At 46.5% G+C, this 144,179-nt stretch overlaps 4 protein-coding genes across 4 annotated transcripts in view; 2 read left to right on the top strand and 2 right to left on the bottom strand.

Moving 5' to 3' along the window:
* Window positions 1-20,481, top strand: part of LOC123749789 (protein O-mannosyl-transferase TMTC2) — a 918,506-nt gene extending 898,025 nt beyond the window's left edge. The window contains exons 7-12 of the mRNA XM_069301975.1: window positions 1,871-1,985; window positions 7,721-7,868; window positions 9,820-10,143; window positions 14,188-14,272; window positions 15,364-15,542; window positions 17,226-20,481. Of these exons, the coding sequence (XP_069158076.1) occupies window positions 1,871-1,985; window positions 7,721-7,868; window positions 9,820-10,143; window positions 14,188-14,272; window positions 15,364-15,542; window positions 17,226-17,393 (1,019 nt within the window). The 3' untranslated portion in view covers window positions 17,394-20,481. The remainder of the gene's footprint in view (window positions 1-1,870; window positions 1,986-7,720; window positions 7,869-9,819; window positions 10,144-14,187; window positions 14,273-15,363; window positions 15,543-17,225) is intronic.
* A 37,296-nt stretch (window positions 20,482-57,777) lies between these two features.
* Window positions 57,778-60,313, bottom strand: LOC123763050 (zonadhesin-like). Its single transcript, XM_045749998.1, has 2 exons — window positions 60,254-60,313; window positions 57,778-58,329 (listed from the first exon to the last, which is right to left on the bottom strand). The coding sequence occupies exons 1-2, from the start codon at window positions 60,311-60,313 to the stop codon at window positions 57,778-57,780; spliced, it is 612 nt and encodes a 203-aa protein (XP_045605954.1).
* An 18,334-nt stretch (window positions 60,314-78,647) lies between these two features.
* Window positions 78,648-112,930, bottom strand: LOC138350833 (trichohyalin-like). Its single transcript, XM_069302272.1, has 2 exons — window positions 112,854-112,930; window positions 78,648-79,908 (listed from the first exon to the last, which is right to left on the bottom strand). Exons 1-2 carry the CDS (start codon window positions 112,928-112,930, stop codon window positions 78,648-78,650), a joined length of 1,338 nt encoding a protein of 445 aa, XP_069158373.1.
* On the top strand, window positions 112,929-113,465 carry LOC138350832 (uncharacterized). Its single transcript, XM_069302271.1, has one exon. It carries the CDS (start codon window positions 112,929-112,931, stop codon window positions 113,463-113,465), a length of 537 nt encoding a protein of 178 aa, XP_069158372.1.
* The last annotated feature ends 30,714 nt before the right edge of the window (window positions 113,466-144,179 follow it).

Genomic DNA, 144,179 nt, shown 5'->3' with positions numbered 1-144,179 from the left:
AAGTACACTTAATACCATGGCAAGTACTCTTAATACTATGGCAAGTACTCTTAATACCATGGCAAGTACTCTTAATACTATGGCAAGTACTCTTAATACCGTGGCAAGTGGCATGGCCAAATAGCCACTGGAGTAGGTGCGTCAACCTCATACGAAACCTTTACATCTTTTCTCACCCATGACGGGGTTGTTGGCATCTGTTTACAAGGTTATGAGCTCCAAGGCGCTGCCAGGTTGTTTGTAACAACAATATACTCGCCGGTTGTGAGTTGTGAGGAGGTCGTAAACTTTTCGTGAATTGAAAGCCACGCCACGAATATTGAGGAAAGATGTACGAGATTAAGGAAAGATTCGTAACTGTTTCGTGAGTCCTGGGATTGGGGCCAGATTCGCGAAGCAGTTACGCAAGCACTTACGAACCTGTACGTCTTTTCTCAATTTTTGGCGGCTTTGCTTACAGTTATTAAACAGTTAATGAGCTCCGAAGCACCAGGAGGCTGTTTATAACAATAACAACAGTTGATTGGCAAGTTTTCATGCTTGTAAACTGTTAAATAATTGTAAACAAAGCCGTCAAAGATTGAGGAAAGATGTACACGTTCGTAAGTGCTTGCGTAACTGCTTCGTGAATCTGTCCCCTGGATCTGTTGTCACGCCACGACTCATAAACACAAACTGTCACCGCCACCATGAGTAGACACTGTTCGTTATTTGATGGCGCGTTGGTGTGAGTGTCTCGACCTGACTGTTGTTGTCAGGTGTCGACTCCTGCGGGGGCGTGGAGATCGTCACTCGCTCCCCGGGACCGTCCCTCGAGGCGATCACTCATCCGTACTCGCGAGTGGCGATACTCTAGGCTCTTCAGAGTGCAAGATAAGCAACACACTCTTCAGAGTGCTTGAGTTGCTTCTCCCTCCACTGATACGTCTGCTGCGTGCTTCCTTCTGAAGTTATTGAGTTTTTTATCCATATCTACCAAGTTGAAACCCAAAATGCTTCCACACTTTTTCTCTGCTGGCCAAGGCAGGTGAGCTGTAGCCAATCATAAGAAGCCTTTGGGCCGCCTTCCAGTCATTGGTTGACAATATCATCATTCCTGTGACGCCAGGATGGGCAGAAACGTCTTCGCCTTGTAGAAGGTTCCAGAGCCAATAAATAGAGGAAACGTCCCAATATCCACTACTACCTACCTGTAAGTCAGTCCAAATAGAGGTTATATATGTGTGTGTGGTGACACACAACATGATAACATGATGACTTCCTAATCATCAATGTCGGTCAAAAATCTTCAGATAGTCCACGACTTTGTGTCTTCCTCCTCCCTGTGGCGACTGTTGGCGGTCATCCATCTCTCCTTGCTCCTGTTGCATCCGGTCTGTTACCATCATCCACCTCTCCTTGCTCCCGTTGTCCTGCCGCTTGCGGTTGACACTGTCGCCCCTCTTGTAATGCAACGCGTTGTGACTGTTTGCCTCCCCCTTCCCTTCCCCTCCTTCCCTCCCCCCCACCTTTCCTCCCTACCCCCCTTCCATTACGGGGTATCGACTGTGGTCTTACTCAAGGGGGGAGAGGTTCGGTCGTCCAGTAAATTACAATCTCACAATTATTTAATGCTGCACACATCCAGAGCTGCTATTATTCAGGCCATACTTATGAGTTACGTATATGTGTGTGTATACTTATGTACAAGTGACTGTATGAGTATGTGGGTTATATCCCACCCACATATTCCAATTTTTAAGATCTGGGTGTAAACAAATAAAAAAAAGAGATATATTCCCTGCGATTAATATATGTGTTCTCTCTCTTTCTCCCTTGACACAGGTTCTCTCACTCTCTCATGTCACGTATTTTGTCTCTCCCGTAACAGCCTTGTCCAACCTGGGAGTGGTTTACAGCGAACAGGGGCGGCTACAGGAGGCGGAGGCGGCCTACCGCGGGGCCCTCAGCCACGCTCCCACCATGGCGGACACCCACTTTAATCTGTAAGCTTAGATTTACATTTAATATGTAAGCTTAGATTTACATTTACAGGCTCTATTCACAACAGTTTATACAAATCAGAAGCTTTTTTTTGGCCTTGTAGTTTACAAAGGTTAGCAGCTTTAAACGTAACAGATTATGCAAAACAAACTTTATATAACATATAACTTATAGTAATTATATATATATATATATATATATATATATATATATATATATATATATATATATATATATATTATATATATATATATATATATGATTACGATTATATACGATTATGTAGCTGCATATAAATAACAACTTACAATGATTTGAGTTCTGGCTGGACTGAACAAGTCAACCTGTTCTCTTGCAAACTACGTCTGAATTTGGCCATTTGCCCGTATGACCAAAAATGGACGTAATTTGAAAATGAAAAATAATTAAAAATAAACTTTGATTTTTTTTTTCTAAAACAGCAAGTTAAGGGTCCTCTGGTAGGTTAGGAGGGAAGGAATTTCTCCTAAGGTTTCAAAACGTCATGAAAAACGTTAATTGAAAGTTTCCTCTCCTAACCTGAACGAGTAAGCCGGGGGTACTCAAAATAGAAAACGGGACAGTACATCACTTTCGTGAGCCGATTTCATTTCATATTACGTCCATGTTTGGCCATACGAGCAAACGAGCTAACTTAAGAGGACGGATTGAACAAGTGCACTTGTACGAGCCAAACTCTTAGACATAACTAGAAAAACATTTAGCTTACAATTTGTGAGGTGATATAATATATATTGGTAAATTGATGTATAGTGGTAATAGCAACGTTAGTGGTAATGACAACAGTAGTGGTAATGACAACAGTAGTGGTAATGACAACAGTAGTGGTAATGACAACAGTAGTGGTAATGACAACAACAGTAGCAGTAATGACAACAACAGTAGCGGTAATGACAACAACAGTAACAGTAATGACAACAACAGTAGCGGTAATGACAACAACAGTAGCAGTAATGACAACAACAGTAGTGGTAATGACAACAACAGTAGCAGTAATGACAACAACAATAACAGTAATGACAACAACAGTAGCAGTAATGACAACAACAGTAGTGGTAATGACAACAACAGTAGCGGTAATGACAACAACAGTAACAGTAATGACAACAACAGTAACAGTAATGACAACAACAGTAGCAGTAATGACAACAACAGTAACAGTAATGACAACAACAGTAGTGGTAATGACAACAACAGTAGCAGTAATGACAACAACAGTAGCGGTAATGACAACAACAGTAACAGTAATGACAACAACAGTAGTGGTAATGACAACAACAGTAGCGGTAATGACAACAACAGTAACAGTAATGACAACAACAGTAGTGGTAATGACAACAACAGTAACAGTAATGACAACAACAGTAACAGTAATGACAACAACAGTAGTGGTAATGACAACAACAGTAGCGGTAATGACAACAACAGTAACAGTAATGACAACAACAGTAACAGTAATGACAACAACAGTAACAGTAATGACAACAACAATAACAGTAATGACAACAACAGTAGTGGTAATGACAACAACAGTAACAGTAATGACAACAACAGTAGCGGTAATGACAACAACAGTAACAGTAATGACAACAACAGTAGCAGTAATGACAACAACAGTAGCGGTAATGACAACAACAGTAGCAGTAATGACAACAACAGTAGCAGTAATGACAACAACAGTAGCAGTAATGACAACAACAGAAGCAGTAATGACAACAACAGTAGCGGTAATGACAACAACAGTAGCAGTAATGACAACAACAGTAGCGGTAATGACAACAACAGGAGCAGTAATGACAACAACAGTAGCGGTAAGGACAACAACAGTAGCAGTAATGACAACAACAGTAACAGTAATGACAACAACAGTAACAGTAATGACAACAACAGTAACAGTAATGACAACAACAGTAGTGGTAATGACAACAACAGTAACAGTAATGACAACAACAGTAGTGGTAATGACAACAACAGTAACAGTAATGACAACAACAGTAGTGGTAATGACAACAACAGTAACAGTAATGACAACAACAGTAGCAGTAATGACAACAACAGTAGGGGTAATGACAACAACAACAGTAACAGTAATGACAACAACAGTAGCAGTAAGGACAACAACAGTAGCAGTAATGACAACAACAGTAACAGTAATGATAACAACAGTAACAGTAATGACAACAACAGTAACAGTAATGACAACAACAGTAACAGTAATGACAACAACAGTAGTGGTAATGACAACAACAGTAACAGTAATGACAACAACAGTAGCAGTAATGACAACAACAGTAACAGTAATGACAACAACAGTAACAGTAATGACAACAACAGTAGCAGTAAGGACAACAACAGTAGCAGTAATGACAACAACAGTAACAGTAATGATAACAACAGTAACAGTAATGACAACAACAGTAGCAGTAATGACAACAACAGTAACAGTAATGACAACAACAGTAGTGGTAATGACAACAACAGTAACAGTAATGACAACAACAGTAGCAGTAATGACAACAACAGTAACAGTAATGACAACAACAGTAACAGTAATGACAACAACAGTAGCAGTAATGACAACAACAGTAACAGTAATGACAACAACAGTAGCAGTAAGGACAACAACAGTAGCAGTAATGACAACAACAGTAGCAGTAATGACAACAACAGTAGCGGTAAGGACAACAACAGTAGCAGTAATGACAACAACAGTAACAGTAATGACAACAACAGTAGCAGTAATGACAACAACAGAAGCAGTAATGACAACAACAGTAGTGGGAATGACAACAACAGTAGCGGTAATGACAACAACAGTAGCGGTAAGGACAACAACAGTAACAGTAATGACAACAACAGTAACAGTAATGACAACAACAGTAGTGGTAATGACAACAACAGTAACAGTAAGGACAACAACAGTAGCAGTAATGACAACAACAGTAACAGTAATGACAACAACAGTAACAGTAATTACAACAACAGTAACAGTAATTACAACAACAGTAACAGTAATGACAACAACAGTAGCAGTAATGACAACAACAGTAACAGTAATGACAACAACAGTAACAGTAATTACAACAACAGTAACAGTAATGACAACAACAGTAACAGTAATGACAACAACAGTAGCAGTAATGACAACAACAGTAACAGTAATGACAACAACAGTAGCAGTAATGACAACAACAGTAACAGTAATGACAACAACAGTAGCAGTAAGGACAACAACAGTAACAGTAATGACAACAACAGTAACAGTAATGACAACAACAGTAACAGTAATGACAACAACAGTAGCGGTAATGACAACAACAGTAACAGTAATGATAACAACAGTAACAGTAATGACAACAACAGTAGCAGTAATGACAACAACAGTAACAGTAATGACAACAACAGTAACAGTAATGACAACAACAGTAACAGTAATGACAACAACAGTAACAGTAATGACAACAACAGTAGCAGTACTAACTACTTCATTAATTTATTTTACATTTATACATTTTTATGAAAATGTATAAATGCATAAAATCGTCAAGTATTTATAATTGATTTAATTTACTAAAGAAATTTAATCAAATTGAATCAATAAAATGGTAATTGGATTGCTTTACTTGGATCATTATAATGACATAATATTTATGATATAACATAGACCATTAAGACCAAGTTTGTCATCATACAAGTGTATGATGACAATATGATGATACATCATACATGTGTCATCATATCTGTGTCATCGTATGATGACACAGATAGCGGCCCCGAGAGGGGAAGTGAGACCAAACACCCCCCCCCCCTGAAAGGGGATAGCAAGATATCAACATCTAAGCAGAACGACCCAACGAAAGATCCTAACTGTACGACCACTTTAAACACCTCTCACGAATTGCGGGAGTTTGTGTGGTGTGAGTGGAAACGATTGTGCAACATCGATCACGCCGTTTATGAGTCTTATGAAGTATGTTGCTAAGGAGTAGGAAACCTTGCATTGTAGTACACCTGTTATCGTGCCTTGTAGTACACCTGTTATCGTGCCTTGCAGTACACCTGTTATCAGTAAAGATTTTCGGGTACTAGTAAAGAGATCATTGATGTGAACAAATATCTCGTGACAGACTTACTTAGGGATTTGCTTTGTGGCAAATCAAAGATTATCAAAACGATGAGTTAGCATTGAGGCGAGAGTTGAGTGCATTGAGGCGATAGTTGAGTGCATTGAGGCGAGAGTTGAGTGCATTGAGGCGAGAGTTGAGTGCATTGAGGCGAGAGTTGAGTGCATTGAGGCGAGAGTTGAGTGCATTGAGGCGAGAGTTGAGTGCATTGAGGCGAGAGTTGAGTGCATTGAGGCGAGAGTTGAGTGCATTGAGGCGAGAGTTGAGTGCATTGAGGCGAGAGTTGAGTGCATTGAGACGAGAGCTGAGTGCATTGAGACGAGAGTTGAGTGCATTGAGACGAGAGTTGAGTGCATTGAGGCGAGAGTTGAGTGCATTGAGACGAGAGTTGAGTATTGAAACGAGAGTTGAGTGCATTGAACCGAGAGTTGAATGCATTGAGGCGGGTGTTGAGTGCATTGAGACGAGAGTTGAGTGCATTGGAACGAGAGTTGAGTGCATTGAAACGAGAGTTGAGTGCATTGAAACGAGAGTTGAGTGCTTTGAGGCGAGAGTTGAGTGCATTGAAACGAGAGTTGACGGTTTCATGGTGGTTTAAGGAATTTCCTTTTTAAATTCTTCCTTCGTGGTCAGACACTGCCACATTTTTCCATGACGTATTAATTTTCGTGATTTACACACACACATACACACACACACACACACACTTCTCTGGAGTCAGAGAAGGAAAAACACTTGGGGGTTGATATCACGCCAGACCTGTCTCCTGCAGCACATATCAAGCGGATAACATCAGCGGCATATGCCAGACTGGCCAATATACGAACGGCATTCAGAAACTTGTGTAAAGAATCATTCAGAACTTTGTATACCACGTATGTCAGGCCAATCCTGGAGTATGCAGCCCCAGCATGGAGTCCATATCTAGTCAAGGATAAGACTAAACTGGAAAAGGTTCAAAGGTTTGCCACCAGACTAGTACCCGAGCTGAGAGGTATGAGCTACGAGGAGAGACTACGGGAATTAAACCTCACTTCGCTGGAAGACAGAAGAGTTAGGGGGGACATGATCACCACATTCAAGATTCTGAAGGGGATTGATAGGGTAGATAAAGACAGTCTATTTAACACAAGGGGAACACGCACAAGGGGACACAGGTGGAAACTGAGTGCCCAAATGAGCCACAGAGATATTAGAAAGAACTTTTTTAGTGTCAGAGTGGTTGACAAATGGAATGCATTAGGGGGTGATGTGGTGGAGGCTGACTCCATACACAGTTTCAAGTGTAGATATGACAGAGCCCGATAGGCTCAGGAATCTGTACACCTGTTGATTGACGGTTGAGAGGCGGGACCAAAGAGCCAGAGCTCAACCCCCGCAAACACAACTAGGTGAGTACACACACACACACACACACACACACACACACACATAGATCTAAAAGATTATTGAAGGAGGACAGGAATAGAACGCGACTGGGACTACCCAGAACGTTGGTTCGATACCCATCCTGCTGCAAGGATCTCCGGGCATGATATCTGTCATGCGCCACAGAACCTTCACTCTCCCGACAGAGGACTGCTGTTGGCGTCTACGGGTCGGCCGCAGGAGGCGATAGACAGCTACCGAGCAGCACTCTGGAGTCGGCCGTGGCTGGCACAGGCCCACCTAGGCCTGGCAGGAGCCCTACAGCAGCTGGGGCGCCACGCTGAGGCCATTAAGGTAGGCCTACAGGCCTCTCTCCTGGTATAAGGGGAGTGGATGGTGTATTGCTAATGGACTTTCTTCATTAATCTCTTATTATATATGATGGGGACTAACCAATCCTTATAGCCAATCACTGGGGAAGCGGTACTGGTACTTTATATACAAGGTCAACCCTATTAATTCAGGTTCGAAACCAGTTCGGGATCGTAGCATTCTTATTTTTTTAAATTTTAAAAATTAAAAACAAATACAAAAATAAATTTTTCTAAATATTAAATTTAAAAAATGGAATAATACAAATTTTCTATATAATTTTCATGCCTGGGATTTGTTATTTATTGATTCAAATCTAACTTAGAAATTTGAGTAGCCAAAATATACAAAATATTTCTCAGTAGCACATAGGAGATATCACCAGACCTGAGATGAGAAGCTAACGTTATCAAGATAACATGTCAATGTTATTATGGATGAGTTAATTGTGAGTGAAATAGCAGGTGTGTGTAACCAGGCAGAGCTGCCAGTAACAGGTGTGTGTGTAGCCAGGCACAGCTGCCAGTAACAGGTGTGTGTAGCCAGGTACAGCTGCCAGTAACAGGTGTGTGTGTGTAGCCAGGCAGAGCTGCCAGTAACAGGTGTGTGTGTGTAACCAGGCACAGCTGCCAGTAACAGGTGTGTGTGTGTAACCAGGCACAGCTGCCAGTAACAGGTGTGTGTGTAGCCAGGCACAGCTGCCAGTAACAGGTGTGTGTAACCAGGCACAGCTGCCAGTAACAGGTGTGTGTGTAGCCAGGCACAGCTGCCAGTAACAGGTGTGTGTGTAGCCAGGCAGAGCTGTCAGTAACAGGTGTGTGTGTGTAGCCAGGCAGAGCTGCCAGTAACAGGTGTGTGTAGCCAGGTAAAGCTGCCAGTAACAGGTGTGTGTGTGTAGCCAGGCAGAGCTGCCAGTAACAGGTGTGTGTGTGTAACCAGGCACAGCTGCCAGTAACAGGTGTGTGTGTGTAACCAGGCACAGCTGCCAGTAACAGGTGTGTGTGTAGCCAGGCACAGCTGCCAGTAACAGGTGTCTGTAACCAGGCACAGCTGCCAGTAACAGGTGTGTGTGTAGCCAGGCACAGCTGCCAGTAACAGGTGTGTGTGTAGCCAGGCACAGCTGCCAGTAACAGGTGTGTGTGTAGCCAGGCAGAGCTGTCAGTAACAGGTGTGTGTGTAGCCAGGCAGAGCTGTCAGTAACAGGTGTGTGTGTAGCCAGGCAGAGCTGTCAGTAACAGGTGTGTGTGTGTAGCCAGGCAGAGCTGTCAGTAACAGGTGTGTGTGTGTAGCCAGGCAGAGCTGTCAGTAACAGGTGTGTGTGTAGCCAGGCAGAGCTGCCAGTAACAGGTGTGTGTGTAGCCAGGCAGAGCTGCCAGTAACAGGTGTGTGTGTAGCCAGGCAGAGCTGCTAGTAACAGGTGGGTGTGTAGCCAGGCTGAGCTGCCAGTAACAGGTGTGTGTAGCCGGGCACAGCTGCCATGAACAGGTGTGTGTGTAGCCAGGCACAGCTGCCAGTAACAGGTGTGTGTGTAGCCAGGCACAGCTGCCAGTAACAGGTGTGTGTGTGTGTAGCCAGGCAGAGCTGCCAGTAACAGGTGTGTGTAGCCAGGCAAAGCTGTCAGTAACAGGTGTGTGTAGCCAGGCACACCTGCCAGTAACAGGTGTGTGTAGCCAGGTACAGCTGCCAGTAACAGGTGTGTGTGTAGCCAGGCACAGCTGCCAGTAAAAGGTGTGTGTAGCCAGGCACAGCTGCCAGTAACAGGTGTGTGTGTGTAGCCAGGCAGAGGTGCCAGTAACAGGTGTGTGTAGCCAGGCAGAGCTGTCAGTAACAGGTGTGTGTAGCCAGGCACACCTGCCAGTAACAGGTGTGTGTGTGTAGCCAGGGACCAGCAAACAGATATGTAGCCAGATGTAAACAGCTGTATGCACCACAGGTGTTAGAGGCGTGCCGTGGGACCGGCTCAGCACCTGCTAGGGACAGCTGGAGCCACAGCTGGGCCGTCACCACCTGTCGCCAGAGGCTGGCCAGGGCGCACATCCTATCCGGCCGCCCACACGCCGCCCTGGAGGAGGTGGCGCACGCCCTCACGCACGCCCCCGACGGGTACGGCACCCACTCCCTGCACACCCTGGCCGCCGAGGCCCACCTGGAGGCCGGGGAGCACGCAGAGGCCCAAGCCGCCCTCTCCCGCGCCCTCGCCGCCCACCCGCACCACATCCCCGCCCATCTCACATTCTCCAGGATGTTGCAGGCAAATGTAAGTCGGTAGAGCGACGGTAGAGCTTCATGCAGGTCGGCGTTCAATCCCCGACCTTCTAAGGGGTGGGGCACCATTCCATCCCCCCCCCCCCCGTCACATGCCAAATCCTGACTCTATAGAAGTGGTATATAGTCGTAATGGCTTGGCGCTTTTCCCTGATAATTCCTTTCCCCTCTCCAAGAGCACGTCCTCAGTTGGTATGATATATGTATTTAATTGATACAGTTGTATTACAGCTTATACAATACATGTGCATGAATACAATCATCATTTAAAAACCATATTATATATATATATATATATATATATATATATATATATATATATATATATATATATATATATATGTCGTACCTAGTAGCCAGAACTCACTTCTCAGCCTACTATGCAAGGCCCGATTTGCCTAATAAGCCAAGTTTTCATGAATTAATTGTTTTTCAACTACCTAACCTACCTAACCTAACGTAGCCTAACTTTTTCGGCTACCTAACCTAACCTAACCTATAAAGATAGGTTAGGTTAGGTTAGGTAGGGTTGGTTAGGTTCGGTCATATATCTACGTTAATTTTAATTCCAATAAAAAAAAATTTACCTCATACATAATGAAATGGGTAGCTTTATCATTTCATAAGAAAACAAATTGAGAAAATAAATTAATTCAGGAAAACTTGGCTTATTAGGCAAATCGGGCCTTGCATAGTAGGCTGAGAAGTGCGTTCTGGCTACTAGGTACGACATATATATATATATATATATATATATATATATATATATATATATATATATATATATATATATATATATATATATATATATATATATATATGCAAGGCCAGGTTTGCCCAATAATTGCCAGAGTTTTCCTGAAGTTATATGTTTTCCAAATTTATTTCTTATGAAATGATGAAATGACAAAGCATTCCATTACACTGCACATAATTTAATCTGTTTTATTTGAGTTAAAACTAACATACAAGTTCGATCAAACTTATCTAACCTAATCTAACCTTACCTAACTTAACCTAACCTAGCCTAACCTGGATGATACCTGCTTGGTGGGGTTCTGGGAGTCCTACTCCCCAAGCCCGGCCCGAGGCCAGGCCTGACTTCTGAGAAAAGGAAATCTTTTAAAATAAATGAAGCTAAAAACAAACTTAAATATTCCTAGGCCTAGTATAGCACACATGTGTACTATATTAGGCCTCAGATATCGTGTATTAGGCCTAGGGAGGTTAGTTTAGTTTGTCAAAACAACACAAGTAAAACATAATTTTTAAGTTTGTCCGACTCAATAGTTCAGATTTCTACTTTCTAACTTCGTTAATCGTCGGTACGTTGTGCGTACGTTGTCCTCGTCTGGTCTGGCCTCTCCTAGGAGGCCTGGTCGACGACCGGGCCACGGGGTCCCTAAGCCCCGAAATCACCTCAAGGTTACCTCACCCTCACTGGGGTTCTCTCCCTCTCCCCCTCCCTGGGGTTCTCTCTCCCTCTCCCCCACCCTGGGGTTCTCCCTCCCTCTCCCCCATTGTGGGGTTCTCCCCCTCCCTGGCATCCATCTTCAGTCTGCTGCTGCTGCTGCTGCTGCCTGATCTCGTGCCCTCGCGTCATGTGCTGCTTGTGAGAACACTGACTAATTTGCATAATATTTAAATATTATTATTATTATTATTATTATTATTATTATTATTACATATATTATTTGCTAAATTTTCCCCCTCATATAATACAAATAAAACTTATTGTCTTAAAAGTTACTCAGAGAGTAAGAAAAGTTATTACTCTCTGAGTTGTTGTATTCTGTAATCTGTAATATGTATCCAGAGGGGAAGAATATTATATATTCTTAAAGTAAATGAGAATATTTAAGTATTTTGAGGATACCAGGATAAGGGGGCCTCGTAGCCTGGTGGATAGCGCGCAGGACTCGTAATTCTGTGGCGCGGGTTCGATTCCCGCACGAGGCAGAAACAAATGGGCAAATTTTCTTTCACCCTGAATGCCCCTGTTACCTAGCAGTAAATAGGTACCTGGGAGTTAGTCAGCTGTCACGGGCTGCTTCCTGGGGGTGGAGGCCTGGTCGAGGACCGGGCCGCGGGGACACTAAAAAGCCCCGAAATCATCTCAAGATAACCTCAAGATAACCAGACTCGGTATGAATTTGATTGTTTTAAGAGTTTGAAAGTTATACCCGCCAAACACACACCGAAACTACGACGTTGGTGCAACGTTCGAACAAGGTTTAACACCTCCTAACCACTTATAACAACCAATATAGCAAGTTGTAACAACGTTCTAATACGTCATAAACACGTTAAGCCAAGATGTAACAACTTTATTACAAGTTGTAGCAAGCGGAAAATAGAGACAGTTTCGGTTTGTGTTTCCAGGGATAGTGTCTTAGAATATGGGTGAGACGCTCGCTGTAGTCCACGATGTTGTCAGACTACAGAGGACACACCTCAAGAGCCTCTCTATAGGCTGACAACAGAAACGTTTGTGCATTCACACGGATGTTATCAATAATGGTATCTTCCGTCTCAGGCTCTATCTTTCCCTTTGTCTCTCTTTGGATCTTAAATCTGAATCGCTAAGTACGATAATTCATTAAACCGGAATTATAAAAGTTGAAATACATGTTATGTCAGTAAACATAACCGGACGCTAGCCATTTGGTAAACCAAATAATATGTGAATATCTCAGTGATATTCAATATCTCAGTGATATTCACATATGTGAATAATATGTGAATAGCTCAATATGTGAACTCTCAGTAGCTAGCATCCAGTTCAAAAGCCTGACAGACATCTGGTATACTGTGTATAAGGACTAACTTCAATAACACCCACTTCGATATAACGCCCCCCCCCTCCCTCAAACCAACCACCTTCCGATAACAATGATCCAGAGTAGCGATGGATTATCCAGCGGGCGGAATAACCGGATCTTGGATAAGGGTAGTGGTGAGTGAGTGTGGATAATGGAGGTGTTGGGGGGAAGATAGGCGACTATTGAGCACGAGGAGGAGGGGGCGGGGACCCCCAACGCCTTTGATTAGGGGCCCTGGTCAAAGGCTAACATGGACAGCGGGCCCCAATCATCGCTCTGACGACGACGTCCTTTGAAGTCTAATTGCTGGGAGCGATATGAGGCCTTTGGTCGACACAGAGAGTAAACAGGGCGCCGGTTCGAGCCGCCTCCCTCCTAGACGAGAAGTGCAGGAATGAGACACTCGCACAACACGTAAATATTCCTTTGCAGACGAGCAGCAACAATAACGTGGCTGAAATATGTTGACCAGACCAAACACTAGAAGGTGAAGGGACGAAGACGTTTCGGTCCGTCCTGGACCATTCTCAAGTCGATTTATGTCACAATCGACTTGAGAATGGTCCAGGACGGACCGAAACGTCGTCGTCGTCCCTTCACTTTCTAGTGTGTGGTTTGGTCAAAAATATTCCTTTGCGTGTGTTTGAAGGACATGTATTCTGACGTGGCTTGTCATTACCACCGAAGAAAACGTAGTTGCATGTATTTGATTTTTTGTTCAACTAAACTATATAGTGTTTGTAGGTCCTGTATTTTTCGCAGAAGCTCAGTAATAAACATCTCGGCGCGTCTCACGGCTTAATATGAGTCTGTGCAAGGCTTTCTTAGTAGCTTGATTGAAGAGGTTGAGGCGCTGTCATCAATTTCTCGGTCATGTTCGCATCCCATTCTGTCCCTTGCAGGTGGAGACGTTTCAGACCAGCGCCTCAGCGGGAGTGTTGGGTCTTCTCAAACTGTAACTGGCTAAGATGTCCGATACCAGCTATGTGCTAGTAGCCTCTAGCCCATTGCTGGCTGGGAGGGCTCCTAGCCCATTGCTAGCTAGGAGGGCTCCTAGCCCATTGCTAGGAGCCTCAGGGCCATTGTCAGGGACCGTCAGAATCTTGCTCATGCGCAGGGGGGAGGGGAGGGGCAAAATTATTCAACTTCTATAAAATAACATGGTTTAAACAGATCCATCAGACTGTGAGTGAGGGTGTTTATGTCTCCCTCAGGGAAGTCGTGTGGAGGAGGTGGAACAGTGGCTCCGTCGGGCGGTGGCTCTGGCGCCCAACGACCCCCACGCCCACAAACACCTTGGTAAGTAGTGCCCCCGCACACCCTGTACGGTGTGGCTCACAGATGTCACACCCTACTTCTGTGGCTCAAGAGAGAAGGGGGGCTTTTACTCCCCCTCTCTTTCCTAAGTCCAATGTGTATATACCGCCGGGGGTTTGTTGGAGGGGGGGGGGGTGACGGAGGGAAGGGAAGGGGTGACGGAGGGAAAGTGGGGGTGACGGAGGGAAGTGGGGGTGACGGAGGGAAGTGGGGGTGACGGAGGGAAGGGGGGTGACGAAGGGAAGGGAGGGGGCAATGTTAGGGTGGGGGGAGGGGAAGGGGGTTATGTTGGGGAAGGAGTAGACAGTAACGAATGGAAGACAGAGCGAAGAATGATAAAATAAGAGAAAGGGGCAAATGGAGTGGGTACTGAGAAAGGGACGAAGTAGAAGGAAAGATCAAGAAGAGAGACTTGAAGGGGAATGAAAGAAGAGAGGCAAAGAGGAAGAGAAAACCTCCGTTCAGAGAGGATTAGGGATTAATGAAGGGAGGAGGAAGGGGGGGAAGGAGGAGGCTTACACCTGTATACAGCCTACAAAAAGCGGTGAGCGGTAAAGGACTAGTGTGAGCTTGTCTACTGAGACTTGGAGTAACAAGGGCTTATCAACAGGATAAGAGGATGCTTGGCAGGAAGCCTGCAGAGGTAACTATATTAAGGTAAGGTAGGAACCTGCAGAGTAAGTTAAGGCAGGAGCCTTGCAGAGTAAGTTAAGGCAGGAGCCTTGCGGAGTAAGTTAAGGCAGAAGGTCAAGAAATGGACTGAAGATCAGGAAATGGGGACAAAATATTTCTTGAAATATAGTTTAAAATATAAGATATACACTATCTTTAAAGACAAAACCGCATTCCAAAATTCCTATCTCTAGATCCCTAAATATACGCAAATATCATTACTTCATTCACCAGTAATCTAATTACATGAGATGTTGAGAAGTAATAATTATAATATTTTATAGTTAGATTCCCAAGGAGTTCCGTAAGGATGAATGTACCGGGAATTACAGTAGAGGACGTGTGGATATTTAAGGTAAGAGCGGCCTCTGTCTTACAGTTCCCTACCTCCACCTCTACAGGTCAGCTGCTGTTGGAACAGGACCGTGTTGAAGAGGCGGTCGGGGCGTGGCTGAGGGCCGCGCTCCTCGACTCCACGGACCACACGGCCGCCTTCAACGCCGCCACGGCCCTCAGACTCGCCGGCAGGAACCAGCACGCTGAGACCTTCTACAGGAGGGCCGTCCAGCTGCGACCCAAGGTCAGCACCTCGCAACATATTTATATTATCTTTACAGAGTCTGCAAGTAAGTAATTATCAACAGAAGGCACCAAACCGGGAAGGTATGCAGGAACTATAGGTGATGCAAATCCATTTGCTGGCCGTAGAAGCTTTGGTGCAGAGAGATAGAGAGTCAGGAGGGAGAATATTCACTACTATCACCTTTCAAGACAAGCTAGTGAAAATGTTTCAGGCGGATGATAATATGCAATAAATTACACTTGAAAACTTTAAATTCTAGAAATCTGGACTATGGGTTAGTGTTTGTTGGTTACTTCAAGATAGATTTGTTTTAATAATTGGTTAGTTACCTCAAAATTGATTTGTTTTAACAAATGGTTGGTTATGTTAAAGTATATTTGTTTAAACCTTTGTTTAATTACGTCAAAATAAAATTGCTTTATCAACTGGATAATTCGAGCAAAATAGATTTTTTAGGCCTACTATTGTTATGAAAAATAGCTTTGTTTAAGCTTCTCTGTTAATGGACCTACGAGTGACATTTTCTGATGGTGTCAGAGGTCAGGAAATTTGAAATGCCAGGCCGAAGGAAAACAAACAAAAGGTCGACATTTAAATGTCAATGTCTCACCTTGTATGGATGTGAACTATGGTCCCTACGAAATGCTGACATTGGTGAACTTATTTGTGACTGGCGGAAATGCTAAAGACATTCCTTGGGTGTCAAGCCTAACCCTCACTGCCATCTCCTACCGGGTGTGTTGTCCTCTCTTACACTTGACAATCCCGTGTCACTGTCAACTCAAGCTTTACCAGCAAAATCAACTTGAGTGTGAGAAAATACAACTTAAAAAAATGAGTGATGTATTTAATAGTGTAGCAGGTTTGCAGTATAGAAAATATAAACTAGTCAGGAGCTGAACTGCCCGCTGGGTACTTGACAATACTGAGAAATAACTGTCACAGAGTAGTGACATGTTGACAAGCAATTTAAATCCTGCTGAAATCAGATCACTCTTTCATAAGCTATGGGTTCAGTGGGAGCGTGATCCAGGCTTGGCCGCCAAAACTATTGACGACGTCAATTACATAGGCTGTCAACTTTCCGTGATTCCATGTTATATTTAGTTTTGTTAGTTTTCTAAATTTTATATATCACGATAATTTTCTGCTTGAAATATAGTTATTTGTTATTTTTCATGTCTTAATATTTATCTATTAATGCTGTTTAAAAACTAAATTATTTTAATTTGTTCCTGTTATTCATTATATTGTCAAAATGGGCTTCGTTTTTATTATACTCTTTATCATTTTATAATTACAATAATCAGTGCTGGGCCTTTCCACGTACTAATCAGCACTTAATCAGTACTACTAATACCTTTCCTTGTCTAAATTAATAATGAGCTTAAAATCTTGTAAATTCAGTTATAAATGAACAACCATTTTATGAAGTCTTTTGAATTTTTATAAATGTATTGATGTGTTTCCTTATGAACATATATTATGTTTTATTCTATTGGTAGAACAAAATAGGTTTGTTTTATTCCATTCACTTGGGCTCTAGGAGACTCGAACTGTGAACCCCATGCTTGTGAGGCCGAAGCTCAATCGGCCTCACATGCTATAGGAAATCACATTTGATTTTAGGTTTGTTTTAACTCTTGCTTAAAATAAGCGTTTCTCCGTTTTCTTCCTCAGGATGTCTCGAGCCACCGTAACCTTGGTGCCATTCTTCACTTGAATGGCAAGCTGGATGAGGCACGTAAGCACTATGACGAGGCACTGGCACTGGCACCCGGCGATCCCCAGACCACTACCAACCTGCAGAGACTCTCGGCGCTTGTTAACAAGAAGGGCCTCTCCTAGTGGGCCTACGGCAGCGACCACCACACACTCTGTGGGCGTCGTGCCGTTGTTAAGGATCCCCTAATATATCAGGAGCTCAATTTGTAGACGATCCCAGACAATGTTTTGCATTGGTTTCTGTGATGGATCCATAGTATTCCTGTTTATCCTGTATGGAAGAATACTTGGGTGAGGCAGCCGGCGAGAAGCACCAGTGCCGTTGCCTTCTTCTGTCTGCTGGAGTGAGTCGGTCTTCCGCAGGAGCTCCACATCGTGGTTCTCGACTCCGCGGTGACTAACAACGAGACAACAGAACCAAAATATATTTACAAGATTTGTTTTATTAGATGCTATACACCATTATATCTCCATTATATCCCCAAAAAATCATTCACCATGTTTTTATGAATCTTTGAATGCTTCATTACTCTTTATTTTATAAGGTTTGCCACTGGGAAGTGATAAGGGAGAAAGTCGAACTAGAAGAATATCCCAAGACTTTTCCTTCAACTTGGTAATGTTCTTTCTGGCCACCGTGCCACTAATGACGACATAAGTTTTCCCTCAACGTGATATTTTACCATGTACATACTACCCAGCCTTCCAGAGTTATGTTGTGCCAGCTTTTCCTCCATCGGAGGACAGCAAAGGCACTCTAACTCCAACTGATCATTTCCAAGTAAAGCTCTCCGTACACCAGATGATGATGATGATGACAATCCCGTACCTAAGACACCTGTTCTCGAAGTAATTCCAGATCTTTTTTTGCATCAGTATCCACCCTGTTAAGGCGGCCTTCAGGAAAGCTTTACTCTTGAAGACGTGTGTTACAAGGTTCTTGGGAGAAGCTCTGCCCTTGAAGACAAAGTTCTTCTCTGTGTCCCTCTGTGGTAAACGGCCTATACATCGGTGTTCTGTGTGATATTTGTTAACATTTCCTTCGCTAATATTGCATTATTATCAAACAACTAATCGCTTTCAACGTGAGTAAAGATCCTTTATCAAATTGTTTACTCCTAAAAAAAAAGGGGATTTTCCATCCCTTAATGGTCAATCCTGTTAACATGACCGCTCTCCTTTCTTGCGACCCTCCCAGGAATTGTGAAGCCCAGTGAGATTAAGGTTAAAATTACAGCGAACTTTATCTATAGATTATTGTGCGGTTATGTAATGAGAACGATTCCAAGTTAATGTAAGGCATCGCTGCCACCATCGCCTCCAGAACTGCTCGTTAGCACACAGAACTCCTCACCAGATGAGGATACAATCTTCACTTGAGGCACGACCACTTCTGGACCTTCAGCGACGTCACTCGTTAAACTAAACAACATAATTCTGTGTCATAGTTTGGACATTCCTTAACATCAGTCTGTGATATTTGCCAAGAATATTCCATAACAATATGGCACTAGTTTTATCCTCCTTACACTCACTTCTTCACATATTGTGTCATATCCTGTTTTCCTTTGAAGATCAATGGCCGTGAAGATAAGGATATAACCAAATATATTAAGCTTCCATTAATCAACAAATCATTGTGCAGCCGACAGCGTCTTAATGTACAAAGTCCATCAGTGCTCTTGTCCCAGTGCTTATGACGAGAAAGGGGTTGAATTCCGGTGGCTGGCCTTTGTCTGCCTCTCCTCTGCCAGTGTATTTAGAGTTGCTGGAAGCCGACGGAGATATTTCATGGACCATGGACGTGTAGGCCAGTCAGTGGTCTACTGGGAGTGACCTGGCCCAGGTTACCCTGCAAAGTCTTGTGTTTTCCCGTTCGGGTTAATAGTAACCTGTTCTGTAGCTTTTCGACATGAAATGTTCAAGACTGAATTTGGAGGTTATTTAGAGTTGTCTAGATAAGTCTTGAACTACGTTAGTAACTTTATTTGCTTTTCAGCAAGTCACCAAGTCGAGCAGTATTTTCTTAGAACCAAGAGGAACTCGGTAGACCTTGCAGTAACTCATTAAGTACTCGAGTAGTCAATTGAAATAGTTTCTTCACCAGGCCTAGTGCGACTTGGTAGGCGTAGCACCAAGCCTCACCAGCGGATCTTGTAGAGGCTCACCGGACTTACAGAGCATCGAACAGGCACTCTAGGATTCATGGCGTGTTTGGGTGGATTGGGGAGCTCATCAGGTCAAGTGTAGGAGACCAGAGTTCCCACTTATCCAAAGACCTCCTTGTCACTCCAGCTTCAGTTGGCTTTCATCGAGTTCCTCAAGAACTCGACGCAGGTCTAAAGAAATGGAGACGGGACCACGGGACGAAGAGGTTGAGGCCGACAAAGATCCAAGAGCTTGCCCAGATCAGACTCTTCTCGACTCCCTCACTTGGGATTGTATCATTTTTAATCAACAGTATTCACATCGATACAGCCATTTTCTCGTCAGTACGTACCAGTGTGATCAAAACAGAGTATTGCCTCGAAGCGGACGTTCATAGCTGAAAGTACATTAGTGCGTATATGGACGTGCGGTGTATGTTTGAGTACCTCGGTGGGATCACTCTGAAATGTGTATAAGCAGTCTGGCTACCCAGACGATACCAACAAAATTGAATCATCCCCCGAGGTAAGATCATGTATATAACCTGAACCAAATATATCGATTTTTTAAGGACCCCATTTTTTTCAAAAGTTTCTTCACTAAGCACCCTGAAGTGAAGTCCTCTCTCCTTCCCCTCCTCCTCCTCCTCCTGCTCTCCTCTCTCTTCATTCCCCCTCCTCCTCCTCCTCCACCCCCTTCTGGTCTAACATGTGCCTAAGCCTCTCACCACAACAAGCCATATTTATGACGTGTTCGGCGCCTTTCGGCCTTCATTTGCCAGCTAATATGTTGCTTTATGTCTGTAGACCGAACCTTTTCACTCCCATCATGATTCGGAAATCTCTGAAAACAAAAACGAAACGTCGGATTTTCACTGGCGCTTTCAAACGATCATGTAATTCATCATTCTCGACCATATTGCTGCTTTAACTAAGGGCGAAAGTCGCTGATCAACAAGTATAAAGGAGTCGTATTATACATTGGTGTTTCTACCCTGATAATTATGTGCCGATGATAGTGATATGTTATCATTAATATCAAATATATTATACGTGTTCATTATTGGTGTTGTTTTGATATCCTTTCAAGTGTGTTGTGATATCCTTTCAAGTGTGTGTCGTGATTTCCTCTTAAGTGTGTGGTGATATGCTGTCAAGTGTGGTGATATCTTTTCAAGTGTATTGTATCATGCTATCCTCTTAAGTGTGCTGTGCTATCCTCTTAAGTGAGCTATGTACTTGTGCTATCCTCTTAAGTGAGCTATGTACTTGTGCTATCCTCTTAAGTGAGCTATGTACTTGTGCTATCCTCTTAAGTGAGCTATGTACTTGTGCTATCCTCTTAAGTGAGCTATGTACTTGTGCTATCCTCTTAAGTGAGCTATGTACTTGTGCTATCCTCTTAAGAGCATTGTGTTGTTGGCCTATATTGTATCAAGTGTGTTGTGTGCTTGTGCTATTCTCTCAAGTCTGTTGTGTGCTTGTGCTATCCTCTCAAGTGTGTCGTGTTGTTGTGCTATCCTCTCAAGAGTGTTGTGTGCTTGTGTTATCCTCACAAGTGAGTTGGCAGTCTTCAGAAGCTCAGGCGGAAGCCTTGATGACAAGGTAATCATTCATCAAAGGGATCCGAATGCCTAATGGGCGAGATACAAGGGCGTTGAATACTTCATCAGCGCCTGAGGGCGGGTTGGGTGTAAAGGCGTGTTTGTGTACCCGACCATGGAGCAAGCTGTGTGAATAGCTAATGGCATAAAAATGAAGTTGAATGGCCAATCACTGCCAAAGAGAATTGGCTACTGACGACCTTATATTTACCCTGGCACTCGTAAACACACGCAAGCACATATCAATTACACACACACAGACAGATGGGCGAGTTTCAGCTCCCTGGCCCCCGCCTTTCCGACGCTAATTACATGGTGTATTTGGTCCCAATCTTCTTGCTTTTAATTATGATTTTTTATTGACATTTTGATTGCAATTACCTATTTCTTTCATACCTTCAGTCCATTCCACTCTTCCCACACGAAGAGCGATTCAATTCGCTCAATTCGTGATTCAATTCGCTCAATTCGTGATTCAATTCGCTCAATTCGTGATTCAATTCGCTCAATTCGTGATTCAATTCGCTCAATTCGTGATTCAATTCGCTCAATTCAATTCTGAGCAATTCACTTGCGAGGTGTGTAGATTCATATCATGCTCACTCATCCTACTCATGTTCATGCCCCTTACTCATGTCTTCCCACCCTACCTTTACTCACGGTTAATATAAAGTCTTTGTCGAATCTGCCACTTTCCTTAAGATTCTTCTATGTATTGAAAATGTGGTGAGAGACTTAGAGCCCTCGGCCGCTTCAAGTCAAGGAGGAGAAGCAAAGGTCACACAGCCAGAACTTAACTACTCAAGGAGTAGTTAAGGGGGTAATCAAGGTAGGTAATTATCAGGAGAAAGGACTAAGCCATTACGACTATATAGCACTTGGAAGGAATGAGGATTTGGGATTGGACGGAGCGAAGGAATGGCGTCCAACCACTTGGACGGTTAGGGGTTGAACGCCGACCTGCATGAAGCGAGACCGCCGCTCTACCGTCCAGCCCAAGTGGCTGGCAAAGGGGGTGCTCAAGTGTACGTCCTGTGTAATGGATAGTCAATGGGTACTGTGTACTTACCCTCGCTGCACTCTGAGCAACTCAACACTTGTCCTACCTCACTCTCAGCGCTAGAACTCAAGCCTAGTACACGTCACTGTCCGGTGTACTGTCACTGTCTGGTGTACTGTCACTGTCCAGTATACTGTCGCTGTCCGGTGTACTGTCACTGTCCGGTGTACTGTCACTGTCCAGTGTACTGTCACTGTCTGGTGTACTGTCACTGTCCGGTGTACTGTCACTGTCCGGTGTACTGTCACTGTCCGGTGTACTGTCACTGTCCGGTGTACTGTCACTGTCCAGTGTACTGTCACTGTCCAGTATACTGTCGCTGTCCGGTGTACTGTCGCTGTCCGGTGTACTGTCACTGTCCGGTGTACTGTCACTGTCCAGTGTACTGTCGCTGTCCGGTGTACTGTCACTGTCCAGTGTACTGTCACTGTCCAGTATACTGTCGCTGTCCGGTGTACTGTCACTGTCCAGTATACTGTCGCTGTCCAGTATACTGTCGCTGTCCAGTGTACTGTCACTGTCCAGTATACTGTCACTGTCCAGTATACTGTCGCTGTCCAGTATACTGTCGCTGTCCGGTGTACTGTCACTGTCCAGTGTACTGTCACTGTCCAGTATACTGTCGCTGTCCGGTGTACTGTCACTGTCCAGTGTACTGTCACTGTCCAGTATACTGTCGCTGTCCGGTGTACTGTCACTGTCCAGTGTACTGTCACTGTCCAGTATACTGTCGCTGTCCGGTGTACTGTCACTGTCCAGTATACTGTCGCTGTCCAGTATACTGTCGCTGTCCAGTGTACTGTCACTGTCCAGTGTACTGTCACTGTCCAGTATACTGTCGCTGTCCGGTGTACTGTCACTGTCCAGTATACTGTCACTGTCCAGTGTACTGTCACTGTCCAGTATACTGTCGCTGTCCAGTGTACTGTCACTGTCCAGTATACTGTCGCTGTCCGGTGTACTGTCGCTGTCCGGTGTACTGTCGCTGTACGGTGTACTGTCACTGTCTGGTGTACTGTCACTGTCTGGTGTACTGTCACTGTCCGGTGTACTGTCACTGTCCGGTGTACTGTCACTGTCCAGTGTACTGTCACTGTCCAGTGTACTGTCACTGTCCGGTGTACTGTCACTGTCCGGTGTACTGTCCCTGTCCGGTGTACTGTCACTGTCCGGTGTACTGTCACTGTCCAGTGTACTGTCACTGTCCGGTGTACTGTCACTGTCCGGTGTACTGTCCCTGTCCGGTGTACTGTCACTGTCCGGTGTACTGTCACTGTCTGGTGTACTGTCACTGTCCGGTGTACTGTCACTGTCCGGTGTACTGTCACTGTCCGGTGTACTGTCACTGTCCAGTGTACTGTCACTGTCCGGTGTACTGTCACTGTCCGGTGTACTGTCACTGTCCAGTGTACTGTCACTGTACGGTGTACTGTCACTGTCCGGTGTACTGTCACTGTCCAGTGTACTGTCACTGTACGGTGTACTGTCACTGTCCGGTGTACTGTCACTGTCCGGTGTACTGTCACTGTACGGTGTACTGTCACTGTCCAGTGTACTGTCGCTGTCCGGTGTACTGTCACTGTCCGGTGTACTGTCACTGTCCAGTGTACTGTCACTGTACGGTGTACTGTCACTGTCCGGTGTAGTGGAAGCGCCTCTATTCTCTACTCAGTACACACTAGAGTCAGTCGTCTCCTAGGGTGTTGAAGATGTCCTGTTCCGCAGAAATGTTCTGCTTCACCCCAAATAACATCTTGACTCACTAACGGCCTCCTTGGTGGCTGGCTCAGCGTATAACTTGGGTGAACTTTCAATACTAAGTACTTTACCACTTAACCAAACCAGGGCCTAGATTCACGAAGCAGTTACGCAAGTACTTAGGAACGTGTACATCTTTCCGCAATCTTTGACGGCTTTGGTTACAATTATTAAATAGTTTACAAGTATGAAAAGTTCCCAATCAACTGTTTTTATTGTTATAAACAGCCTCCTGGTGCTTCGGAGCTCATTAACTGTTTAATAATTGTAAACAAAGCCGCCAAAGATTGAGAAAAGATGTACAGGTTCGTAAGTGCTTGCGTAACTGATTCGTGAATCTGGCCCCAAATATTCATCAATCTTGGTCATATGGAGCGCAGACAACTAGATCTCACCATCCAGAGAGATACAGACGAAAAGGAAGGAAGCAAAAGGAAAAGAATATAGGCAAACAATCTAGGATAAAAGAATGAATAATAAATTAATACGCTGAAGCCTCATGCGGTCTTAGACTACTCCCTGGGGGATGTGAACGCTAGGCTACGCCTCTCCGTCGCCACGAAGGAGCAGTATTAACAACAATAATTCTCACACTGAAGCCTCATGCGGTCTTAGATACTCCCTGGGGGATGTGAACGCTAGGCTACGCCTCTCCGTCGCCACGAAGGAGCAGTATTAACAACAATAATTCTCACACTGAAGCCTCATGCGGTCTTAGATACTCCCTGGGGGATGTGAACGCTAGGCTACGCCTCTCCGTCGCCACGAAGGAGCAGTATTAACAACAATAATTCTCACACTGAAGCCTCATGCGGTCTTAGATACTCCCTGGGGGATGTGAACGCTAGGCTACGCCTCTCCGTCGACACGAAGGAGCAGTATTAACAACAATAATTCTCACACATTGTGGTCAATACGAATCACTTAAGTTTCTGTAAATTTGAATTACTCTCACCTATGTACTTGTACACATCAATTATTATCAGCCAAGATAGCATATCCACTCAAAAGAATTTGAAATCATTAAGCCTATTTATCATCAATTTAATCTTGCATAAACATCAACAAATTCAATGATTAATGAAAATAATATGTAATCAATAAACATATAATAAACATAGGCTGCAATAAAAAAAAGCTTATATAAGAATATTTAAAGAATAACAATAAATACAAAGGTGGCAATTGCCGAGCAGCAGTCAATAATCCTAACTGTAAATGGTCAATAATCCTAACTGTAAATGGTCAATAATCCTAACTGTAAATGGTCAATAATCCTAACTGTAAATGGTCAATAATCCTAACTGTAAATGGTCAATAATCCTAACTGTAAATGGTCAATAATCCTAACTGTAAATGGTCAATACACCACCTGCGTAAATCACGACAATCACCTGCAAACATTTCGACACCACTTGCTCTCTGATTCACCACATTATCTCAACCATAAACACAGCCAGAGTATAATAGCTCAGGCGATGATCATTACAACTGGTCAGGTTACTTACTCACACTCAACCAGATCATCACTAGATGTATCCTGGCAGACCACACTATAATACTCGACAGACACACAGACAAGACACATCAAGACTGGCACATAGAAGACTTGCTACACATCAAGACTTGCACATAGAAGACTTGCTACACATCAAGACTTGCACATAGAAGACTTGCTACACATCAAGACTTGCACATAGAAGACTTGCTACACATCAAGACTTGTATATAGAAGACTTGCTACACATCAAGACTTGCACATAGAAGACTTGCTACACATCAAGACTTGCACATAGAAGACTTGCTACACATCAAGACTTGCACATAGAAGACTGGCACATAGAAGACTTGCTACACATCAAAACTTGTATATAGAAGACTTGCTACACATCAAGACTTGCACATAGAAGACTTGCTACACATCAAGACTTGCTACACATCAAGACTGGCACATAGAAGACTTGCTACACATCAAGACTTGCTACACATCAAGACTGGCACATAGAAGACTTGCTACACATCAAGACTTGCACATAGAAGACTTGCTACACATCAAGACTTGCTACACATCAAGACTGGCACATAGAAGACTTGCTACACATCAAGACTTGCACATAGAAGACTTGCTACACATCAAGACTGGCACATAGAAGACTTGCTACACATCAAGACTTGCACATAGAAGACTTGCTACACATCAAGACTGGCACATAGAAGACTTGCTACACATCAAGACTTGCACATAGAAGACTTGCTACACATCAAGACTTGCTACACATCAAGACTGGCACATAGAAGACTTGCTACACATCAAGACTTGCTCATAGAAGACTTGCTACACATCAAGACTTGCACATAGAAGACTTGCTACACATCAAGACTTGCACATAGAAGACTTGCTACACATCAAGACTTGCTACACATCAAGACTGGCACATAGAAGACTTGCTACACATCAAGACTTGCACATAGAAGACTTGCACATAGAAGACTTGCTACACATCAAGACTTGTATATAGAAGACTTGCTACACATCAAGACTTGCACATAGAAGACTTGCTACACATCAAGACTTGTATATAGAAGACTTGCTACACATCAAGACTTGCTACACATCAAGACTTGTATATAGAAGACTTGCTACACATCAAGACTTGCACATAGAAGACTTGCTACACATCAAGACTTGCACATAGAAGACTTGCTACACATCAAGACTTGCACATAGAAGACTTGCTACACATCAAGACTTGCACATAGAAGACTTGCTACACATCAAGACTTGCTACACATCAAGACTGGCACATAGAAGACTTGCTACACATCAAGACTTGCACATAGAAGACTTGCACATAGAAGACTTGCTACACATCAAGACTTGTATATAGAAGACTTGCTACACATCAAGACTTGTATATAGAAGACTTGCTACACATCAAGACTGGCACATAGAAGACTTGCTACACATCAAGACTTGTACATAGAAGACTTGCTACACATCAAGACTTGTATATAGAAGACTTGCTACACATCAAGACTGGCACATAGAAGACTTGCTACACATCAAGACTTGTATATAGAAGACTTGCTACACATCAAGACTTGTACATAGAAGACTTGCTACACATCAAGACTTGTACATAGAAGACTTGCTACACATCAAGACTGGCACATAGAAGACTTGCTACACATCAAGACTGGCACATAGAAGACTTGCTACACATCAAGACTGGCACATAGAAGACTTGCTACACATCAAGACTTGCACATAGAAGACTTGCTACACATCAAGACTTGCTACACATCAAGACTGGCACATAGAAGACTTGCTACACATCAAGACTTGTATATAGAAGACTTGCTACACATCAAGACTTGTATATAGAAGACTTGCTACACATCAAGACTGGCACATAGAAGACTTGCTACACATCAAGACTTGCACATAGAAGACTTGCTACACATCAAGACTTGCACATAGAAGACTTGCTACACATCAAGACTTGCTACACATCAAGACTGGCACATAGAAGACTTGCTACACATCAAGACTGGCACATAGAAGACTTGCTACACATTAAGCAAGCTGAGCCAACTCCTACCTAACACAAGGCTACATACACTCTGCTATCTTCCAGACCAAGACAAAACATTCAACATAAACATTCCATGTTTGTCTCATGGAAACATAGACGAATAGTAAGCTGCAGTGTGTGTGTGTGTGTGTGTGTACTGGCCCACAGTGAGGTTATGAACAGGTCGACGTTCGATCCCCGACCATCCTTGTGGTTACCCACCATGCCTTCCCCCCCCCCCCCCCCCCCCGTCCCATCTCAAATCCTGACCCCTTCCCAGTGCTATATAGTCGTAATGGCTTGGCACATTTCTCTGATAGTTCCCTTCCTACATTGATACTTACTACCCTACACCAACATATCCCAATAACACATAAAACTCTATATATAGGGTTGATACATTAGTAAAATTACAGAAAATATCAAATGGCAACATCATGGCCAGCCAAGACTAATATGCCCCACCAGCGGCTAACTGATCTGACAGTGGTATAACTTCTAACTTAATACAATATTATAACTATATAATTTAAGTAAAGGAAACTTACAATTTACATAATATCATTCCCCCATAAGATCCTATAAATTTCTGACACAATGTAAAAGTACTTCTCAACAATATTAACTACAGATTGCACTCCTATAAACTAAATAAAATATCTTCATTCACCTGCCATGATTGGACAACAAATTGCACTCTAGTACTGCAATACAGAGTGTAAAGTACTATTTTCCATAATAATATAATGAGAGTTTAATTCGGCAGCATACTGGCAAATTCGGCAGCATACTGGCAAATTTGGCAGCATACTGGCAAATTCGGCAGCATACTGGCAAATTCGGCAGCATACTGGCAAATTTGGCAGCATACTGGCAAATTCGGCAGCATACTGGCAAATTCGGCAGCATACTGGCAAATTCGGTAATAGCCTACTGGCAAATCAACATATTAGCTTATACTCACTGGTAAATTTGCACACACACACATATTCTCTTGGCAACAACCTAAGCTTAAGCTTCAACTCACTAATCGCATATGCATATGATCGTATGCAAATTTCCACAAGCCATTTTAAAACAAAGTTATGGCTGAGGCTTAAGCCAAGTCTATAATGGGAAATATCTCCCATTGTGGCCGAAGTGGGTCTTATGCGAGCTGTGAGTCTTTGGACTGAGAGTCTTTGGATAAAGAGTCTTTGGGCTGTGAGTCTCAGGACTGAGAGTCTCAGGACTGAGAGTCTCAGGACTGTGAGTCTTTGGGCTGTGAGTCTCAGGACTGTGAGTCTCAGGACTGAGAGTCTCAGGACTGAGAGTCTCAGAACTGTGAGTTTCAGGACTGTGAGTCTCAGAACTGCGAGTCACAGGACTGAGAGTCTCAGGACTGAGAGTCTCAGAACTGTGAGTCACAGGACTGAGAGTCTCAGGACTGAGAGTCTCAGAACTGTGAGTCACAGGACTGAGAGTCTCAGGACTGAGAGTCTCAGAACTGTGAGTCTCAGAACTGTGAGTCTCAGAACTGAGAGTCTCAGAACTGTGAGTCTCAGGACTGAGAGTCTCAGAACTGTGAGTCTCAGGACTGAGAGTCTCAGAACTGTGAGTCTCAGAACTGTGAGTCTCAGGACTGAGAGTCTCAGAACTGTGAGTCTCAGGACTGAGAGTCTCAGGACTGTGAGTCTCAGGACTGTGAGTCTCAGGACTGTGAGTCCCAGGACTGAGTACAGCCTCATTATAACTACATCTACTTATTTGTACAAGAGACCATCGAGGCGCGTACCAAGGAGGCTTCTTCACTATGCTCTGATGGTGTCATGACCACACAGTCACTGTAACCGTTTGCACTATACACTACACCACTGTAACCGAAGGGTTGTGTAACCGGAATGCAAATTTGTTCATCTGAGCATTTATTTTGTTGGTCAATGTCTGAATACACTGATATTTATACGAATGCTAAACTCGAGGGTCATTTGGTAGCACATTTAACACCCACCTGCTCCATGAAGGTGTTGTTACGGCACAATGCTCTTTAAGGGGGCAAAGGGACCGACCCCCCCCCTTATACCACCCTTTGGGACTCTTAATAAATTCACCAATCACCATGCAAAGTAACTTGAGGCGAACACCAAAGGTGCGGCCTCGAGCCTTTGGACACTGAGATAAACAGATGAACATTCTCTTTGACAGACCTACTAGGACGGGGTACCTGCTCTTGCCCGGGTCTTTGACAGACCTACTAGGACGGGGTACCTGCTCTTGCCCGGGTCTTTGACAGACCTACTAGGACGGGGTACCTGCTGTTGCTTGGGTCTTTGACAGACCTACTAGGACGGGGTACCTGCTGTTGCCCGGGTCTTTGACAGATCTACTAGGACGGGGTACCTGCTCTTGCCCGAGTCTTTGACAGATCTACTAGGACGGGGTACCTGCTGTTGCCTGGGTCTTTGACAGACCTACTAGGACGGGGTACCTGCTCTTGCCCGGGTCTTTGACAGACCTACTAGGACGGGGTACCTGCTCTTGCCCGGGTCTTTGACAGACCTACTAGGACGGGGTACCTGCTGTTGCCCGGGTCTCTCTGCCTCTATCTCTGACTATCGCTATCTAGCTCTCTCTTTATCTCTACCAATCTCTCTATCTTTATATTTAGCTATCTCTTCCTCTCCTCCCTTTCCTTCCACTCTGAATCATCACTCAAGAAGCCCTGAAACACATTTACGGCTGAGCAAATGAACAAATCCACAAGGGCCGGGACGAGGATTCGAACCTGCGTCCGAGAGCATCCCAGACGCTGCCTTAATCCCGTTACGGGTCTCATGCTATGCTTTTCCTTCCATTTTCCGTTATTGTTTCTCTCCGTTAACAACTCCACGTTAATCACACGAAATATTTCACACTTGATTATGAATGACTTAATGAAAATGGCCTGGAGGGGGGGGGGGGGGTTATAATTACTAATATTCCTTAAAGGATTTAATTTAGGCCTACCCCAGTCAGCCTATGCCCGTCCCGTACCCCAGACGATTACCTCTGCAAAGTTGTGTGAGGCTACCAACCACTTGGGCTGGACGATAGAGCGACGGTCTCGCTTCATGCAGGTCGGCGTTCAATCCCCGACCGTCCAAGTGTTTGGGGCACCATTCCTTCCCCCCGTCCCACCCCAAATTCTCATCCATCCCTTTCCAAGTGCTATGTAGTCGTAATGGCTTGGTGCTTTCCCCCTAATAGTTCCTAATCCTAGGTATCTGGCCTCCAAGTTTGGACAGACATTTTAATAGGTATTGCTCAGGTCTCTGTTTATCTCTGGCCCTGTCTCTCTCATTCTCTCTCTCACTTCCTCCCGTTCTCTCTATCTCCCTTCCTACAGCTTTCCACCCAAATTCTCTCTGTCTTTGTCTCCCATTGTCTCTCGTTCTCTTTCTCTCTCTCCAGTCTCGCCTCCCCTCCCGTTCCAATCTTCCTTCCTACCTCCCTCCTTTCCATTTTCTCTCTACCCCTCTTTTGTTCTCTCAGTCCTTCCCTCCTATAACAGTGGACACATAAATCATATATAACAGTGGACACATAATTCCTCTATAATTGCTTCTCCTATAATCCATGGTCCAGGATGATCAAGCTGCTGGGGGCTGATGGACCGGTCGGGTCCACCGGGTCCGGGCACAGTTGAGCAGGCGGCCATGTGGTCATCTTGTCAGCGGCTGCTGTGACCCTTCCTCACCCTCCGGTTTGGGATGAGGTCAGGTTGAAAAAGACCTATTAGCCGCTGGAAGGCTATTCAAGGTCACCAGCAAGCCTGGAGTATAAGGCCAAGAGTGGAGGGTCAGTGAGTAGACACCGAGAAAGAAAAGCACTTGGCGGTGTTTATCTCGCTGGGAGACGCTATGTGTGTGTTTTATTTTCTGGCGTTGGGAGGCGCTGCTTGACTTGTAGCCTTCGTAGATGCGTGTCTGGGCGCAGGTCACTCCTCCTAATGCGTCTTCGAGGCACGCATAAACACGAGACTTGGCGACTGAATGCAATGACCACTTGGTCGTTGTTGCAGCCAGTCTTCAAGCTGTGTTCATTCCATCCAGTTGCCGACCCCCCTGTGAGAGAATGGTCTCAAGATTATCCCACAGCTGACTTGAATGGTTCATTGCAGTGCACAGTGCACCGATTTCGTGCAAAAGCGCTATCTCTGTTAACCCTGGATAGTAATCCGTCATGTTGGATGTCTCCAGGATGACCCCTTAACCAAGAACACGTTTATAATACGGAGACCGCCGTATGTCCAGGCAGGAAGTAGATACAGGAAAGTTAAGCATACTTGCTACAGGGTCAGAGAGTACACATAGGAGGTGCCAGCGTGAGAGAGACAGAGGCCACGCCAGCGAGGTGACAGTCTGACCTCTGGGGTCAGCCTCAACCGGTGCAATGGAGAATAACATCTGTGACGTGATCGTGACGTGTTCATGACGTCGCCTCTGCTACTGATCAGGGAACGATCAATATGATTGGTTCCCGCTCTTTTGCTTCAATGCCATTGGTCAATTATAATCCCTTGTGTGTGTCCCACGAGATGCTCTACAGCCACTGGCAAGAGCATACACGTAAGGGAGCCCTTACATAGAGGACGTGTCCTGTTCTGTCTATCGGCCAATAGACAGAAAAACACCGTCCATTCCTCACCGTCAAGTTAAACTCAGCGTCTTTTCGATATGACAACACTCTCCCGGAATCGCGACTGTGACTATATTGTTTAGAAGCCTAGTAGTGACAAATCACCAGAGCGAAACAGACTGGTATCAGGTAACCCCTGGTGACAAGTAGAGATCGTCTGTGAGTGACCTAGAGTGAACTAAGGAGTGCCGGTGCCTAAGTAACCTGTGTGTGACTGTACCACAGTGTACCGATGGTACCATATAGTCAGCCGCCGCCCTCACTGTACCACGTGACGTCACCACCCTTACTCGCCGCCAGCGCCATCAGTGTGTGTGCGTGTGTCGGTTATACATACAGCACGCCTTCCTGCGAGTACCCCCGTGTCAAGTACGGTTTGTGGGAAAACCTGTCGTCAATGGTCTCACGTCATAACGAGGAAACCAGCTATCAGGCCACCTACGAGTGCTTGCATAAATGTGCCTGCGTGAGTGAGTGAATAAGAGAGGTAGCCTACCTGTAAGTACAAGATCTTGTCATTGTTTTATTGTGCCTGTCTGTGTTGATCTGAGGGATCAACCACAGTTCTCACTTCCTCATACCTGACACAGGTAATAGGTGAAGGCACCCGACGGTGTATGCGTGTTATCTGTGTGGTATCACGGCATTTCACTCGTCTGTGAATGTGAGCTTCACATACACCACACATTTAGTATTGTGTGATATTATTATTGTGCATGTTATTGCCTGTCCCATTGACAGTGTAGTTGTTGAGTTATTGCATATCATCATTACCCGAGTATCCGGTTGGAACTCTTGTGATCTCTCTCTCTCTCCTTTCATCCATATCCACTCCTCGACACTCCCCCCCCCCCCACCCCTCCAATTCAGATTTTTTTTTAAATATAACAATTTCTTATTGTCTTTGAGAAAGCCATTGAAGCTATGAAGGGATCATTGTTTATGCTGCTACGGGCAAGCTGTGATGAGTTGGACCATTCTGATAATTTTCCCGAGATCAGTGCTTATAAATTTTTACATTGAACTTTTTAGCCAGATGTAGCTGGCGGGAAGTATTAAAATTAGCTGTGGGAATCATTATATGACCGTAGCACATACATCTCTCTTTAATTCTATCTACCTCGACCATCCTATGTCTGTCTTGTACCCCAGCCCATTCATCCTGCAAAGTTGAGTGAGGTTAACCCCAAGCATCTGACTTCCAACCTTAGGCAAGCAGACAGTCACTCTTATAGATGCAGAAGGGCCCATTTGTTAATTTTTCTGATGCTATTCGAGACTTGAAGATTAGAGCAAATTTTAATATTAGTAAATTTGTTCATCTTGATACCTGGTGAAAAGTTATGTTATTTAACATTTAGAACACTCAAAAATTACATGGATTTGTTCTATGGACCCTACAACATGCTGACTTTTTAAACCTAATTGTGTAAGGAGAAATGTTCTGGACGATTCTAGAGTGCCTGCACTCTGTGCGCTCATCTACCTGGCGACATGTCCACACCCACAATTGAGGAAATAATTCACAACGAATAACATCATTTTGTCTGAAAGGAATCACCCAACTAGTTAACTCAACTCTTTTTTTTTTGTTCCCAAGCTCTCACTTGTTATTTGCCACTTCTACTTTTTAAATGACCAACCACTTGGACTGGACGGTAGAGTGACGGTCTCGCTTCATGCAGGTCGGCGTTCAATCCCCGACCATCCACAAGTGGTTGGGCACCATTCTTTCCCCCCCAGTTCCATCCCAAATCCTAATTCTGGCCCGTACCATGTGCTGTATAATCGTAATAGCTTGGTGCTTTGTCCCTCATAGATCCCTTCCAACATTTCCAGATCTATAAACTTAATTAATAAATGGAACTTATTTACAATGAATGATGCACATAATGGGGGAGCGAGGCTATAGTGTGGACCAACACAACTCATTAGGAGGGAAAGCAAGTAGAGTCCAAGGCGGGATTTTTGGAATTATGAAGGAACTACTGCCACAGACAGACGAATTACTGCAAATGAGTCCAAATGAAGTCAGCTCGAAGTCATACGAGCCGTGTGTTTGGAGTGATGTCGAGCCGGGATAGTCCCACAGAATCTGTTGACGTAGAGTGATGAGGCGGTGCACTTATCCACAACGTCATAGAATGATTAGTTCTAATTGTCTAATCATTCCAATTTTGTGATGTAAATTGTGCCAATTTATGTCTTACGGCTCTAATGGTAAACCTCAGTTTACCCTAACAATGTATCTTCTTTCATATTGGTAGCTAAATGTCAGCCACTTGATGCGTAGGCTGTAAGGGGGAGTCTGAATTGTTATCTAAACTTTCCCAGCGGGTCAAGCAGTGTGAGCGAAGCTTCGAGCAGACAAAGTGAGCGAAGGTCGAACAGACAAGGTGAGTGAAGCCGTTCCAAATAAGCACAATCGTCAGTCACATATAAAGTTCTTTTTTTACCCATCAACAAGGTGGATTTGGTGAGTGGATTAACGAGGCATTAGGCCTTCGTTAACGAGGGCGGGCTGGATCATTTAGTGGTGTAATTCGAACAAGGGTCGTCAGCAAAACACTGTTTGAGATATGTTCGAACTTCATCAGCTGTGAATCGTGTGCAAAGTGTTTTAAATAAATAAAAAGATGGTTTGGTGGCTGCATGGAATGAACATTTGAAGTTCTGTTCACAGCTGGTGATATTCGAACTTTTCCCGAACATTGCCTTGCTGGTGACGTCTGATTCGAATCGCAAGTCTGTAAAGAATTCACCCCAAATGATCTCTCCCTCCTTAATGTGACGCTTTAACTTCTGTCGCTTAAGTACTCCATGATCCCCTGGAGCACTCTCCATGTTGCGCCAGCCTATTGCTCCCACTAGCGCAGGGATTATAATGGGCGTTCTCTTTAGAAGATCTGCGAGACATTTTTCTTTCCAATCGCCATGTAATATATGCAAATGAGGAATATTGATATGTATGTGGTTCAGGCCCCCCTGTCTCCATTGTTATATATTGACACTATATTGGTAGTCTTCCAACTTTCTGGCAATTTGTTAACGTTTTCACTGACATGTTGTATATCATGTTGACTACCTCGGGGCTTCAACCATCATTACTTCGTATCTACAATGAGAACCTGCATGGGCCCCCAGAGTTAACCATCTCCACCTCCAGGAGGCGCCTCCTGACCTCATCTCTGGTGATATGATAGTCCAGTGATGCTGGTAAGGCATCATCCCTGTCAGTTAAAGAACTTTCCCTTACTCTATTATGAAGACCTTATGGAATCTCCAGTTAGGCTTCTCCCGCATGGCCAAGTTATTCTTTGTACACGAGTCATCTCCTACACTCAGTTGTATATAACCTGTTTCTTTAATGTTCTTTCCTCCTAATGTGACTGTGCAACCTGTCCTCCTCCGAAGAACGTCGCTTTTCGACCGTATGCGTCATGTAAGGCCAAAAATGGTAGTACTAGGAAATGGAAGTGGCTCGCAAAAGTGATGACTAGTCCCGTTTACTCTTTGGGTCCTCTAGTAGGATAAGGGGGCCTCTAGTAGGATAAGGGGTCCTCTAGTAGGATAAGGGGTCCTCTAGTAGGATAAGGGGTCCTCTAGTAGGATAAGGGGGCCTCTAGTAGGATAAGGGGTCCTCTAGTAGGATAAGGGGTCCTCTAGTAGGATAAGGGGGCCTCTAGTAGGATAAGGGGGCCTCTAGTAGGATAAGGGGTCGTCTAGTAGGATAAGGGGGCTTTAAATTGACCGTTTTTTGACGTTGAGAAACCTTATGAGGACGGGCTGGAGTGTGAGGAGCTTGGGGGCTAGTCTATGCCTTATCTGTTATGTCAGTTTCTAATTGTCTCTCAGCTTCTCTTCTCACTCTGAGGTATTCATTCCTGGCCCTCCGGTCCCTCACTGTGGACGTTTTCCCCCATAGTTATCAAAGTTGTCTCCTGCTTGTGTGCTCTTCATCTCCTTACACTTATAATTAAATCATGAATTAGTATTGAATATCATTGTGGTTGTCATGGATAAGGACAAACTCGTCTGCAACATCCACGCATTTCTGGGCGGGGAAGTTCATGATGTCTCACGGGGTCTTCCCCCTGAGCTCTGTGTACCATAGCATTCCTGATAGAAATTTTCTCATTTCCTCATAATTTCCCCTTTCGGTGTGTGTGTGTGTGTGTGTGTGTGTGTGTGTGTGTGTGTGTGTGTGTGTGTGTGTGTGTGTGTGCGTGTGTGTGTGTGTGTGTGTGTGTTCTCACCTAGATGTGCTTACAGAGTCGAGCTAAGTTTCAGGCTCTGCCTTCGGAACTTCTTTATATTAATGCAATGACATATTTCTCACACTTATCATATTTGCTTTTAAAACTTTGAATCAAAAAAACTTTTAAAACTTCAACGACTTCTACGTCTAACCTGTTCCACTTATTGACATCTTTGACACTGAAAAGTTCTTTCTGGCAGATTACAGATGGACAGACAGACAAATTTTGCGTCTTCAGATTTACACATACTTCACAACAGTGAAACCTGTTTTATAGTGTTATTTCCAGCACAAAATGTAAGCAAGACAACCCAGTGAACAAGGAATCAGACTGAGACAGTCCAAGACAGATTGACATGCTTCAATAAAAGTTAATGCAACTCGTTTAAGAGTATATGCATACCTAACAAAAATATTTAAAGAAAAAGATTAAGGAAGAGATTTAAGGGAAAATATAGGTTAAAAGGTTGGGTAAAATTTGCACTTCTTTTACCTAACAGTAAATAGGTACCTTAGAGTTAGACAGCTGCTACAGGCTGCTTCCTGGGGGGTGGAGGCCTGGTTGAGGACCGGGCCGCGGGGACACTAAGCCCCGAAACCATCTCAAGATAAACTTGCCTATAAATTATGTGAAATTGTTTTAGAAAATAGGTGAAAGAGAAGAGAAGGAGTGTGAGGAGGCTGAGAATAGAGACGGTAAAACTATTCTTACTTGAGAGACAATGTTGTGAAATATTGCATTTCACATTGTGTTGTGAAATGCACTAATTTATAAGACATTGAGATAGATTAAAGCAACATATAAGTTTAGGTGTGCTGGGTTAAATAGTTGGAGATAAGATGTTGCACTAATAGGGAACAGAATAACTAAAGTTCTTCTTGTTTTCTATAAATTAAGAGAGAACATTTGGAGCGACACTGAACTCGTCTTGTCATTCTCAACTTTCCAATGTTTTATTAAGGAAAATATATTACATTTGAGCGACATAAAAATAACGTTGATGTTGTGTTTATGTTATGTTGTGTTTACGTGATGTTGTGAGGCTATGTTGTGAGGCTATGTTGTGTTTATGTTATGTTGTGAGGTAATGTTGTATGATGCCAGTATACCGGCTACTCCATCATCGAACACTCTGGTGTTTACACATTCGTTATCCATATATTTCTCCAGTGACTGCGTTAAGTAAATCTTTCTCCCTTTACCAGTAACGAGTGAAGCCCACTACGACACGCAGCGCCCTCCACTATTAATGAACTAAAAGGAAAAGCATCTCATCTCCAGCCACACAATCATGTGCCTTTACCTTCATCTTAGCAACAAAGTTGTTTAGAATATAACTCAAGCCAAATCATTCCGCCTCTCACTTAGCCTCGTCTCAGGCTCCAAGTCTACTCACCTGCTGGAGGACTTGAGATCTTATACGCTAATCTAAGAGCTTCCAACAGCTTCATACCCCGTTATGTTTCCGCTTGGCTTTCAGACCCTTCAATAACAGGCCTTTTGTGTCCTCTCGTGGCTCGTTTCTCCAGCTGCAAGTCTCACTTGTTGCGCCTCTTGACTGGACCTGGTAATGAGGTCCTGTTGACCTCAGCAACTGGTTCTCTGTTGCTGCACAACATATTCACGTCGACTGACACCACTATTCAGGAGACTTCTGCCCATCACCCTCAACAGTCACTACACCCACCAGTCACTATACTCACCAGTCACTATACCCATCAGTCACTACACCCATCAGTCACTACACTCACCAGTCACTACACCCACCAGTCACCACACCCACCAGTCACCACACACACCAGTCACCACACACACCAGTCACTACACCCACCAGTCACTACACCCACCAGTCACTATACTCACCAGTCACTATACCCACCAGTCACTACACCCATCAGTCACTACACCCACCAGTCACTACACCCACCAGTCACCACACCCACCAGTCACCACACACACCAGTCACTACACCCACCAGTCACTACACCCACCAGTCACTACACCCACCAGTCACCACACCCACCAGTCACTACACCCACCAGTCACCACACACACCAGTCACTACACCCACCAGTCACTACACCCACCAGTCACCACACACACCAGTCACTACACCCACCAGTCACTACACCCACCAGTCACTACACCCACCAGTCACTACACCCACCAGTCACTACACCCACCAGTCACCACACCCACCAGTCACTACACCCACCAGTCACCACACCCACCAGTCACTACACCCACCAGTCACTACACCCACCAGTCACCACACACACCAGTCACCACACCCACCAGTCACTACACCCACCAGTCACTACACCCACCAGTCACTACACCCACCAGTCACTACACCCACCAGTCACCACACACACCAGTCACTACACCCACCAGTCACTACACCCACCAGTCACCACACCCACCAGTCACTACACCCACCAGTCACTACACCCACCAGTCACCACACACACCAGTCACTACACCCACCAGTCACTACACCCACCAGTCACCACACCCACCAGTCACTACACCCACCAGTCACCACACCCACCAGTCACCACACCCACCAGTCACCACACACACCAGTCACTACACCAACCAGTCACTACACCCACCAGTCACTACACCCACCAGTCACTACACCCACCAGTCACCACACCCACAGTCACTACACCCACCAGTCACTACACCCACCAGTCACTACACCCACCAGTCACTACACCCACCAGTCACTACACCCACCAGTCACTACACCCACCAGTCACCACACCCACCAGTCACTATACCCACCAGTCACTATACCCACCAGTCACTACACCCACCAGTCACCACACCCACCAGTCACTACACCCACCAGTCACTACACCCACCAGTCACTACACCCACCAGTCACTATACCCACCAGTCACTACACCCACCAGTCACCACACCCACCAGTCACCACACCCAGCAGTCACTACACCCACCAGTCACCACACCCAGCAGTCACTACACCCACCAGAAACACCAGTCACCTCTGCTCTCCTCAACACCCACACCAGTCACTACACCCACCAGTCACCACACCCACCAGTCACTACACCCACCAGTCACTACACCCACCAGTCACTACACCCACCAGTCACTATACCCACCAGTCACTTCACCCACCAGTCACCTCACCCACCAGTCACCACACCCAGCAGTCACTACACCCACCAGTCACCACACCCAGCAGTCACTACACCCACCAGAAACACCAGTCACCTCTGCTCTCCTCAACACCCACACCAGTCACTACACCCACCAGTCACCACACCCACCAGTCACTACACCCACCAGAAACACCAGTCACCTCTGCTCTCCTCAACACCCACACCAGTCACTACACCCACCAGTCACTACACCCACCAGTCACCACACCCACCAGTCACTACACCCATCAGAAACACCAGTCACCTCTGCTCTCCTCAACACCCACACCAGTCACTACACCCACCAGTCACTACACCCACCAGTCACCACACCCACCAGTCACTACACCCACCAGAAACACCAGTCACCTCTGCTCTCCTCAACACCCACACAAGTCACTACACCCACCAGTCACGTGTACCGCCACACCCAGTACACAGAAAGAGTGTACCCCAGGAATCGTCCACCCGCGGCCCTCGGGAGGTCCTCCCCGACGGCTCGGAAGGTCCTCCCAGACGGCTCGGAAGGTCCTCCCAGACGGCTCGGAAGGTCCTCCCCGACGGCTCGGAAGGTCCTCCCAGACGGCTCGGAAGGTCCTCCCCGACGGCTCGGAAGGTCCTCCCAGACGGCTCGGAAGGTCCTCCCAGACGGCTCGGAAGGTCCTCCCCGACGGCTCGGAAGGTCCTCCCCGACGGCTCTGAAGGTCCTCCCCGACGGCTCGGAAGGTCCTCCCCGACGGCTCTGAAGGTCCTCCTCGACGACTCGGAAGGTCCTCCCCGACGGCTCGGAAGGTCCTCCCAGACGGCTCGGAAGGTCCTCCCCGACGGCTCGGGAGGTCCTCCCCGACGGCTCGGAAGGTCCTCCCCGACGGCTCGGAAGGTCCTCCCCGACGGCTCTGAAGGTCCTCCTCGACGGCTCGGAAGGTCCTCCCCGACGGCTCGGAAGGTCCTCCCAGACGGCTCGGAAGGTCCTCCCCGACGGATCGGAAGGTCCTCCCCGACGGCTCTGAAGGTCCTTCCAGACGGCTCGGAAGGTCCTTCCAGACGGCTCTGAAGGTCCTTCCAGACGGCTCGGAAGGTCCTTCCAGACGGCTCGGAAGGTCCTCCCCGACGGCTCGGAAGGTCCTCCCCGACGGCTCGGGAGGTCCTCCCAGACGGCTCGGAAGGTCCTCCCCGACGGCTCTGAAGGTCCTTCCAGACGGCTCGGAAGGTCCTCCCCGACGGCTCGGAAGGTCCTCCCCGACGGCTCGGAAGGTCCTCCCCGACGGCTCGGAAGGTCCTCCCCGACGGCTCGGAAGGTCCTCCCCGACGGCTCGGAAGGTCCAGACGGCTCGGAAGGTCCTCCTCGACGGCTCGGAAGGTCCTCCTCGACGGCTCGGAAGGTCCTCCTCGACGGCCCGATAGTTGACTAATTCTTCCCAACTTACGTCGACTTAACAACACTTCGTCGATGAAGTGACTTTGTTATCCATCTTTTCTTAAGTTGTGATTTATTAACAAACATCATAATTAGCAAGAGGGGAAACAGAAGGAAATTGTTACGTACCTTTGAGGGAGCCGGTCGGCCGAGCGGACAGCACGCTGGACTTGTGATCCTGTGGTCCTGGGTTCGATCCCAGGCGCCGGCGAGAAACAATGGGCAGAGTTTCTTTCACCCTATGCCCCTGTTACCTAGCAGTAAAATAGGTACCTGGGTGTTAGTCAGCTGTCACGGGCTGCTTCCTGGGGGTGGAGGCCTGGTCGAGGACCGGGCCGCGGGGACACTAAAGCCCCGAAATCATTTCAAGATAACCTCAAGATAACAAGATACCTTGAAACTTGGTGTACTTGTGTCCTTATCTGAAATGGCACGAAACCAATTATTTATTTCCTTTTTTTGACTTGTTTTTATACATTAATATTCTCATATACCACATGAATAATCACATTTTAATCCGCATATATAAGCAGCGCAGGTAAGTATATATCTTGAGTTGATTTCGGGGCTTTAGTGTCCCCGCGGCCCGGTCCTCGACCAGGCCGCGGTGAAGGTGATGCTTGAGCAACGAGGTGTTACTTGCCTTGGACGAGGCGCTGGAGTACCAGGTGTAGTGAGGCGCTGGAGTACCAGGTGTAGTGAGGCGCTGGAGTACCAGGTGTAGTGAGGCGCTGGAGTACCAGGTGTAGTGAGGCGCTGGAGTACCAGGTGTAGTGAGGTGCTGGAGTACCAGGTGTAGAGAGGCGCTGGAGTACCAGGTGTAGTGAGGCGCTGGAGTAACAGGTGTAGTGAGGCGCTGGAGTACCAGGTGTAGTGAGGCGCTGGAGTACCAGGTGTAGTGAGGCGCTGGAGTACCAGGTGTAGTGAGGTGCTGGAGTACCAGGTGTAGTGAGGAGCTGGAGTACCAGGTGTAGTGAGGCGCTGGAGTACCAGGTGTAGTGAGGCGCTGGAGTTCCAGGTGTAGTGAGGCGCTAGAGTACCAGGTGTAGTGAGGTGCTGGAGTACCAGGTGTAGTGAGGAGCTGGAGTACCAGGTGTAGTGAGGCGCTGGAGTACCAGGTGTAGTGAGGCGCTGGAGTTCCAGGTGTAGTGAGGCGCTAGAGTACCAGGTGTAGTGAGGCGCTGGAGTACCAGGTGTAGTGAGGAGCTGGAGTACCAGGTGTAGTGAGGCGCTGGAGTACCAGGTGTAGTGAGGCGCTGGAGTACCATGTGTAGTGAGGCGCTGGAGTACCAGGTGTAGTGAGGAGCTGGAGTACCAGGTGTAGTGAGGCGCTGGAGTACCATGTGTAGTGAGGCGCTGGAGTACCATGTGTAGTGAGGCGCTGGAGTACCAGGTGTAGTGAGGCGCTGGAGTACCAGGTGTAGTGAGGCGCTGGAGTACCAGGTGTAGTGAGGCGCTGGAGTACCAGGTGTAGTGAGGCGCTGGAGTACCATGTGTAGTGAGGCGCTGGAGTACCAGGTGTAGTGAGGCGCTGGAGTACCAGGTGTAGTGAGGCGCTGGAGTACCATGTGTAGTGAGGCGCTGGAGTACCATGTGTAGTGAGGCGCTGGAGTACCAGGTGTAGTGAGGCGCTGGAGTACCAGGTGTAGTGAGGAGCTGGAGTACCAGGTGTAGTGAGGCGCTGGAGTACCAGGTGTAGTGAGGCGCTGGAGTACCAGGTGTAGTGAGGCGCGAGGACAGGTGTAGTGAGGAGCGAGGACAGGTGAGTGACCCAACACAGCTTGCAACATGCGCAACATAAATTTAACAACACAACGTAAAATATTTCATCGCATGACGAGAAACTCTGAACAAAGAATTAGAGGTTCCGACTCGTATGTAATTTTGCAACAGCAGTTAAGGTCTTTTGTCTTCATAATATTTCCTGTCAAACACTAAACTGTTCCGAGTCAACACTTCGACAAGTACAGCAGGAGCGCTGTTTTCTTGCCCTCGTTCCGAGCACATAACTCAGTGTAAACTACAGTACACTTCTAGCACACTGTCAGATAAGAATCCAATAACTAAGGTACATGCACACTTTAAAACATTATAATTGTACTGTACACATGCAGGCATTAAGATCACAACATCCACTCACAGTAAATCACTATGACTACACAAGTGTTTCTATTATGAATCTGAAACGGTGAATTTTTTCAGATAAACTTTTCGTATTTCCGTCACAGCACAGCACAGCACAGCACAGCACAGCACACACTAATTATATATAATGACTAAATGCTCTGACGAGACGTGCTCAGGCAACTGTGGTCCAAACAGTGACGCACCACCAATACGCAATTATTAATCTCAGCGTATCATCGTGTTCTCAAAAGTGACGTTTTCTCAAATATAAATTAGCATTGTTATATATACCAGAAATTGTTATATAGTCAAGTCTAGGTTAGGTTATTATGTCTACGTTCTATTGGATGAAGAATTTATAGGTGCGATTCGAACAGAGAACGTCAGCAAAGCTCTGTTCGAGAAATGTTCGAACGTCATCTATTGGAAGTCAAGTGTAGAGTGTTTACAGGTTTGTAAACAAAGGGTTTGACGGCTCGATTGAAGAGTGTTTGACCTTTGTTTATGAGGACGGGCTGTGACTTGACTAGAGGAAGTAAAGGGTTCAGGACTTCCTTCGAAGATTCGAATGAACTCGCTCAATAACCAACTCGAAGCAGTCCATCCTCGTATAGAAACGTCCAAGCTCGTTAATCTAGCCACCAAACCCCCTGTTTATGAGTGAATAGCAGTTTACGCACGACTCAACTGATGACGTCCGAACACTTCCGGAACAAGGGCTTAGCTCACGTCCTCTGTTCGAACCACAATTCTATAAATGTTTCACCCACGAACTTCAAATACAAATAATTGCAAACAGAACCTAAACACCTAACCTAACCTATCCTATGCCTATATATACACAATATGCTAATATATTATAATATTAATTTATAGTTGAGAAAATTCCCGTTTTGAATGAACAGCATATTAAAATTTATGAATGCGTCTGTGGGGTCGACCGCTGGATGTAATGGACTTGAGTCGAGGACGGGTTGAAATGTTTCACCCACGAACTTCAAATACAAATAATTGCAAACAGAACCTAAACACCTAACCTAACCTAACCTAACCTAACCTAACCTAACCTAACTTAACCTAACCTAACCTAACCTAACCTAACCTAACCTAACCTAACTTAACCTAACCTAACCTAACCTAACCTAACCTAACCTAACTTAACCTAACCTAACCTAACCTAACCTAACTTAACCTAACCTAACCTAACCTAACCTAACCTAACTTAACCTAACCTAACCTAACCTAACCTAACCTAACCTAACCTACGCCTATCTATACATAGAATTTATATGTATAATAATAATAATTTATTGATGAGAACAAAGTAATGTTTAATACACAGTGTGTTAAAAGTGCAGTCCGTCCTCCAAAAATTGGGAGGTAAATGTAAGAGCACAAATAAGTGCAATTATGTACTATTCATAGCAGTCAGGAATTGCACTTATTTTAACTTAGTATTAAACCGTACTGTCAAGTAGATTGTGAATATTTGAGTTTACCTGAAAACCTGAATAGAAAACCACGACCTCACCTAACCGTCTTAGTTTTTGAAGATAATAATTTTATTTCTTCTTAATTACAATTAGTACTTAACCTATATTTTTATTGATATTATAGTTTTATAAAACAAAACTAAAATATATCAATAAATTGTAAAGTAACTCAGGATATTTTCCAATTTTGTATAAAATCTCTATTGTTTAATAAAACTGAAAAAGAAATTTCTGATATTTAAAACTTGTGTATAACAACTTGAACTTGAAAACTTCATCATAAATTGCAGTGTCTTAACAGAAAACGCAGAGAATAAATGGAGAGGTAAATGTAACAGCTCAATAAGTGCAATTATGTACTGTATATGAAAGTAAGGAAATGTACTTATTACGCTTAGTATTAAATCGTACTGTCAATTCCGGGAATGGGTTGCAGCATTGATGAATGTGTCTGGGAAGGACGGCCGCTGCTTTAACCAGCCTAGTGTGAGGACGGGTTGTCTGGGGAGGACGGCCGCTGCTTTAACCAGCCTAGTGCGAGGACGGGTTGTCTGGGGAGGATGGCCGCTGCTTTAACCAGCCTAGTGTGAGGACGGGTTGTCTGGGGAGGACGGCCGCTGCTTTAACCAGCCTAGTGTGAGGACGTGTTGACTCATGTCATATTTTACAAGCCCGGATTCCCTAAATATGTCACACACACGTAATTTTAACGCATATAAATGAGTCCTTCCTCATAACCCCGACTTTAAAAGCATCGACAGACTGCTCATCTAAGATTCTTCCAGCCCCCCAAAAAACACATTCATTAATGCACTATGTAACCAAAAACAATATTTTCGGGAAAAGAAATGAACATATATTTATTTAAAAATTATGGGCCTAATTCTGCCTATGATAGGATAGGTTGTGTGTTTTGTTTCTGTTGGTAATTAATGTATTTGCTGTTTGTAGGTGGACCATTTATCAACCCATCCTAAAGTAACAATGCCCCATCGAGCTGCTACGGGCCTCAACACGTATTCAGCAAGCTTAAACGTGATGTGTATTGAGAATGTGCAGCTTGTAAAATATAAAATAATATTATTAAATAGCCATGTGTAAAGTGTTGTGTAAAGTGTTGTGCACTCATAAACAGGGATGTGTGTTGGGATGTTGGGTTAACGAGCTCTTAGGCTTTGATTAGGAGAACGAGATGATTAGAGACATGTGCTTTGAACACAGGAAATGAACGAAATATTTGAGTTTTAAGCTGAACTGTGATGAAACACCAGACTCTGAACGGGCTCATTTGAAACTGGAAAGACAGACCTGAACTCTTTACTTCCGTACGTCAGTTTAACGTCGTGCTGTATATGGTGGGAGAGAGACGTAATGTGGTAAGTGGGACAGCAACGAGAAAAGGCTTCACGATCAACACCCGACCAATCTGTACGGGTAAAACTGATTAATTCTGTTTCAAGCAGGATAGTCGTGATAGTATTAGTAATTTTTTATATATTTTTATATATATTTAAATGCAGAGCATGCGAATAAGAACAATAAAATAAACACAGAAAATATAAAACACAAAGCAAAAAATAAAAAAAGTATAAAACCAGAGGCCTGAAAGCCTAGAACTATACACAGAAACACGTATCACATAACTTATAATAGTACATAATGCAGACACAAACCCAAAGGGAAATACATAAAACACAAGCACGGGACAACCCCAAAACAATGGTACAAAACCACAGGCCTGAAGAGCCTGCAACCGAACACAAAGCCACATAATGACACAAGAGGAAACAGGTATAAAACAGGACACAAAACTCAAACACAACACATGACAAGAGGCCAGTCCAACATGGACCCACAAACAGCAACACCCAAATACAACACCTGAACAAGGTACATGATACATAAAAGTACACAAAAGGTACAGAAAATTACATGAAAATCACAGAAAAGTACAAAAACACTGGATAAACACTAATGCACATAACCACAGACCCGACGGGCCCACTATAAGCACAATAAAGGGAAGCGAAAGCAAGACCACCACGCCTACACATACTTATACTTATCCGGAAAGTCTGCCACCAGAGACAGTACGCTTCCCAAATAAGCCTCATATGACAAGGAGCAGGGTCCCGAGGACGTGCCATAACATCCGGAACCTTGAACATGAAGACATGCGCACTAGGAACCCAAGTAACAGACGGGCTCAGGAGAAGCAGCCCAACCCGTTCTCTTATGTAGGTTTTCTTGTCATCAATCTCAACCACAACGGACTGGTCACTATCACTATTAGACTGTTCATCGTCGCCAGACACAACACCCCCCGACTGCATAACCGCACCACTGGAAAGGGACTGCAACACGGTGGGGCACCATGGAGAGCAGGGGTGGCACCATGGAGGGCAGGGGTGCAGGGGTGGCACCATGGAGGGCAGGGGTGCAGGGGTGGCACCACAGGGGTGCAGGGGCGGCAACATGGGGGGAAGAGACAACACAGCATCTAGCACTATGGGAGAAGGCACAACAGGGGGCAACACCACAGAGGATACATCTGGAACAACATCCACGGGTCTGGGCTCCGGCACAGATCCCCCATGTCATAAATCCTTCTTCAGGACCATCACAAGGCCCCCTGGCCGCATCATCTTCTGCACCATCTGCAACAGGAGGTGGAACCTCTCCCCACAGCAGGGAACCCACTGCAGGAGGAGACACAGAGGCCAACTCAGAAACACCCACACCGGCGCCAGCAGCAGGAACATGAACCTCCGCCACCACCTTCCCAGTCGACACTGCAGCCTCAGTAGCCATCCCATCAACATCAGCAGACTTGCAAAAGTCCGCCACATCAGCCCAGGCAGAAATAGAGGAATGCCGCGGGCGCTTAGGACCCGGCTACAAGTCATCAGAGCCAGAGCATGAACCCGAAGCATGGGAAGCACAGGGAGGATGAACCTTTGCATGGCGTAGGACTGCAGCAGCCGTGATGACATAGGGGACTGGCCCCAACACAGCAGGAGGCCCCTACTCCACACCATCCCCCAGCACGGCCGGTGAAAGCGGTGTGGACGCAGAGACAGGAACAGCAGAACAACACAGAGGGGTAGGCGTAGAAGACGGAGACGAGGACCGCACAGCCACCGGCGCACAAACCTCACCATGAGCAGGCATCCGATCTGATACAGGATGAGGTACAGAAACCACGAGCTCGTCCACAGACACACACACAGAGACCACTTCCACAGCTAGCAGTGGGTAATCCTCGTCACGAAAAAGATTAACCTGTGTGACGACATCCGCCGAGCAGCCAGCAGCCACGTGGCAAGACAACCCACAGCGGAAGCGCGTGCAAGGCTGCCTTGCATAGTAGACGCGAATGTAATAGCCCAGAAGCCTTACTGAGAAAGGGCGTGTCCACACGCAGCAGCATCTCCCAAGGTGCTGATGCTTGTCCGTATGCCCCGGAGTTTCTCAGAGGAAATCATATTGAACTTCAAGCCCTCGACAGCACCAAACTGCCTAAATTACCTCCATGACAGCTCCTCTGGAAATTCAAGGGTTGCACCATGAATTCTGATGAAGGTGAGGGCACCACTCCAGTTGGAGACAACCATCGAACCAGCAGCATCCGGTAGTTAAAATAACCGCCCTTCAGAGCGGTGTAAAAACAACTTGTAATCCTCCGCATCAGCAAACTTCACCACAGCCCGGTGAGATGAATGGAGCTCCACTCCATAGATGGCAGCTACGGCCACACACAGCATATCACACATAACCAGTTCCATCACAGGGTAATGTGACAGTGTCCCACCCTACATCTTTCCTATGCCGGCATAAAGAGTCATATCTCTTCAACCTGCACGTTCTCTGATGCTCAGGGAACATCTTGATATATATGAAGGTATTGAGAGTTATCATGTTGGAAGTGAATTTGCCAATTTAGTTTTGCTTCTACAAGTGGCTTACGCCCTTTTGTGTTACAAGATGGCGCCGAGGCAAACCACTTTCCGCCAAAGGAGGCTGACGCCAGCCATCTGGCGATTGGCCAGGTAAGGTCACGTACGTGACAGTTTTGACCAATGGCGAGGAGCCCTCAGGTGGTGTGACGTCACAAGGTGGAGGGCTCTGGTCGGCTTGAAGACCTGCGGCACTCAGTGTGTCACGACCCGTCATTGAGCCGCACTCAAGGGAGCTCCCAATTTGGAGGTTAGGAAAACCCAGCTAGTGGACCCAAGCAGCTGCATTGATATTGCAGACGTAGTGTGACATTATCTGACTCCTGGGGGAGTACAGGGAAGCAAGGCTTGGCTGGTGTTAGAGCACCAAGAGCTCTTTTGCTGATAGTCTGTGGGAAAGGTAAACGATGGGCGGGGTCGGGAGGACGCCCACCGGGCCGTGTTCAGACACATCAAGCGGGCTTGATGTGTGGACTTGACCGGGTCATGTCCACTGGAAGATCGAGAAGGGGACACTGAACCGGACTGAAAGTTTGTCTACAGTTCCAGTGTGGGAGGAGGGAGACGATGTGCAAAGGGACCTGCCTTCAGTACCAAGGAGGAGGACCTACCTTCAGGTTGTGAGTTCGGAGAGGACGCGATTCTACAAGTCGTCTGAGGACCTTGTGTGTACCAGACCTTGATCAACAGAGGACCGACTTCCAAGATCGAGGACCTCAGCAACCATCGCCAGAGGATATGCCGACTTTGTAGCAGAGAGAATTAAGGTAGATAAATTCCCTCCCATTACCCCTTGGTCTAGGTGAGCTAGAGTATCATTCATGTCGTGATCATTGTCTCTATTATTACTGCCAGTGTTTTAGAGTTAGACTAGGGGGCCCAGGTTACTCATATATACACGAGTTAATATATACATGTGTGGATGTAGTGACATTTTGTGACGACTAGGGGAAGTGGCTGGTTTCAAGAGGCCAGGATCGTCCAGCTGACTGTGTTGCCAGAGGCGGGTGAGGAGTCTTGCCGCCGTCAGACAGTTCTACATATATTATTTACCATGCAGATCAAATATAGTTTTCTTCAGTAAACTTATCATCGATTTTACCAATGTGTTTAAATGAGCCTTCCATCTCTAGGGCTATTTGAGTAAATCATTTATATTGCACTGCATTACATCTGACATTGAGTCCTTGGTTTGTGACAATTAACAAGACTACTGAGAAGTATTGCTGGGACACGAATGCAAGCACCTCACACCACCCGAGGTCTCCTCGCCATTGGTCAATCCCGTCACGTGACCTTACCAGGCTAATCGCCAGACGTCTGGCGTCAGCCTCCTTTGGCGGGAAGCGGCTTGCCTCGGCGCCATCTTGTAACACAAAAGGGCGTAAGCCACTTGTAGAAGCAAAACTAAATTGGCAAATTTACTTCCAACACGATAACTCTCAATACCTTCATATATATATCAAAATGTTCCCTGATAATCAGAGAACGTGCAGATTGAAGAGATATGACTCACTATGCCGGCATAGGAAAGATGTAGGGTGGGTCACCGTCACTATAGTTAGCCCTGCCAGTAAACTCCAGGCCCACCGAATGAGCCCGCAAAACGGGGGAGGGGAAGGGTACCCACCCATCACACAGGCCACATCAGCACCCACACCGAGGGTCTCAACTCCACGCCGTGTTGACAACAACTTCTGTTCCTGACTGTTGCTCCCAAAATAGGAGCTGCCTCGTATGGGCCAATAGGCCTTCTGCAGTTATCTTTGATCTTATGTTCTTATCTTCTTATCAGGGAAAAGCGCCAAGCCTTTACGACTACATAACACTGGGAAGAGTTCAAGATAAGGATATGGGATGGGGCGGGTGGAAGGAATGGTGCCCAACCTCTTGGATGGTCGGGGATTAAACGCCGACCTGCATGAAGCGAGACCGTCGCTCTACCGTCCAGCCCACGTGGTGCTGGACGGTACAGCGGACTGAAGGGGCCGGACGAAACAGCCGTACCCCACGACTGCACAGAGCGCACTACTCATTGGATAGTAGTGATAGTATTGGGTAGTAGTGACGGTGTTGAGGAGAGCAGAAGTGACTGTTGCTTCTGGTGGGTTTAGTGACTGGTGGGTGTAGTGACTGGTGGGTGTAGTGACTGGTGGGTGTGGTGACTGGTGGGTGTAGTGACTGGTGGGTGTAGTGACTGGTGGGTGTAGTGACTGGTGGGTGTAGTGACTGGTGGGTGTAGTGACTGGTGGGTGTAGTGACTGGTGGGTGTAGTGACTGGTGGGTGTAGTGACTGGTGGGTGTAGTGACTGGTGGGTGTGGTGACTGGTGGGTGTAGTGACTGTGGGTGTAGTGACTGGTGGGTGTAGTGACTGGTGGGTGTAGTGACTGGTGGGTGTAGTGACTGGTGGGTGTGGTGACTGGTGGGTGTGGTGACTGGTGGGTGTAGTGACTGGTGGGTGTAGTGACTGGTGGGTGTAGTGACTGGTGAGGGTGATGGGCAGAAGTGTCCTGAATAGTGGTGTCGGTCGACATGAATATGTTGGGCAGCAACGGAGAACCCGTTGATGGGGTCCGTACCTCCCTCATACCTGTACACACTCCCTCATACCTGTACACACTCCCTCACACCTGTACACACTCCCTCACACCTGTACACACTCCCTCACACCTGTACACACTCCCTCACACCTGTACACACTCCCTCACACCTGTACACACTCCCTCACACCTGTACACACTCCCTCACACCTGTACACACTCCCTCACACCTGTACACACTCCCTCACACCTGTACACACTCCCTCACACCTGTACACACTCCCTCACACCTGTACACACTCCCTCACACCTGTACACACTCCCTCACACCTGTACACACTCCCTCACACCTGTACACACTCCCTCACACCTGTACACACTCCCTCACACCTGTACACACTCCCTCATACCTGTACACACTCCCTCACACCTGTACACACTCCCTCACACCTGTACACACTCCCTCACACCTGTACACACTCCCTCACACCTGTACACACTCCCTCACACCTGTACACACTCCCTCACACCTGTACACACTCCCTCACACCTGTACACACTCCCTCACACCTGTACACACTCCCTCACACCTGTACACACTCCCTCATTTATTGTAGTGTGGGTTAATGGTGCTGTCGTCGGTGATCCTTCTTTCTGGAAAACCCAACCCACAACTCGGAGGAGTGCTTATACTTTACCAGGTGATCACACTGGGCGCTTCTGGCTCTTGGAGAGGGGCTCAGCGTCACACGTTTAGGGGATGCGGCTCCAATACTTAACCTGGTTGTCACGTGCACACACCCACTCGAGCCGCTGTGACTCCCCACTCTCTCCTTATGTGATGTGATCTCTTCAATCCCCTTTGACATATTAGTTTTCTGTTCTATCCTGTCCACAGCTGTGGACAGGATAGAACAGAAAAAGAACAGAAAATTGTAAGGACTTTCCTGTTTACAATTGCGGTTGTCACAACATGCTTATAGTATTAGAACTGCCCAAACGTCTAATGCATTGTATCTACATACGAGTTTATGCGATCACAATATTAACTGGAATGGGGCAAAAAGCATTACCAATTGTGGGGATTTCGTGGAACGGAATTTGATTGAGTCTGCTCTAATCAGTCAGTGTCCAAATCTTCTTAATGTTAGTACTGGAATGTACAAACTTGATCCATTTTTAAGTTATAATATTGCACAACAGTTTAAGAAACAACTCTGATAGAGAGGCTTACAATGTCTCATTATAATTGTATATTCATATATTGTGTGTTCATGAGGCTTTTCTTTAATCTTTCATCCTTATTCTCTGACCGCTTAATCCTCTTTGACCATTCTAAGCTAAGCTATACCTTTTTTGGTTAATTACACCTGACCAACCCTAGGGATGGGTTGGTCAGGTGTCGGCCTATATATCCTCCCCTTCTCCCTTCTCCTTAGTCAGTCTGGTGTTGACAAAGGCTTTAACAAAGCCGAAACGTTCACCTCATTTCATATTTCTCTGTGGATTTTCCGCATAAAATGATCAGTGTTTTGTGATCGTCAATTGCATATATATATATATATATAAACATGTGCAAGGAAAATCAGCGTATGAATGCAATAACATAAATAATAAATGTTCCTTGATACACAACAATGATCACTTGATCACCCTATCAGTCCTAGAACACATACATCTGTAGGTAATCCAGCCTACGACTGTAACTCTATACTTCAGTATAAACTCCTTGGCACAAAAATGGCAAACAATCACTCACTTTTCACTGCGTCTTGCACGCTAATGACAACCAACCACTCTATCACCTCCCTACAAGTAATCATTTAGAACTTCCCTTCCACATCTGGAAGTCCACTACCAGGATCCTCTGCAGCTCCTCCAGGCTGCTACCATGAAGTTTTCCTTGAGCCACTACGGTGTTTCACCCTTCTGCTAGGTTCCTCCACAGCTCTCTTGGCTGCTACCATGAAGTTTTCCTTGGGCAGTTTTCCTATGGTTCTTCGCCACCTCTATAGAAGCACGTGACACTCCTCTTCTCTGCTTCTCGTCACAGCTCGAGGTCCTCTCCTCCACTACCTTGGAGTCTCATCAGCTACTCCTCTGTGCTGGATTCGAAGTTCTCAGCAACTTCTTCCCCAAAGACAAACCTGCAACCCATTGACACTCCAATAAAAATGTTTCCCCTTAAACACATAAACAAAAATAACCACACAATATGTTTGCCTCCAACATCTATCTGCTCTCTACATACTGTGAGAGTGGACTCCCCCATTTGGGCTGGTCCATGCTCCGCCTTGCCCGGCGGTCCTCACTCACTCTGGGAGGGTCCTTCCAGTCAGGAGATGGGGTCCCTCAGTCACCTGCCAGCGCTCAGAGGAGATGGACGTCGCTCCGTCCTCCAGGACATTCCTCCCTCTCCACTCTCTTATTTTAGGCCTTCTGCCTTATCAAAACATGTCTAACTTATCAATAAACATTGCTACTGTTGCTGGGCACACGACCAACTAAAAGTAATCGCTATAGACTGGCTTAAAATCGTGCTTACCACAGATTGTCTGGCCGAGGGCGCTCCTCCCTCTGACGGAGTCTGGTCAGGGCACTCACACGGCCCAAGATAATGTCTCTGGGCGGTTTAATAAACACTCCTCGCCGTCCAGGACTTGAGACCACAACGTTCCCAGCTCGATTCCACAGCTGGAACGTCTGCACACTTCACCTATCTTGGAGATATATCATCACTAGGGGTTCCTTTCTGACGGGAGCTCAAACGGAGCACAGCTTCCCCTTGCAATGTCTGGCACTCAAGTGAGGTCAAAGCCCTCCAGAAGCGAGCCTCATGCCTCCAGCAAATTATCCACATCTCCTAACCAGTCCTTTATCTATTTTCTTATTCACTGCCCATAATCTCAAATTGTTTATCAAATCCGACCAACAATTTTACATCTATGTCTTCACCTCTATATTTCCTAGACCTTCTAGTCAGGTCAGGCTTGATAGAATAATTCTCAAAGGGGAGACTCGTTTTTCGGCTACCTGGGACCATAACACTGTACACCCTCCCTCATACCAGTACACAATCCCTCACACCTGTACACACTCCCTCACACCTGTACACACTCCCTTACACCTGTACACACTCCCTCACACTTGTACACACTCCCTCACACCTCTACACACTCCCTCACACCTGTACACACTCCCTCACACCTCTACACACTCCCTCATGCCTGTACACACTCCCTCACACCTGTACACACTCCCTCACACCTCTACACACTCCCTCATACTTGTACACACTCCCTCACACCTCTACACCCCACACACCTCTACTCCTTTGCTGCCTGTAGAAATAGATCCCATCTGGTCATCATGGGGGACTTCAATCACGGAAGGATAGACTGGGAGAACAAGGAACCGCATGGAGGCGAGGATACATGGAGAGCCAAACTACTGGAGGTGGCGACAAGAAACTTTTTAAGCCAGTATGTCAGGGAGCCCACTAGGATAAGAGGAAACGATGAACCAGCGAGACTCGACCTGGTCTTCACTCTGAACGACTCCGACATAAGGGAAATCGGTTCCGAGGCCGCAGTAGGAATGAGCGACCACAGTGTACTGGTGTTTGAGTATCTGATTGAAGAAGAGTTATTGAACTCGAGGAGGGATACTGACAACAAAAGGCTGGCATTCCGAAAGGGAAACTATGAGGAGATAAGAAAATTCCTAACAGATATAGTATGGGAAACAGAGCTCAGGTAAAAGACGGCCCAAGATATGATGAACTACATCACACAGAAGTGCAAGGAAGCAGCAAACAAGTTTGTCCCAGTCCAAAAGGAAACCAATGAAATGAATATGAGAAACCCATGGTTTAACCAGAGATGTAGGCTAGCTAAGCAGCAAAGTAAAAGGGCATGAAGACACTATAGAAAATACAGGACAATTGAGAGCAGAGAAAGATACCAGAGTGCCAGGAATGAATATGTCAGGTTGAGAAGAGAGGCAGAAAGGCATTACGAATATGACATCGCAAGCAAGGCAAAGACCTAAATTGCTGCACATCCACATCAGGAGAAAAATACCTGTAAAGGATCAGGTAATGAAATCAAGTATAGGGGCAGACGGATTCACTACAAACGACAAGGAAGTGTGCGAGAAACTGAATAAGAAATTCCAGGAGGTCTTCACTTTAGAGCAAGGGGAAGTTCCAGAGATAAGAAAGGGAATAGTTAACCAGGAACCACTAGAATAGTTTGAGATTACCAGTGAGGATGTAAGGAAGCTCTTGCTAGAGTTGGACGTGACAAAGGCTATAGGCCCAGATGGAATCTCCCCTTGGATACTAAAGGAAGGAGCAAAAGCACTGTGCCTGCCACTCTCCATAGTGTATAATAAATCATTGCCAACAGGAGCACTGCCAAGAATTTGGAAAGCGGCAGTCCCGATATACAAGAAAGGGGATAGACAGGAGGCACTGAACTACAGGCCAGTGTCCCTAACTTGCATACCATGCAAGATGATGGAGAAGATTGTGCGAAAAATGCTAGTGGAACATCTGGAGCGAAAGAACTTTGTAACACAGTATCAACATGGGTTCAGGGATGGCAGGTCCTGCCTCACAGGGTTAATTGATTCTACGACCAGGCAACAATAATCAGGCAAGAAAGGGAGGGGTGGGCAGACTGCATATTTTTGGATTGCCAGAAAGTCTTTGATACAGTACCACAAAAGAGACTAGTGAAAATGCTGGAGGTACAGGCTGGAGTGAAAGATAAGGTACTCCATTGGATAAAGGAGTACCTAAGCAACAGAAGACAGTGAGTCAGTGTGAGGGGTGAGGTCTCAGACTGGCGAGACGTCACCAGTGCAGTCCCGCAGGGATCAGTCCTTGGACCTATACTGTTTCTGATACATGTAAATGATCTCCCAGAGGGTATAGACTCGTTTATTTCACTGTTTGCTGATGATGCAAAAATTATGAGTAGGATTGAAACAGAGAAGGATAGTAGGAGACTATAAAATGACTTAGACAGACTGAATGAATGGTCCAAGAAATGGCTGCTAAAGTTCAACCCGAGTAAATGCAAAGTAATGAAACTAGGCGGTGGAAACAGGAGGCCAGACACAGGATACAGAATAGGAGATGAAGTCCTTCATTAAACGGACAGAGAGTTGATATCACATTAAACCTGTCTCCTGAAGCCCACATCCATAGAATAACATGTGCGGCGTATGCGAGGCTGGCTAACATCAGAACTGTCTTCAGGAACCTGTGTAAGGAATCATTCAGAACCTTGTATACCACATATGTAAGACCAATTCTGGAGTATGCGGCCCCAGCATGGAGCCCGTACCTTGTCAAGCACAAGACGAAGCTGGAAAAAGTTCAGAGATATGCCACTAGGCTAGTCCCAGAACTAAGAGGCATGAGCTACGAAGAAAGGCTGGATGGAAATACACCTCAGGACACTGGAAGACAGAAGAGTAAGGGGAGACATGATCACTACCTACAAAATTCTCAGAGGGATTGACAGGACAGATCAAGATAAACTGTTTAACACCGGTGGTACGCGAACAAGGGGACACAGGTGGAAACTGAGTACCCACATGAGCCACAGGGACGATAGAAAGAACTTTTTCAGTGTCAGTGTAGTTAACAGGTGGAATGCATTAGGCAGTGATGTGGTGGAGGCTGACTCCATACACAGTTTCAAATGTAGATATGATAGAGCCCAGTAGGCTCAGGAACCTGTACACCAGTTGTTTGACAGTTGAGAGGCGGGACCAAAGAGCCAGAGCTCAACCCCCGCAAGCACAACTAAGTGAGTACACTCCTTTACACCTCCACACACTCCCACACACCTCTACACCCACACACCACTACACCCACACACTCCCACACACCTCTACACCCACACACCTCTACACCCACACACCTCCACACACTCCCACACACCACTACACCCACACACCACTACACACTCCCACACACCTCTACACCCACACACCACTACACACACCTCTACACCCACACACCACTACACACACCACTACACCCACACACCACTACACACACCACTACACCCACACACACCTCCACACACTCCCACACACAACTACACCCACACACCACCACACACACCACTACACCCACACACACCTCCACACACTCCCACACACCTCCACACCCACACACCACAACACACACCTCTACACCCACACATCACCACACACACCACTACACCCACACACACCTCTACACACTCCCACACACCTCCACACCCACACACCACAACACACTCCCTCACACACCTCCAGCTTGGCTGCACTAATTGATGAAGTAACTACTAAAACTGCGCCAGCTCCATTACTTACGCCACCACCATTAATCACCAGTGTGCTGAAGGCTGCCGGCTTCAGTTCCCACTCAAATGAGTTTCGTGTCAGAGGTGAGTGTGGCCGCTCGCAGGCGGTCGTGTGTGTGTGTGTCCTGGAACGACCTGGTTTAGTAGTCAAGACGACCTGGCCTGGTATCTAAATCACCTGTTCAGTTATTGTAAATGGCTTTGTCGGTTGTTTTAAACGACCTGTTCGGGTCTTTAAACGACACTCTCAGATATTCTAAAGTCTAAACGACTTCGTCAGTTATTGTAAACGACCTTGTTAGGTCGTCGGATCCAGTGACGATAGTGTTTTGGATAAGTAGCCTTTTCAATATTGTCTGGGCTGCCTTGTTGGGCGTTACGTTGTTGGGTAAGTTTCTTCCGGCTTGGCAGACAGTCCATCCGGCTTGGCAGACGGTCCATCCGGCTTGGCAGACGGTCCATCCGGCTTGGCAGACAGTCCATCCGGCTTGGCAGACAGTCCATCCGGCTTGGCAGACGGTCCATCCGGCTTGGCAGACAGTCCATCCGGCTTGGCAGACAGTCCATCCGGCTTGGCAGACGGTCCATCCGGCTTGGCAGACGGTCCATCCGGCTTGGCAGACAGTCCATCCGGCTTGGCAGACAGTCCATCCGGCTTGGCAGACGGTCCATCCGGCTTGGCAGACGGTCCATCCGGCTTGGCAGACAGTCCATCCGGCTTGGCAGACAGTCCATCCGGCTTGGCAGACGGTCCATCCGGCTTGGCAGACAGTCCATCCGGCTTGGCAGACAGTCCATCCGGCTTGGCAGACGGTCCATCCGGCTTGGCAGACGGTCCATCCGGCTTGGCAGACGGTCCATCCGGCTTGGCAGACGGTCCATCCGGCTTGGCGGACGGTCCATCCGGCTTGGCGGATGGTCCATCCGGCTGCGATAGACCCCTGCCACAGTGTATATGTCATCCAAAGCAGAGGACGGCCCAGGTGTAGGGAAGGGGTTGCCAGCTTACCCTGGGAGCTGGCCTACAGGCACAGAACGGCCGAGCTCTACAGGGTGGCCCAAAAGTTATCTTACCGTTACCAGTTTTCAATTACAAAAATTGTTAAAAAATTAGTCAATGTGGGACTGGAATAAGTTCTTCATGAAATCTTAAAATCTAAAAAAAAAAGTTAATAGTAATAATTTTTTTCAAAATACGTTCATGAATTTATATAAAATTTAATTAGTACAAAAGGAAAATGTAACGATGGCCATCTGAAACGAACTCGGGGTTGTGTTTTCCATAGAGTTTGAAAGAATTTTTCGCAAACTGCGACATGATCTCCCACACTACATCACCGAATGCCCAGTTATTAGACCATTCAGACCCGCTGGCATGATGTACCTGGAGCTTTGTAATTACTTTATCCACTGTTGTGTTCGTTCTTGACGATATCCTCATATTGCACCCAAAATTTGCCAGTGCAGGCTACTGAACATATGGCCCTGTATGACTAACCATCCTGCGAGATGGGGACTCAGTATCACTGCTGCCTTATTCACTCTTGTGTTGATGATGATATCCTCATAATGCACCCGGAGTCTGCCAGTACAAACTACTGGTCACATGTGTTACGTGAATCCCCTGCATAACAGTGGAACTGCTTTTCCCCCTCACCTTCAATACCTCTGGACTGGAAGTCTACATCTACACCAGCCCATATGAGTCATTAGTCCTGCCACCTCTCCGTACCCCCCAGGGCCGGGCACGGCCTGGTACGACTCACCCACCAGGGCCGGGCACGGCCTGGTACGACTCACCCACCAGGGCCTGGCACGGCCTGGTACGACTCACCCACCAGAGCCTGGCACGGCCTGGTACGACTCACCCACCAGAGCCTGGCACGGCCTGGTACGACTCACCTACCAGGGCCTGGCACGGCCTGGTACGACTCACCCACCAGAGCCTGGCACGGCCTGGTACGACTCACCCACCAGAGCCTGGCACGGCCTGGTACGACTCACCCACCAGAGCCTGGCACGGCCTGGTACGACTCACCCACCAGGGCCTGGCACGGCCTGGTACGACTCACCCACCAGGGCGGGGCACGGCCTGGTACGACTCACCCACCAGGGCCTGGCACGGCCCTGGCACGACTCAATGGCAAGCCGGGCGCCTCTGCTAACCGGTAGTTTGCCCCCACAAAGAAGCAGTTAGCCGCCTTCGACAGCAGTGGTGCCGCTCAACACCAGGGCACCGCCACCCACCAACACACAGTTTCCTAGTGGACCAGATGTCCATCTCGCGGTGACACCGGACGAGTCATCACCGCCGGACCACATAAAGGGCGCCCCCACCCTGGAGAGGCAACACAGCCACTCTCCTGGTCAAAAAAGGTGTCCAGCAGCTGGAGACCCTCATAAAGACTGTCAAGCAGTATCCTCCCCCGCGATAGCAGCTTGACGATTAAATGTAACCTCAGCACACTGAAAAGAATTACTGAACAAAAAATTGTACCACTTACGGGCTATTCATGCCCGTGCCACCTCTTGGGTGGCTTAATCTTTATCAATCAATCAATCCTGGAGAGGCAGTCTCTCTCTCTTAGTGCTCTTGGATGACCTCAGCCTCCTGCAATGCTGTCTGCCCTCATCCAGCGTTGTATGCTGGATGCTGTGGTGGTGTGGTAGCTGTCTTCAGCACCTCCAGTATAATCTTGTATTGTATAAGAGTTAAACTTTCATTTACTTATTTGTTTTGTTATATAACGATAGCCAAGTATTTTCAGGTGCCATTTTTGTTCATTAATATTTCAGTATATTGGTTTAATTATTTATTTGATGATTTTCATTTGTTTCAACCTGCGACTTACGCACTGCAAGGGGCCAGTAGCAGCATTTTTGTTTATTTGTGTGCGGGAGAGCCACACCATCTTGGTTCAGTATAGCTGCGACACAACAACCCGTCACACATGCCTCTGTATAAATCCACAAGGGCCGTGATGAAGATTCGAACTTGCGTCCGGGAGCATCCCAGACACTGCCTTAATCGACTGAGCTGCGACAGCTTTAAAAGGGCTGAAACCGAAGTTCTACTGAACTTCGGTTTCCGAAAAATCCTGGTTTGTGCCTCGGAGAGGCTACGGGATCCAGTAAGTTCAGTAGAACTTCGGTTTCAACTCTTTTAACCCTGTCGTAGCTCAGTCGATTAAGGCAGTGTCTGGGATGCCCCCGGATGCAGGTTCGAATCCTCGTCACGGCCCTTGTGGATTTGTTCATTTGATACATCACGTTAGTGTGATCTCTTTGTGTAAATCAGGATGATTTCCCGGTTGCAATTCTTTAACCATGTCGTAGCTCAGTCGATTAAGGCAGCGTTTGGGATCCTCTCGGACGTAGGTTCGAATCCTCGTCACGGCCCTTGTGTATTTGTTCATTTGATGCATCACGCTATTGTGATATCTGAGTGTAACGCCTCTGTGTGACTAACCATCCTGTGTGATGGGGAGTTTAGCACCACGTAGCGACCTTTTTGACACACTGTACTGCCCTTCATGGTATAGGGCACCTGCACGAATGCACATGTACCTAAATGTGTTAATAAAAAAATAAATAAAAAATAATATAACATTTTTCTGATTTACTCGAAAACGATGCAGTGAATTTATTCGCATTACAGTGATGAAGATAGTGAGTAGTGAAGATGGTTACAGTAATAAAGATAGTAAATACAGTAACGATAGTGTGTAGTGAAGATATAAGATGAGGAGAGAGGGAGGTTATCTTGAGGTTATCTTGAGATAATTTCGGGGCTTTAGTGTCCCCACGGCCCGGTCCTCGACCAGGCCTCCACCCCCAGGAAGCAGCCCGTGACAACTGACTAACACCCAGGTACCTATTTCACTGCTAGGTAACAGGGGCATAGGGTGAAAGAAACTCTGCCCATTGTTTCTCGCCGGCGCCTGGGATCGAACCCAGGACCACAGGATCACAAGTCCAGTGTGCTGTCCGCTCGGCCGACCGGCTCCCAGTCGGCCGAGCGGGACAACTTCCCTCTCTCTCAGGGAGGGAGGGAGAGGGAAGGTTTGGAGGCCCCAAACTGGAGTTGACCAGACCACACACTAGAACGTGAAGAGACGAAGACGTTTCGGTCCGTCCTGGACCATTCTCAAGTAGATTGTGCCCGATTGTGTCAAGTCCATTCTCCGAACCGGAGCCCAACCAGGGTTTTACAGCCCACCCGACCAGACTCGGGCCTACAGTGTGCACACTGTAGGCCCGCATACAGCACACTCCGCCCACAGAGTTCTGGGTTGGTCAACGATGGGACCATCCTGGCTGAGACGGTTAAAACAGGCGTCTGGGAATCACCAGGTCGAGAGTTCAAGTCTCTCCACTGCCTCAAAATAATTTTAAAAAATAATTTCACATAATTAAAAAAAAATAGTATATTTCTTACCACCAGATCGTGGATCATAACATATCATTCACCTGGACACTTCTCAACCACTTGGGGTGGACGGTAGAGCGACGGTCTCACTTCATGCAGGTCGGCGTTCAATCCCCGATCGTCCACGTGGCTGGGCACCATTCCTTTCCTTCGTCCCATCCCAAGTCCTTATCATGACCCCTTCCCAGTGCTATATAGTCGTAATGGCTTGACGCTTTCCCCCTGATAATTCCCTTCCCTTCCCCTGGCCACTGGGAGCCTCGAACCGGCCACCACACAGATGGTAGCCAGCCTCGCTACCTACTGAGCCACCAACAACCCCTAAAATGAAGGATTCCAGAAGTACCAATCGTCTGGTACTTCTGGAACTGCTGAAGCTCAACAAGAACCTTAGGCCTTCCCGTGGGTAGGCCTAACCAGCTGGTAGAGCGACTGGCTGCTGTCTATATGGGCGCTGGTTCGAGGCTCCGAATGTCTAGGTGAATGAAATGCAATTGTAATTGTTGATAATATATATTTGGTTAATATTTACCAAATTGTTAATAAGATATATAAGGTAAATTTCTACTAAATTAAACACCTTGTGCTAGGAACAGTTTGCACTGTGTAAAGACTAAATACGAAACTAAGATAAATTCTGATATTTTCGTTGACAGGTGAGAAACTGAGTTCGTTTTGCAACTCGGCTTCATAAAATATATATTAAAAAAAATCATGAATTCAACACATATGTTACATAGTGCGGTCTGGGAGGTCGTGGTACGAGGGTCGTGTCCCCTAGTACCTCGTAGTACCTGGGTCGTATCTCGTATGGATCTGGTTCCCCATACTACGTATCGAACGACCGCGTTCATGACGTCACAAGGCCATTCGACCCGATAATTTACTACCTCTAACCACGACCTGTCATGTAGGTGTCAAGGCAACGCCTGTCATGATGTTTAACAAGTAAATATAGCGTGCTATACACCGAATCAATTGTTTCGTTGCAATGCAATATCTTTCCAACAAAAATTGGTTGAGTGTGATATCATACACATGTTGCAATATCAAGTTCTATATGACATTTAATAGGAAAAACCTTCATGGATATAGCGAATAACTTTAATATTTACATTCCATATCCGGCTCGTTCCTACGAGCTGACATCCGTCAAATATGAAGTGGTTTTGCCAAGCCAATAATGTTCGTATTAGGTAACCCACCAAGCCAATCAACGACGATTTTCATTAGTCGTTGATTGCGTTAATATCGCGGTTCTTTTAATGTAACTTCGTGGTTGATAGGGTTTAAAATGATGTGCATTAAGGTTGAATACATATTGTTCCTGATAGATTAATGAATGGTTGAGAAAAGATAAGAGGACTGGGCAGGAATCAAGCTTACCCTGATTGTATAATATAAAGCTTAATATGTATTAATACACAGAAAGTATGCAATTTAAACATAATTTATAACGTAACCAAATGTTCTGTTCATACCAGTTTTCTGTCCCGAATGTTCTGTCATCCAGGTGACAGTTTTCAGGAGCTATTAAGTCAAAGACTTTTCAGTTGCACATTTTGCTCTAAAACATCAAATTCTCATTCAGTTCATACATATATTCTGACTGTATCATGACACAGGACACTTACTCTATCATGACACGGAACACTACACCTGCCACAACCACCCATGCCATGACACAGAACACTACACCTGCCACAACCACCCATGCCATGACACAGAACACTACACCTGCCACAACCACCCATGCCATGACACAGAACACTACACCTGCCACAACCACCCATGCCATGACACAGAACACTACACCTGCCACAACCATCCATGCCATGACACAGAACACTACACCTGCCACAACCACCCATGCCATGACACAGAACACTACACCTGCCACAACCATCCATGCCATGACACAGAACACTACACCTGCCACAACCACCCATGCCATGACACAGAACACTACACCTGCCACAACCACCCATGCCATGACACAGAACACTACACCTGCCACAACCACCCATGCCATGACACAGAACACTACACCAGCCACAACCACCCATGCCATGACACAGAACACTTCACCAGCCACAACCACCCATGCCATGACACAGAACACTTCACCAGCCACAACCACCCATGCCATGACACAGAACACTTCACCAGCCACAACCACCCATGCCATGACACAGAACACTACACCTGCCACAACCACCCATGCCATGACACAGAACACTTCACCAGCCACAACCACCCATGCCATGACACAGAACACAGGCTTGGAGGGAAAACAGATCAATAAGTCATCGTTAATGGAGGCTGTAAGAACTCAAGTCAGGGATGTAAGAATCAGTAGCTGGAGAGAGAGAGAAAGATTAGTGTTAATCTTCACTTTACCAGAGCCAGAGGGAAAACATGGGAAGAGCAAAATGAGAAAGCTGAAAATGAATTAACAGATATTAAAAACAATTGAGGATTGAAAAGCAATGATGGAAATGTCAATATCACTGCAGGCTAGGTAGGTTTCAGGGTGATAGTAATGGGCCAGTGAAGGTTGTCTTTAAGGACAGCACTCTAGTCTAAAACATATAAGATATATTTATTATTGTTTTATGTTTTTGGCGAATTATATTCAAGCTGCTTATAGGCAATATAAGTTGTCTTGATTTGCCTCAACGTGCAAAAAAGAAATTGCTAACCTAACCAGAAATGAATGAACCAAAGCAACGTACCTAACATAGCCAGAAACATACGAACTAACCACCTTCCTAACATAACCAGCTTTCCTCACAACTGCCTACTAGCAAAGTTTCTCAGATAACATCTCAATCAGAGCGGGTGTCTCAAAAGGCTCCTTATGATAGACTTAACTATCTTCCTCCCTACTCCTCCCACTCTTCATTTGTCAAAATCAGCCGTAGCCTCAGCGATGAAAAATTCCTACATCAATACTTCAACAATTTATACAGATGGATCTGGCATCCTTCACAACAGTGAACTCTGTCCCCAGGACTGCAGTCCCACTTCAAGCAAGAATGGCGGATACCCAACCAGCTATCAATATTTTCCCACAAAAGCTCTTCAAATAATTGCAACACTACTAGTTGGGGAAGTACGCAATCTGTTGAGATTCCAGCCATTATACATACTAAACCAACACGTGCACGAACATGTCCGTCCCTACGCCTTCTCAATAAACATCTTTTAACTAAATATGCAAATCCATCCAATGTGTCCCAGCACACTGTGGCATACTCCACAAATGAACTTGCACGTGAACTAGCAAAGGTGGCAGACGATGCAACTTGCATCACAGATCATCCAGTTCCCCACATTGCACGAAAAGAAACCCCCTTAAAATCCACCATCAGCTAAAAATTTGCAAGGATAATACAAAGTAAGCATTTCAGTACACTATTGAACCATAAATACCTGGGAAACTTGGAAACCGGCCGGGTACAAGAACCGATAATTAAATATAACAGAGACCAGACTAAGGTTGGGACACAATAAACTAGCACCTCACAGCTCTAAAGACAGGACAGACATAACTAAACTTTGCATCCACTGCCGTGTTCCAGAGACCATTGAACATTACCCCCCCTACAGACATCATGGTGCCTGAGCTAACTTGAACCAGTTACTCAGCCCGTCCTCCTGTTGTGGTAGTACTTACAGAACGATGAGCACCATAGTACACTGTTACCGCCTCACTTAGCCAGTAACCAGGTTCTTTATTTGAATCACTGTGTATGGGGCCTCTTTGTTCATCCCACCTCGAGTCATTAGTAAGTTATCAACACTTGGCAGTGACTAATAATCGTGAAAAGAAAAGTAGCATAAACAATACTAACCAGCACCTTCACCAAGTGTACTTCTAAAATATATCTATGTATCCCTATGGACATATCACTCAGCGAGTGTCACTTTCGCACAGGACTCTTATACCATAAATTCAGCAATCTATTTTTCCCGGTGAGTTCACTTTATCTTCTATTATACATCATTCACGTTCTATGGTCCTCACACCTGTGAGTTCCCTCTAGACGGCCACGGCCACGTGTTCTCGCTGGAACACGTCTTGAGTTCTTGGACTGCCCAGGGTGAACTGACTCCTGGTGCCAGATTCACGAAGCAGTTACGCAAGCACTTACGAACGTGCACATCTTTCCTCAATCTTTGACGGCTTTGGTTACATTTATTAAACAGTTTACAAGCATGAAAACTTTCCAATCAACTGTTGTTATTGTTATAAACAGCCTCCTGGTGCTTCGGAGCTCATTAACTGTATAATAATTATAAATAAAGTCGCCAAATATTGAGAAAAGATGGACAGGTTCGTAAGTGCTTGCGTAACTGCTTCGTGAATCTGGCCTCTGGTGCCCATGATACCATTCTCATCACTTCTGTGGACATTAATGCATTAGCAAGACAGTAACTACCCAGGGATAGTGTATGATGACAGCCTTTCGCCGGGGAACAGAAAATGTGATCGGGAGCACTCAATAGATGGCGTTGATATGGGCACCTCTCTCATCAGAGGGTATTGTAATGGACCTACCTCCTAAAAGAATTGTGGTCGGGTACACTGCACATATGGCGTGAATATCGTCACACCTCACCCCACAGATGGTATGGATATCGTCATACCTTACTCTACAGATGGTGTTGATAATGTCATACATATTCTGACGTACAACGCAATTAGACACTGTGCGCGGTTCAGTGCAGTGCGACCCTGTCCCCCAGGAAATGACTCTCCTAACCGTCCTTCTGAAATTATTTAGATCAGAAGGACACAGTAATCTTGTGACAAGAGGAAGGAAAATTGTTGAAGATGACAGGAACAATGAACCAGAGGATAACCCTACTCACAATGAGCCACCTTGGCAAATTGTAGAAAACGGAAAGACAAATAAACGAAAAAAAACAAAGAAACCAATTTAGAAGCCAGCCAGAACTCAAGAGCACACCCAAACCAATGCCAAGGACTATCTTCAAAACCCCAAAAAAGCAGTAGATGGTCGTATTTATGCTTACATTGCCGCACTGGAAAAGGATCACCCAGGATCAGATCTCAGAGCCAAACCTGCCTGGTAAATGCAGGTTTGTCGGAAGGTTTGTTGTTTTAGATTCAGCTACTCGGAACATAAAGTTCCAAGTAGCACGGGCTATGGTGAGCCCGTAGTGGACTTAGGTGGACGTAGTGGATCTCAGAGCCTGACATTAGAGGCAGATGTAACATATCCACATCTAACCCAGATATAATTACTAACCTCTGGAATACGGAAGACCTAATTGAACTAAAACCAGAGGAAAAAGTCACCAAGGTGATAGTACAACATTTCCCGGTTGAAGTCAATGCAAATAGGCTCTTAGAATGTCCCAATGTCACAACAGCGGAAAGGTGTAAGCACGACAATGTAGCAACAAGTCAGGCGCTTGTATCAATACAAGGACCTTGCATCAACACTCTGAATGTAGGGATCTATGGACAATTCAGGCTAAGCCTAAATAATCCAGAACCCATGCGCTGTTACAGATGTCAGTGCTTCGGCCACCATAAAGATGGCTGCAGAGGCCCGGAACGATGTGGAGTATGCAACGATCTCCACAACACTGACATGTGCAACAATCTGTATTAAGTAGGCCAACCAACAACCACAAAATGTCCAAACTGACATCACGCCTGGAATAGTGAGATACACATCACGCCTGGAACAAACTATGTCCAGAAAGGGTCAAAAGAATACAAGCCTTCGGATCTACCCAGCGACCCAAAGCCACAACTCCAAGACCACAAACTACCAGACCTTCAGTTAAAAGTCAGTGGAACACTCCTCCGCAAGTATATATAAATGAAAATATGAATCAGCAACAGACTAAAGCACCAATTCCTTCCAGACTAAACAAGATTCGGACCTGGAATAACTGGAGAAGACAAAGTACTGCCGCACAAAGCAGCAACAACCGAACAGATCAGGGCAACAAAATTAATACGCCTGCTATTGCCTCCAAAACATCCCAAGCACGAATGACGACCCCTACATCATCAACTGTCCCTGTAGCTGGATGTAGCAAACACACCACGACCCAACCCTGAGTCTCCTCACCTACCAAGAAAAAAAAAGCTGCCAAAGTGACGGCTGTTCCCATGGTTATTGCCTCCCTGACAGAGACCTTCAGCAAGATGCTTGACAAAGCATACCAAGCACTGGAACAGACCAACCCTCAGTCAAGGAAGAAAATGTTAACAGAGTTAAAAAAGAAATCTACTGAACATATACCACACTTCTACACGACCTACCTGAAAAGGTCAACGAAGTAGAAGTCGAAGAAGGTGACGAAACTGAATTGTTTCAGCACCCAATGGCAATCTCCACTCCAGCCAAGCAGACACAAGCCGTCGAGAAATCAGCACATTAGACACTACCATGGACTCAATGAATTCAACTCTAACAGAATAATGGAAAATCTCAAGATTAGACAATGGAATATTCAAGGATTCAAAAACAAAGCACAAACACCATAGAGAACACGATATAGATCTCTCTACAGTCTTTGAAATAGCAGTCACCACGCTTACTATCATCTCGGATGACTTCAACGCTCATAGTGAATTACTACTTGATTCAGCAAGAACCGACGCCAACGGAAGACATATTGAACACCTTTTGGATGAAGTGCCTGAAGTCAGTCTGTTTAACTCGACGGAACCATTCCACATTGGCGGGGGGAAGCTGGACCTCACGTTTGTCTCCACCAGTGTTTATGAGTTGTGTCATTGGTCAGTTGACCATGTTCTGACTAGTGACCACTTTGCTACAAAAAAAATAATTAATATAGCACTACCTCCCAGACCTTCAGCTCCCGAGCCCGGAGGGGATCTTATCAGGAATCTCTCGAAACTTGGCACTAAAGCTACACTCCTCCTGACATCACCAAAGAAATGGAACGAGATTTAGTAAATGCAATACATAGAGCAGCAAATCACGCCATCCACAAGAGGAAAACAATTACCCAACAACATAAGGACCATTGGTATTACTGTGATTGGATCAAAGAACTACATAACAGACAATTCTGCACGAAAGAATTTCAGAAGAGACAGAATCGAAGCTAATCTTGGACTTCTGAGAGTTGTCCGAGATCATGTGCATAAAGAAACAGCAAAAATCAGTGAAGAAAAATGGGTCGAGTGGTGTGCCAAGCTAAATCAACATACATCATTAGGCGACATCTGAAGGCAGATTAGCAGAGCCAAAGGAAAATCGCCTCCTGTTCCACTCCATCATGTTCATCCAGGCAAGAAGCAGAAAGATAGAGTTGCTTCCTTAAGCAACTCTGACTCACCAACAAAGACTTCAAGCAGCAAGATGGAAAAAAATAGACGATGCTTTAGCGTTACCTGACGAACTAGACGAACCTTTTAAGCTGAAAGAACTCAGAAGAGCTACAATGAAAACGAAAAACACAGCTCCAAGTGAGAACAAAATCACCTACAACATGCTGGCCAAGCTAGGAGAAAAGGGTGAAGAAGCCTTCTTGAATCTCATCAACAGAATATGGGTGACAAGAACTCGACCACTCTCTTGGAACAGTGCAATTATAGTTCCCATTCCAAAACCCAAAGGCCCAGGAAATCCAAGACCCATCTCATTAGCAAGCTGTCCTGACAAAACTGCAGAAAGAATGTCTCTTAATCGAATTGACTGGAAAGCCAAATCACTGCACCAAAATATGTTTGCCTACATAAAAGGTGTTGGAACCACAGAATGCCTTACCTCCCTCCTGGATCAAATCAATGACAGGAATCCTTATTTTTCTAGACCTAGAAAAAGCCTTTAAGTTAGCCAATGCTCCAGCACTGTGCTGCCTAGTAGATAAGGAAATCAAAGGACACGCTCTTGGCCTTTGCCAAAGGAAGTCTGATTAAACGAGAAGATAAAATCAAATTTCAGTGAAAAACATCCTTCTCAAAGGGGCTGGAAAATGGGACTCCGCAGGGAGGAATACTAAGTCCCTTCTTCTTTAACTGTCTCATGGAAAAATTCATGAAGCTCAAGTTACCAAAAGCCAAACTGCTTAACTATGCAGACGACTTTGTGTCCACCCTGACAAAGACGCAAGGGACCATGCACAAAAATACCTAGACATCATCAGCAGGGAAGCGGAACGCATGGCAGTGAAAATAAACAGCAATAAAACGACAGCAATGACCGTTAAACTGATAATTCAAGACATCAGACTCCCAGTACAAGGACACAAAATTGAGTGAGTTAACTCTTTTCAATACCTGGGAGTCATAATAGACAGCCAGTTGAAATTCACTCAAGAGATTGAATATCTTCGGCAACGTTGTTTAGCCAGAAACTCAGCTTTGCCCTCCCTGACAAGTCTTAGAGATGGTGCATCTCTACCAGTACTCAAAATGTACTACGTTCAAGCAGTTAGGTCACTCGTTGACTATGCTGCTTCTGTTCTTAGATCCCTCAGTGATAACCAGTGGGAGAAACTGGAAGTGTCTCAAAATGATGCCCTCACAACAATGCTGGGAGCACCTATATGGACGCGTCGAGAGAATCTAAGAATGGAAACCAACTTACCAGCCTTAGAAAACAGGATCAAACAAAGGATATCCTCCATAACAGCAAAACTTGTTGAAACCACCGCCAGACTGTCAGTCAAAGATAGCATATACAGATCGCTTCACAGAAACCTTCAATATATAGAACAAGTACATGGACGGATAATCTGGTCAACATTGTACAGAAAGTGGACTTTAAATGGACCATTAAAAACAAAGGGGAAGATAGACCATATCAACACTTTCGGCAGCATCCTCCGTGAGACGAATCGAGTCTCATGGAGGAGGCTGATAACCATCTTCTTGTTGAGGTTATCTTGAGATGATTTTGGGGCTTAGTGTCCCTGCGGCCCGGTCCTCGAGCAGGTCTCCACCCCCAGGAAGCAGCCCGTGACAGCTGACTAACTCCCAGATACCTATTTACTGCTAGGTAACAGAGGCCTCAGGGTGAAAGAAACTCTGCCCACTGTTTCTCGCTGGCGCCCGGGATCGAACCCGGGACCACAGGATCACACGTCCAGTGTTCGGTCCGCTCAGCCACCGGCTCCTAGCCCTCTCTTTTCTTTCAAATCATTGAAAGATTCCCTGTTAACAAATCAGTATGTAACTCGCAAAGGCTCAGAGCAGTCATAGAACAACAAATATAAACTATTTCAAGACCTACAACGACTCACATCTTCAGAGACGGATCAGTTGATCAAGACAGAGGTTCTGCTGGGGCAGCGGTTAACACTACCATCCATGAAGCTTACTGGAACATGCATAGTGAGTGATCAACATTGCAAACAGAATTATATGTCTGAAGCAGGCCATAAATTATACAATTGAGAATAATTTACACGATGTTATTATTCATACCGACTCTAAATCTTCGCTGCAGGCATTGTTATCCAGTCAGCACAAAGATAATATACAACTCCTCACAGAAATTAAACATATAGGAAAAGAAGCCCATAATCTAGGGCTGTCAATCACCCTAAACTGGATACCAAGTCACATTGGCATAGATGGTAATGAAAAGGCAGACTCACTAGGAAGCCCTGCCACTGCTCTACCTAATGTACAGGTTCAAATACCTCCAAGATTTTCACAGATTAAGAAGCAAATCAAGAAGAAAATTCTCCCAACTATCAAAAGTCGCCACTGAGCCAAAGTAGCGAAAGGAAGATCCGCTGCGATATGGTACGAACAAGCCACTGGGAACTACTCTTTCAAGCCTGACAAAAAGATATCGAGAGACATTGCAGTAGCCATACACAGACTCAGACTTGGTTACAAGTGCTGCTGGGAGGTAATGAACCCAATAGTTAAAGAGTGTCATATCTGTGGCACAGAAGCAGAGGCGCCACTATTGCACTACTTACTGGAATGTGAAGCAACTGAAGCCCTGCACATCAAACTCATTATTAATCTATAGTGCTATACTAGTTCTAGGAATGTTTATTTGTTTTTTAGCTTAATTTTTTCGGGCTCTATAAAGTAAATATAACACATTTCTACTATTAATTGCTTAGAAAGTTAATATTTGTACTATGGTGCACATAGTTACAAAAGGTACTATCTAAACAGGAGCATATCTGGGGCATACCTGGAGAGGGTTCTGGGAGTTCTTCTACTCCCCAAGCCAGGCCTGAGGCCAGGCTCAACTTGTGATAACTTGGTCCAACAGGCTGTTGCTTGGAGCGGCCCGCAGGTCCACATATCCACTACAGCCCGGCTGGTCCGGCACTTCTTGCAAGAACTTATCTAAGTGCCTCTTGTAGAAATCCACCTTTGTTCCAGCAATATTTCTAATGCTTGCTGGGAGGGTGTTGAACAGCTGTGGACCTCTGATGCTGTTACGGCCCTATTGGGTCGCAACCGGGTTCTTCTCTGATGTTATTAGAGTTTGGGTATCCGGCCCCAAGTTAGTAGTGGCTTTCAAGGGGTGTGTTCCGTAATGCAAGTTAAATTAAAGGGGAAGGGATACAAATGCACTGCTTTATATATATAATCACCACCACCATAAATAAATATATAAACTATCACACGGGGGGTATAAATACACAATGTACAGAATCGTCTTCCTCTGAAGACACAGGATGCTCCACGGTGCTCACGATGAGTAGCCCTGGTTCCCTTCTTCGTGGCCCACGATGAATTCTCTTGGCTCCTCTTGGCGAATCTACCCTGGCCACTGGCCAGCCAAATTACAGTCCCACTGGGTGCTCCGTCGTGGAGGCCTTCAACCACAATCCAGCCTGTAGCTGGCAAGTTCCGATCAGCTCCGCTGTGTAGGCCACTCCACGACCGATACTAGGGTTGCGAGCCCTAGGCAGGAGCCTCGTGTGATCCCGCTGATCACTCTCCTCTCTATAGCACCACAGTGGCTAGTCTCTTCCACCAGCCAGCCCCGGGTACGACGTTTCCTCGACTCTGCCACGTCACAGGCAGGCTAACACTCTCAGCAGTGTTCGTCCGGGGGTGACTCACAGCTTCTTCAGCAAACACGTGGAGAGACTTTGGCTGCCTTGGGGAGACTGATCCATCGTCCAATACAGCAGTCCCAGGTCGACTCTGTAATCAGACACGTCATTAGTACTGGGACTAGGGAACCCCACTTACAGGCTTAGACACAAACGTCCACCTATCCATGCCATAGATGGCGTTGCAGTCTAAGCGCCACCTCACCAGAGGTCAGCAGCGGCTATGTTACGAGCTGATTAAGACGGGAATCCAGCCCCTGTGGCCGGTATATCCCGTCCTCACTAGATGGCGTCGTCCATTTGGAGGGGGTTTCGGGAGCGGACTCAAAGATGGCGTTGTCGTCACTGCTCCGTGCTACGACGCTGGACTCGTGTCCGTAACAGATGCTCAGTGTTCTCTGATTGTGCCTATGGCACCTCTACTCCTCACTGGCCCTCTGATGTTTAGACAGTGTTCTCTGATTGTGCCTATGGCACCTCTACTCTTCAATGGACTTCTGATGCTCAGTGTTCTCTGATTGTGCCTTGTCACCTCTACTCTTCACTGGACCTCTGATGTTCAGACAGTGTTCTCTGATTGTGCCTATATCACCTCTACTCTTTACTGCTTCTATTCTGCATTTCCTTCCGTATCTTTCGTTCCAATATGTTGTTATTCTAATGTGCAAATTTGGGACCAGTCTGGATGATGGGTTGAATTACTTAACAGCCTCAGAGTGCCTCGAACAGTTAGACTATATCAGGGGAGAAGGCCCTATACTATATAGTTAGAATATATTAGGGGAGGAGGCCCCATACTACATATTAAACACCAAGTAGTCAAAACATTGGCTGTATATATTCACCCAACACAAACAACCTGGTCAAACATATTGACAGCTGTTGTCTGTGTATGAAAGCTGTTCCAAGGGATGCCAAAGATTGACTAGAGGTAACTAGCCAAGAGGGCACAAGCGGGTACAAGCGGTCACAAGCGGGCACAAGCGGGCACAAGCGGGTACAAGCGGTCACAAGCGGGTGATGACAAGAGATGAGGAAAAAGAAAGGAAGAAAGAGTTAAGCGTCAACAAAGGAGGTGAGAGGCAGCGAGGTGGACCAAGAGAGGTGAGAGGCAGCCAGGTGGACCAAGAGAGGTGAGAGGCAGCCAGGTGGACCAAGAGAGGTGAGAGGCAGCCAGGTGGACCAAGAGAGGTGAGAGGCAGCCAGGTGGACCAAGAGAGGTGAGAGGCAGCCAGGTGGACCAAGAGAGGTGAGAGGCAGCGAGGTGGACCAAGAGAGGTGAGAGGCAGCCAGGTGAACCAAGAGAGGTGAGAGGCAGCCAGGTGGACCAAGAGAGGTGAGAGGCAGCCAGGTGGACCAAGAGAGGTGAGAGGCAGCCAGGTAGACCAAGAGAGGTGAGAGGCAGCCAGGTGGACCAAGAGAAGTGAGAGGCAGCCAGGTGGACCAAGAGAGGTGAGAGGCAGCCAGGTGGACCAAGAGAGGTGAGAGGCAGCCAGGTGGACCAAGAGAGGTGAGAGGCAGCCAGGTGGACCAAGAGAGGTGAGAGGCAGCCAGGTGGACCAAGAGTGGTGAGAGGCAGCCAGGTGGACCAAGAGAGGTGAGAGGCAGCCAGGTGGACCACTAGAGGGGAGAGGCAGCCAGGCGGACCACTAGAGGTGAGAGGCAGCCCGGTGGACCAAGAGTGGTGAGAGGCAGCAAGGTGGACCAAGAGAAGTGAGAGGCAGCCAGGTGGACCAGGAGAGGTGAGAGGCAGCCAGGTGGACCAAGAGAGGTGAGAGGCAACCAGGTGGACCACTAGAGGTGAGAGGCAGCCAGGTGGACCAAGAGTGGTGAGAGGCAGCGAGGTGGACCAAGAGAGGTGAGAGGCAGCCAGGTGGACCAAGAGAGGTGAGAGGCAGCAGGTCGACCAAGAGAGGTGAGAGGCAGCCAGGTGGACCAAGAGAGGTGAGAGGCAGCCAGGTGGACCAAGAGTGGTGAGAGGTAGCCAGGTGGACCAAGAGTGGTGAGAGGCAGCGAGGTGGACCAAGAGAGGTGAGAGGCAGCCAGGTGGACCAAGAGAGGTGAGAGGCAGCAGGTCGACCAAGAGAGGTGAGAGGCAGCCAGGTGGACCAAGAGAGGTGAGAGGCAGCCAGGTGGACCAAGAGTGGTGAGAGGCAGCCTGGTGGACCAAGAGAGGTGAGAGGCAGCCAGGTGGACCAAGAGAGGTGAGAGGCAGCCAGGTGGACCAAGAGTGGTGAGAGGCAGCCTGGTGGACCAAGAGTGGTGAGAGGCAGACAGGTGGACCAAGAGAGGTTAGAGGCAGCCCGGTGGACCAAGAGATGTGAGAGGCAGCCTGGTGGACCAAGAGAGGTGAGAGGCAGCCTGGTGGACCACTAGAGGTGAGAGGCAGCCTGGTGGACCACTAGAGGTGAGAGGCAGCCAGGTGGACCAAGAGAAGTTAGAGGCAGCCCGGTGGACCACTAGAGGTGAGAGGCAGCCCGGTGGACCACTAGAGGTGAGAGGCAGCCAGGTGGACCACTAGAGGTGAGAGGCAGCCAGGTGAACCACTAGAGGTGAGAGGCAGCCAGGTGGACCACTAGAGGTGAGAGGCAGCCAGGTGGACCAAGAGAGTTGAGAGGTAGCCAGGTGGACCAAGAGAGGTGAGAGGCAGCCAGGTGGACCAAGAGAGGTGAGAGGCAGCCAGGTGGACCAAGTGTGGTGAGAAGCAGCCAGGTGGACCAAAAGTGGTGAGAGGCAGCCAGGTGGACCAAGTGTGGTGAGAGGCAGCCAGGTGGACCAAAAGTGGTGAGAGGCAGCCAGGTGGACCAAGTGTGGTGAGAGGCAGCCAGGTGGACCAAGTGTGGTGAGAGGCAGCCAGGTGGACCAAGTGTGGTGAGAGGCAGCCAGGTGGACCAAGTGTGGTGAGAGGCAGCCAGGTGGACCAAGTGTGGTGAGAGGCAGCCAGGTGGACCAAGTGTGGTGAGAGGCAGCCAGGTGGACCAAGTGTGGTGAGAGGCAGCCAGGTGGACCAAGAGAGGTGAGAGGCAGCCAGGTGGACCAAGAAAGGCTCTCAGGAGCAGCACGTAGGTAAACCACGACTACCAATATGAAGTCAGATACCCCTGATGTATACACGATACCCCTGATGTATACACGATACCCCTGATGTATACACAATACCCCTGATGTATACACAATACCCCTGATGTATACACAATACCCCTGATGTATACACAATACCCCTGATGTATACACGATACCCCTGGTGTATACACAATACCCCTGATGTATACACGATACCCCTGATGTATACACAATACCCCTGATGTATACACAATACCCCTGATGTATACACGATACCCCTGATGTATACACAATACCCCTGATGTATACACGATACCCCTGATGTATACACAATACCACTGATGTATACACAATACCCCTGATGTATACACAATACCCCTGATGTATACACAATATCCCTGATGTATACACGATACCCTTGGTGTATACACAATACCCCTGATGTATACACGATACCCCTGATTTATACACAATACCCCTGATGTATACACAATACCCCTGATGTATACACAATACCCCTGATGTATACACGATACCCCTGATGTATACACAATACCCCTGATGTATACACAATACCACTGATGTATACACAATACCCCTGGTGTATACACAATACCCCTAATGTATACACAATACCCCTGATGTATACACGATACCCTTGATGTATACACAATACCCCTGATGTATACACAATACCCCTGATGTATATCTTGAGGTTATCTTGAGATGATTTCGGGGCTTTAGTGTCCCCGCGGCCCGGTCCTCGACCAGGCCTCCACCCCCAGGAAGCTGCCCGTGACAGCTGACTAACTCCCAGGTACCTATTTACTGCTAGGTAACAGGGGCATTCAGGGTGAAAGAAACTTTTGCCCATTTGTTTCTGCCTCGTGCGGGAATCGAACCTGCGCCACAGAATTACGAGTCCTGCGCGCTATCCACCACGCTACGAGGCCCCTATTGTGTATACACAATACCCCTGATGTATACACAATACCCCTGATGTATACACGATACCCCTGATGTATACACAATACCCCTGATGTATACACGATACCCCTGATGTATACACAATACCCCTGATGTATACACAATACCCCCTGATGTATACACAATACCCCTGATGTATATACGATACCGCCTGATGTATACACGTTACCCCTGATGTATACACGTTACCCCTGATGTATACACGTTACCCCTGATGTATACACGATACCCCTGATGAATACACAATACCCCTGATATATACTCAATACCCCTGATATATACACGATACCCCTGATGTATGCACAATACCCCTGATGTATACACAGTACCCCTGATGTATACACGATATCCCTGATGTATACACAATACCCCTGATGTATACACAATACCCCTGATGTATGCACAATACCCCTGATGTATTCACGATACCCCTGATGTATACACAATACCCCCTGATGTATACACAATACCCCCTGATGTATACACAATACCCCCTGATGTATACACAATACCCCCTGATGTATACACAATACCCCCTGATGTATACACAATACCCCCTGATGTATACACAATACCCCCTGATGTATACACAATACCCCCTGATGTATACACAATACCCCCTGATGTATACACAATACCCCCTGATGTATACACAATACCCCCTGATGTATACACAATACCCCCCTGATGTATACACGTTACCCCTGATGTATACACGTTACCCCTGATGTATACACAATTCCCCTGATGTATACACAATACCCCTGATGTATACACAATACGCCTGATGTATACACGATACCTCCTGATGTATACACGATACCCCTGATGTATACAGAATACCCCTGATGTATACACGATACCCCTGATGTATAATTATTCAACATTCCCTTCACAGTTCGCGTTCTCAAGCGTTCGAATCGTCTCAAGATTCTGTTTCTCAGGGAATCGAACTCCTGTCCTTGACTTAAGGTCTTATTAATATAGAAGCATTGGATACTGTTGCATTTAGCCAAATGTTATCCATACGTTCTTATTCTCATGTCCACTTGGACTAGATGGTAAAGCGACAGCCTTGCTTCTTGCAGGGTTGGGGTTTGAGCCCCTTATAGTCTAATGGTAAGTGGTTGAATACCATTCCCTCACTCAGTCCTGGTACTTCAACTCCTTGTTTTCTAGTCTTTAGATTCTAGCTCATTGTCCTCATATCTTAGCTCATTGTCCTCATATCTTAGCTCATTGTCCTCATATCTTAGCTCATTATTCTCATATCTTAGCTCATTGTCCTCATATCTTAGCTCATTATTCTCATATCTTAGCTCATTGTCCTTATATCTTAGCTCATTGTCCTCATATCTTAGCTCATTGTCCTCATATCTTAGCTCATTGTCCTCATATCTTAGCTCATTGTCCTCATATCTAAGCTCATTATTCTCATATCTTAGCTCATTGTCCTTATATCTTAGCTCATTGTCCTCATATCTTAGCTCATTGTCCTCATATCTTAGCTCATTGTCCTCATATCTTAGCTCATTATTCTCATATCTTAGCTCATTGTCCTTATATCTTAGCTCATTGTCCTCATATCTTAGCTCATTGTCCTCATATCTTAGCTCATTGTCCTCATATCTTAGCTCATTGTCCTCATATCTAAGCTCATTATTCTCATATCTTAGCTCATTGTCCTTATATCTTAGCTCATTATCCTCATATCATAGCTCATTGTCCTCATATCTTAGCTCATTGTCCTCATATCTTAGCTCATTATCCTCATATCTTAGCTCATTGTCCTCATATCTTAGCTCATTGTTCTCATATCTTAGCTCATTGTCTTCATATCTTAGCTCATTATTCTCATATCTTAGCTCATTGTCCTTATATCTTAGCTCATTGTCCTCATATCTTAGCTCATTGTCCTTATATCTTAGCTCATTGTCCTCATATCTTAGCTCATTATTCTCATATCTTAGCTCATTGTTCTCATATCTTAGCTCATTGTTCTCATATCTTAGCTCATTATTCTCATATCTTAGCTCATTGTCCTTATATCTTAGCTCATTGTCCTCATATCTTAGCTCATTGTCCTCATATCTTAGCTCATTGTCCTTATATCTTAGCTCATTGTCCTCATATCTTAGCTCATTGTCCTTATATCTTAGCTCATTGTCCTCATATCTTAGCTCATTGTCCTTATATCTTAGCTCATTGTCCTTATATCTTAGCTCATTGTTCTCATATCTTAGCTCATTATTCTCATATCTTAGCTCATTGTCCTTATATCTTAGCTCATTGTTCTCATATCTTAGCTCATTATTCTCATATCTTAGCTCATTGTCCTTATATCTTAGCTCATTGTCCTCATATCTTAGCTCATTGTCCTTATATCTTAGCTCATTGTCCTCATATCTTAGCTCATTATTCTCATATCTTAGCTCATTGTTCTCATATCTTAGCTCATTGTTCTCATATCTTAGCTCATTATTCTCATATCTTAGCTCATTGTCCTTATATCTTAGCTCATTGTTCTCATATCTAAGCTCATTATTCTCATATCTTAGCTCATTGTTCTCATATCTAAGCTCATTATTCTCATATCTTAGCTCATTGTCCTTATATCTTAGCTCATTATTCTCATATCTTAGCTCATTGTCCTCATATCTTAGCTCATTGTCCTCATATCTTAGCTCATTGTCCTTATATCTTAGCTCATTGTCCTCATATCTTAGCTCATTGTCCTCATATCTTAGCTCATTGTCCTTATATCTTAGCTCATTGTCCTCATATCTTAGCTCATTATTCTCATATCTTAGCTCATTGTCCTTATATCTTAGCTCATTGTCCTCATATCTTAGCTCATTATTCTCATATCTTAGCTCATTGTCCTCATATCTTAGCTCATTGTCCTTATATCTTAGCTCATTGTTCTCATATCTTAGCTCATTGTCCTCATATCTTAGCTCATTGTCCTCATATCTTAGCTCATTATTCTCATATCTTAGCTCATTGTCCTCATATCTTAGCTCATTGTTCTCATATCTTAGCTCATTATTCTCATATCTTAGCTCATTGTCCTCATATCTTAGCTCATTGTCCTCATATCTTAGCTCATTATTCTCATATCTTAGCTCCTTGTCCTCATATCTTAGCTCATTGTCCTCATATCTTAGCTCATTATCCTCATATCTTAGCTCATTGTCCTCATATCTTAGCTCATCGTCCTCATATCTTAGCTCATTGTCCTCATATCTTAGCTCATTATCCTCATATCTTAGCTCATTATTCTCATATCTTAGCTCATTGTCCTCATATCTTAGCTCATTGTCCTCATATCTTAGCTCATTATTCTCATATCGTAGCTCCTTGTCCTCATATCTTAGCTCATTGTCCTCATATCTTAGCTCATTATCCTCATATCTTAGCTCATTGTCCTCATATCTTAGCTCATTGTCCTCATATCTTAGCTCATTATCCTCATATCTTAGCTCATTATCCTCATATCTTAGCTCATTGTCCTCATATCTTAGCTCATTGTCCTCATATCTTAGCTCATTGTCCTCATATCTTAGCTCATTATCCTCATATCTTAGCTCATTGTCCTCATATCTTAGCTCCTTGTCATCATATCTTAGCTCCTTGTCCTTATATCTTAGCTCATTGTCCTCATATCTTAGCTCCTTGTCATCATATCCCATCCCTTGTTCTCATCTCCCTTTAAGTGTACAATAGACCAACTGGGAGAGGTAGCCTTCGGCGCCCGGGTCGCCTTAGAAGTCGGTAGTGCACCAGTTAGAAGTCCGACATCGCACCGTGCACAATAGCTGGTTGTGACATCACTGGACAACAAGAACAGTACACAGTACCAACTTGTGACATCACTGGACAACAAGAACAGTACACAGTACCTACTTGTGACGTCACTGGACAACAAGAACAGTACACAGTACCAACTTGTGACGTCACTGGACAACAAGAACAGTACACAGTACCAACTTGTGACGTCACTGGACGACAAGAACAGTACACAGTACCTGCTTGTGACATCACTGGACGACAAGAACAGTACACAGTACCAACTTGTGACGTCACTGGACGACAAGAACAATGCACAGTACCTGCTTGTGACATCACTGGACGACAAGAACAGTACACAGTACCTGCTTGTGACATCACTGGACGACAAGAACAATGCACAGTACCAACTTGTGACGTCACTGGACGACAAGAACAATGCACAGTACCAACTTGTGACGTCACTGGACGACAAGAACAATGCACAGTACCAACTTGTGACATCACTGGACAACAAGAACAGTACACAGTACCTACTTGTGACGTCACTGGACGACAAGAACAGTACACAGTACCTACTTGTGACGTCACTGGACGACAAGAACAATGCACAGTACCTTCCTGTGACATCACAGGATGTTAAACAGTCCCAGGTTTAATCGTTAATAAGGTTTACCAGAGACACAAACATATTATGCATCAGAAGAACTTACAATGAGCTGTGCTTGAAAGAGGTATGGACCTAATATAGGTATATGTGCATTAATCATCCATCCTGAAGCTGTTGTAAACATAATCCACCTTAATTAATGTTGGTTTCATGTGAAACTTTGGTTTTAATACACTTATACATATATAGTGGATTTTTTCTCACCTTTATAATGTGACTGTTAACAATAATATACACTAATATCTTAACGAACAAGCGAGTATTATATATATATATATATATATATATATATATATATATATATATATATATATATATATATATATATATATATATATATATATATATCACAGAGATAACCCAGTTCCGCGAAGCTGAAAATTGGTTAGGAAAATACACCAAAAAATTTGAAACAAAAGTTGAGAAATAGAGACATGAGCCAATTCAGAAAGAGGCGGTGGAAATAATTGCAATAGACGTCCAACGAGGTCGGCAAAAGAGGCTTTGGGGGAAAAAAAAACGAGTTGAAGAGAGATGAGGACAAATAGAGGAAGAAAAGGGGCCCAGCGGATGAAGAGAGGAGAGAAGAGCTGGGAGGAGAAAAGGGTTTATTTCCCTGTCGCCTCAAGGGAAATTACCAGTTAAGTCTACAAAGGGAACAATCACATTACGTCATCAACGACACGACGGAAATGAGAAAGATGGAATTGGGGAAGAGTAGCCAACACACACACACACACACACACACACACACACACACACACACACACACACACACACACACACACACACACACACACACACACACACACACACAGACCTGGGAAATCGAGTTACCAATGAGTGCACAAGCTTCATACATGGAACTCTGACAGTAGATGGGAGGAAGATTGTGATCCTGGTAATCTACAATCCCCCACCAAACAGTAGAAGACCCAGGCAGGAGTATGATGACAACAACAAAGCATGTATAGATGAACTGCAGAAGGCAGCAACACTAGCCCACGGAATGAGAGCGAAGCTGCTGATCATGGGGGACCTAAATCATGGAGAGATAAATTGGGAATCAAGGAATCCCCATGGAGGGGACGAAACGTGGGGAGCAAAATTAGTAGATGTTATAGACAGGAATTTCCTGACACAACATGTGAAGGAAGACACAAGGGAAAGAGGAGGAGATGCACCGAGCCTATTAGACCTGATTTTCACCCAGAACGTAGAAGATATCGAGAATTTAGAGCATGAAATACCTCTAGGGGCCAGTGACCATTGTGTCCTAGTCTTTGACTACATGATGGAATTCAAACTTATGACCATGGGACAAGAGATCTGGGAAAGGAGAGCTGACTACAGGAAAGGGGACTATATGAGGATACGGGACTATCTGGGTGAAGTGCAGTGGGAGGAAGAAATTAGAGGAAAAACAGTCCAAGATATGATGGACCTAGTCATACAGAAATGCCAGGAGGCCGAAGAGAGATTTATACCAACGGTAAAGGGAAAAAATAAGAAGGAATATAATAACCCATGGTTTAATAGACAGTGTCAGGAAGCAAAAATGGCCAGCAGACGGGAGTGGAGGAAGTACAGAAGACAAAGAACAGAGGACAACAGAAGCAGATACAACAGAGCTAGGAACGATTACATTAACATAAGACGAACATCGGAAAGGGACTATGAGAACGATATTGCAATCAAAGCGAAAAAACAACCTAAGTTACTACACAGTCATATAAGAAGAAAAATGTCGGTGAACGACCAAGTGACAAGACTAAGGAAGACAGAGGGGGCATATACTGAAAGTGACAAGGAAATCTGCGAGGCACTGAATGCCAGTTTCCATGGAGTGTTCACTACCGAGCCTGAGCAGCTCCCATTGTTGGAAGGGGTTACCCTAGATGAAAGACTATCAGATATAGAGGTGACAGCAGAGGAGGTAATGAAACAGTTGACAACTCTAGATGCAACTAAAGCAGTTGGACCAGACAAAGTATCACCGTGGATACTAAAAGAAGCAGCACAGGCCCTCAGCGTGCCTCTGGCAATGATCTTTAATGAGTCACTTATGTCAGGAGAATTGCCCAGTTGCTGGAAGAAGGCAAATGTCGTACCGATCTTCAAGAAAGGAGATAGGGAGGAGGCACTTAACTACAGACCTGTATCACTGACAAGCATCCCCTGTAAAATACTGGAAAGAATAATTAGGCTGCGACTGGTTGCACACCTGGAGAACATTAGGTTTGTGAACAAACATCAACATGGGTTCTGGACAGGGAAATCGTGCCTAACAAACCTTCTGGAATTCTATGATAAAATAACGAGGATAAGACAGGACAGAGATGGTTGGGCAGACTGCATATTTCTGGACTGCCAAAAAGCCTTTGATACAGTACCGCACATGAGACTGCTGTTCAAGCTCGAGAGGCAGGCGGGGGTGAGGGGAAAGGTCCTAGAATGGATAAGGAACTACCTAACAGGAAGGAGCCAAAGAGTTACGGTAAGGGGCGAGAAGTCGGACTAGCGAACAGTAACAAGTGGAGTACCACAAGGATCGGTGCTGGGACCAATTCTATTTCTTGTATATGTTAACGACATGTTTACAGGCGTAGAGTCCTACATGTCGATGTTTGCGGATGATGCAAAGTTGATGAGAAGAGTTGTGACAGATGAGGATTGCAGGATCCTCCAAGAGGACCTGAACAGATTGCAGAGATGGTCAGAGAAATGGCTACTAGAATTCAACACGAGCAAATGTAAAGTTATGGAAATGGGACTAGGAGATAGGAGACCAAAGGGACAGTACACAATGAAGGGGAACAGCCTACCTGTAACGACGCGTGAAAGAGACCTGGGGGTGGACGTAACACCTAATCTATCTCCTGAGGCACATATTAATAGGATAACGACAGCAGCGTACTCTACACTGGCAAAAGTTAGAACATCATTCAGAAACCTAAGTAAGGAGGCATTTAGGGCGCTTTACACTGCCTACGTAAGGCCAGTCTTAGAGTATGCCGCCTCATCATGGAGTCCCCATCTGAAGAAGCATATAATGAAACTGGAAAAGGTTCAGAGGTTTGCAACGAGACTCGTCCCAGAGCTACGAGGGATGGGGTATGAAGAGCGCCTGAGGGAACTGTGCCTTACGACACTAGAAAGAAGAAGGGAGAGGGGGGACATGATAGGAACGTATAAGATACTCAGAGGAATTGACAGAGTGGACATAGACGAAATGTTCACACGGAATAGTAACAGAACGAGAGGACATGGATGGAAGCTTGAAACTCAGATGAGTCACAGAGATGTTAGGAAGTTTTCTTTTAGCGTGAGAGTAGTGGGGAAATGGAATGCACTTCAGGAACAGGTTGTGGAAGCAAATACTATTCATAATTTTAAAACCAGGTATGATAGGGAAATAGGACAGGAGTCATTGCTGTAAACAACCGATGCTCGAAAGGCGGGATCCAAGAGTCAACGCTCGATCCTGCAGACACAACTAGGTGAGTACAACTAGGTGAGTACACACACACACACACACACACACACACACACACACACACACACACACACACACACACACACACACACACCAGACACCAAACCTTACTGGGGGTACAAACCCACAAGACCATTGCGCAGTGAATTGAAATGTTTGGGTGAAGACACCTTACTGGCTTCGACAAGTCGGAGGAGAGAGATGCCAGGTGCCAGGTGCCAGGTGCCAGGTGCCAGGTGCCAGGGGAAGGGGGGAGGACGCTGGAGTGGGTAATCAAATCACTGCTTCCCGACGAAGTGGCTGTCGGCGTAGCACCAGCGAGAGAGATGACGAGTGTAGAGCAAATGTTGAAAGTCAATGTCATGTATTGCTGATGGGGTGAGATAGCGACGGGTGTGGCTGTGGGTGTGGCTGTGGGGCTTGGTCTGAGGGTGTGGCTGTGGGTGTGGCTGTGGGTCTTGGTCTGAGGGTGTGGCTGTGGGTGTGGCTGTGGAAGTGGCTGTGGGAGTGGCTGTGGGTGTGGCTCTGGGTGTGGCTGTGGGTGTGGCTGTGGAAGTGGCTGTGGGAGTGACTGTGGGTGTGGCTCTGGGTGTGGCTGTGGGTGTGGCTGTGGGTGTGGCTGTGGGTGCGGCTGTGGGAGTGGCAGTGGGTGTGGCTGTGGGGCTTGGTCTGAGGGTGTGGCTGTGGGGCTTGGTCTAAGGGGTGTGGCTGTGGGGCTTGGTCTGAGGGAGTGGCTGTGGGGCTTGGTCTGAGGGTGTGGCTGTGGGGCTTGGTCTGAGGGTGTGGCTGTGGGGTTTGGTCTCAGGGTGTGGCTGTGGGGCATGGTCTCAGGGTGTGGCTGTGGGGCTTGGTCTGAGGGAGTGGCTGTGGGGCTTGGTCTTAGGGTGTGGCTGTGGGGCTTGGTCTGAGGGAGTGGCTGTGAGGCTTGGTCTGAGGGTGTGGCTGTGGGGCTTAGTCTGAGGGTGTGGCTGTGGGGCTTGGTCTAAGGGGTGTGGCTGTGGGGCTTGGTCTGAGAGTGTGGCTGTGGGGCTTGGTCTTAGGGTGTGGCTGTGGGGCTTGGTCTGAGGGTGTGGCTGTGGGGCTTCTTCTGAGGGTGTGGCTGTGGGGCTTGGTCTAAGGGGTGTGGCTGTGGGGCTTGGTCTGAGGGTGTGGCTGTGGGGCTTGGTCTGAGGGTGTGGCTGTGGGGCTTGGTCTGAGGGTGTGGCTGTGGGGCTTGGTCTGAGGGTGTGGCTGTGGGGCTTGGTCTGAGAGTGTGGCTGTGGGGCTTGGTCTTAGGGTGTGGCTGTGGGGCTTAGTCTGAGGGAGTGGCTGTGGGGCTTGGTCTGAGGGTGTGGCTATCGGCTTGCTGTGAGGGGGTGTGGCTCGCGGCCATGTCCCCGCCACAGCACATCAAGAATAAAAAGCAAGAATGATCAATGACTCGCAGTTAAGAAGAGAATCAAGACTGGGGTCAGAGATACAATGGGTGATAAAGGGGGGAAGGAGAGTGATAAAGAAGGGAAGGAAGGAAACAAATGAAAGAAGAATAGGGGGGAGAGAGGGAGATAGAGAGAGTACCCGCCAAACACACAGCGAAACTACGACGTTGCTACAACGTTCGAACAAGATATAACACCTCCTAACAAGTTATAACAACCAATATAACAAGTTGTAACAACGTTCTAATACGCCAAAAACACGTTAAGCCAAGATGTAACAACTTTATTACAAGTTGTAACAAGCGGAAAATAGGGTCAGTTACGGTTTGTGTTTCCAGGGTAGGGAGAATAGCAACTCGTAATCTAATCCGATTACTTAAATTTCTCAAGATCCATTACTGGCTGATGCTGAACAGCCGAAAAGGAATTATATCCGACAGGAGTAGAAATATGTATGTTGTTTGCTGACAGTGGCAACGGTTGGGCACGTGGTTGCTGACAGTGGCAACGGTTGGGCACGTGGTTGTTGACAGTGGCAACGGTTGGGCACGTGGTTGTTGACAGTGGCAACGGTTGGGCACGTGGTTGTTGACAGTGGCAACGGTTGGGCACGTGGTTGTTGACAGTGGCAACGGTTGGGCACGTGGTTGTTGACAGTGACAACGGTTGGGCACGTGGTTGTTGACAGTGGCAACGGTTGGGCACGTGGTTGCTGACAGTGACAACGGTTGGGCACGTGGTTGTTGACAGTGGCAACGGTTGGGCACGTGGTTGCTGACAGTGACAACGGTTGGGCACGTGGTTGCTGACAGTGACAACGGTTGGGCACGTGGTTGCTGACAGTGACAACGGTTGGGCACGCGGTTGCTGACAGTGACAACGGTTGGGCACGTGGTTGTTGACAGTGGCAACGGTTGGGCACGTGGTTGTTGACAGTGACAACGGTTGGGCACGTGGTTGTTGACAGTGGCAACGGTTGGGCACGTGGTTGTTGACAGTGGCAACGGTTGGGCACGTGGTTGCTGACAGTGGCAACGGTTGGGCACGTGGTTGTTGACAGTGGCAACGGTTGGGCACGTGGTTGCTGACAGTGACAACGGTTGGCAAGTGAAAGTTGAGTCAGGAATAACAGATGTTCACGCTTGTGGAGAGTTCAGCAACCAGGAGTGAAGACTTAACGTATATATATATATATATATATATATATATATATATATATATATATATATATATATATATATATATATATATATATATATATATATATATATATATATATATATATATATATATATATAACGGTTGGTTGTGGCAAGTTGGTTGTGTGAGTTTTCCCATATAACAGGAACCGATGAAAGAGCATCCGAGGTCCCACACTATCTCATCGCCTGGGAGAGGATTGGAATTTCTGGTTGGTTAAATACCCCAGAATTCCTACCTCTCTTATGGCTTTGAAGTATAGCGTAGTGGATACAGCATGCAACTGCCACCTTGTTGGCCAGTGTTCGAGTCTCCTGGTGGGTTGAGTGTCTAAAAAGTTATAAACTTCAGCTACTGGAATAGGGTAGTCTGTGCATTAAGCATTTGGCACTGAGTTTTCCCATATAACAGGAACCGATGAAAGAGCATCCGAGGTCCCACACTATCTCATCGCCTGGGAGAGGATTGGAATTTCTGGTTGGTTAAATACCCCAGAATTCCTACCTCTCTTATGGCTTTGAAGTATAGCGTAGTGGATACAGCATGCAACTGCCACCTTGTTGGCCAGTGTTCGAGTCTCCTGGTGGGTTGAGTGTCTAAAAAGTTATAAACTTCAGCTACTGGAATAGGGTAGTCTGTGCATTAAGCATTTGGCACTGAGTTTTCCCATATAACAGGAACCGATGAAAGAGCATCCGAGGTCCCACACTATCTCATCGCCTGGGAGAGGATTGGAATTTCTGGTTGGTTAAATACCCCAGAATTCCTACCTCTCTTATGGCTTTGAAGTATAGCGTAGTGGATACAGCATGCAACTGCCACCTTGTTGGCCAGTGTTCGAGTCTCCTGGTGGGTTGAGTGTCTAAAAAGTTATAAACTTCAGCTACTGGAATAGGGTAGTCTGTGCATTAAGCATTTGGCACTGAGTTTTCCCATATAACAGGAACCGATGAAAGAGCATCCGAGGTCCCACACTATCTCATCGCCTGGGAGAGGATTGGAATTTCTGGTTGGTTAAATACCCCAGAATTCCTACCTCTCTTATGGCTTTGAAGTATAGCGTAGTGGATACAGCATGCAACTGCCACCTTGTTGGCCAGTGTTCGAGTCTCCTGGTGGGTTGAGTGTCTAAAAAGTTATAAACTTCAGCTACTGGAATAGGGTAGTCTGTGCATTAAGCATTTGGCACTGAGTTTTCCCATATAACAGGAACCGATGAAAGAGCATCCGAGGTCCCACACTATCTCATCGCCTGGGAGAGGATTGGAATTTCTGGTTGGTTAAATACCCCAGAATTCCTACCTCTCTTATGGCTTTGAAGTATAGCGTAGTGGATACAGCATGCAACTGCCACCTTGTTGGCCAGTGTTCGAGTCTCCTGGTGGGTTGAGTGTCTAAAAAGTTATAAACTTCAGCTACTGGAATAGGGTAGTCTGTGCATTAAGCATTTGGCACTGAGTTTTCCCATATAACAGGAACCGATGAAAGAGCATCCGAGGTCCCACACTATCTCATCGCCTGGGAGAGGATTGGAATTTCTGGTTGGTTAAATACCCCAGAATTCCTACCTCTCTTATGGCTTTGAAGTATAGCGTAGTGGATACAGCATGCAACTGCCACCTTGTTGGCCAGTGTTCGAGTCTCCTGGTGGGTTGAGTGTCTAAAAAGTTATATATATATATATATATATATATATATATATATATATATATATATATATATATATTAGTATATTTTGGTAGCAGTCTTTCCTGTAGACATATATTATTAAATATGACCGAAAAAGTAAGATTAATAATTCTAACACGAATTTTCTCAATCTTTCGTACATTACGCTTCACTGTTGGAGGTAAATCAAAAATCAATTCTCCAAAATTCATTTTTATTTCTAGTCTGACGCGACACGGGCGCGTTTCGTAAAACTTATTACATTTTCAAAGACTTTAGTTCACAAATACACAACTGATTAGAACTTACGTATCTCCGATTTTATATCTACATTTGAGTGAGGTGGGAGGCGTGATGTGGCATTAACACAAGACAGAACAAGAGGGGATATTAATAGGGTATTAAAAGTATCAACACAAGACAGAACACAAACAATGGGTATTGAATAGAAGTGTTTGTAGAAAGCCTATTGGTCCATATTTCTTGATGCTTCTATATTGGAGCGGAGTCTTGAGGTGGGTAGAATATAGTTGTGCAATAATTGGCTGTTGATTGCTGGTGTTGACTTCTTGATGTGAAGTGCCTCGCAAACGTCAAGCCGCCTGCTATCGCTGTATCTATCGATGATTTCTGTGTTGTTTACTAGGATTTCTCTGGCGATGGTTTGGTTGTGGGAAGAGATTATATGTTCCTTAATGGAGCCCTGTTGCTTATGCATCGTTAAACGCCTAGAAAGAGATGTTGTTGTCTTGCCTATATACTGGGTTTTTTGGAGCTTACAGTCCCCAAGTGGGCATTTGAAGGCATAGACGACGTTAGTCTCTTTTAAAGCGTTCTGTTTTGTGTCTGGAGAGTTTCTCATGAGAAGGCTGGCCGTTTTTCTGGTTTTATAGTAAATCGTCAGTTGTATCCTCTGATTTTTGTCTGTAGGGATAACGTTTCTATTAACAATATCTTTCAGGACCCTTTCCTCCGTTTTATGAGCTGTGGAAAAGAAGTTCCTGTAAAATAGTCTAATAGGGGGTATAGGTGTTGTGTTAGTTGTCTCTTCAGAGGTTGCATGGCTTTTCACTTTCCTTCTTATGATGTCTTCGATGAAACCATTGGAGAAGCCGTTATTGACTAGGACCTGCCTTACCCTACAGAGTTCTTCGTCGACTTGCTTCCATTCTGAGCTGTGGCTGAGAGCACGGTCGACATATGCGTTAACAACATTCCTCTTGTACCTGTCAGGGCAGTCGCTGTTGGCATTTAGGCACATTCCTATGTTTGTTTCCTTAGTGTAGACTGCAGTGTGGAAACCTCCACCCTTTTCCATGACTGTTACATCTAGAAAGGGCAGCTTCCCATCCTTTTCCATCTCGTAAGTGAAACGCAGCACGGAACTCTGCTCAAATGCCTCCTTCAGCTCCTGCAGATGTCTGACATCAGGTACCTGTGTAAAAATGTCGTCAACATACCTGCAGTATATGGCCGGTTTCAAGTTCATGTCGACTAAGACTTTTTGCTCGATGGTACCCATGTAGAAGTTTGCAAACAGGACACCTAGGGGAGAACCCATGGCGACCCCATCTACTTGCTTATACATGTGCCCATCCGGGCTCAAGAAGGGTGCCTCTTTAGTACAAGCTTGGAGTAGTTTCCTCAGAATATTTTCTGGCATGTCAAGAGGAGTACAGGCTGGATCACGATACACTCTGTCGGCTATCATTCCGATTGTCTCGTCCACAGGTACGTTGGTAAACAGCGATTCTACGTCCAACGAGGCTCTTATCCCTGTGGTCCGTGTGCCACTAAAATAAAGTGGTGGTGATGACTTTTCATCACCACCACTTTATTTTAGTCCTAAAGATGGCTACTTTAACCTGACTTCTTATGATCTTACCCAGGACCAACGAGACCTCTTAAATCTTGGTCTAAATTGTCAATTCTTATCTAAACCAAAGATGCGTCAAAAACGCCTGGAAATCGAAATGCTTCTGGACGATATCCATAAGCTAGAAGACAACAAAAAAGTCATCACCACTGACACTCTTCAAGCTGAACTACTTGCAGAAGCAGGGAAAAAACGAGGAACATATTCATCTACAATCTTAACCCCACGACTCAAAGAAGCAGCGAAACAACTAAAAAATCTGAAAGACGTAACAATAAGAAAAGCCGACAAAACAGCAGCATATGTATTGATTCCTACCCATGAATACATGAACAAAATTAGCGACATCCTAAGTGACGACTCCAAATTTCAACGAATCACGAGGAACCCCGTAGAAGACCTTAAGCGGAAAGTAAACAAAACAATTACAGCAATCAACGCAAAGAAAGGTAGTGTGCATTTCAATAAACTTCAAGGCGACTATGGCTTAGGATATGCCTACGGCAATGTTAAGACGCATAAACCAGGTAACCCACTACGCCCTATAATCAGCCAAATACCAACCCCAACTTATCACCTGGCAAAGAAACTCAATGAACTCCTAACTCCATACACTCCAAGTAAGTTTAGTCTACAATCATCAGCAGATTTCCTAGAATTGATCAAATCTACCCAGCCCGATGGAATCATCGCTTCCCTGGACGTTGAATCCCTTTTAACAACGTCCCAGTCGACACAACCATAGGAATGATACTGGACAGAGTATACAGAGACGAGAGCACCCCCAAATTAGACATACCTGAGCCACACTTGAAAAGTCTTCTCGAAGCATGTACAAAGGAAGCCCCTTTCATCAGTCCACAAGGAGACATGTATTTACAAATAGACGGAGTAGCAATGGGCTCCCCCTTAGGAGTTTTATTTGCTAATTTTTATATGGGAACCATCGAAGATAGGGTCTTCAGTAGCAGACAAAAACCAACTGTATACTGCCGTTATGTAGATGACATATTCGTAATAGTAAAAGACTCAGATGAACTAATTGACCTAAAAAGACACCTAGAGAGAGAGTCAGTACTCCGATTTACACATGAAAATAGTGAAAATAACAGTCTGCCATTCTTGGATGTACTAATAACAAAAACAGGAACCTCTTTAAGCACCAACGTATATACCAAGCCCACCAACATAGGATTATGCCTGAACGGTAGAAGTGAGTGCCCCCAAAGATACAAAGCCAGTGTTCTCAATGCTTATATTCGTCGAGCGCTTACTCACTGCTCTGAATGGAGCAACGTGAGTAGAGAGTTTGAAAGAGTAACTCAGGTATTGGTGAACAACGGATATAGCAACGCGGAAATAAACGCTGCTATAAGAAGACACTTGGACCGTTGGTATAATTCAGAACCTAGAACAGAAACCACAACACCCCCAATAAAATTATATTACAAATCAACCATGCACAGTGAACATATAAAAGAGGAAAGAATAATGAAAGAAATAATCCGTAAAGGAGTAAAAAGCACTACTCCTAACCAAAACATAAACCTGATAATATTCTACAAAACCAAGAAGACTTCCGAACTCCTTATCAAAAACAGCCCGAAGCCGACGGAGAACCCTCTACAGCAGTCAAGCGTTGTATACATGTACACTTGCCCCCACGAAGGATGTAACCTTCAATGTAAGTACATAGGTATGACGTCGACCAAGCTGACGAGGCGTTTGACATGCCATCTTCAATCTGGTGCCCCTAGGAATCACATGAGACAAGCCCATGACATTACTCTAACAAGAGAAATGTTGAACAAGAATACTTGCATAATAGACAAAACCCAAGACTCAAGAAGATTACAAATTCTTGAGGCAATTCACATAAGAATAGAGCGACCTACCATGAACACCCAAATCACGGAACTATTTACTCTACCCACCATGAGAGTAAGGACAAGACAAGAACATATCGATACCAACACAGAAGACAATGTCCAACATAACAGGCCAATTACACTGGATTAATCTTTGTGTTTAGATAGGAGATGCCTCGTATGGGCCAATAAGCCTTCTGCAGCCCCTATGTTTATCCCTTATGTATCCCCCCCATGTTTTCACCTTCATTGTATTATCACCTGACCTAATGCGGGTATAAAATCAACTAGTATTGTAAGATCTGTTCACTTGAGAATGAACCATGGAGGTTCGAAACGTCGTGCAAATTATACAATTAAGTGTAATACACTCTATAGTAAATCACTTCTTTTCTTCACCTTAAAAGTACGAAAATGAGTTTTGGAGAACTCCTATTTCAATTAAGCCCTGATGCTAAGAAAATAGTTAGAGGGATAGAAGCCCTAAACCAGAAAATAATAAATACAGAATATATATATATATATATATATATATATATATATATATATATATATATATATATATATATATATATATATATATATATATATATATATATATATATATATATATATATATATATATATATCTGGTGATGGTCTGGTTATGGGAAGAGTTTATATGTTCCTTAATGGAGCCCTGTTGCTTATGAATTGTTAATCGCCTGGAAAGAGATATTGTTGTCTTGCCAATATACTGAGTTCTCTGGGGCTTACAGTCCCCAAGTGGGCATTTGAAGGCATAGACGACGTTGGTCTCCTTTAAGGCGTTCTGGCTTGTGTCTGGAGAGTTTCTCATGAGTAGGTTGGCCGTTTTTTGGTTTTATAGTAAATCGTCAGTTGTATCTTCTGATTTTTGTCTGTAGGGATAACGTTCCTATTAACAATATCTTTCAGGACCCTTTCCTCCGTTTTATAAAGTTTCCTGTAGCTGTCGAAAAGAAGTTCCTGTAAAATAGTCTAATAGGGGGTACAGGTGTTGTGTTAGTTGACAACTAACACAACACCTGTACCCCGCATTAGACTATTTTACAGGAACTTCTTTTCGACAGCTACAGGAAACTTTTTGAAACTACAGGAAGCAACAGGAAACAGCGAGTAACGGTGGGGGGGGGGGGGGGAGACATTAGAGTGGCGAGATGTCACCAGCAGAGTCCCACAGGGCTCAGTACCTGGACCCATCCTGTTTCTAATATGTAAACGATCTTCCGGAGGGTATAGACTCATTCCTCTCAATGTTTCCTGATGATGCAAAAATTATGAGAATAATCAAGACAGATGAAGATAGACAGAGACTACAGGATGACCTGGACAAATTGGAGGAATGGTCTAGTAAATGGCTGCTAAAGTTCAACTCAGGAAAGTGTAAAGTAATGAAATTAGGCGAAGGGAGGAAGAGGTTGAACACCAGGTACCATCTGGGAGGTGAAATCCTGCAAGAGTCAAATAGAGAGAAAGATCTGGGGGTTGATATCACACCGAACCTGTCCCCAGAGGCCCACATCAAAAGGATATCATCAGCGGCATATGCGAGGTTGGCCAACATAAGAACTGCCTTTAGAAACTTGTGTTAGGAATCGTTTAGGACCCTGTATACCACTTATATCAGACCAATCCTGGAGTATGCAGCTCCAGCCTGAAGTCCATACCTAGTTAAACACAAGACAAAGTTAGAGAAGATTCAGCGGTATGCCACCAGGCTCGTCCCGGAACTGAGAGGAATGAGCTACGAGGAAAGGCTAAGGGAGCTGAACCTCACGTCCCTGGAAAACAGAAGAGTTAGGGGAGACATGATAACCACCTACAAAATTCTCAGGGGAATTGACAGGGTAGACAAAGACAAACTCTTCAGCACGGGTGGGACACGAACAAGGGGACACAGGTGGAAACTTAGTACCCAGATGAGCCATAGAGACGTTAAAAAGAATTTTTTCAGCGTCAGAGTAGTTAAGAAATGGAATGCAACAGGAAGTGATGTGGTGGAGGCTGACTCCATACACAGATTCAAATGTAGATATGATAGAACCCAGTAGGCTCAGGAATCTGTACACCAGTTGACTGACGGTTGAGAGGCGGGACCAAAGAGACGAAGCTCAACCCCCGCAAGCACAACTAGCTGAGTACAACAACTAGGTGAGTACTTAGTTCGTGTCTCAAGCAACACACCAGGTCCTTAGACATTCCCTGATAAGTTCGCCTGAACACATGTCCCTCAAACCGACAGACCACTCCACTAACAGTGAACGGGTCTTCGCTGCCGACACTGTGGCTCTAAGCAGGATTAGAGCACAGAGCAGCTCTACCTGCGGAGACCTGAATGAGTCCTCGAACCCCTAAAGTCATGTGTTTGAACCGATTACTGTCAATGGGAACCTCGCTCTCAGTCGCTCAAGGAAGCCTTTCTAGTTGAGCCGTACACAAGCGAGGGTAGTGCGGCTGAGTTGTTTACGGCTTAACTACCCAAACACCCCGCGAGACTTAGGAGGCAGCGAGCGTGTGGTCGTCACACTTGCACGGCTCATCCCTTGTCCACACTCAAAAACCCATTACTGCATTATGGGTTTGCCTCACAGCCCTCTCTGCTCTGACGTTCTGAATCCCATTATATTGTGATCAGCATAATCTCCGCGCTTGTTGCTTCTCCAGCCCAGCCACACGGCCTGGTGGGAGTGCGGTGACCTCGCTGCCTGCACGGAAGGAGTTCAATCCCCGATAGTTCAAGTTTTCTGGGCCTCTAAGTGTGTTTTGTGACTATTTTGAGGTCAATTTCTCCTGATAATGAGCTTGCAACCTCTCTGTACACTGTTGTGTGTGTGTCTAACACTGAGTTCCTTTGTTTGTGTTAGATTCACATGTTTGTGTTATGCGTTAGCACAACCCCCTTCCCTCCACCCTCTTCCCTCCACCCCTCTTCCCTCCACCCCCTTCCCTCCACCCTCTTCCCTCCACCCCTCTTCCCTCCACCCTCTTCCCTCCACCTCTCTTCCCTCCACCCCCCTTCCCTCCACCACTCTTCCCTCCACCACTCTTCCCTCCACCACTCTTCCCTCCACCCCTCTTCCCTCCACCCTCTTCCCTCCACCCCCTTTCCCTCCACCACTCTTCCCTCCACCACTCTTCCCTCCACCACTCTTCCCTCCACCCCCCTTCCCTCCACCCCCCTTCCCTCCACCACTCTTCCCTCCACAGTAAATATACCCAATATATTATTCAGCGACTACATAAGCCCTTAGATCAGCCTGAAGCTTCCGCCTGACACCTCCATAAAAGAATTGTGCACGACTAGAAATATATCTATATATGAGGAACATATATATACCTTTTCCTCCTCATAAGCGAAAAGACATAAATCTAGTTACTTCAAGCAGACGTCTCGGAGTAAATATACTCCAACGTCAGTGTTAACATAAAGAACAACTAGGACAGTAAGGTTTTCTAAAAATCATCAATAGCTCAAAATTGATTTAAATCCTTTTCCATTTAATATTGCTCTTAAAATTAAGAAAATATAATATGATTTAAAGGTATTTTACAAAGTAAAACGTAAATAATTAAACATTAGGACATATAACATGGAAAGACACACTAAAACTGCCTAGTTGGTGACTGTGTAAACAGCCTAGTTGGTGACTGTGTAAACAGCCTAGTTGGTGACTGTGTAAACAGCCTAGTTGGTGACTGTGTAAACAGCCTAGTTGGTGACTGTGTAAACAGCCAAGTTGGTGACTGTGTAAACAGCCTAGTTGGTGACTGTGTAAACAGCCTAGTTGGTGACTGTGTAAACAGCCTAGTTGGTGACTGTGTAAACAGCCTAGTTGGTGACTGTGTAAACAGCCTAGTTGGTGACTGTAAACAGCCTAGTTGGTGACTGTGTAAACAGCCTAGTTTGTGACTGTGTAAACAGCCTAGTTGGTGACTGTGTAAACAGCCTAGTTGGTGACTGTGTAAACAGCCTAGTTGGTGACTGTGTAAACAGCCTAGTTGGTGACTGTGTAAACAGCCTAGTTGGTGACTGTGTAAACAGCCTAGTTGGTGACTGTGTAAACAGCCTAGTTGGTGACTGTGTAAACAGCCTAGTTGGTGACTGTGTAAACAGCCTAGTTGGTGACTGTGTAAACAGCCTAGTTGGTGACTGTAAACAGCCTAGTTGGTGACTGTGTAAACAGCCTAGTTGGTGACTGTGTAAACAGCCAAGTTGGTGACTGTGTAAACAGCCTAGTTGGTGACTGTGTAAACAGCCTAGTTGGTGACTGTAAACAGCCTAGTTGGTGACTGTGTAAACAGCCTAGTTGGTGACTGTGTAAACAGCCAAGTTGGTGACTGTGTAAACAGCCAAGTTGGTGACTGTGTAAACAGCCTAGTTGGTGACTGTGTAAACAGCCTAGTTGGTGACTGTGTAAACAGCCTAGTTGGTGACTGTAAACAGCCTAGTTGGTGACTGTGTAAACAGCCAAGTTGGTGACTGTGTAAACAGCCTAGTTGGTGACTGTGTAAACAGCCTAGTTGGTGACTGTGTAAACAGCCTAGTTGGTGACTGTGTAAACAGCCTATTTGGTGACTGTAAACAGCCTAGTTGGTGACTGTCTAAACAGCCTAGTTGGTGACTGTGTAAACAGCCAAGTTGGTGACTGTGTAAACAGCCAAGTTGGTGACTGTGTAAACAGCCAAGTTGGTGACTGTGTAAACAGCCAAGTTGGTGACTGTGTAAACAGCCTAGTTGGTGACTGTGTAAACAGCTTAGTTGGTGACTGTGTAAACAGCCTAGTTGGTGACTGTAAACAGCCTAGGTGGTGACTGTGTAAACAGCCTAGTTGGTGACTGTGTAAACAGCCTAGTTGGTGACTGTGTAAACAGCCTAGTTGGTGACTGTGTAAACAGCCTAGTTGGTGACTGTGTAAACAGCCTAGTTGGTGACTGTGTAATCAGTCTAGTTGGTGACTGTGTAAACAGTCTAGTTGGTGACTGTGTAAACAGCCTAGTTGGTGACTGTAAACAGCCTAGGTGGTGACTGTGTAAACAGCCTAGTTGGTGACTGTGTAAACAGCCTAGTTGGTGACTGTGTAAACAGCCAAGTTGGTGACTGTGTAAACAGCCTAGTTGGAGAGACAACTGCTGGGCTTCAGTCTCATTCGCAGGATAGAGATTGTTTGCCGATATGTTGGAATTTAATGGAAAAAATATTCGAAACTGATTGCAAATGAAAATGATGAGGTCGCTGCTGTCAGGCTGACCCATTAGTTCTCTGCGGTTTCTAGTAGCAGGGTTCTCAGTGGTCTCTAGTAGCAAGGTTCTCAGTGGTCTCTAGTAGCAAGGTTCTCAGTGGTCTCTAGTAGCACGGTCCTCTGTGGTCTCTAGTAACAGGATTCTCTGTGGTCTCTAGTAGCAAGATTCTCAGTGGTCTCTAGTAGCAAGGTTCTCAGTGGTCTCTAGTAGCAAGGTTCTCAGTGGTCTCTAGTAGCACGGTCCTCTGTGGTCTCTAGTAACAGGATTCTCTGTGGTCTCTAGTAGCAAGATTCTCAGTGGTCTCTAGTAGCAAGGTTCTCAGTGGTCTCTAGTAGCAGGGTTCTCTGTGGTCTCTAGTAGTAGGGTTCTCAGAAGTCTCTAGTAGTAGGGTTCTCAGTGGTCTCTAGTAGCAAGGTTCTCAGTGGTCTCTAGTAGCAAGGTTCTCAGTGGTCTCTAGTAGTAGGGTTCTCAGTGGTCTCTAGTAGCAGGGTTCTCAGTGGTCTCTAGTAGCAAGGTTCTCAGTGGTCACTAATAGCAAGGTTCTCAGTGTTCTCTACTAGCAATGTTCTCAGTGATCTCTAGTTGCAGGGTTCTCAGTGGTCTCTAGTAGCAGGGTTCTCTGTGGTCTCTAGTAGTAGGGTTCTCAGAAGTCTCTAGTAGTAGGGTTCTCAGTGGTCTCTAGTAGCAAGGTTCTCAGTGGTCTCTAGTAGCAAGGTTCTCAGTGGTCTCTAGTAGTAGGGTTCTCAGTGGTCTCTAGTAGCAGGGTTCTCAGTGGTCTCTAGTAGCAAGGTTCTCAGTGGTCACTAATAGCAAGGTTCTCAGTGTTCTCTACTAGCAAGGTTCTCAGTGATCTCTAGTAGCAGGGTTCTCAGTGGTCTCTAGTAGCAGGGTTCTCAGTGGTCTCTAGTAGCAGGGTTCTCTGTGGTCTCTAGTAGCAGTGTTTTCTGTGGTCTCTAGTAGCAGGGTTCTCTGTGGTCTCTAGTAGCAGGGTTCTCAGTGGTCTCTAGTAGCAGGGTTCTCTGTGGTCTCTAGTAGCAGGGTTCTCTGTGGTCTCTAGTAGCAGGGTTCTCTGTGGTCTCTAGTAGCAGGGTTCTCTGTGGTCTCTAGTAGCAAGGTTCTCAGAGGTCTCTAGTAGCAGGGTTCTCTGTGGACTCTAGTAGCAGAGTTCTCAGTGGTCTCTAGTAGCAGGGTTCTCAGTAGTCTCTAGTAGCAGGGTTCTCAGTGGTCTCTAGTAGCAGGGTTCTCAGTGGTCTCTAGTAGAAGGGTTCTCAGTGATCTCTAGTAGCAGGATTCTCTTTGGTCTCTAGTAGCTGGGTTCTCTGTGGTCTCTAGTAGCAGGGTTCTCAGTGGTGTGTAGTAGCGGGGTTCTCAGTGGTCTCTAGTACCAAGGTTCTCAGTGGTCTCTAGTAGCAAGGTTCTCAGTGGTCTCTAATAGCGGGGTTCTCAGTGGTCTCTAGTAGCAGGGTTCTCAGTGGACTCTAGTAGCAAGGTTCTCAGTGGTCTCTAGTAGCAGGGTTCTGAGTGGTCTCTAGTACCAAGGTTCTCAGTGGTCTCTAGTAGCAGGGTTCTCAGTGGTCTCTAGTAGCAGGGTTCTCAGTGGTCTCTAGTAGCAGGGTTCTGAGTGGTCTCCAGTAGCAGGGTTCTGAGTGGTCTCTAGTAGTAGGGTTCTCCTTGGTCTCTATTAGCAAGGTTCTCAGTGGTCTCTAGTAGTAGGGTTCTCGGTGGTCTCTGGTTGATACCTGGTTGATGGGGTTCTGGGAGTTCGTCTACTCCCCAAGCCCGGCCCGAGGCCAGGCTCGACTTGTGAGAGTTTGGTCCACCAGGCTGTTGCTTGGAGCGGCCCGCAGGCCCACATACCCACCACAGCCCGGTTGGTCCGGCACTCCTTGGAGCAGGGTTCTCAGTGGTCTCCAGTAGCAGGGTTCTCAGTGACCTCTAGTAGCAGGGTTTTCTGTGGTCTCTAGTAGCAGGGTTTTCTGTGGCCTCTAGTAGCGGGGTTCATAGTGGTCTCTAGTAGCAAGGTTCTCAGTGGTCTCAAGTACCAAGGTTTTCAGTGGTCTCTAGTAGCGGAATTCTCAGTGGTCTCTAGTAGCAAGATTCTCTGTGGTCTCTAGTACCAAGATTCTCTGTGGTCTCTAGTAGCAGGGTTCTCAGTGGTCTCTAGTTGCAGGGTTTTCAGTGGTCTCTAGTAGCAAGGTTCTCAGTGGTCTCTAGTAGCAGGGTTCTCTGTGGTCTCTAGTAGCAGGGTTCTCAGTGGTCTCTAGTAGCAGGGTCCTCTGTGGTCTCCAGTAGCAGGGTTCTCAGTGGTCTCTAGTAGCAGGGTTCTCTGTGGTCTCTAGTAGCAGGGTTCTCTGTGGTCTCTAGTAGCAGGGTTCTCTGTGGTCTCTAGTAGCAGGGTTCTCAGGGGTTTCTAGTAGCAGTGATTCTCAGTGGGCTCTAGTAGCAGGGTTCTTTGTGGTCTCTAGTAGCAGGGTTCTCTGTGGTCTCTAGTAGCAAGGTTCTCAGTGGTCTCAAAAGGCAGGGTTCTCAGTGGTCTCTAGTAGCAGGGTTCTCAGTGGTCTCTAGTAGCAGGGTTCTCAGTAGTCTCTAGCAGCAGGGTTCTCTGTGGTCTCTAGTAGCAGGGTTCTCAGTAGTCTCTAGTAGCAGGGTTCTCAGTGGTCTCTAGTAGCAGGGTTCTCAGTGGTCTCTAGTAGCAGGGTTCTCAGTGGTCTCTAGTAGCAGGGTTCTCAGTGGTCTCTAGTAGCAGGGTTCTCAGTGGTCTCTAGTAGCAGGGTTCTCAGTGGTCTCTAGAAGCAGGGTTCTCAGTGGTCTCTAGTAGCAGGGTTCTCAGTGGTGTGTAGTAGCAGGGTTCTCAGTGGTCTCTAGTAGCAGGGTTCTCTGTGGTCTCTAGTAGCAGGGTTCTCAGTGGTCTCTAGTAGCAGGGTTCTCAGTAGTCTCTAGCAGCAGGGTTCTCAGTAGTCTCTAGTAGCAGGGTTCTCAGTGGTCTCTAGTAGCAGGGTTCTCAGTGGTCTCTAGTAGCAGGGTTCTCAGTGGTCTCTAGTAGCAGGGTTCTCAGTGGTCTCTAGTAGCAGGGTTCTCAGTGGTCTCTAGTAGCAGGGTTCTCAGTGGTCTCTAGTAGCAGGGTTCTCAGTGGTCTCTAGTAGCAAGATTCTCAGTGGTCTCTAGTAGCAAGGTTCTCAGTGGTCTCTAGTAGCAGGGTTCTCTGTGGTCTCTAGTAGTAGGGTTCTCAGAAGTCTCTAGTAGTAGGGTTCTCAGTGGTCTCTAGTAGCAAGGTTCTCAGTGGTCTCTAGTAGCAAGGTTCTCAGTGGTCTCTAGTAGTAGGGTTCTCAGTGGTCTCTAGTAGCAGGGTTCTCAGTGGTCTCTAGTAGCAAGGTTCTCAGTGGTCACTAATAGCAAGGTTCTCAGTGTTCTCTACTAGCAATGTTCTCAGTGATCTCTAGTTGCAGGGTTCTCAGTGGTCTCTAGTAGCAGGGTTCTCTGTGGTCTCTAGTAGTAGGGTTCTCAGAAGTCTCTAGTAGTAGGGTTCTCAGTGGTCTCTAGTAGCAAGGTTCTCAGTGGTCACTAATAGCAAGGTCCTCAGTGTTCTCTACTAGCAAGGTTCTCAGTGATCTCTAGTAGCAGGGTTCTCAGTGGTCTCTAGTAGCAGGGTTCTCAGTGGTCTCTAGTAGCAGGGTTCTCTGTGGTCTCTAGTAGCAGTGTTTTCTGTGGTCTCTAGTAGCAGGGTTCTCTGTGGTCTCTAGTAGCAGGGTTCTCAGTGGTCTCTAGTAGCAGGGTTCTCTGTGGTCTCTAGTAGCAGGGTTCTCTGTGGTCTCTAGTAGCAGGGTTCTCTGTGGTCTCTAGTAGCAGGGTTCTCTGTGGTCTCTAGTAGCAAGGTTCTCAGAGGTCTCTAGTAGCAGGGTTCTCTGTGGACTCTAGTAGCAGAGTTCTCAGTGGTCTCTAGTAGCAGGGTTCTCAGTAGTCTCTAGTAGCAGGGTTCTCAGTGGTCTCTAGTAGCAGGGTTCTCAGTGGTCTCTAGTAGAAGGGTTCTCAGTGATCTCTAGTAGCAGGATTCTCTTTGGTCTCTAGTAGCTGGGTTCTCTGTGGTCTCTAGTAGCAGGGTTCTCAGTGGTGTGTAGTAGCGGGGTTCTCAGTGGTCTCTAGTACCAAGGTTCTCAGTGGTCTCTAGTAGCAAGGTTCTCAGTGGTCTCTAATAGCGGGGTTCTCAGTGGTCTCTAGTAGCAGGGTTCTCAGTGGACTCTAGTAGCAAGGTTCTCAGTGGTCTCTAGTAGCAGGGTTCTGAGTGGTCTCTAGTACCAAGGTTCTCAGTGGTCTCTAGTAGCAGGGTTCTCAGTGGTCTCTAGTAGCAGGGTTCTCAGTGGTCTCTAGTAGCAGGGTTCTGAGTGGTCTCCAGTAGCAGGGTTCTGAGTGGTCTCTAGTAGTAGGGTTCTCCTTGGTCTCTATTAGCAAGGTTCTCAGTGGTCTCTAGTAGTAGGGTTCTCGGTGGTCTCTGGTTGATACCTGGTTGATGGGGTTCTGGGAGTTCGTCTACTCCCCAAGCCCGGCCCGAGGCCAGGCTCGACTTGTGAGAGTTTGGTCCACCAGGCTGTTGCTTGGAGCGGCCCGCAGGCCCACATACCCACCACAGCCCGGTTGGTCCGGCACTCCTTGGAGCAGGGTTCTCAGTGGTCTCCAGTAGCAGGGTTCTCAGTGATCTCTAGTAGCAGGGTTTTCTGTGGTCTCTAGTAGCAGGGTTTTCTGTGGCCTCTAGTAGCGGGGTTCACAGTGGTTTCTAGTAGCAAGGTTCTCAGTGGTCTCAAGTACCAAGGTTTTCAGTGGTCTCTAGTAGCGGGGTTCTCAGTGGTATCTAGTAGCAAGATTCTCTGTGGTCTCTAGTAGCAAGATTCTCTGTGGTCTCTAGTAGCAGGGTTCTCAGTGGTCTCTAGTTGCAGGGTTTTCAGTGGTCTCTAGTAGCAAGGTTCTCAGTGGTCTCTAGTAGCAGGGTTCTCTGTGGTCTCTAGTAGCAGGGTTCTCAGTGGTCTCTAGTAGCAGGGTCCTCTGTGGTCTCCAGTAGCAGGGTTCTCAGTGGTCTCTAGTAGCAGGGTTCTCTGTGGTCTCTAGTAGCAGGGTTCTCTGTGGCCTCTAGTAGCAGGGTTCTCTGTGGTCTCTAGTAGCAGGGTTCTCAGGGGTTTCTAGTAGCAGTGATTCTCAGTGGGCTCTAGTAGCAGGGTTCTTTGTGGTCTCTAGTAGCAGGGTTCTCTGTGGTCTCTAGTAGCAAGGTTCTCAGTGGTCTCAAAAGGCAGGGTTCTCAGTGGTCTCTAGTAGCAGGGTTCTCAGTGGTCTCTAGTAGCAGGGTTCTCAGTAGTCTCTAGCAGCAGGGTTCTCTGTGGTCTCTAGTAGCAGGGTTCTCAGTAGTCTCTAGTAGCAGGGTTCTCAGTGGTCTCTAGTAGCAGGGTTCTCAGTGGTCTCTAGTAGCAGGGTTCTCAGTGGTCTCTAGTAGCAGGGTTCTCAGTGGTCTCTAGTAGCAGGGTTCTCAGTGGTCTCTAGTAGCAGGGTTCTCAGTGGTCTCTAGTAGCAGGGTTCTCAGTGGTCTCTAGTAGCAGGGTTCTCAGTGGTGTGTAGTAGCAGGGTTCTCAGTGGTCTCTAGTAGCAGGGTTCTCTGTGGTCTCTAGTAGCAGGGTTCTCAGTGGTCTCTAGTAGCAGGGTTCTCAGTAGTCTCTAGTAGCAGGGTTCTCAGTAGTCTCTAGTAGCAGGGTTCTCAGTGGTCTCTAGTAGCAGGGTTCTCAGTGGTCTCTAGTAGCAGGGTTCTCAGTGGTCTCTAGTAGCAGGGTTCTCAGTGGTCTCTAGTAGCAGGGTTCTCAGTGGTCTCTAGTAGCAGGGTTCTCAGTGGTCTCTAGTAGCAGGGTTCTCAGTAGTCTCTAGTAGCAGGGTTCTCAGTGGTGTGTAGTGGCAGGGTTCTCAGTGGTCTCTAGTAGCAGGGTTCTCTGTTGTCTCTAGTAGCAGGGTTCTCAGTGGTCTCTAGTAGCAGGGTTCTCAGTAGTCTCTAGTAGCAGGGTTCTCAGTAGTCTCTAGTAGCAGGGTTCTCAGTGGTCTCTAGTAGCAGGGTTCTCTGTGGTCTCTAGTAGCAGGGTTCTCAGTGGTCTCTAGTAGCAGGGTTCTCAGTAGTCTCTAGTAGCAGGGTTCTCAGTAGTCTCTAGTAGCAGGGTTCTCAGTGGTCTCTAGTAGCAGGGTTCTCAGTGGTCTCTAGTAGCAGGGTTCTCAGTGGTCTCTAGTAGCAGGGTTCTCAGTGGTCTCTAGTAGCAGGGTTCTCAGTGGTCTCTAGTAGCAGGGTTCTCAGTGGTCTCTAGTAGCAGGGTTCTCAGTGGTCTCTAGTAGCAGGGTTCTCAGTGGTGTGTAGTAGCAGGGTTCTCAGTGGTCTCTAGTAGCAGGGTTCTCTGTGGTCTCTAGTAGCAGGGTTCTCAGTGGTCTCTAGTAGCAGGGTTCTCAGTAGTCTCTAGTAGCAGGGTTCTCAGTAGTCTCTAGTAGCAGGGTTCTCAGTGGTCTCTAGTAGCAGGGTTCTCTGTGGTCTCTAGTAGCAGGGTTCTCAGTGGTCTCTAGTAGCAGGGTTCTCAGTAGTCTCTAGTAGCAGGGTTCTCAGTAGTCTCTAGTAGCAGGGTTCTCAGTGGTGTGTAGTAGCAGGGTTCTCAGTGGTCTCTAGTAGCAGGGTTCTCAGTGGTCTCTAGTAGCAGGGTTCTCAGTGGTCTCTAGTAGCAGGGTTCTCAGTAGTCTCTAGTAGCAGGGTTCTCAGTGGTCTCTAGTAGCAGGGTTCTCAGTAGTCTCTAGTAGCAGGGTTCTCAGTAGTCTCTAGTAGCAGGGTTCTCAGTGGTGTGTAGTAGCAGGGTTCTCAGTGGTCTCTAGTAGCAGGGTTCTCAGTGGTCTCTAGTAGCAGGGTTCTCAGTGGTCTCTAGTAGCAGGGTTCTCAGTGGTCTATAGTAGCAGGGTTCTCTGTGGTCTCTAGTAGCAGGGTTCTCAGTGGTGTGTAGTAGCAGGGTTCTCAGTGGTCTCTAGTAGCAGGGTTCTCAGTGGTCTCTAGTAGCAGGGTTCTCAGTGGTCTCTAGTAGCAGGGTTCTCTGTGGTCTCTAGTAGCAGGGTTCTCAGTGGTGTGTAGTAGCAGGGTTCTCAGTGGTCTCTAGTAGCAGGGTTCTCAGTGGTCTCTAGTAGCAGGGTTCTCAGTGGTCTCTAGTAGCAGGGTTGAGTAGAGAGTGTGTTCCCCCAACACCAACCCCTCACAACCCCACCAACACCAACCCGTCACAACAACACCAACCCCTCACAACACCACTAACCCGTCACAACACCACCAACCCGTCACAACACCACCAACACCAACCCGTCACAACACCACCAACCCGTCACAACACCACCAACCCGTCACAACACCACCAACACCAACCCGTCACAACACCACCAACCCGTCACAACACCACCAACACCAACCCGTCACAACACCACCAACCCGTCACAACACCACCAACACCAACCCGTCACAACAACACCAACCCCTCACAACACCACTAACCCGTCACAACACCACCAACCCGTCACAACCCCACCAACACCAACCCGTCACAACACCACCAACCCGTCACAACAACACCAACCCGTCACAACCCCACCAACACCAACCCGTCACAACACCACCAACCCGTCACAACCCCACCAACACCAACCCGTCACAACACCACCAACACCAACCCGTCACAACACCACCAACCCGTCACAACCCCACCAACACCAACCCGTCACAACACCACCAACACCAACCCGTCACAACCCCACCAACACCAACCCGTCACAACCCCACCAACACCAACCCGTCACAACCCCACCAACACCAACCCGTCACAACCCCACCAACACCAACCCGTCACAACACCACCAACACCAACCCGTCACAACACCACCAACACCAACCCGTCACAACCCCACCAACACCAACCCGTCACAACACCACCAACCCGTCACAACCCCACCAACACCAACCCGTCACAACACCACCAACACCAACCCGTCACAACACCACCAACCCGTCACAACCCCACCAACACCAACCCGTCACAACACCACCAACACCAACCCGTCACAACCCCACCAACACCAACCCGTCACAACCCCACCAACACCAACCCGTCACAACACCCCAACACCAACCCGTCACAACCCCACCAACACCAACCCGTCACAACACCACCAACACCAACCCGTCACAACCCCACCAACACCAACCCGTCACAACACCACCAACCCGTCACAACCCCACCAACACCAACCCGTCACAACACCACCAACCCGTCACAACCCCACCAACACCAACCCGTCACAACACCACCAACACCAACCCGTCACAACACCACCAACCCGTCACAACACCACCAACCCGTCACAACCCCACCAACACCAACCCGTCACAACACCACCAACACCAACCCGTCACAACACCACCAACCCGTCACAACACCACCAACACCAACCCGTCACAACAACACCAACCCGTCACAACAACACCAACCCGTCACAACCCCACCAACACCAACCCGTCACAACACCACCAACACCAACCCGTCACAACACCACCAACCCGTCACAACAACACCAACCCGTCACAATCCCACCAACACCAACCCGTCACAATCCCACCAACACCAACCCGTCACAACAACACCAACCCGTCACAATCCCACCAACACCAACCCGTCACAACACCCCAACACCAACCCGTCACAACAACACCAACCCGTCACAACAACACCAACCCGTCACAACAACACCAACCCGTCACAACACCACCAACCCGTCACAACAACACCAACCCGTCACAACACCACCAACACCAACCCGTCACAACACCACCAACACCAACCCGTCACAACACCACCAACACCAACCCGTCACAACACCACCAACACCAACCCGTCACAACACCACCAACACCAACCCGTCACAACACCACCAACACCAACCCGTCACAACACCCCAACACCAACCCGTCACAACACCACCAACACCAACCCGTCACAACAACACCAACCCGTCACAACACCCCAACACCAACCCGTCACAACACCACCAACCCGTCACAACACCCCAACACCAACCCGTCACAACACCACCAACCCGTCACAACACCACCAACCCGTCACAACAACACCAACCCGTCACAATCCCACCAACACCAACCCGTCACAACAACACCAACCCGTCACAACCCCTCACAACCCCACCAACACCAACCCGTCACAACACCCCAACACCAACCCGTCACAACACCCCAACACCAACCCGTCACAACAACACCAACCCGTCACAACACCACCAACACCAACCCGTCACAACACCACCAACACCAACCCGTCACAACACCACCAACACCAACCCGTCACAACACCACCAACACCAACCCGTCACAACACCCCAACACCAACCCGTCACAACAACTCCAACCCGTCACAACAACACCAACCCGTCACAACAACACCAACCCGTCACAACAACACCAACCCGTCACAATCCCACCAACACCAACCCGTCACAACAACACCAACCCGTCACAACCCCTCACAACCCCACCAACACCAACCCGTCACAACACCACCAACACCAACCCGTCACAACCCCACCAACACGAACCCGTCACAACACCACCAACACCAACCCGTCACAACACCACCAACCCGTCACAACACCACCAACACCAACCCGTCACAACCCCACCAACACGAACCCGTCACAACACCACCAACACCAACCCGTCACAACACCACCAACCCGTCACAACACCACCAACCCGTCACAACACCACCAACCCGTCACAACACCAACCCGTCACAACACCACCAACCCGTCACAACACCACCAACCCGTCACAACACCACCAACCCGTCACAACACCACCAACCCGTCACAACACCACCAACCCGTCACAACACCACCAACCCGTCACAACACCACCAACCCGTCACAACACCACCAACCCGTCACAACACCCACTAACACACACTTATCCCACCCACTCTGCTTGACAGTGTCCCACGGCCTCTCCTTCACTGCAGCAGATCACTGCAATAACCAAGACTGCCTCAATGATTACCAATCGCTGTGGTGTAGTCTGCTGCATATCTGCTGCTGCTGGATGTCTGCTCCTGCCTCCTGCCCTCCGTGGTCGAGTTAAGGGGAGTAGTGATCATTCCTCCTCAAGTCTCTGGAGGCCTCTCCGGGGGTATGTGATTGGCTCAGGCGGCGTGTAAAGGTGACCTAGTTCGCTCCCTCATGCCAGAGGTCCCTCTCGATAGGTCACAAACGTCTGTACTCACCTATTTGTGTCTGCAGGATCGAGCGTTGGCTCTTGGATCCCGCCTTTCGAGCCATTGGTTGTTTACAGCAATGACTCCGGTACTATTTCCCTATCATACCTAGTTTTAAAATTATGAATTGAATTTGCTTCCACAACCTGTTCCTTAAGTGATCCTTAATTTTCCCACTACTCTCACGCTAAAAGAAAACTTCCTAACATCTCTGTGACTCATCAGAGTTTCAAGCTTCCATCCATGTCCCCTCGATCTGTTACTATTCTGTGTGAACATTTCGTCTATGTCCACTCTGTCAATCCCCCCTGAGTATTTTATGCGTTCCTATCATGTCCCTCCTCTTCCTTCTTTTTTCTAGTGTCGTAAGGCTCAGTTCCTTCAGGCGCTCTTCATACCCCATCCCTCGTAACGCTGGGACGAGTCTCGTTGCAAACTTCAGGACCTTTGCCAGTTGCCGTATGTGTTTCTTCAGATGGGGACTCCATGATGAGGCGGCATATTCTAAGACTGGCCTCACGTAGGCAGTATAAAGCGCTCTAAATGCTTCCTTACTTAGGTTTCTGAATGATGTTCTAACTTTTGCCAGCGTAGAGTACGCTGCTGTCGTTATCCTATTTATATGTGCCTCAGGAAATAGATTAGGCGCTATGTCCACGCCCAGATCTCTTTCTCACATCGTCACAGGTAGGCAGTTCCCCTTCATTGTGTACTGTCCCTCTGGTCTCCTATCACCTAGTCCCATTTCCATATCTTTACATTTGCTCGTGTTGAACTCCAGTAGCCATTTCTCTGACCATCTCTGCAACCTGTTCAAGTACTCTTGGAGGATCCTGCAATCCTCATCTGTCACAACTCTTCTCATCAACCTTGTGTCATCCGCAAACATCGACATGTAGGATTCTACTCCTGTAAACATGTCATTGACATATATTAGAAATAGAATTGGTCCCAGCACCGATCCTTGAGGTACTCCACTCGTTACTGTTCGCCAGTCCGACTTCTCGTCCCTTACCGTAACTCTTTGGCTCCTTCCTGTTAGGTAGTTCCTTATCCATGCTAGGACCTTTCCTCCCACATCCGCCTGCTTCCCGAGTTTGAACAGCAGTCTCATGTGCGGTACTGTATCAAAGGCTTTCTGGCAGTCCAGAAATATGCAATCTGCCTAACCTTCCCTGACCTGTCAAGTTCAAGTATGTTTATTGAGATAAGAAAAATACATCTCAAAGGGATAGAGTAGCTTAGGCTATTTCTACCCCCCTAACTCTCTGTCCTGTCTTATCCTCGTCATTTTATTATAGAATTCCAAAAGGTTTGTTAGGCAAGATTTCCCTTTCCAGAACCAATGTTGATGTTTGTTTACAAACGTAACGTTCTCCAGGTGTGCAACCAGTCGTAGCCTAATTATCCTTTCAAGTATTTTCCACGGGATGCTTGTCAGTGATACAGATCTATAGTTAAGTGCCTCCTCCCTATCACCTTTCTTGAAAATCGGTACAACATTTGCCCTCTTCCAGCAACTGGGCAATTTTCCCAACATAAGTGATTCATTAAAGATCCTTGCCAGAGGCACGCTGAGGGCCTGCGCTGCCTCTTTTAGTATCCACGGTGATACTTGTCTGGTCCAACCACTTTAGTTGCATCCAGTGTTGTCAACTGTTTCATTACATCCTCTGCTGTCATCTCTATATCTGATAGTCTTTTATCTAGGGTAATCTCTTCTAACAATGGGAGCTGCTCAGGCTCGGTTGTGAACACTCCATGGAAACTGGCATTCAGTGCCTCGTAGATTTCCTTGTCACTTTCTGTATATGCCCCTTCTGTTTTCCTTAGTCTTGTCACTTGGTCATTTACCGACATCTTCCTTCTTATATGGCTACTTCTTCTTCTGCACTTCTCCCCGATAATCCCTCATCCTCCTATAGTCCCTTTTCCTGTAGTCAACTCTCCTTTCCCATACCTCTTGTCACTTGGTCACAAGTTTGAATTCCATCATGTAGTCAAAGACTAGGACACAATGGTCGCAGGCCCCTATAGGTATATCATGTTCCATATTCTCGATGTCACCCAACCGTTCTGGGTGAAAATCAGGTCTAATAGGCTCGGTGCATCTTCTCCTCTTTCCCTTGTGTCTTCCTTTACATGTTGTGTTAGGAAATTCCTGTCTATAACATCTACTTACTTTGCTCCCCACGTTTCTTCCCCTCCATGGGGATTCCTTGATTCCCAATTTATCTCTCAATGATTTAGGTCCCCCATGACCAGCAGTTTCGCTCTCATTCTGTGAGCTAATGTGTATGTGTGTGTGTGTGTGTGAGTGTGTGTGTGTGTGTGTGTGAGAGTGTGTGTGTGTGTGTGTGTGTGTGTGTGTGTGTGTGTGTGTGTGTGTGTGTGTGTGTGTGTGTGTGTGTGTGTGTGTGTGTGTGTGTGTGTGTGTGTGTACTCACCTATATATACTCACCTATTTGTGCTTGCGGGGGTTGAGCTTTGGCTCCGCCTCTCAACTGTCAATAACTGGTGTACAGATTCCTGAGCCTACTGGGCTCTATCATATTTACATTTAAAACTGTGTATGGAGTCAGCCTCCACCACATCACTTCCTAGTGCATTCCATTTCTTAACTACTCTGACACTGAAAAAATTCTTTCTAACGTCTCTGTGGCTCATCTGGGTAATAAGTTTCCACCTGTGTCCCCTTGTTCGTTTCCCACCCGCGCTAAAGAGTTTGTCTTTGTCCACCCTGTCAATTCCCCTGAGAATTTTGTAGGCGGTTATCATGTCTTCCCTTACTCCTCTGTTTTCCAGGGACGTGAGGTTCAGCTCCTTTAGCCTTTCTACGTAGCTCATTCCTCTCAGTTCCGGGACGAGCCTGGTGGCATACCGCGGGATCTTCTCTAACTTTGTCTTGTGTTTAACTAGGTATGGACTCCAGGCTGGAGCTGCATATTCCAGGATTGGTCTTACATAAGTGGTATACAAGGTCCTGAAAGATTCCTTACACAAGTTTCTAAAGGCAGTTCTTATGTTGGCCAGTCTAGCACATGCCGCTGATGATATTCCTTTGATGTGGGCCTCTGGGGACAGGTTCGGTGTGATATCAACTCCCAGATCTTTCTCTCTATTTGATTCTTGTAGGATTTCACCTCCCAGATGGTACCTTGTGTTCAGCCTCCTGCTCCCTTCGCCTAAATTCATTACCTTACACTTTCCTGAGTTAAAATTTAGCAGCCATTTTCTAGACCATTCCTCCAGTTTGTCCAGGTCGTCCTGTAGTCTCTGTCTATCTTCATCTGTCTTGATTCTTCTCATAATTTTTGCATCATCAACAAACATTGAGAGGAATGAGTTTATACCCTCCGGAAGATCGTTCACATATATTAGAAACAGAATGGGTCCAAGTACTGAGCCCTGTGGGACTCCGTTGGTGACATCTCGCCACTCTGATGTCTCCCGCCTCACCGTTACTCGCTGTTTCCTGTTGCTTTAGTACCTCCCTGGCTTGCGGGGGTTGTGCGTGTGCGTGTTTGTGCGTGTGCGTGTTCGTGTGTGTGTGTTACACCTAGTTGTTTTCACCTAGTTGTGTTTTGCGGGGGTTGAGCTTTGCTCTTTCGGCCCGCCTCTCAACTGTCAATCAACTGTTTACTACTTTTGTTTCTCCACACCACACACACACACCCCAGGAAGCAGCCCGTGACAGCTGTCTAACTCCAAGGTACCTATTTACTGTTAGGTAACAGGAGCATTCAGGGTGAAAGAAACTTTGCCCATTTGTTTCTGCCAGGTGCGGGAATCGAACCCGCGCCACAGAATTACGAGTCCTGCGCGCTATCCACCAGGCTACCAGGCCCCCTGTGTGTGTGTGTGTGTGTATACCTCCCTTTGTGTGTGTGTGTGTGTGTGTGTGTGTGTGTGTGTGTGTGTGCGTGCGTGCGTGCGTGTGTGTGTGTGTGTGTGTGTGTGTGTGTGTGTGTGCGTGCGTGCGTGTGTGTGTGTGTGTGTGTGTGTGTGTGTGTGTGTGTGTGTGTGTGTGTGTGAGCGTGTGCGTGTGCGTGTGTGTGTGTGGGCCCTCAGCTGCTCTACTAGCAACAGGGAGTATTGACCTCACACTCTCTGATCTGCTCCCTCGTCCACACTCAATTATGCAACTCCCACCTCCCAGCCCAACCTGCTTTGACCTCCACTTTCTTCCTTTACAGTGTGACTTGTTTGCAATATTGCACTGCAGCATTACACGACAGAATTAAATCACCGGTGGATTAATTTAATGTTCATTGTGGGGGAGAACAACTTGTAGTGATAATCATTCCAAGTTCCTTCGCGATCTTCTTAAAAAATATAGATTTACAAACCATTACGGAGACAAAAGGCGATCACGCTTAAAGGTACCCATGAATACCTCCTTGGCAGCTATGAATACCTCCGTGGTACCCATGAATACCTCATTGGCAGCTATGAATACCTCCCTGGCAGCTATGAATACCTCCCTGGCAGACATGAATACCTCCCTGGCAGCCATGAATACCTCCCTGGCAGTCATGAATACCTCCCTGGCAGCCATGAATACCTCCCTGGTAGCCATGAATTCCTCCCTGGCAGTCATGAATATCTCCCTAGCAGCCATGAATACCTCCCTGGCACCCATGAATACTTCCCTGGCAGTCATGAATACCTCCCTGGCAGCCATGAATACCTCCCTGGCAGCCATGAATACTTCCTTGGCAGCCATGAATACTTCCTTGGCAGCCATGAATACCTCCCTGGCAGTCATTTATACTTCCTTGGCAGCCATGAATACCTCCCTGGCAGCCATGAATTCCTCCCTGGCAACCATGTATACTTCCTTGGCAGTCATGAATACCTCCCTGGCAGCCATGTATACTTCCTTGGCAGCCATGAATACCTCCCTGGCACCCATGAATACCTCCCTGGCAGCCATGTATACTTCCTTGGCACCCTTACAGCCATGAATACCTCCCTGGCACCCATGAATACCTCCCTGGCACCCATGAATACCTCCCTGGCAGCCATGAATACCTCCCTGGCAGCCATGTATATTTCCGTGACAGCCATGAATACCTCCGTGGGCTCAATACTCATGTAACCTCATGTTACAAGTTTACCACTTACACCTTTGACGCCACCCCTCCTTGTCATCCCTAAAATCCCTTGGCCACCTTAGCACCTCGTGGCCCTTTTTGTCACCCTTTTGTCACCCCTTTGCCACCTCTGAACCCTTCTTATCACCCCCTTGGCCCCTCTTCCTGTGCCTTCCCTCCCCTCCTCATGTATTATTGTATAGTTTCTAGAGTATTTCCAGTATTCCATGTGTGGGTTAATATAATTTCTGAATGATTTTAGATCTAAAATGGGTTTAGGATGCATGAGAGCTCATCTCTGTACCATAGTGTCGTGTTGATGAAGAGTAAATTACCTGGGGTGTGTCACTGCCTGGGGTGAGGGATTACCTGGGTTGTGGGATTACCTGGGGTGTGTCACTGCCTGGGGTGAGGGATTACCTGGGTTGTGGGATTACCTGGGGTGTGTCACTGCCTGGGGTGAGGGATTACCTGGGTTGTGGGATTACCTGGGGTGTGTCACTGCCTGGGGTGAGGGATTACCTGGGTTGTGGGATTACCTGGGATGTGGGATTACCTGGGATGTGGAATTACCTGGGGTATGGGATTACCTGGGTTGTGGGATTACCTAGGGTGTGGGATTATCTGGGGTGTGGGATTACCTGGGGAGTGGGATTAACTAGGGTGTGGGATTACCTGGATGTGGGATTAACTGGGGTGTGGGATTATCTGGGGTGTGGGATTACCTGGGGTATGGGATTACCTGTGGTGTGTGATTAGCTGAAGGGGTGTGGAATTAGCTGGGGTGAGGGATTACCTGGAGTGTGAGATTACATGAGGTGTGGGATTACCTGGGGTGTGGGATTACCTGAGATGTGGGATTACCTGGGGTGAGGGATTACCTGGGGTGTGTGATTACATAGGGTGTGGGATTACCTGAGGTAAAGCATTATATGGGGCATGGGATTACTTGGGGTGAGGGATTACCTGGGGTGTGGGATTACCTGGGGTGTGGGATTACATGGGGTGTGGGATTACCTAAGATGAGGGATTACCTGGGGTGTGGGATTACCTGGGGTGTAGGATTACCTGGGGTATGGGGTTACCTGGGGTGAGAGATTACCTGGGGTGTGGGATTACATGGGGTGTGGGATTACCTGGGGTGAGGGATTACCTGGGGTGTGGGATTAACTGAGGTGTGGGATTGCCTGGGGTGTCTGATTAACTGGGGAGTGGGATTAACTAGGGTGTTGGTTTAACTGGGGTGTGGGATTACCTGGGGTTTGGAATTACCTGAGGTGTGGGATTACCTGGAGTGTGGGATTACTTGGGGTGTGGGATTACCTTGGGAGTGGGATTATCTGGGGTGAGGGATTACCTGGGGTGTGAGATTAACTGGTGTGTGCGATTAACTGGGTGTGGGATTACCTAGGGTGTGGGATTAACACCCTAGATAATCCCACACCCCAGATAATCCCACACCCCAGGTAATCCCATACCCCAGGTAATCCCACACCCCAGATAATCCTATACCCCAGATACCTGAGATGTGGGATTACTTGTGGTGTGGGATTACCTGGGGTGTGGGATTACCTGTAGTGTGGGATTATCTGGGGTGAGGTATTACCTTGGGTGTGGGATTAACTGGGGTGTGGGATTACCTGGGGAGTGGAATTATCTAGAGTGAGGGATTATCTGGGGTGTGGGATTAACGGTGGTGTGGGATTACCTGGGGAGTGGGATTAACTAGGGCGTGGGATTAACTGGGGTGTGGGATTACGTGGGGTTTTGGATTACTTGGGGTGTGGGATTACCTGGGGTGTGGGTTTACCTGAGAGTGTGATTTCCTTGGGTGTGGGATTACCTGGGGTGTGGGATTATCTGTGGTGTTTGATTACTTGGGGTGTTGGATTCCTGGGGTGAGGGATTACCTGGTGTGTGGGATTACATGGGGGTGATGGATTACCTGGGGTGAGGGATTACCTGGCGTGTTGGATTACCTGGGGTCAGGGATTGCCTGGGGTGAGGGATTACCTGGGGTGTTGGATTACCTGGGGTGAGGGATTACCTGAGAGAGGGATTACCTTGGGTGAGGGATTACCTGCGGTGTGGGATTACCTGGGGTGTGGGATTCTTTGGGGGTGTTGGATTACCTGGGGTGTGGGATTACTTGGGGTGTTGGATTACCTGGGGTGTGGGATTACCTGGGGTGTGGGTTTACCTGGGAGTGCGATTTCCTTGGGTGAGGGATTACCTGGGGTGTGGGATTACGTGGGGTGTTGGATTACCTGGGGTGTGGGATTGCCTGGGGTGTGGGTTTACCTGAGAGTGTGATTTCCTTGGGTGTGGGATTACCTGGGGTGTGGGATTATCTGTGGTGTTTGATTACTTGGGGTGTGGGATTCCTGGGGTGAGGGATTACCTGGTGTGTGGGATTACATGGGGGTGTTGGATTACCTGGGGTGAGGGATTACCTGGGGTGTGGGTTTACCTTGGGGGTGTGATTACCTGGGGTGAATGATTACCTAGGGTGTGGGATTCTCTGGGGTGTGGGATTACCTGGGGTGTTGGATTACCTGGGGTATGGGATTACCTGTGGTGTAGGATTACCTGTGGTGTAGGATTACCTGGTATATGGGATTACCTAGGGTGAGGGATTACCTGGGGTGTGGGATTATCAGGGGTGTAGGATTACCTAGGGTGTGGGATTACCTGTGGTGTGGGATTACCTGGGGTGTGGGATTACCTAGAGAGTGGGATTACCTGGGGTGTTGGATTACCTGGGGTGTGGAATTACTTGGGGTGTGGAATTACCTGGGGTGAGGGATTACCTGGGGTGTGGGTTTACCTGGGGGGTGTGATTACCTTGGGTGAGGGAATACCTGGGGTGTAGGATTATCTGGGGTATGGGATTACTTAGGGTGTGGGATTACCTGGGGTGAGGGATTACCTGGGGTGAGGGATTACCTGGGGTGTGGGTTTACCTGGAGGTGTGATTACCTTGGGTGTTGGATTAATGGGGTGAGGGATTACTTGGGGTGGGATTACTTGGTGTGTGGGATTATCTGGGGTGTTGGATTACTTGGGGTGTGGAATTACATGGGGTGTTGGATTACCTGGGGTGAGGGATTACCTGGCGTGTTGGATTACCTGGGGTGTAGGATTACCTTGGGTGTGGGATTACCTGGGGTGTGGGATTACCTGGGATGAGGGATTACCTGGGGTGTGGGATTACCTGGGGTGTGATTACCTTGAGTGTGGGATTAATGGGGTGAGGGATTACCTGGGGTGGGATTACCTGGAGTGTGGGATTACTTGGTGTGTGGGATTATCTGGGGTGGTGGATTAGTTGGGGTGTGGAATTACATGGGGTGTTGGATTACCTGGGGTGAGGGATTACCTGGGGTGAGGGATTACCTGGCGTCTTGGATTACCTGGGGTGTAGGATTACCTTGGGTGTGGGATTACCTGGGGTGTGGGATTACCCGGGATGAGGGATTACCTGGGGTGTTGGATTACCTGGTGTGTAGGATTACCTGGGGTATGTGGTTACCTGGGGTGAGGGATTACCTGGGGTGTGGGATTACCTTTGGTGTGGGATTACATGGGGTGTGGGATTACCTGGGGTGAGGGATTACCTGGGATGTGGGATTACCTTGGGTGTGGGATTACCTGGGGTGAGAGATTACCTGGGGTGTGGGATTACCTTTGGTATAGGATTACCTGGGGTGAGAGATTACCTGGGGTGAGGGATTACATGGAGTGTGGGATTACCTGGTGTGTGGAATTACCTGGGGTGAGGGTTTACCTGGGAGAGGGATTACCTTGGGTGAGGGATTACCTACAGTGTGGGATTACCTGGGGTGTGGGATTTTTTGGAGGTGTTGGATTACCTGGGGGTGTGGGATTACTTGGGGTGTTGGATTACCTGGGGTGTGGGATTACCTGGGGTGTGGGTTTACCTGGGAGTGTGATTTCCTTGGGTGAGGGATTACCTGGGGTGTGGGAATACTTGGGGTGTTGGATTACCTGGGGTGTGGGATTACCTGGGGTGTGGGTTTACCTGAGAGTGTGATTTCCTTGGGTGTGGGATTACCTGGGGTGTGGGATTATCTGTGGTGTTTGATTACTTGGGGTGTGGGATTCCAGGGGTAAGGGATTACCTGGTGTGTGGGATTACATGGGGGTGTTGGATTACCTAGGGTGAGTGATTACCTGGGGAGAGGGATTACCTGGCGTGTTGGATTACCTGGGGTGCAGGATTACCTGGGGTGATGGATTGCCTGGGGTGAGGGATTACCTGGGGTGTTGGATTACCTGGGGTGAGGGATTACCTGTGGTGTGGGATTACCTGGGGTATGGGATTACCTGGGGTGTGGGATTACCTGGGGTGTATGATTACCTGGGGTGTAGGATTACCAGGGGTATGGGATTACCTGGGGTGAGGGATTACCTAGGGTGTGGGATTCTCTGGGGTGTGGGATTACCTGGGGTGTTGGATTACCTGGGGTATGGGATTACCTGTGGTGTAGGATTACCTGGTATATGGGATTACCTAGGATGAGGGATTACCTGGGGTGTGGGATTATCAGTGGTGTAGGATTACCTAGGGTGTGGGATTACCTGTGGTGTGGGATTACCTGGGGTGTGGGATTACCTGGAGTGTGGGATTTCCTGGGGTGTTGGATTACCTGGGGTGTGGAATTACTTGGGGTGTGGAATTACCTGGGGTGATGGATTACCTGGGGAGTGGGTTTACCTGAGGGGTGTGATTACCTTGGGTGAGGGATTACCTGGGGTGTAGGATTATCTTGGGTATGGGATTACTTGGGGTGTGGGATTACCTGTGGTGTAGGATTACCTTGGGTGAGGGATTACCTGGGGTGTGGGTTTACCTGGGGGGTGTGATTACCTTGGGTGATGGATTACCTGGGGTGTAGGATTACCTGTGGTATGGGATTACCTAGGGTAAGGGATTACCTGGGGTGTGGGTTTACCAGGGGGGTGTGATTACCTTGGATGATGGATTACCTGGGGTGTGGGATTCTTTGGGGTGTGGGATTACCTGTGGTGTGGGATTTCCTGGGGTGTAGGATTACCTGGGATATGGGATTACCTGGGGTGAGGGATTACCTGGGGTGTGGGATTACCTGAGGGTGTTGGATTACCTGGGGGTGTGGGATTAACTGGGGGTGTGGGATTACCTGTGTTGTGGGATTAACTGAGGTGAGGGAATACCTGGGGTGTGGAATTACCTGGGGTGTGGGATTACCTGGGGTGAGGGATTAACTGGTTGCATATCTGTGCCTGTGTTGCAAATGCTGATTAGTGATCTCTCAGATCAAGTGCTCAACCAGCATCAGGAGAGGCGATGATGGTGGGGGGAAGTGGTTCCCCTACTGCAGGCTTTTACCTGATTGATTTTGTTCATTGATTATGCATTGCATACCCATCCTGTGAGTGCTAGTGGCCCCCATACCCATCCTGTGAGTGCTAGTGGCCCCCATACCCATCCTGTGAGTGCTAGTGGCCCCCATACCCATCCTGTGAGTGCTAGTGGACCCCATACCCATCCTGTGAGTGCTAGTGGACCCCATACCCATCCTGTGAGTGCTAGTGGACCCCATACCCATCCTGTGAGTGCTAGTGGACCCCATACCCATCCTGTGAGTGCTAGTGGACCCCATACCCATCCTGTGAGTACTAGTGGACCCCATACCCATCCTGTGAGTGCTAGTGGACCCCATACCCATCCTGTGAGTGCTAGTGGACCCCATACCCATCCTGTGAGTACTAGTGGACCCCATACCCATCCTGTGAGTGCTAGTGGACCCCATACCCATCCTGTGAGTGGTAGTGAACCCCATACCCATCCTGTGAGTGGTAGTGAACCCCATAAACATCCTGTGAGTGCTAGTGTACCCCATACCCATCCTGTGAGTGGTTGTGAACCCCATACCCATCCTGTGAGTGTTAGTGGACCCCATACCCATCCTGTGAGTGGTTGTGAACCCCATACCCATCCTGTGAGTGTTAGTGGACCCCATACCCATCCTGTGAGTGGTAGTGGACCCCATACCCATCCTGTGAGTGTTAGTGGACCCCATACCCTTCCTGTGAGTGTTAGTGGACCCCATACCCATCCTGTGAGTGGTAGTGGACCCCATACCCATCCTGTGAGTGGTAGTGGACCCCATACCCATCCTGTGAGTGCTAGTGGACCCCATACCCATCCTGTGAGTGCTAGTGGACCCCATACCCATCCTGTGAGTGCTAGTGGACCCCATACCCATCCTGTGAGTGGTTGTGAACCCCATACCCATCCTGTGAGTGTTAGTGGACCCCATACCCATCCTGTGAGTGGTAGTGGACCCCATACCCATCCTGTGAGTGGTAGTGGACCCCATACCCATCCTGTGAGTGGTAGTGGACCCCATACCCATCCTGTGAGTGGTTGTGAACCCCATACCCATCCTGTGAGTGCTAGTGGACCCCATACCCATCCTGTGAGTGGTAGTGAACCCCATACCCATCCTGTGAGTGCTAGTGGACCCCATACCCATCCTGTGAGTGGTAGTGAACCCCATACCCATCCTGTGAGTGTTAGTGGTCCCCATACCCATCCTGTGAGTGGTAGTGGACCCCATACCCATCCTGTGAGTGCTAGTGGACCCCATACCCATCCTGTGAGTGGTAGTGAACCCCATACCCATCCTGTGAGTGCAAGTGGACCCCATACCCATCTTGTGAGTGGTTGTGAACCCCATACCCATCCTGTGAGTGGTAGTGGGCCCCATACCCAACCTGTGAATGCTAGTGGACCCCATACCCATCCTGTGAGTGTTAGTGGACCCCATACCCATCCTGTGAGTGGGTGTGGACCCCATAACCATCCTGTGAGTGGTAGTGGACCCCATACCCATCCTGTGGGTGGTAGTGGTCCCCATACCCATCCTGTGAGTGGGTGTGGACCCCATAACCATCCTGTGAGTGGTAGTGGACCCCATACCAATCCTGTGAGTGTTAGTGGACCCCATACCCATCCTGTGAGTATTAGTGGTCCCCATACTCATCCTATGAGTGTTAGTGGACCCCATACCCATCCTGTGAGTGTTACTGGACCCCATAGCCATCCTGTGAGTGTTATTGGACCCCATACCCATCCTGTGAGTGTTAGTGGATCCCATACCCATCCTGAGAGGGGTAGTGGACCCCATACCCATTCTGTGAGTGTTACTGGACCCCATACCCATCCTGTGAGTGTTATTGGACCCCATACCCATCCTGTGAGTGTTAGTGGACCCCATGCCCATCCTGTGAGTGTTAGTGGACCCCATACCCATCCTGTGAGTGGTAGCGGACCCCATGCCCATCCTGTGAGTGTTAGTGGACCCTATTCCCCATCCTGTGAGTGTTAGTGGAACCCATATCCATCCTGTGGGTGGTATTGGACCCCATACCCATCCTGTGGGTGGTATTGGACCTCATACCCATCCTGTGAGTGTTAGTGGATCCCACACCCATCCTATGAGTGGTAGTGGACCCCATACCCATCCAGGAAGTGCTAGTGGACCCCATACCCATCCTGTGAGTATTAGTGGACCCTATAACCATCCTGTGAGTGTTAGCGGACCTCATACCCATCCTGGGAGTGTTAGTGGACCCCACACCCATCCTGTGAGTGTTACTGGACCCCATACCCATCCTGTGAGTGTTAATGGACCCCATACCCTTCCTGTGAGTGGTAGTGGACCCCATACCCATCCTGTGAGTGTTAGTGGACCCCATACCCTTTCTGTGAGTGGTAATGGACCCCATACCCATCCTGTGAGTGTTAGTGGACCCCATACCCATCCTGGAAGTGTTAGTGGACCCCATACCCATCCTGTGAGTGTTAGTGGACCCAGTACCCATCCTGTGGGTGGTAGTGGACCCCATACCCATCCTGTGAGTGTCAATGGACCCCATACCCATCCTGTGAGTGTCATTCGACCCCATACCCATCCTGTAAGTGTTAGTGGACCCAATACCCATCCTGTGGGTGGTAGTGGACCCCATACCCTTCCTGTGAGTGTCAGTGGACCCCATACCCATCCTGTAAGTGTTAGTGGATCCAATACCCATCCTGTGGGTGGTAGTGTGCCCCATACCCATTCTATGAGTGTCAATGGATCCCATATCCATCCTGTGAGTGTCAGTGGACCCCATACCCATCCTGTGAGTGTCAATGGACCCCATACCCATCCTGTGGGTGTTAGTGGACCCCATACCCATCCTGTGAATGGTAGAGGACCCCATACCCATACTGTGAATGGTAGAGGACCCCATACCCATCCTGTGAATGGTAGAGGACCCCATACCAATCCTGTGAATGGTAGAGGACCCCATACCCATCCAGTCATTCAGCGTGACTTGGAGGATTTAATTACCCAACTGAACGACGTGAAACACATAGGAACAAGAGAGCACCTTGCACTCTAATCTCCCAGGTATAATCTCCCAGGTATAATCTCCCAGGTATATTCTCCCAGGTATAATCTCCCAGGTATATTCTCCCAGGTATATTCTCCCAGGTATAATCTCCCAGGTTTAATCTCCCAGGTATAATCTCCCAGGTATAATCTCCCAGGTATAATCTCCCAGGTATATTCTCCCAGGTATAATCTCCCAGGTTTAATCTCCCAGGTATAATCTCCCAGGTATAATCTCCCAGGTATAATCTCCCAGGTATAATCTCCCAGGTATAATCTCCCAGCTATAATCTCCCAGCTATAATCTCCCAGCTATAATCTCCCAGCTATAATCTCCCAGGTTTAATCTCCCAGGTATAATCTCCCAGGTATAATCTCCCAGGTATAATCTCCCAGGTATAATCTCCCAGGTATAATCTCCCAGGTATAATCTCCCAGCTATAATCTCCCAGCTATAATCTCCCAGGTATAATCTCCCAGCTATAATCTCCTAGGTATAATCTCCCAGCTATAATCTCCCAGGTTTATACTATGGGAGAAACCTGTTCAGTAATCAAATATACAACTAAATAATTTCGACGCAATATAAAACATCTATTAATTAAAGGGCTCGACTTTTTTGAGAACGGACACTTTAATGAGAGGAAATGAATAATAGAGTGAATCAGTGTTTTTGTGAAAACTATTAAAATTATATATATATATATATATATATATATATATATATATATATATATATATATATATATATATATATATATATATATATATATATATATATATATATATATATATATATATATTATAGCTCCCCAAAATACGGGTTAAGAAGGTGGTGTTGGGGGCCGCCACGCAAGCCAAGAGTCAACTATCATGAATTAAGTCAATTAGTTGCAAATTGCTTGTAATTTCTCAGGAACAACCACCGAAACTTTCTCTGTCTTACTCTCTTACTCTAATGAGGTTATTGTACTGAGCTGCACACCCAAGCCCTTCCTGGTGGCTATGTCAGGCTCTAAACTTTGTAAAGTACTCAATATCAATATATATATATATATATATATATATATATATATATATATATATATATATATATATATATATATATATATATATATATATATATATATATATATATATACCCGTGGTGCCAATGTGGGGACCCATAGCCTCGGAGAAGAAAATAAAAAGTATTCAGAGGAGACCTTGTGGTTTCTCACTGAACACTAATATTATCTTCTCCTACCACCCCCATTCTTTTGTATGTACACATATATATTTACTTTATTTGAACTTTGTTACATATATATATATATATATATATATATATATATATATATATATATATATATATATATATATATATATATATATATACATATATATATATATATATATATACATATATATATATATATATATATATATATATATATATATATATATATACATATATATATATATATATATATATATATATATATATATATATATATATATATATATATATATATATATATATATATATATACTAGCTGTACCCGGGCATGCGTTGCTGTGGCTCAGCAACCTTGCCATGTCCCCCAGTCCTCCCCACCATTCCCCCCTCCCTCATCCGATGCATTCCAAAATGATCTGATATTCCCCTCAGAAAATTGGGAACATCAAAGGATCTGATGTTCCCATCACTGAAAAATAAGAACAGTTAAAAACCAAAATGAAAACAAATAATTAATAAAAAATAAACTATGCTCATTAAATGAACAGTATGGTAAACAACACAGCTCAATTTCAATGCAATGTCACACAAAATGATTAAATCAAAATGAAAATAAACCGAAATCTATGAAACTTCAATTTATCAATGCAATAGGAAACATTGAAATGGTCTCCATTCTCCCCACCTAAACTCTCCAATATCCCCCACCCCGCTGAGCCCTCCCTTTTCCCCCACTTTCCTAAGCCTTCCCTTCTTCTCCAACCCCCTCAGCACTCCCAAAACTCCCCCTCAAGCCCCTTCTTCCTTTTATGTCCCCCCAAGCCCCCCATTCTCCATAAACCCTCCCTCCTCCCAAACCCTTCGAGCCTCCCCTATCTCCCACACTCCCCAAAGCCTCCCCTTCTCACCCACGTCCCTAAGCCTCCTCCTCTCACCTCCCCTGCTTCCCCACTCCCCAAGCCCTCTTTTCTCCCAAACCCCCTCAAGTGCTCCCCCCCTACACCACTCTCCCTGTATCTGATCCTCCCAACCCCTGCACACCCCAGAACCCCCAGGTCCCCTTTCATAGGCCCTCCCATCCCGGTACCTCCCTGTTTCCCTGCTTCAGGGGAAGCAATAGGATCTGAGAAAGGATAGAAGAAAGTCAGTTTCAGGGTGATGTACTCGAACATAGATGGGATCACAAGCAAGGCAAGTAAACTAAGGGAAAGAGCACAAAAAGTGAACCCAGATCTAATCGGGCTCACAGAAACAAAACTCTCAGGAATCATAACGAATGTGGTGTTTCCCCAGGACTACACTGTAATAAGGAAAGAGAGGCAAGGAAGGGGAGGAGGCGGATTGGCCCTACTAATGAGAATGGAATGGAGTTTCAAGGAGATGGTCATCCCGGGCTGCGAGGGTTCAGAGGCCACATAACAGGCACCATAACAATGGGAGGACCAAAAGTAGTAGTAGCAGTGATATGTAACCCTCCACCAAATGACAGGAGACCCAGTCAAGAGTATGACAACAACAACATGGCAGTTAACATTATAATTGAGAGAGCAGCCTCTGCTGCCTGTAGAAATAGATCCCACCTGCTCATCATGGGGGACTTCAATCACAGAAGGATAGACTGGGAGAACAAAGAACTGCATGGAGAAGAGGATACATGGAGAGCCAAACTATTGGAGGTGGTGACGAGTAACTTTCTAAGCTAACATGTCAGGGAACCCACTAGGATGAGAGGAAACGATGAACCAGCAAGACTCGACCTAGTCTTCTTTCTGAACGACTGCGTCATAAGGGAAATTGGTTTTGAGGCCCCAGTAGGAATGAGCGACCACAGTGTACTGGTGTTTGAGTATCTGGTTAAAGACGGGTTATTGAACTCGAGGAGGGATACTGAAAACAAAAAAAGCCTGGCATTCCGTAAGGGAAACTATGAGGAGAATAAGAAAACATATATAACATGGGAAACAGCTCAGGGAAAAGACGGCCCAAGATATGATGGAATACATCACGCAAAAATGCAAGGAAGCTGCGAACAAGTTTGTCCCAGTCCTAAAGGAAAACAACGAAATGAAGATGAGAAACCCATAGTTTAATCAGAGATGTAGGCTAGCTAAGCAGCAAAGTAAAAGGGCATGGAGAAACTATAGGAATAACAGGACACTGGAGAGCAGAGAAAGATACCAGAATGCCAGGAATGAATATGTCAGGATGAGAAGAGAGGCAGAAAGACAATACGAAAATGACATCGCAAGCAAGGCAAAGACTCAGCCTAAATTGTTGCATAGCCACATCAGAAGAAAAACAACAGTAAAGGAACAGGTTATGAAATTAAGGATAGGGAGGGAAGGATTCACTACAAATGACAAGGATGTGTGTGAGGAACTGAATAAGAAATTCCAGGAAGTCTTCACCTTAGAGCAAGGAGAAATTCCAGAGATAAGAGAGGGAATAGTTAACCAAGAACCACTAGAAGAGTTTGAGATTACCAGTGGGGAAGCAAGGAAGTGTTTACTAGAGTTGGATATGACAAAGGCTATAGGCCAGATGGAATCTCCCCTTGGATACTAAAGGAAGTAGGAGAAGCACTGTGCCTGCCACTCTCCATAGTGTATAACAAATCACTGGCAACAGGCCAACTACTAGAAATTTGGAAAGCAGCTAATGTAGTCCCGATATACAAGAAAGGGGATAGACAGGAGGCACTGAACTACAGGCCAGTGTCCCAAACTTGCATACCATGCAAGCTGACGGAGAAGATTGTGCGAAAAATGCTAGTGGAACATCTGGAGCGAAAGAACTTTGTAACACAGCATCAACATGGGTTCAGGGATGGCAGGTCCTGCCTCACAGGGTTACTTGAATTCTACGACCAGGCAACAAAAATCAGGCCAGAAAGAGAGGGGTGGGTAGACTGGATATTTTTTAATTGGCAGAAAGCCTTTGATACAGTACCACACAAGAGGCTAGTGAAAAAGCTGGAGATGCAGGCTGGAGTGAAAGAGAAGGTCCTCCATTGGATAAAAGAGTACCTAAGAAACAGGAGACAACGAGTCTGTGTGAGGGGTGAGGTCTCAGATTGGCGAGACGTTACAAGTGGAGTCCCGCAGAGGTCAGTCCTTGGACCTATACTGTTTCTGCTATATGTAAATGATTTCCCAGAGGGTATAGAATCATTTCTCTCAATGTTTGCTGATGATGCAAAAATTATGAGGAAGATTGAAACAGAGGATGATAGTAGGAGGCTACAAGATGACCTAAATAGACTGAATGAATGGTCCAACAAATGGCTACTAAAGTTCAACCCGAGTAAATACAAAGTAATGAAACTAGGCGGTGGAAACAGGAGGCCAGACACAAGATACAGACTAGGAGTTGAAGTACTTCATGAAACGGACAGAGAGAAAGATCTGGGGGTTGATATGACACCAAACCTGTCTCCTGAAGCCCACATAAAAAGAATAACGTCTGCGGCATATGTGAGGCTGGCTAACATCAGAACAGCCTTCAGGAACCTGTGTAAGGAATCATTCAGAATCTTGTGTACCACATATGTAAGACCAATCCTGGAGTATGCGGCCCCAGCATGAAGCCCGTACCTATTCAGGCACAAGACGAAGCTGGAAAAAGTTCAGAGGTATGCCATTAGACTAGTCTTAGAACTAAGAGGCATGAGCTACGAGGAAATGCTGCAGGAAATGCAACTTACGACACTGGAAGACAGAAGCGTAAGGGGAGACAATGTCACTTCCTACAAAATTTTAAGACGAATTGGCAGGGTAGATAAAAATAAACTGTTTAACTCGGGTGGGACGCGAACAAGAGGACATAGGTGGAAACTGAGTACCCACATGAGCCACAGAGACGTTAGAAAGTAATTTTTCAGTGTCAGAGTAGTTAACGGATGGAATGCATTAGGCAGTAATGTGGTGGAGGCTGACTCCATACACAGTTTCAAATGTAGATATGATAGAGCCCAGTAGGCTCAGGAACCTGTACACCAGTTGATTGACGTTTGAGAGGCGGGACCAAAGAGCCAGAGCCCCACCCCTGTAAGCACAAATAGGTGAGTACAACAACTAGGTGAGTACACACACAAGCGTGGATACACATGCACACAGGACACTCACACACAGGCGTAGACACACCCACACACACAGTCGTAGACACACACACACATACACAGGCGTAGACACGCACACACACAGTCGTAGACACGCACACACACAGACGAAGACACGCACACACACACACATACAGTCGTAGACACGCACACACACAGACGAAGACACGCACACACAAGCGATTACGCCAGGATGTCTGACTCTCGTTCCCATGGATACAGCTTGAGGCCACTAGACCAAAGCCAACTCCACCGCGTCGCTACTCTAACAACGGTGTACTAACACAAGTGGATTCCACTCCCACCTTCCCCCCTTAAACCCCCACTGCTTTAAGGGGGCACAAGCTATCTTTCCACTTGAGAGTGACACTACCGTCACTCTCAAGTCCTCACGAGTGACCACCCCTCACAGACTCTCATCTCTCATGGAAAAAGTCATGAGTTAAATGGTCATAAGTCATGGAATAACTCTTCTCTCCTCTCTTAATGTTCTCTCCTTCTTTGGAGAGAACATTAAACAGGATCACTAGAGGTCTTGTTTATTTATATAATATATATATATATATATATATATATATATATATATATATATATATATATATATATATATATATATATATATATATATATATATATATATATATATATATATATATATATATATATATATATATATATATATATATATATATATTATTAAATATGACCGAAAAAGTAAGATTAATAATTCTAACACGAATTTTCTCTATGTTTCTTATATTTCTTTTCACTGTTGATGGTAACTGATAAATCAATTCTCCAAAATTCCTTTTTATTTCTAGTCTGACGCGACACTTGAACGCGTTTCGTAAAACTTATTACATTTTCAAAGACTTAAGTTTACACACACACAACTATAACTGAACAGAGTTCAAAACAGCTTCGATTTTATACCTGCATTTGGGTGAGGTGATATGTCACCCAAATGCAGGTATAAAATCGAAGCTGTTTGAACTCTGTTCAGTTATAGTTGTGTGTGTGTGTAAACTAAAGTCTTTGAAAATGTCATAAGTTTTACGAAACGCATTCAAGGGTCGCGTCAGACTAAAAATAAAAATGAATTTCGGAGAATTGATTTTTCAGTTACCATCAACAGTGAAAAGAAATATAAGAAACAGAGAAAATTCGTGTTAGAATTATTAATCTTACTTTTTCGGTCACATTTAATAATATATGTCTACAGGAAAGACTGCTACCAAAATATACTAATATGTATATATATATATATATATATATATATATATATATATATATATATATATATATATATATATATATATATGTCGTACCTAGTAGCCAGAACGCACTTTTTGGCCTACTATACAAGGCGCGATTTGCCTAATAAGCCAAGTTTTCCTGAATTAATATATTTTCTCAAATTTTTTTCTTATGAAATGATAAAGCTACACATTTTATTATGTATGAGGTCAATTTTTTATTATTGGAGTTAAAATTAACGTAGATATATGACCGAACCTAACCAACCCTACCTAACCTAACCTAACCTATCTTTATAGGTTAGGTTTGGTTAGGTTGTCGAAAAAGTTAGGTTAGGTTAGGTTAGGTAGGTTAGGTAGTCGAAAAACAATTAATTCATGAAAACTTGGCTTATTAGGCAAATCAAGCCTTGCATAGTAGGCTGAGAAGTGCGTTCTGGCTACTAGGTACGACATATATATATATATATATATATATATATATATATATATATATATATATATATATATATATATATATATATATATATATATATATATATATATATATATATATATATATATATATATATACACAACTTTAGAACACTTTCCCACCAGGAGACTCGAACCCTAGCCAGCACAGAAGCCTTCCAGCAACTGGCATAACAGGTACGCCTTAACCCGCTCCACCACCTGCTCAGACCCTTAAAAGAGATGGTAATTTCGGAGTATTTAAATACCCCAAAGATCAACACCTCCCAAGAGCACTAGAGCAAGTGAGGGGTCATTTATACGTTTATTTCATCAAGTCCCTGTTAATATGGGAAGACACAGTGTCTATGCTTATATATATATATATATATATATATATATATATATATATATATATATATATATATATATATATATATATATATATATATATAAATATATATATATATAAATATATATATATATATAAATATATATATATATATATATATATATATATATATATATATATATATATATATATATATATATATATATATATATATATATATATATATATATATATATATAAAGATCAGCATCAGCCTCTGCAGTTCGCCCTCTCCTCTCCAACAAAGTTTTAATGCTGTTCCTTCTCCAGTGTCGAGGCTTTTCCAAACTCGAGTGGAAGTAACCAATGAGAGCGCTCATAAACCTTGATCCTAATTGGTACTGGTGATGGGAATGGTCCGTCGGAGGAACCAGCCTTGTCTCAGAGATGCGTCGGAGCTCTGTTGTCTTCCACAATGTGAGTCTTGTTTTGCTTGAACCTATTTGTGTATAAAAATTAACAGGATATTGTAGGGACCCGTAGCCTCGGAGAAGGGAATACAGAGCATGCAGAGAAATAATTGACATTTGACTCTTAATACGTATGAATGTACACTTTTCCTACCACCACCTTTTGTTTTAAATTATTTATGTTATCTTGAGGTTATCTTGAGATGATTTCGGGGCTTTTAGTGTCCCCGCGGCCCGGTCCTCGACCAGGCCTCCACCCCCAGGAAGCAGCCCGTGACAGCTGACTAACACCCAGGTACCTATTTTACTGCTAGGTAACAGGGGCATAGGGTGAAAGAAACTCTGCCCATTGTTTCTCGCCGGCACCTGGGATCGAACCCAGGACCACAGGATCACAAGTCCAGCGTGCTGTCAGCTCGGCCGACCGGCTCCCTGTTGTTCACTGTTGTGAACTTCACATGGTGTTGTTCACTTTATTATACCCGGTCACACAGTTACATATCTGATTGGCTATATAAAGTGGACATTAAAGAGGAAATAAAGGGAAGTTTGTTTCCTAGAGCCTGTAGATCTTTCCTTACTCCTCCGACGCCGGGCAGGAACCGAGGACGCAGCGGGCATTCTCCTCTGAACCACTTCACTATCTTCCTCTCATAACATTTCTCTTCATTCTCTCTTACACCCTTCTCTTTCTTCTTTATTCTTCTCTTTCCCACGTTTATCTCTCTCTGTTCTCCATTTTCACTCCTCCTCTCTTTCTTCCAAAGTTCACCTTTATCCTTTTCTCTTCTTTCACCCCTCCTTACCTTCTTTCATCCCTCCTTACCTTCTTTCACCCCCTCCTTACTTTCTTTCACCCCTCTCCGTACTTTCTTTCACTCCCTCCTTACCTTCTTTCATCCGTCCTTACCTTCTTTCACTCCCTCTTTACCTTCTTTCACCCGTCCTTATCTTCTTTTACCCTTCCTTACCTTCTTTCACCCCCTCTTTACCTTCTTTCACCCCCTCTTTACCTTCTTTCACCCCTCCTCACCTTCTTTCACCGGTCCTGACCTTCCTTCACCACCTGCCCTCACCCTTCATGGGGAAGAAGACAACTCCCAAGGTATTGTAATCTGTTCTCCGTCTCTGGCAGATGGAAACTTCACGTTGGTCTTCAGTGGTTGTCAGAAAAATTTGAGAACTTTATCAAGCGTCTTAAACTGGCCGTCCAGAGCACCCAGCGTCGACCGTCTCAAGGAAGAAGTTTTCCTGCTGAAGAAGAAGGGTCAAAAAAACAAGAGATCGAGATATTTGGGCGTGAAGTCAGCGAGGTCAGAGGTCGCTATTGAGCAGATAAAACTCCCCCTTGTAATTAGAAACTCAAAAAACTTTTCCTTTAAGTGCTGTTAAGTTCGTTATATTGAGACAAAAATACCTTCGGAATATTTCCTTCCCCTGCGAGGCTTGGGAGAGAGAGAGAGAGAGGCGTCACGATACTGTGAGGAAGTCAGTTAGAGAACACCGTGAGGTGGTGTTCTCTAGCTGGGAGAGGAGGAATGCAAGGGTCCCAGCAGAGTTTTCTAGTTGGGAGAGGAGGAATGCAAGGGTCCCAGCAGAGTTTTCTAGCTGGGAGAGGAGGAATGCAAGGGTCCCAGCAGTGTTCTCTAGCTGGGAGAGGAGGAATGCAAGAGTCCCAACAGTGTTTTCTAGCTGGGAGAGAAGGAATGCAAGAGTCCCAGCAGAGTTTTCTAGCTAGGAGAGGAGGAATGCAAGAGTCCCAGCAGAGTTTTCTAGCTGGGAGAGGAGGAATGCAAGAGTCCCAGCAGAGTTTTCTAGCTGGGAGAGGAGGAATGCAAGGGTCCCAGCAGAGTTTTCTAGCTGGGAGAGGAGGAATGCAAGGGTCCCAACAGAGTTTTCTAGTTGGGAGAAGAGGAATGCAAGAGCCCCAGCAGTGTTTTCTAGCTGGGAGAGGAGGAATGCAAGAGTCCCAGCAGAGTTTTCTAGCTAGGAGAGGAGGAATGCAAGAGTCCCAGCAGTGTTTTCTAGCTGGGAGAGGAGGAATGCAAGAGTCCCAGCAGAGTTTTCTAGCTGGGAGAGGAGGAATGCAAGGGTCCCAGCAGTGTTTTCTAGCTGGGAGAGAAGGAATGCAAGGGTCCCAACAGAGTTTTCTAGTTGGGAGAGGAGGAATGCAAGAGCCCCAGCAGTGTTTTCTAGCTGGGAGAGGAGGAATGCAAGAGTCCCAGCAGAGTTTTCTAGCTAGGAGAGGAGGAATGCAAGAGTCCCAGCAGTGTTTTCTAGCTGAGAGAGGAGGAATGCAAGAGTCCCAGCAGAGTTTTCTAGCTGGGAGAGGAGGAATGCAAGAGTCCCAGCAGAGTTTTCTACCTGGGAGAGGAGGAATGCAAGAGTCGTGTTACGAAGCAGGTAATTGGCTGATTCCTACTGAAATGAAATATTCGTCACACCTCAGTTTAATTATAGGACGAAATTTGCATATTAATTTTTCTGTTGCATACATATTTTCTTTTATATGTACATGACGCTGACGTGTGTCAGTGATGACAGTGTTGTATATTGTATCATAGTGTATTTAGTTGTATGAGAGGGAACATGTGCACCTGTCCAGTGCACCTGTCCAGTGCACCTGTCCAGTGCACCTGTCCAGTGCACCTGTCCAGTGCACCTGTCCAGTGCACCTGTCCAGTGCACCTGTCCAGTGCACCTGTCCAGTTGGAGTGAAAATATTGTTACATCCTGTATTATTTAGTTATTTTTAATTTACTTTTTACTGAACTATTTTCTAGAATGTAATAGCACTAGAATGTGAACATATTTATGTTCATAAATTAGAGGGCCTGACAGCTGAGTGGACAGCGCTCGGTATTCGTAGTCCTAAGGTTCCGGGTTCGATCCCCGGTAGAGGTGGAAACAAGTGGGCACAGTTTCTTTCACCCTGATGCCTCTATTGACCTAGCAATAAATAGGTACCTGGGAGTTAGACAGCTGCTACGAGCTGCTTCCTGGGGGGGGGGGGGTGTAACAAAAAAGGAGGCCTGGTCGAGGACCGGGCCGCGGGGGACGCTAAGCCCCGAAATCATCTCAACATACATGTTTGGGAGTGATTCTCTCCATATGTCAGAGTATATGTAAAAGTTTTCGGCAAAATGGTTCTGGATATATTGTGTGAGAGGCTCGTGTGTGTGTGTGTGCATGGACCCCTTGAACGGTGTGTGTGTGCATGGACCCCTTGAACGGTGTGTGTGTGTGCATGGACCCCTTGAACGGTGTGTGAGTGCATGGACCCCTTGAACGGTGTGTGTGTGTGCATGGACCCCTTGAACGGTGTGTGAGTGCATGGACCCCTTGAACGGTGTGTGTGCATGGACCCCTTGAACGGTGTGTGAGTGCATGGACCCCTTGAACGGTGTGTGTGTGCATGGACCCCTTGAACGGTGTGTGTGTGCATGGACCCCTTGAACGGTGTGTGTGTGTGTGCATGGACCCCTTGAACGGTGTGTGTGTGCATGGACCCCTTGAACGGTGTGTGTGTGCATGGACCCCTTGAACGGTGTGTGAGTGCATGGACCCCTTGAACGGTGTGTGTGTGCATGGACCCCTTGAACGGTGTGTGAGTGCATGGACCCCTTGAACGGTGTGTGTGTGCATGGACCCCTTGAACGGTGTGTGAGTGCATGGACCCCTTGAACGGTGTGTGTGTGCATGGACCCCTTGAACGGTGTGTGAGTGCATGGACCCCTTGAACGGTGTGTGTGTGCATGGACCCCTTGAACGGTGTGTGTGTGCATGGACCCCTTGAACGGTGTGTGAGTGCATGGACCCCTTGAACGGTGTGTGTGTGCATGGACCCCTTGAACGGTGTGTGTGTGCATGGACCCCTTGAACGGTGTGTGTGTGCATGGACCCCTTGAACGGTGTGTGAGTGCATGGACCCCTTGAACGGTGTGTGTGTGCATGGACCCCTTGAACGGTGTGTGAGTGCATGGACCCCTTGAACGGTGTGTGTGCATGGACCCCTTGAACGGTGTGTGTGTGCATGGACCCCTTGAACGGTGTGTGAGTGCATGGACCCCTTGAACGGTGTATGTGCATGGACCCCTTGAACGGTGTATGTGCATGGACCCCTTGAACGGTGTATGTGCATGGACCCCTTGAACGGTGTGTGTGCATGGACCCCTTGAACGGTGTGTGTGTGCATGGACCCCTTGAACGGTGTGTGAGTGCATGGACCCCTTGAACGGTGTGTGAGTGCATGGACCCCTTGAACGGTGTGTGTGTGCATGGACCCCTTGAACGGTGTGTGTGTGCATGGACCCCTTGAACGTCAGTAGGAGATGGAGGGTGACAGTGGTTGGTGCGCTCTGAGAAAAATAAGACCTTGTAGTTCTTGTAGTTGTACGTAGACATTGAAATTGAAATTAAAATTGAAATAAGTTTATTGAGGTAAAATACACACAAAGGGATGAGGTAGCTCAAGCTATCCTCACCCCGTTCAGTACATCGTGTTAATACATACATAGACACACATCACAAACAATAAACGTATTACCGAACATTCTCAGAGATAAACATATACATTTCCTTACTTATACATTGTTTAATGTTCTGAATAGACAAGATATCTTGGGGGGGGGGGGGGGTTTAAATAACCTAAGCTACTCTATCCCTTTGAGATGTATTTTTTCTTATCTCAATATACATACTTGAACTTGAAGATATCTTATAAATCATAAGGCAGTGGAGATTAATTCTTATGGTTTTGCTTTGCAATTTCCAGAAATCTGGATATCATATATTATAGTTTCTTTGTGTCATGCTATTTAGTAGTAGTAGGCATCCATCAGTCTCAGGAGACTATGGAGTTGCGCTCTGGTTGTCGATCTGGAGTGGCCTCACCAGGGCGCAAAGCCAGGGTAGATTGATTCGGGGGAGAAGCTGTTACCCAGGCAGCAGGTCTCCCCTCTCCACGGCGCTGAAAGTCTCCAATGGAAAGGCAAACGCCAATACGATTGGTTCCAGCGCCGTCGCAGGAACTGTGAGTTCCGGGGTTGACCTCGAAGGTGGTGAAGAAGGGCACAGGGACCTCCAACCCCGGAGACCGCCGTGGTCGGGGTCAGAGAGGAACGACCCCATCAAGGGCAAGAACGACCCCAGCCTCCTGAAGCAGAGCCTGGGAGGCCGCACGAGCCCCCAGGAGGTGGACGTCCCGGCCCCGCACCTACGGGTTCCAGACAAGGATCGTCACAGCCCATTTTCACCCGAGGCCGACCTCCTTCAAGACCAAATAGAAGGAAGAGTGACAATTACTATATAACAACAATTATTATTATGATAATTATTATAATAATAATTGTAAATCTTTAATAATTAATCATTTTACTCTGGTGATATATACTTAATTACATTGTCCTACCTTAGAGCATACTGGTGAAACTTTTTAAATACCGAGGTTTCAAAACCCCCTAAATAGGTTTTATGTTGAAATATAAACCTTGGCGACAGATACACAAGCATTGCTGACAAGAGTTAGGTAACTAGTCCTAACAGAATTTTCTAGCTGGGAGAGGAGAAATGTAAGAGTCCCCAGCAGTGTTATCTAGCGGGGTGTTACGATATCAACACCATATAGAGTGAGGTGTGGCGATATCGACGCTAATTATGGACCTGCACTCCAACACCAAGGCATTAAGTGAGACGAAGACAACGCCATCTGTTGGCGGAGGTGTGGCGTCTATAAAAGGTTCCTGTTTCGAACCTCAGTTAGGAGGTGAGGTCGATGATGACGACCTCTGGTAAGTGAAGTAACGATATCAACGCCATCTAGATTGTGCACCCGATTACATTTACAGTTCCCCTGTGAAAGGCTGCCATCCTATGTTCTCTTTGTATACTTTCTGTCTGGCTAATACCATTTATGTCCACAGAGGTGACATGGGGAATCAGAACTTTGGAATCGCGTTGGAAATCAGAACACCTCGGGCAGTCCAGAACTCCTGCCTTGTTTCCCGCGAGGACGAAGTGCCGCCGTCGGTAGTAAGCCATGAGTTGGCTGTTGTTCCGACCGACGTACCCGGGATTTGGCCAATAGGAGTTACAAAACGACAGTTGTGGCCGTCTGTTGAGAAGTGTTGCCAGATAATTCTTCCAGGTGTTACAGGCCGCTGGAAGGAATTTTAGTGACCCTCTGTCAGCATGTTGCTGAAGCCCTCTGCCAGTGACTCTCTGGAGAGTTGGGTACTGGGACATCGTAACGACACGGTGTGTGGACTGGCCCATGTTGAGGAAGGTGAACTCACCGGTGATTACCACTGAACGTGGACGACGTATAATTGAAGACAGTGGGCCTGCTGGGATTTGAAGAACACTGCAGATATATTAAGTGTCCTATGCAAGTGATAGTGTACATATGTGAGGTAATATGACCGAGATGATATATCAGTGAAGGTGTTATTAGGTCTTGATTATTCGCTTTTATTTCGTAACTAGCTGTACCCGGCCACGCGTTGCTGAGCCATAGCAACCATCCCCCGTCCCCCTGTCCTCAAATCATTCACTCCTATCCTGTTCCCTCGTCCTTCCCTCCCACTCCCCCGTCCCCTCGTCCTCCCCACCATTCCCTCCTCCCCCATCCCCTCGTCCTCCCCACCTTTCCCCCCCCTCTCCCGCCTTTCGTCCTCCCCACCATCCCCCACTCCCCATCCTCCTCATCCTTCCCACCATTTCCCACTCTCCCGTCCTCTCGTCCTGCCCATTACACCCCGTCCTCTCGTCCTACCCGCCATTCCCTCACATGGAAAACCACAGTTTAAAAACTGTGGTTTTACCTGTCACAGGTTTGACATCTAAATAGCAGGTATATAAAAACACGCGCGTATACAAATGGAACGTTGTGTCAACATTAGCGATACTGAACAAAACGAACATTTACATTTGTATTTATATAGCTTACTATAGCAACTGCCAATTCTTGATAACTTACAATTGACTTACCATATGGGTGGGATTATAGAAGAGGCTCTAAGGCCCCCGTAAGCAGGAAGAACCCGGTTACTGCCTTAAGTACACAGTAACCCGGGGAGAGGAGGAGTGTAAGAGCCAGCTGTGTTTTGTTGCTGGGAGCAGAACTATCAAACAGAATATCTTTCAACAGTATTTGTCCTGTCCACATCAGGTTCTGTCTACACCAGGTCCTGTCTACACCAGGTCCTGTCTACACCAGGTCCTGTCTACACCAGGTCCTGTCTACACCAGGTCCTGTCTACACCAGGTCCTGTCTACACCAGGTCCTGTCTACATCATGTCCTGTCTACACCAGGTCCTGTCTACACCAGGTCCTGTCTACACCAGGTCCTGTCTACATCATGTCCTGTCTACACCAGGTCCTGTCTACACCAGGTCCTGTCTACACCAGGTCCTGTCTACATCAGGTCCTGTCTACATCATGTCCTGTCCACACCAGGTACTGTCTACACCAGGTCCTGTCCACACCAGGTCCTGTCTACACCAGGTCCTGTCTACACCAGGTCCTGTCTACACCAGGTCCTGTCCACACCAGGTCCTGTCTACACCGGGTCATGTCTACACCGGGTCCTGTCTACACCAGGTCCTGTCTACATCATGTCCTGTCCACACCAGGTCCTGTCTACATCATGTCCTGTCCACACCAGGTCCTGTCTACACCAGGTCCTGTCCACACCAGGTCCTGTCTACACCAGGTCCTGTCCACACCAGGTCCTGTCCACACCAGGTCCTGTCTACATCATGTCCTGTCCACACCAGGTCCTGTCTACACCAGGTCCTGTCCACACCAGGCCCTGTCTACACCAGGTCCTGTCCACACCAGGTCCTGTCTACACCAGGTCCTGTCCACACCAGGTCCTGTCTACACCAGGTCCTGTCCACACCAGGTCCTGTCTACACCAGGTCCTGTCCACACCAGGTCCTGTCTACATCAGGTCCTGTCCACACCAGGTCCTGTCTGCATCAGGTCCTGTCCACATCAGGTCCTGTCCACATCAGGTCCTGTCCACACCAGGTCCTGTCTACACCAGGTCCTGTCTACACCAGGTCCTGTCTACACCAGGTCCTGTCCACACCAGGTCCTGTTTACATCAGGTCCTGTCCACACCAGGTCCTGTCTACACCAGGTCCTGTCCACACCAGGTCCTGTCTACACCAGGTCCTGTCTACACCAGGTCCTGTCTACATCATGTCCTGTCTACACCAGGTCCTGTCTACACCAGGTCCTGTCTACACCAGGTCCTGTCTACACCAGGTCCTGTCCACACCAGGTCCTGTCTACACCAGGTCCTGTCCACACCAGGTCCTGTTTACATCAGGTCCTGTCCACACCAGGTCCTGTCCACATCAGGTCCTGTCCACACCAGATCCTGTCTACACCAGGTCCTGTCCACACCAGGTCCTGTCTACACCAGGTCCTGTCTACACCAGGTCCTGTCTACACCAGGTCCTGTCTACACCAGGTCCTGTCTACACCAGGTCCTGTCTACACCAGGTCCTGTCCACACCAGGTCCTGTCTACACCAGGTCCTGTCTACACCAGGTCCTGTCTACATCATGTCCTGTCTACACCAGGTCCTGTCTACACCAGGTCCTGTCTACACCAGGTCCTGTCTACATCAGGTCCTGTCTACATCATGTCCTGTCCACACCAGGTACTGTCTACACCAGGTCCTGTCCACACCAGGTCCTGTCCACACCAGGTCCTGTCCACACCAGGTTCTGTCTACACCAGGTCCTGTCTACACCAGGTCCTGTCCACACCAGGTCCTGTCTACACCAGGTCCTGTCCACACCAGGTCCTGTCTACACCAGGTCGTGTCTACACCAGGTCGTGTCTACACCAGGTCCTGTCTACACCAGGTCCTGTCCACACCAGGTCCTGTCTACACCGGGTCATGTCTACACCGGGTCCTGTCTACACCAGGTCCTGTCTACATCATGTCCTGTCCACACCAGGTCCTGTCTACATCATGTCCTGTCCACACCAGGTCCTGTCTACACCAGGTCCTGTCCACACCAGGTCCTGTCTACACCAGGTCCTGTCCACACCAGGTCCTGTCCACACCAGGTCCTGTCTACATCATGTCCTGTCCACACCAGGTCCTGTCTACACCAGGTCCTGTCCACACCAGTTCCTGTCTACACCAGGTCCTGTCCACACCAGGTCCTGTCTACACCAGGTCCTGTCCACACCAGGTCCTGTCTACACCAGGTCCTGTCCACACCAGGTCCTGTCTACATCAGGTCCTGTCCACACCAGGTCCTGTCTGCATCAGGTCCTGTCCACACCAGGTCCTGTCCACATCATGTCCTGTCCACACCAGGTCCTGTCTACACCAGGTCCTGTCTACACCAGGTCCTGTCTACACCAGGTCCTGTCTACACCAGGTCCTGTCTACACCAGGTCCTGTCTACACCAGGTCCTGTCCACACCAGGTCCTGTCTACACCAGGTCCTGTCCACACCAGGTCCTGTCTACACCAGGTCCTGTCCACACCAGGTCCTGTTTACATCAGGTCCTGTCCACACCAGGTCCTGTCCACATCAGGTCCTGTCCACACCAGATCCTGTCTACACCAGGTCCTGTCTACACCAGGTCCTGTCTACACCAGGTCCTGTCTACACCAGGTCCTGTCCACACCAGGTCCTGTCTACACCAGGTCCTGTCTACACCGGGTCCTGTCTACACCAGGTCCTGTCTACATCATGTCCTGTCCACACCAGGTCCTGTCTACATCATGTCCTGTCCACACCGGGTCCTGTCCACACCGGGTCCTGTCTACACCAGGTCCTGTCTACACTAGGTCCAGTCCACACCGGGTCCTGTCTACACAAGGTCCTGTCTACACCAGGTCCTGTCTACACCAGGTCCTGTCCACACCGGGTCCTGTCCACACAGGGTCCTGTCTACACCGGGTCCTGTCTACACCAGGTCCTGTCTACACCAGGTCCTGTCTACACCAGGTCCTGTCTACACCAGGTCCTGTCCACACCGGGTCTTGTCCACACCGGGTCATGTCTACACCGGGTCCTGTCTACACCAGGTCCTGTCTACACCAGGTCCTGTCTACACCAGGTCCTGTCTACATCATGTCCTGTCTACACCAGGTCCTGTCTACACCAGGTCCTGTCTACATCATGTCCTGTCTACACCAGGTCCTGTCTACACTAGGTCTTGTCTACACCAGGTCCTGTCTACACCAGGTCCTGTCTACATCATGTCCTGTCCAGACCAGGTCCTGTCTACACCAGGTCCTGTCCACACCAGGTCCTGTCTACACCAGGTCCTGTCTACATCATGTCCTGTCCACACCAGGTCCTGTCTACACCAGGTCCTGTCCACACCAGGTCCTGTCTACATCAGGTCCTGTCCACACCAGGTCCTGTCCACATCAGGTCCTGTCCACACCAGGTCCTGTCTACACCAGGTCCTGTCCACACCAGGTCCTGTCTACACCAGGTCCTGTCCACACCAGGTCCTGTCTACATCAGGTCCTGTCCACACCAGGTCCTGTCCACATCAGGTCCTGTCCACACCAGGTCCTGTCTACACCAGGTCTTGTCCACACCAGGTCCTGTCTACACCAGGTCCTGTCCACACCAGGTCCTGTCTACATCAGGTCCTGTCCACACCAGGTCCTGTCCACATCAGGTCCTGTCCACACCAGGTCCTGTCCACACCAGGTCCTGTCCACACCAGGTCCTGTCTACATCAGGTCCTGTCCACACCAGGTCCTGTCCACACCAGGTTCTGTCTACACCAGGTCCTGTCCACACCAGGTCCTGTCTACACCAGGTCCTGTCTACACCAGGTCCTGTCTACACCAGGTCCTGTGCTCAGCAGGTCCTGCGCTCAGCTGGTCCTGTGCTCAGCTTGTCCTGTGCTCAGCAGGTCCTGCGCTCAGCTGGTCCTGTGCTCAGCAGATCCTGCCCTCAGCAGGTCCTGTGCTCAGCAGGTCCTATGCTCAGCAGGTCCTGTGCTCAGCAGGTCCTGTGCTCAGCAGGTCCTATGCTCAGCAGGTCCTGTGCTCAGCAGGTCCTATGCTCAGCAGGTCCTGTGCTCAGGAAGTCTTGTGCACCTTGACAGATCATGAAAAAGGGTACCGTTCACGACCGTAGTCAATATGACTTTTTTTCTACTGCCTCTCCGTTAAAAATACAATGGTTTAGCCGCACCAGAAGCGTCGGACCCTCGACTACCTTCCTGCCCTCCACTCCCGATACTCACTTCCCAGGAAATGTCAATATTGTGGTGGTTTTAGTTTCTCTAAACCACTGCAAGTTTTTACTGGGTTGAATTAGGTTAAAAATGGTGGTTTTAGTTTCTCTAAACCACTGCAAGTTTTTACTGGGTTGAATTAGGTTAAAAATGGTGGTTTTAGTTTCTCTAAACCACTGCAAGTTTTTACTGGGTTGAATTAGGTTAAAAATGGTGGTTTTAGTTTCTCTAAACCACTGCAAGTTTTTACTGGGTTGAATTAGGTTAAAAATGGTGGTTTTAGTTTCTCTAAACCACTGCAAGTTTTTACTGGGTTGAATTAGGTTAAAAATGTAGTTCAGTTCAGTATGAGAAGAGGCTGAATGGTCTTTGTAATACTGTTACTTAAGCAAGTGTTACTTAAACAAGTAATGAACGTGTACTTGGAAACAAATATGTGCTGTCAATCTGCTGTATGGTGTCTATTAATCTTGTTTAAATTACTAATCAAGCTGTCAATGTAATCAATCAAAGCTTTAATATAACAATGTGCTTTAATATACTTACTAAGCTCTCTCATCTCATTTTTCTCTTGCAATGTATCTTTATCATTTATCAATTCTGATAGAAATTACCACTTAAAATTATCTGCTAGATTAAGGACCTGCCCGAAACGCTGCGCGTACTAGTGGCTTTACAAGAATGTAAATACTGTACTATCCAATGTATTCTCACAAACCCAATGTACCTTCTTGTATATATATATATATAAATAAATAAATAAATAAATAAATAAATAAATGTAAACATGATTGATGTTGAAGCCACTAACGTTTCAGTCTGGTCCGCACCGTCATCAACTTCCTAATGGTGTACAGTGGCCCCGAAACGTGGACCAATTACCAACTCTAATTAGAGGGCTGGGTAGTATTTCCCCCATTGTTCTCAAGGTATTTCTGGCCCCTGATGTTTTCACCGACGGGCGGCGGCCGCCGGGCCATTGTACCCGTGTTTTTAAAATAGTTTGGACTGAATTTCAGTTCTTCATTGCCGGTTCTCCAGTAGCTCTCGCTCGGAACGTTTTGCCAACTCATGCGGCAGCGAACGATGACTTAAGGGACCTGAAGCTGTTTGAAGGACAATTGAAATCAATAAGCCACTTGTGAATGCTCCATTGAATGCTTCGGCGAGTCGAGCTTGTGTGCTAACTGGAGGACCTTAGCTCTCGTCAATTATGCATTAGTAATAATACACCGCGGGTGTATGACTTTGTCACACAATGAATAATGTTCTTGTGGTAATTGGCAAGGGTTAGCAAGAGCGGCGCCCCGCCACACTCCGTGCTCGGAGTGCTCTTTAAGATGTATAAGTTACTGTTTAACTCTGACAGTGGCAAAGGTGTTTGGGGTCGCTCAAGTGCCTCTTTGCTCGGGGGTCGCCTCCTCTTAATTAACAACTGCTGTAGCAGCTAAGAACTAAATTGATTTCTATTTAGGTTTGTAAATATATTACTTATACACTCGCACGCACGCACAAGCACTCACACAAATAGGTGAGTACACACACACACACACACACACACACTTGACTGTGTGTAGGGCCTCGCGGCTGAGTGGACAGCGCTTGAAGGGTCGTAATCCTAATTGCCCGGGTTCGATTCCCGGCGGAGGCGGAAACAAATGGAGAGTTTCTTTCACCCTGATGCCGTTCACCTGAAGTACCGTTAAATAGGTACCTGGGGGTTAGACAGCCACTTCCTGAGGATGTACCCAGGATGGCTTGGCACTTTCCCCCTGATAGTTTCCTTCCCTTCCTGTGCGTGCGTTAACATAATAGATATAATATAGGACAAATAAATTGGTTAGAAAGGCGGGGTCCAAGAGCTAATAACTCGATTCTGCAGACACAAATAGAAAATACACACACACACACACACACACACACACACACACACACACACACACACACACACACACACACACACGATAACGGCTGGGGTCAGCAGTTGTAGTGTGTGGTGGTAATTGTCTTTATTTTAAGACTGGTAAAGTTTACCTAAGTGTAAACTGTATAATTATAGATGCGAGTACGTGGAGTCTCGGCTAAGTCTAATCTATTTATCAAGAATTTCATTTCTATAGACATCGTGTTGGAGGCGATTAAAATGACCTCCATCAAAAGCACTTCCCATAATTCCCAAGTCCATTTGCGTCAGGAAAAATTATATATATCAAATCACTAAAATGAATAAAGTGTCCAGTAAAACGGGAGATTGTGGCACCCTCAAGGTATGGCACCATCTACTATACTGCTCGGCACGGCACTCTTTGTCACGACAGGGAAGAGGGGCAAGTGACTAGCAGAAGCACTTGACACAAAACACTAACCTAATTATTAGCGGCCACCATACACCTGTATACTTTTACACCATCAACATAACCAAAAGAAAACTGCCAGTCTACATTCCACTACCCTGCTCTACACTCTCCTGATTGGATAACCACCTCTCTCACCATACTTGCATGACTTATATTACACCTACATGAAATATATCACACCTGCATGAAATATATCATACCTGCATGAAATATATCATACCTGCAGGATATATATATCACACCTGCATGAAATATATAATACCTGCATGAAATATATTATACCTGCAGGAAATATATATCATACCTGCATGAAATATATATCACACCTGCATGAAATATATCACACCTGCATGAAATATATCACACCTGCATGAAATATATCACACCTGCATGAAATATATCATACCTGCATGAAATATATCATACCTGCAGGAAATATATATCACACCTGCATGAAATATATATCACATCTGCATGAAATATATCACACCTACATGAAATATATCATATATGCATGAAATATATTACACCTGCATGAAATATATCATACCAGCATAAAATATATCACACCTGCATGAAATATATTAAACCTGCATGAAATATATACAAAAAGGTGGTATCCGACTGAGCATGAATTTGTATCTCTTTCCTACTCCCATCTCTCTTTCCTTATCACCCATTCCCCTTTATTTC

This window comes from Procambarus clarkii, chromosome 47 (genome assembly GCF_040958095.1).
Source record: "Procambarus clarkii isolate CNS0578487 chromosome 47, FALCON_Pclarkii_2.0, whole genome shotgun sequence".
In the NCBI taxonomy this organism is placed as follows: domain Eukaryota; kingdom Metazoa; phylum Arthropoda; class Malacostraca; order Decapoda; family Cambaridae; genus Procambarus; species Procambarus clarkii.
This window is presented reverse-complemented; position numbering and strand designations above follow the sequence as displayed.

What these genes read in the sequence shown, in the direction of transcription:
- LOC138350832 (XM_069302271.1), top strand. Translation starts at nt 112,929, where the DNA reads ATGAATACCTCATTGGCAGCTATGAATACCTCCCTGGCAGCTATGAAT.
- LOC138350833 (XM_069302272.1), bottom strand. Translation starts at nt 112,930, where the DNA reads ATGGGTACCACGGAGGTATTCATAGCTGCCAAGGAGGTATTCATGGGT. An exon ending in CGTGATCGCCTTTTGTCTCC is followed by an intron (nt 79,909 to 112,853) that starts GTAATGGTTTGT and finishes TAATGAGCTAAG; the next exon opens with ATATGAGGACAATGAGCTAA.
- LOC123763050 (XM_045749998.1), bottom strand. Translation starts at nt 60,313, where the DNA reads ATGGTGTGGCTCTCCCGCACACAAATAAACAAAAATGCTGCTACTGGC. An exon ending in CTACTGGCCCCTTGCAGTGC is followed by an intron (nt 58,330 to 60,253) that starts GTAAGTCGCAGG and finishes GGTCTATCGCAG; the next exon opens with CCGGATGGACCATCCGCCAA.